This window comes from Rosa rugosa, chromosome 4 (assembly GCF_958449725.1).
Source record: "Rosa rugosa chromosome 4, drRosRugo1.1, whole genome shotgun sequence".
Classification (NCBI taxonomy): Eukaryota; Viridiplantae; Streptophyta; class Magnoliopsida; order Rosales; family Rosaceae; genus Rosa; species Rosa rugosa.
In genome coordinates, this window is record NC_084823.1 from 56851618 (window position 1) to 56973700 (window position 122083).

Here is a 122083-nt window from a genome sequence, read left to right on the forward strand (position 1 = left end):
AATACTTTTTACTATACTACCCTTAACAATCTTAACCATTAATGTTTATCTTAAATCTCTAATTATTAACAGTTACTTAGGCTCTAGTGAATAATTTTTAATTTAATACAAAATTATTTATTTATATTCAAATTAAAAATAAAAAAAATTAAAAACTATAAACTAAATAAAATTCATATCTCAATCTCCTGGAAACTATAGCTCATAAGTCATAACTATCTCAAAAAAAAAAAAAAAAAGTCTAAAATCATGATTTTCACTCAAAAATGTGGACCACACGATTTTTGGCTAAAGTTGTATGTTCTCATTTTCTCACCAAACTTTTCTCACATTCAAATAATAATTTTTAAACACTTCTCAAACTGATGGAACTCAAATATCAAGACTCAATTTTCTTTTTTATTGATTTTTAAAAATTAAAAATAATAAAATTCAAAAGAAAAAATTTTGTTAGCAGTTTCGGTGTTTTGTTAATTGGAAAAATATGCTCTACGAATGATAAGTTTATGAAACATGAGAATTTCAAGAAAAAATAGTATTAACAAGGTTATTTCGTTATGTCATTGTATTTCACGATTGTTATCATAACATCTCACAACGAGCCAACCATACAAAAGAATTTTTATGTTAATACAAATTCTCATTAATAAAGCATGATATATAGAATGTGGTCCAATTGACCGAATACTGAAATCCCGACATCCCGTAGAAAATTTTCTTTTTCCTAATTTTATGCAAGGAAGGAAAAAAAATAAAGGAAAATGCAATGCACGCGCGTTAATAGGAGCGTTCATCATACCAACACCCGCGGGAATTTCAATTAAATTTGGCGGTAAAACAATTTCATCAAAATGCAGCGTGGCAATCTCCCATTTGCTCCTCTTCCCGCCATTTTCTCCAACATTAAGCCCCCAATTTTTCCTCATTTCATTAATCCAGAGAACCCAAAAACCCTAGAAATTGAAAAACCCCAACAAGCAAAATGGGCATCAAAGATCTCCTCAGATTCATCAAACCCTACATTCAAATCATTCATATCAAGAAATACGCCGGCAAACGAGTAAGTTTTCAATCCCAAGTTTTGATTTTTAACCTTCTCAGGTTGATTTTGAATTGGGTCACTCACTTAGATTGGAAATGTGGGTTTTGTGAATTGATTTCAGGTGGGCATTGATGCCTATTCATGGCTTCACAAAGGAGGTATTAAAGTTTTGTTCTTTACTGCTTTGTTTTTTACTTCAGTTGGGTAATGGAATTTTCATTTCAATTTTTTTTTTTTTTTCAAATTTGTTTGGCAGCATATTCATGTAGCATGGAGCTGTGTATGAATTCGAATAGCGAAAGGAGATTGAAATACATTGACTATTTTATGCACCGGATACATATGCTTCAACACCATGAGATAACCCCAGTGGTGGTTTTTGATGGTGGCAATGTGCCATGTAAGGCTGCCACTGGGGATGAACGCCACAGGCAAGTTTGTTTATTATTTTTTTTTTCCGTACATTAGTGCTTTGATTTTTTTCGCCTACTTGTTCATTTTTGTGAAACAGTGTTTGTGTTCTTAATCCGAAATGTTATCACTGATTCAGGAGAAGGAAGAAATTTCATGATTTGGCAATGGAAAAAGTAGAAGAAGGGAATGTTAGAGCTGCCACCGAGCTCTTTCAGGTATATATTCAATGTTATTCAGCAGTTGTACTGCATAGTACAGCATATGTCATTATATGCTATTAGCTTTACTCTTCTTCTAGCCAAGTTCATATTGGAAATTGATTTGGGTTTGCGACATTTGGAGATAGTGGCTTAACTAGAAATTATGTATTACTTCTCATCCATTTTTGTATTCATTGCTTGGTTTTGAAGATTACAATAATTGGACTAGTTCTAAAGAATCCTGATTTATAAACTTGTCGACTTATAGTGATTGCAGTTTCATTTAAACATACCCAGTTGTTCATGTTTGTCAACTCATGACTCTATGGAGAGTCCAGAAAGCATGTTAGGAATATCGAATGCGGTTCAGAGTTTTATGGATTTTATAATTGGATACTATTTCCTGCCCATTGTCTATCTGATTATCTAATCTGTTTGTTTATCATTGTAGAGGGCGGTGAGTGTAACTCCATCTATGGCACATGAGCTGATAAAGGTAATTACTTTCTACTTTTCTAGGTTTATTTCTTACTTTTTGTAAAGTTTGAATTCAATTGTCATACCATTGCCTTTTCATTCGTATTTCTGGAATCGAACCGAACCTCATCCACTTGATGCATATTCTTGTCTGGTCATTCTGTTCGTATCATCAGAGCTCATTGCCTTTTTATTTATCTTTAACCACAAGTAATTTCTCCACTGTTGGCCTTCCAGATTCTGAGATCCGAGAACATTGAATTTGTTGTAGCTCCATATGAGGCTGATGCGCAGCTAGCATACCTGGCCAGTCTTGAAGCAGAAAAGGGTGGAATTGCAGCAGTCATCACTGAGGATAGTGATCTAGTGGCATATGGCTGCCAAGCTGTAAGAACTTCCACAAAAATTTGATACGGTGCTGATGGAGGTTCAATGCTCTCTTTTTTGACTTCATTTTCATCATATATTATTGAACTTTGCTGGTCTTTTGTTTGTCTTGATTTGCATTGGTTACAAACAGATAATCTTTAAGATGGACCAATTTGGCAATGGTGACGAGTTACTGCTGGACAATGTTTTTAATCAAGTGGACCGCACACCTTCCTTCCAAAATTTTGACCTTGAATTATTTACAGGTTAGTTCAATGTCATGCTAAGCCTTTCTCTATATGAATGTGTTTTCAGTGACAATGTCTATGAGCTATGTTGCTGTAACCCACAAACCATCAATCTGAAAAAGTTACAAGATGTTACGACATAACCTACTTTTGTATAATCAACTCCTATGTCTCAAATAGCTTCACACAGTATGTTTTCTTTATAAAAGGTTGTCCTTCTTTCCTCCCAAATTTGTCTTTAGAGTTTTTTTTTTCCTTTTTTTTTTTTTTTTTTTTTTTAAGTTATGTAAACATGCTTTTCATTTCAGGACAATACAATGTATCTCAGTAGCTCAAATATGCATTTTCAATGTATGAACCAGTTTATTATTTGGCATTATTGCAGGTATGTGTGTCTTGGCTGGCTGTGATTTCCTTCCATCTGTTCCTGGAATTGGGATTGGTAAAGCTTATGCCTTGGTTTCTAAGTATCAAAACTTAGATCGCGTAAGTATGCTTTCAGCTTCTTAATAATGTTGACAAAAATATTGAAGATGTAGTATGTATTGATACAGCAGACATACAAATAAAGGAGGAATACTTGAGACCTATATACATTCCTTTCGCAACCATTTATTGGCATGAACTTAAATCTGGAGTGCATAAATTTAATGTAGGTGCAGTTTTCTGTATTGTGCCTTTACTTAGGCATCATGTTCATGAATATGTATTGCATCTCAACAGGAGAGATTTTATTGAGGGCAGATAATATCAACTGTTTGTAACCTTATACATTGTAAGGGACTTTACTTGATCTCTATTTTCTAGACATTGTACTGTGGTGAGTTTCATGATATAATGCTGAAGAAGGACTAACGACAGGCTTAAAATTTTTGGGGGCAATGACATATAGCCATATGGCCATTTTTGTTTTCTTATAACTTTATTCTTTATTTATTTATTTTTGCTTTCTTGTTCTTTTAGAACTGTGATCATGTCTCATGTTTCATTTTTTGGTTGCAGGCTTTATCAGTTTTGAAATTGCAGAAGGGCAATCAAATGCCTGAAGATTACCCCAGATCTTTCAGAGAAGCAGCTGCAGTTTTCCAGCATGCTCAAATGTGAGTAATATTAGAATAGCTTACTTTAGTGATAAGGCTTCAAACTTTTGGTGTTTTTTTCATTACTGATTCCTGGCACCTTATTTGCATTCATACAGATACGACTCTGACAAGAAAATTGTCAAGCATATGAGACCCATACCACAAGAGCTTGTGGAGTCCCTTGATGGAGAACTTGATTTCCTTGGACCGTATCTTTTTTTTATTTATCTCTTGTTGTTTCCAGGTTAAATTTATTCTTACCTACAAGGTTTGCCTGTTTCATATCACATTTGTTTTCCTTGACCACAAATTGAACTAGAGAAATCCCTTCATCAATAGCCATTGCAATTGCTGAAGGAAAATTGGACCCTTTAAGTATGGAGGCCTTTGATCATTTCCCCAGTTCCAGTTCTAGACATCGGTCAGATCCCATTAAGAGCCAAATTACTCATCACTTTCAGAGATCTGAGACTGCTACTGTATCTGCACAAGTCAGTAGCTTTGTGGCCTTTTCCCATAAAACCAGAAAACAAGATATTACTACGCCTACAGGCAAGTTTCTTTTATGTCCTCCCATCACATAAACTCTGTTTGAAGGCTTCTTAGCATCATGACATTTTCTGTTTTTGACTCATACTCCGAACTCTATATATGCAGACTCAAACACTGAAACTTCATGCATGTCTTTACTTTTTACATTAGGAGTATTATTATGAACTTGTGTATATATGGACAACCAAAGATATCCGTGTGCAAGTTTTTGCATATGTGTATAGCATCTAAATTATACAACAAACGTAGTTAAACCTGTTCTTAACCAATGTATAAGGTTCTTATTGCATGTCTTACAACGGTGACATTCTGCTGTACAGAAAAGCAGAATCCAGTTTTAGATGAAAATAAGTATTTGAATGAAGCTGCAGCACTTGGAAAACTAATTGTTCCTTCGACAAAGAATGAAGTCACAGAAAGTACCACAGCTCCCAACAATATCCCCTTGAAGGTTCGTGCCAGCAATCCTTTCAAGAAAAGGAAACAGGAAACCAACTTGGATCAAATAGGTTGCAACACGAAGCAAGTTTCAATTGCAAGTGATGTAGTGATATTGGATACCTTGTGTGCCTCCACCAGTAACGTATCTTCAATAGTTATCGATGATAGCCCCAGAAAAAGAAAAAATGATATTCACTTGGATGACATAGAGAGTGAGAGCAGTCAGGAACAGGTTTCTGTGGTGACAAGCACACAGATAGAATCTTCAGACATACTGACTTCAGAATCTCAGGAAAGTGTAAATTCTAAGCTATCCAAGCAAAAGAGGATGGTGAAAAATGACAAGTTGAAGAGAAACAGCTGTTCAACAAATAAAAAAGGCAGTATCTTGAATTTCTATTCACCTGTATGATTTATAATTCTTTAATGAATTATATTTGTATTCTCTTAGATTCTTTTTGGAGACTACTAGCTACATTGATCGAGCTAATTCTTCGTTCATTCAAGTTTTCTGGAATAGTACCTTGGAAAGGCTGATCTATGAGAAAATCATGATAGTATTTCCAAGCTAATCATTACTTTTTATATATTTAATTTATCAACAATACAGTGACAAGTTTGAGAAGCTGCTCCCAACCAACCCAAATTAACCAAAGTAAACTAGTGTTGAACCAAGGAACTGTTCAATTCGATTTGACATTTCTTTATTTGAGTATTACATAGCCAGGGACTTGGAACAAAAGAAAAGGGTTGCATATCCATAGGCAAATTAGGCTTCCCAGAAAACAGCCGGGCATGTGTATGCTTTTTCCTTTGAGACTAGCTACTTGAGATCTCATCATGTATCGAACAACTGAGAAGTTTCATTTCTGACTACAACAAAGACGAAGATGGCACAGGTCCTAGGACACTTTTCCCTGTTTATTAACCACAGCTTTGTTCTATCTCTTGTCCTGTTTAAGTTAAACCACAAGCTTTGTCCTAGTTGAAAACGTTGAGTTTGACAGGTTCCAGACTCCCACATCGGAAAAAGAGTGAAAGCAAGTGACGAGTACCCATATAAAATACACAGAAAGCAGGAGAATTGCTTACTTACCTGGACGGGGTTAATGGGCGATCAAGAAGACCTATAGCCTAGGCTTGTGACCTCCATTGCACTACGGAGGGGTGCCTGCCTATGGTCTCCCCAATGAGGGAGAGCCAACGTCATAATTTGTGTTAGGAGGGGCCTGCGTTCGCGCGGCCCCTCGCAATTCTAGTGTAAACTTTTCTTCCCTCTTAGTGCGCATGTGTTGAACCATAGTGTATAAATTGAGAAGGCAATTGTAGTATAAACTTTTCTTCCCTCTTAGTGCATGTGCTGAACCATAACGTATAAATTGAGAACTTTTCTTCCCTCTAAGTGCATGTGCTGTACCATAATGTATAAATTGAGAACTTTTCTTCCCTCTTAGTGCATGTGCTGAGAAGGACGGTAGGGTAGAAAAGCAGAATGTCTTTCATAGCCAGCAAAGACAAACTAGTTTTATTATCAGTGCTCTTTAACAGCTCGACATGAAGTCTATCCTAATGCTTCTTTTTGGTAAGAAGTTTCTTGAACCAGTAGGCTGACATCTTTGGGTATCTCTTGAGGGTGGTGAAGTCAACATAGACTATGCCAAACCTTGAAGTGAAACCCGATCTCCATTCGAAGTTGTCGAGCAATGACCAAGCAAAGTAGCCTACCACATTGGCTCCCTCATCAACTGCCTTCTTCAGTTGCTCCAAATAGCTTCTGTAGAAGTTGATCCTATTGGTATCGTGCAATGCCTTTGGAAGCGTCTGGTTTCCGGGGTTATCCATGCCTGCAAATCAAACAACATGAATTGGGGAACTGCTGGAAAGGAAAAACAAAATGAAGAGAAGAGGATGAGGCTTTTGTAGAGTAAGTACCGTTTTCGGATAAAATCACAGGCGGGTTCCCATAATGCTCTTTTATGTAGGTTACACACTTGTACATACCCCATGGTACTTGGTAGAGCCAAGAAGAGTATGCCTGCAAAATGCTAAATTTATGATCATACATCAAAACGAAACGAGTGAATTAAAGACTTCGAAGTGAAAGCAATTTATGTCTGACTGGATTGTAGTTTACCCTAGGACCAATGGGCACTCCATTCTTCTCAACTGCAAAATTCATGACAGATACATATGAGTGATGACTGATGACCATATCATTCAAGTAAAATTCTCCATCTTAGATAAAGAGGAGACCATCTTACAAGCAAATCCTGCATTCCAGTCATTTTGGTATCCCAAGGCATTTGGTTTTGTTTTGTTTTGATGTGGATCATATATGTAATAAGCTGCATACTGGTTGATGCCTACAAAATCCATTGAGCCCTTCACCATCTTAACCTCCTCTTTAGTAAACTTAGGTAGCCTATTGCCAACAATATTTTGGATTGTTTTCGGATACTCCCCATATACAATCGGATGAATGAACCTATTAAAAAACCAATCCGACAGCATAAGGTGTTAACTCTGTAATAGAGCTCTAAATTGCATCAAAAGCTTGAATTATTACCATCCAACGTGAAAGTCTCTTGCCCTTTGAGCTGCATATCTGTCGGCCTTTGATCTGGTAAGAGGCTCATACCAGTGAAAATCCAAGACAATACCAATCCTTCCTTTTTGTGTTTTCTGAAAAATGCACATACCTCAGCATCACCTAATCAATACCAAATTTTCTCTCTCATGAATCAAACTGTGGTCAATACATTTTCCCTCACCTGATACTTTTCGCGGTATCTCTGAACAGCAGCTGCATGTGACAAAATCAAATGATGAGCAGCAATGTAAGGCTCAGTTCCTGAATTCCCAGCTGTGCAATTTCCATAAGCTTTAGAGCACCGTGCCGGAGGATTCAGTCCAATGTCATAGCCAGCAGCAGCTACCACTCTAGGCTCATTGAATGTCATCCAGTTCTTCACTCTGTCTCCAAATGTTTTGAAGCAAAATTCTGCGTAATCCGCAAAATCCTTCCTGTCAAGTTTGAAGCACATCTCAAATTCCAGTACTACTATTTATAAAACTTTGTCAAACTAATTCCAAGTGAAGTACTTACACTACTTTGTCACTTAACAACCCCAGGTACTTTTGCTCAAGTGCTAGGGGAAGATCATAGTGATACAAATTTGCATAAGGAGTAATGCCTGCAGAACAAGGCATATAGAACGATCAAAATCAAGCAATACTGGGAGCACATCGATAGCAATATCAGCATTTTCTATGTTCTGAATTGTACTGCAGCATTACTTTACCTCTTTTGAGTAGGTAGTTAATTAACCGGTTGTAGTATGCAACACCTTTCCAATTCACTTTCCCAGTACCATCTACATAAGTTTAAGAACAAGACACAAAAGAACTCAGCAAAATACAAAAATAAATGAAAAATGCAAGTGAATGATGAAGAAATATATTACCTGGGAAGATTCTGGACCATGATATTGAGAACCGATAGGCATCAAAATTTAGGTTTTTCATGATATCAATGTCTTCCTGTAACAACAAAACCAGACTTTCAATCTCATATTTCCAACCACCACAACCCAAAAGAAAAAAAGAAAAAAAAAACAAACAAACATGTACATATATACTTCTTTTCAAAAAGTTGCAGTCCAAATACATAAACTTCTATTTTCTAGAGTACGTGATGCTCCGACATTTAACATTTTCAACCGCTACATCTGTTTCTCCATTGAATCTAACGATCTAAAAACTCGAACAACCCGCATTTCCAGAACACAATAAAATTTTCATAGTAAAATAAAACTTACTTTGTAACGGTGATATTGGTCCACTGTAACATCTGCTGTATCATTATTTGCAATATTTCCTATGTCCAAAAGAGTTCAAGTATACATTATATCCCACACTGAATAAATAGTTAATTAGAATAGTGCTGCATTGGGATCGTAATAAACAGGCCGGTAAGGGCTATAATTGCAATAAAAATTTGTTTTACCTGGAATTTTAACGAAGGTATCCCAAATGCTAGGTCCACGACCTTCCTTGTTGGCCATGCCTTCCACCTGATAAGCAGACGTCGCCGTTCCGAACACAAACCCCTTCGGAAAACCAGCTCTCAGTCCACCCTCGGCCTCAGGGAACGGAGCTCCATTTTTCTCTGCTGCACCCGCAACGTACTGGATCACACCAACAAGACCGAGCAACAATACCAGCAATGGTGTAGTTCTCATCTTCAAGCTTAAGTTACAGAAAACAAGAAAAGAGATGGAGGGGAAAGTATGGCTACTCTGTTTATACTTTATAGATAAGAAGACGACAGTGTTTATATAAAGAATATAAATTAAATGCGTTTCTTAAAGGAAGCAGACAAAAGTGGAAAATGGAGTGACGCTGGCGCTGCGTCAAACTTCACACCTAGCTAGCTTGGGGCTATATGGGACCATCCACCTACAATCAATTATCATTCGTTCATGCATGAACTTGTTTTGTGATCTTCCAAGAAAATGGCATCCAATTCTACAGTGTCACTCTTGCAGTCCTTCTTTGACTGGTAACTAGGTTAATTTGCATGTACATATAGCTAGCTAGGAAGTAAGAACGCAAAACTTGATGAGAAGTTTAATCTTGGAACTAAGAGTAGAGCAACTGATTAATTGAAAGCAACTAATTACTTGCAGCATATAAGTATAAGTTAAAAATAGTGTTTGGTGGAAACACTTTCAGAAGAAGCACGTACCTCATCATCGATCTCTCTCTACAAAGTGCTTCTCCATATAGTAGCATTGTCTATTATTACAACTCAAACACCAGACGATAACAAAGTGCTTTTGAATATTTTGAATGCTCTTTTTCAACACTTTTGATATAAACATGTCCAATATGAGGTTTGAGTTAAAGGTAATCCGCAACAATTGTGTGCTGATCTGCCTAAAATCACCAGCTCCTTGATTTGTTTTGACTTTAAATATGCGTCTCTCATTTAAAGGTATATAATACTAACTTAAAAGGATTTAAAATCTCATTTAGTAAACTATCTTCAAAATTCCTTCATTAAACAAATCTCATTGAGGATTTCAAATCCGCAACAATTGTCCGTGTGCTATCCTTGATTTGTTTAGACTTTACATATGCGTCACTCGTTTGAAGGTATATAATACTAACTAAAAGGATTTCAAATCTCATTTGGTATGAATTGAGCAGGACAATAGGGCAGAAAAGCAGCATGATGTGCATGTTATTGTTATCATAGCAGCAAAAACAAACTAGTCTTATTATCAGTACTATCAAAAGCTTGACATGAAGTTCATCTAATGCTTCTTTTTGGTAAGAAGTTTCTTGAACCAGAAGGCAGACATCTTTGGGTATCTCTTGAGGGTGGTGAAGTCAACATAGACTATGCCAAACCTTGAAGTGTAACCCAATCTCCATTCAAAGTTGTCGAGCAATGACCAAGCAAAGTAGCCTACCACATTGGCTCCCTCATCAACTGCCTTCTTCAGTTGCTCCAGATAGCTTCTGTAGTAGTTGATCCTATTGGTATCGTGCAATGCCTTTGGAAGAGTCTGGTTTCCGGGGTTATCCATGCCTGCAAATCAAACAACATTAATTGATTAATTGCGACAGGAAAACCAAAATGAAGAGAAGAGGAGGCTTTGCAGAGTAGTACCGTTTTCAGACAAAATCACAGGTGGGTTCCCATAATGCTCTTTTATGTACGTTATAGACTTGTACAAACCCCATGGTACTTGGTAGAGCCAAGAAGAATATGCCTGCAAAATGCTCAATGTATGATCATTCATCAAAATCAAACGAGTGAGTTATATGAATTTGAAGTAAAAGCAATTAATGTATGATTGGATTTTAATTTACCCTAGGACCAATAGGCACTCCATTCTTCTCATCTGCAGAATTTATGAGAGATATATATAAATAAGTGATGACCATAACCAGATTAACTTCTCTATTTTAGATGAGGAGGAGAGCATCTTACAAGCAAATCCTGCATTCCAGTCATTCTGGTATCCCAAGGCATTTGGTTTTGTTTTATTTTGATGTGGATCATACATGTAGTAAGCAGTGTACTGGTTGATGCCTACAAAGTCCATTGAGCTCTTCACCATCTTAACCTCCTCTTTAGTAAACTTAGGTAGCCTATTGCCAACAATATTTTGGATTGTTTTCGGATACTCCCCATATACAATCGGATGAATGAACCTATTGAAAAACCAATCCGACAGCATAAGGTGTTAACTCTGTAATAGAGGTTTAAATTGCATCAAAAGCTTGAATTATTACCATCCAACGTGAAAGTCTCTTGCCCTTTGAGCTGCATATCTGTCAGCCTTTGATCTGGTAAGAGGCTCATACCAAACAAAATCCAAGAGTATACCAATCTTTCCTTTTTGTGTTTTCTGAAAAAAAGTAATGCACATACTTCAGCATAACAAAATCTAGACCAAATTTTCTTTCTCATGAATCAAACTGTGGTCAATACATTTTCGGATTTTCCCTCACCTGATACTTTTCGCGGTATCTCTGAACTGCAGCTGCATGTGACAAAATCAAATGATGAGCAGCAATGTAAGGCTCAGTTCCTGAATTCCCAGCTGTGCAATTTCCATAAGCTTTGGAGCACCGTCCCGGGGCAAAGAATCCATTGTCATAGCCAAGAGCAGCCACCACTCTAGGCTCATTGAATGTCATCCAGTTCTTCACTCTGTCTCCATATGTCTTGAAGCAAAAATCCGCAAAGTCCGCAAAATCTTTCCTGTCAAATTTGAAGTATTGCCAAAAAAAAATTTGACGTACATATCAAAATCTAGTCCAACAAGTTATAACATTTTGTCAAACTTCAGAATCCGAAGTACTTACACAACTCTGTCACTTAACAATCCCAGGTACTTCTTCTCAAGTGCAAGAGGAAGATCATAGTGATATAAATTTGCATAGGGAGTAATGCCTACACAACATAACCCAACAGGCCAACAATCAAACAATGCCATTATCATACTGTAAAGTACTTCTAGCTAGTACATATTCCTACATATATCAGCAAAATATTCATAAGTTTAACAGCATTTCACCTCTTTTAAGCAAGTAGTTAATTAACCGATCGTAGTATGCCACTCCTTTCCAATTCACTTTCCCAGTACCCTCTACATAGATTCAAGTATTTGGGTCATATAAATAAGAAAAAAATATAAATAAATAAAACAAAACATCTCAATAATCATAATTACCTGGAAAAATTCTGGACCATGATATTGAGAACCGATAGGCATCAAAATAAAGGTTCGCCAGGATATCAATATCTTCCTGTAACAACAAAACCAGATTTTAAGTTATATTCAAACTGAGAAAGATCAACCACATCAACTACTTTAATATTTTATAAATATAAAATTGTAACTTAGAAAGAAAGAAAAAATAATAATAATTACTTTGTAACGGTGATATTGGTCAACCGTAACATCTCCAGTAGCATTATTTGCAACAATCCCTATGTCCAAACAGAAAAGGTTAAAAAAAATATATATATTACACACAAAGCGAAGCTTTATTGGGATCATAATTAACCGGTCGGCAAGGGCAAAAATGAAAAAAAAAAATGTTTTTACCTGGGATTTTAACGAAGGTATCCCAAATGCTAGGTCCACGACCTTCCTTGTTGGCCATGCCTTCCACCTGATAAGCAGACGTCGCCGTTCCGAACACAAACCCCTTCGGAAAACTAGCTCTCAGTCCACCCTCGGCCTCAGGGAACGGAGCTCCATTGTGCTCTGCTGCACCCGCAACGTACTGGATCACAACAACAAGACTGAGCAAGAAGAGCACCAGCACTGGTGTAGTTCTCATCTTGAAGCTAGCTACAGCAAAGAAGAGATCGAGAAAGAAAGAGGAATATGACTACTGTGTTTAAGAGTGAGTGACAGAGTGTTTATATAGATAAGAAGAAGGCACTGACTAGGTACGTTGCTAAAGAATATAATTTAGATGCCTTTTAGTGCCAAAGGAAATGCACAAAAATGGAGTAGTCTGTGTGGCATCGAGTCCAAGCTCACAGTTGGTCCTTGCCTAGTTGCCTGCAGCCTACATGGGACCAGCAACTTTCAATCATGCATGAACTTGTTTCTTCTTATATATAAGAAAAAATGGCATTTATTTCTGCACAACACAGGACTGGTAACGGTTGATAAAATACAAACCTGACATGAATACATACAGGAATCTACCATTATTAGTCATTGTGCATAAATAAATGTCATTTTTACCAAGAGCTAGCTTTCCATGATCTAACACAATTTTTTATAATCTCAACTATTTTAACTGAAAAGCTAGCTCTTGGTAAAAGCTTTGGAATAAAGGTCTTTTGGATTCAAGGTATATATCACTAACCAAAAGTTTAATATTAGTCTCATCATCTAATCTACTAGCTAGCTTATTAGCGGCCTTAGCTAGCTTCAAAATTCTTTCATTAAACAAAGCAAAAGGATGTACAATGAAAAAGATAGAGATTGTCGGTGAGCTGAGACATGTTGGTAAATTATAATTTCAACATTGTAAAGGCCATGGTTCGATTCTCATTGGCATATGTAAGAGTGGGGTGGGCTAAGGGTTTTGAGAAGAAGAAAAAAAAAAGGAAAAAAAAAAGATAGAGATACCGTGCACCATGATCATTTGTCAAAATTTCCTCCCGGAATTCCTCATTAATAAGCACTGTGTTGTAGGAGAATAGAATTGTGTCTGTATTATTGATAATAGGAGCCCTTTAAATAGGGAGTTACAAGGTACCCAAAAAGGTAATAGAATCCGATTACAATTGAATACCTAGAACACATTCCTATTACAACTCTAACCCTAGTTTGTAGAGGCACACATTATGTCGATATCCTTCAACACTCCCCCTTGTGCCGCTCAAACTTGGTGATGACGCTTTAATTGTTGCCTCGTTAAAAACCTTGCCAGGTAACAAAAACCCAGTGGGACAAAAATAACCCTGGTCGAAGGACAAAAAGAGCACAACACGTCATTCACTCTTCGAGATCTAACATGTAGACATCATACCTCCCCCTGATGTCCATATCTCCCCCTGATTGCTACAATCATGGGAGTTCGGATAACCTCCTTAATCCGATGCTCTTCACATGTTTCTCGAATGTGGATTTTGGTAACGACTTAGTAAATAAGTCCGCTACATTATCCTCAGATCGGATTTGGTTCACTTCAATATTTAGAAGTGTCTGTTGTTGCTGATTGTAAAAGAACTTAGGCGATATATGCTTGGTGTTGTCGCCCTTGATGAAACCTAATTTCATTTATTCAATACAAGCTGCATTATCCTCATAAATGCATGTAGGTTCATCTGTGGTAGACTTCAAACCACAAGTTCCTCGAATATGTCTAACTATAGACCTTAGCCATATGCATTCTCGCACAGCTTCATGTAGAGCAATAATCTCTGCATGATTTGAGGAAGTAGCAACAAGGGTCTGTTTTGTAGACCTCCAAGATATCGCAGTGCTTCCCATGGTAAAGACATAACCCGTTTGGGAGCGACCTTTGTGAGGGTCAGAGAGATACCCTGCATCAGCAAAACCCATCAAGCCATCGTTGTCATTTTGATGGAGGCCGGGGAGGAGGAGCACGGAAGGTGGCATCTAGCCTTGTGGGGTCCGATCCCACACTTCCGTTATTTCTTTTCTCTCTGTAGGGATAGAACAAGCCCATATTAATCGTACCCCTCAAGTATCGAAAGATTGTCTTTACACCAATCCAATGGCGTTGCGTTGGCGCGGAGCTGTATCTAGCCAACAAGTTCATAACAATTGAGGTGTCTGGTCTTGTATTGTGCTAAGTACAATAATGCGCCTATTGTACATAAGTAAGCACTTCTATTATTAACACGTCTTCGTCATCATCCCTGGGACGAAACGGATCCCTTTTAGGGCCAAGACTACTGACAACCATGGGAGTGCATCTGTAATACCCCGAAAAATCTAAATTAAATTCCGTGGATTTTTAGAATTGATTTCACGATAGTGGGAGCGAGTACGAGGCTTGGAGAAGTTGTGGAATTAGTTCGAACGATTAATTTTCGAAAACGAACGTTATTTAGGGGCTCGCGAAAGTTGACTTTTTATATGTTCAAAATTTGGGAAAACTTTCTTCATAAAAGTTGTAGAGCTCGTCGATACGATCGCGGGCATATGCGGAACGCAAAAATCGGAGTTCGTATGAATTAGTTATGATTTTTTGAAAAAGTTTCCAATTTAGTATAAAGCTTCCATTTTCGGAAATTTCCGAAAATAGTTTCAGAATTTACAAAAATAGAAAAAAAGCTGCTGCAGCCCTCGTCCCCGCCGGAAATCGCCTCCGATTTTCGTTTGGCCATATCTTCCTCCTCCGGCCACCGATCCTCACCAAACTTCTTCCATTGGCTTCGTATGGTCCTTGCGCACCTGTCTGTGGCAGCCTTGCACGGCGGCGGCGGCCCGGTTTCGATTTAAGCTCGATTTTGGTCAACGCCGGTTTTCTCCTAGCTCCGGCCACCAAAACTTCCGATCCTTGGCTCCATGAACTCCCCTCAACCTGCTGATCATCATACTAGGAGGATTGCACCTAGAGTGACCGGTTTCACGTTCGTCAGAGCTCGGTAAGTTTTCAATCCGAAACGAAAATCTTTCGATCGGTATATCTCGAGCTGTAGTGCATCGTTTTGATTGATTCTTGAACCAGTGAGTTCTCCTTGATGTTCTTAACAACTCTCTAGAAGGGATCGAAGCCTGAAATTGAAGTTTTGACGTCGAAATCAAGCCTTGCCGGATTCTGCAAATTTCGCCGGATTCTGGAAATTTTCCGGCCACCTCGACTGTTTTAGGTAATTTCAACCACTTCCGGTCATTTTCAGCTTACATGATAGTTATGAAAGTTGTTAAGCATGATGAGAGGAAGAGGAGCAGCCCGGCCCCGACACCATTGGCGGTGGTCGGCGGCGGCTCTGCCCTAACTCCGGCGTCCCTTTTCCGGCCACCTCCGGGGGTCAAAAATATAGTTTCTGTGCATTTTTAGATTCTATATTTCAATACGATCATTTCGATATATTATACGCAATTTTTGGATATCGTATGATTAAGTTATGAATTTTTAAGTTTCGATCGATTTAGATCGTTAGATTTGTGATCTGTGAAGTTAGGACCGTCAGATGGACTTGTAGTTTTGATATAATGATCTTATGACTGTCCCAGTGACTTTGTGTGGTCATGGGCGAAGATCCGACCGTTGGATATTCGTATAAATGCAAAACAGTGATTAGCGAGGCGATTCGTGAGAATCCGTCCGTCGGATTTTCGTATAAATTTGTGGAGATGTTTGTAAGGACGATTCAGGAAGATCCAACCGTTGGATCTTCGTGATAATTTTGGAGGATGATCCTGAGGGCGATCCGTGAGGATCCGACCGTTGGATCATCATTAATTTAGAATCCGACCGTTGGATTGTTGTATTTGTATGGTTTTTGAATAAATTGCTAAGTTAAGATCGTGTTGGATTAGGTGATTGACGGATCGATTTGGCGGACAATTTGTGAAATTGTTGTTGAGCTGTTAAGAAGATGCAGCTGGATTAGAGGTGAGTAAAATCGCACATGGTTCCTTCATGAACCGAAATTTAGTGATTTATATTGAATTATAAAGGTGTGGAAAATTGTTTTAAGAAAATAAAGATTTGTTTTGAAATAATATGAACTTGATCGACTACGGTTCATAAGGCTACTACTCACAGGTAAGGAAAATGAATTTAAGTACAAAAATGAATTTCTTGTTTTTATTGCATGTGAACTATAGATGGTATTAGTAGTCACTCTTGTGTAGGTGATTACGTATATATATATATATATATTTACGTGAAATATATATTGAAAGTTATGACATTGTGTGATGTATTGAGTTGTTCGTGATAAAGAGTAGTTGAGTAAAGTGCGATAGTTGAAATGTGTAGACGAATTATATGTTAGTGTCAAGTGTTCTCATCGTGTGTCGATGATGGTGTCAAGTATTCTCATCGTGTGTCGATGATTGTGGCAAGTGTTCTCATCGTGTGTCGATGAAAGTGCCCAGTATTTTCATCGTGTGTCGATGATTGTGGCAAGTGTTCTCATCGTGTGTCGATGAAAGTGCCAAGTATTTTCATCGTGTGTCGATGATTGTGGCAAGTGTTTTCATCGTGCGTCGATGATAGTGGCAGGTGTCTTCATCGTGTGTCGATGATTATGACACGTATTATCGTAAGATTGAACCTTGGCCAAGGTGACAGGTTACGATTCAGTTAGAGCTCTAGTCTGTCTGCCATCATACTGTTTGAGGGATAACCTCAAGTTTTTATGTGTCTTTGAGTATGACATGCTGCGTGGAAGGGTTTTTATAACTATCATATACCCTTGAGTATATATTGGAAAGGGAAAGTTTAGTTGTTTGGATGGTCATGGTGAGATGTGAGTTGATTGATGTTTGAAGTGACGTTGTGCACTTCAATTTTTATACTAAGAATCACTTAAATTGAATTGTTCTTTAAAGTCGTGCAATTCCTTGTTTACTCATACGGGCTGTCAAAAGCTTACCGGGTTTGTGTTGTTGCAATCCCGGTACACTATTCAAATTGTGTAGCGGGTAATCCTACAGGTCAGGAGAATCAGGACGGTGATCGTGCGGGTTAGAGAATTTGTTTTAGTTTACAGCAATTGTAATTGTGAGGTGAGTTATGCTCATTTGAGCCTTACAATATAATTTGGTGAGAGTGTGCTGTAATAAACAAATTTGAGATTTGGTTTATGTAATATCGAGCGATGTGAGGTGTGGTTGTTTTGAGAAAAAATTCAGGTTGTATTTATGTGAGTTGTATTAATTCATGTTTCGGATTTGAATTTGTTATTCAAAATTCGGGGCGTGACAGCATCTTTGACTTTATCAAAATGCCTAACCATCTATTGACACGGTATACAAGTTCGAAATCTAGACAAAACCGTGTTCTCCCAAGGTCATTCCTCTCAAACTCGGATTTCAGGTGTTCAGCGGTTTCCCTTAACTCTCAAGGGTTTCAATTATGTTTATCAACATAAACCGCGACAATTGCAAATCCGGAACTTGTCATGGAAACGCGTGGGCATAGTTCATCATATCCCTTCTCAATCAAGTAGTCACTTTAGTGAGCGTTTCAACCTCGTTGCAAACGTGCTCCGTGGTCTAGAGCCACTTGACTTGGGTAAATGAAGTTCACAAGAGCCTTCATTATATTCCGTATCTAGATCCCCATAAAGATATGTAGTGACCACATTTGTAAGCTCCATGTTCAGTTATTTGGAAACTACCAAACTGACAAGGTAGTGGAGTGCAATGACATCCATTACGAGAGAATATGTCTTCTCGTAGTCGATTCCAGGGCGTTGTGAGAAACCTTGCGCCATAAGGTGAGATTACCATCTCTTTTTCTCGTCACGCTATCTAACGAAGACCTATTAATGTCAACAGGTTTTATGTTAGGAGGTGTTGGCATCTCAGGCCCGAAATCCTTCCTCTTCGTTAGTGAATCCAATTCAACCTGGATCGCATCTTTCCATTTAGGCCAATTTTCTCTACGTTGGCATTCTTCAACGGAGTAAGGTTCGATGTCATTGGTCTCAATAATTCCACGTCCTCATGTACACTAGTGTAGTTCGTAGAGATCTCTATATTCTCAGGAATTGGTTCTAACATTGAGGCGTCCCCCAACGATGTCTCTTGGACATAACCACAATCCAAAATATTCTCATGAGACGGATTTTGAGTATCAATGATCAATGGATCAAGTTGTGCCAAACTCGCTCTCTTCTTAGGGCGAGAATCCATCGAACCTATAGGTCTCCTACTCTCTCTAGCGGAACCCATGGCCTATGACGCCATTATGCCACCTTTGTGGCGTCACCATACCACCATCCATGGTAGTGGTGCAGTACCCTATCTTCTCTGGGTGGCACCATGTCCTCTTGTGGGGACATCAATCCTTGCAGGCATGTTTGCAGCAGGTATATGTGATCTCGTCACTTTTAGGGGATCAAGATGAGACATAGTGGGGACAGACCACGACAATTCCTGTCGTTCTTGTTGAACATTGACGTTCTAATCTCCCCCTAACGACGGGAAGACTGTCTCATCAAAGTGACAATTCGCAAATCCAGCGAAATAGAGATCGCCTGTCAAGGGTTCTACATAGCGGACTTTATAGTTGGAGACTCATGTCCAACAAATATATATATGCATTCGTTGCAATGACTCATGTTGATGCGTTGTGGCGGCGCAATTGGCACATGAACCGCACACTCAAATATGCATAAATACGAGATATTAGACTCGAACCCAGTCACTAGCTGTAACGCAAATAAAAGTTGCGTGGCTGCTATGAGTCGTAGACGAATTAGCATAGCTGCATGCAATATTGCATAACCCAAGCGGAAATATTGGTGCGCATTACCAATGCCCGGGCTACCATCGTAGTCGTTTAATGGTGCCTTTTCCGCGCGACCAATTGGGTGTGTACATGGGAATAAGATACTTGATATCAATACCCAATGATATGCAATAGTCATCGAAAACTGTCGATGTAAACTCTCTAGCATTATCAAGTCAAATTGACTGAATGGGATGATCTGGGTAGTGAGCCCGTAGCCATATGTTATGTGCTAGGAGTGTAGTATAAGCAGCATTACGAGTGGATAATGGCACAACACGTGACCAGAGTGTTTGCATATCAACCAACACCATAAAACATCTATACGGTCCGCAAGTTGGTTGATCAAATCCATAGAATTCCCTTAGATTCTTTGTAAGAATGGAATTATTTCCTCAATCTCCTTTGCATAGGATGGTCTCAATCCTAAATAACAGGCTTTATAGAACGAAACATGGGCTTTATAATCAACCAATGAGGCTTTTGGTTAAGCCATAATGTCACAATAGACTTGAGAAGTAGAGAGAGGAGTTTATGGCGTCAATGCCATGTATTTGCCGCAGGGGGTAGGCGGCGCCGGCCATGTATGGCCGGTCTTTGCACAATCATGGCGTCATGAGGCGCATGTGCAGCTCCTCGAACCAATTCTTGGTTCTTACTTTTCTTCGTTCTGAAAATGGATGTCCGTGTAAAGTCTTTAATACACGGATCATCATGTCAAAGCCTATATGTGTCAGAATCCCATACGTTGTCTCTCATGACATGGTAGGATTTAATAACTCGAATAGTGGTTGCATACAACCCACTAGAGCGACACATAAGTTTCTCTAATACTCGTTTATGTCCGTAGTCATTAGAGGTGATGCAAAGGAACTCTGTCCATTCTCATAATGTGTTTCCACATGAAAACCATTGACTCTTATATAATAAAGTTCGAATTAAGGTATGTCCAAGACATTAAGTAAAAGAATTGACACTTTATTAATAGCCAATGATTACATCAAAGTTTCCAAAATCTAATCCAAAATAAAATCAAAGTAAGACACATTGTAGTCACTCTATCCGTTTGGTAACTCCAATCAAATATGACCAGGAAAGTAGAGAGAGATGTTGGTGGAGCGAGGCTCTCTTAAGTACCAATAATCTCAATGACTTTCCTAGACATCACATTTTATTGGGTCCGCCACATAAGAAAGAGTTAATACAATTGTCATTTATTGACTAAGGCAAATTGCCATTACAAAAGTTCTTGGAAAAATAAAAGACTACTCTAAAAATCTGCGGCATTTTGTCTTCATCGCCAGATTTAAAGTCTTCTTGAACTCGATGTCTTGATCACTGTGAGGCAGCTACCTTCTTAGGTACATTGCAAACTCAGGCCCATTGATCAGACGTTCCATATCAGAAATAGATACCATGAAGAGGATTCTCCCTTGATTGAGGCGCATTGGCGCAATGTGCATGGTCCCTAGGACCTGAGGCGTTGGAAGATTATGACCATGGCCAACGTTGGCTCTATGGTTTCCAACCCTTAGTCCCTCAAAATCACTGCTCCTACGGTGGCGTGATTGTCGCCTTTGGCGACTACCTTCATGAGCATTTCGATCATATGGATCATGACGTCTATGGCGACTTTCTCTAGCCATGGGACGATGCTCTGGATAGCTATCTCGAAGCCTATCAATTTCTCTTCTCACAAGCTCGTTGTCTTGCCTTTCAGCAATTTCCATAGCTTCAATAAGCTTTTGAAAGCTTGTGATCCGTCTTGCATTTATATGAGTCCGAAATAAGTCACAGGACCTCATAGCATAGACAGGGAAGGTATTGAGGGTTTTCTCAATCAATTGTTCTTCTGTGATCGTCTTGCCACAGAAGTGCATCATTGCTCTGATGCGGAGGGCTTCCGAATAAAATTGTATGACTATATCAAAGTCAGAGAAGCGAAGATCACTCCATTCTGCTTCTAAATTCGGAAGGATGGAGTCACGAACATTGCCATAACGTTCACGAAGCGCTTGCCAAAGCTTTATGGCGCTATCCTCATTCATGAACTCAAACTGGAGGTCACTATCCATGTGACGTTTCATGAAGGCAAGTGCCCTGGAAATATCTTTCTCAATTTGAGGATCTGGAGCTGTTTCTATATGACAAAGCTCTTGGATTGTATGCAATAAGTCACGGGCAATAAGGTGGAGTTCAACATCCCGAGCCCACAATAGGTATCTTTTTCCTGCATAATCCAATGGAACAAAATCGAGTATGTTCGAGTTTGACATCCTGAAAAAGGGGTGAAACAAGAACAAATTAGTTTCGGAGCTAAACTTCCACGAAAACTAACAATAATAAGATTTCCGAGCTATGCTACCAAGAAATCTATTTCCAAGAATCGCTTTTGGATTAGACCAAATAATGATGTTTTAATATGGTCACAATTTGATGCTTACGGACGCTCTTAGTCCAAGCATTGTGAACGCTCTTAGTTCACACGAACACTCTTAGTTCGTTTAATTATGAACACTCTTAGTTCGTTAAGCGTGAATCCCCACAATTCCGCTTTGTTAAATATCAAAGTCATTTGGCAACATATATTCCAATATTTGCAGGAAATAAAAGGAATTTAAATACAAGAAAGCAACAACCTTAATTATAAAAACTTATGTGATTGTTCTTGGCTTGAGGACACGCGCGTGTTGATGCAGGCGTGTAGCTAAATTAGGATTGCTGGAATCTGGTCAGAAATTGGCAGTTGCTGGGCTGCCCTTCTCCCTTCCTTTTTGTTCTTCCTCCCTTTTTTTTTCTTTCCGGGCCCAGCCCTTCTCCTTCCTTTTTTTTTTTCTTCTTCCTCCTTTTTTTTTTTTCGGGCCCAACCCTTCTCCTTTTTTTTTTGTTTCTTCTCCCTTTTTTTCTTTTCGCGTCTTCTTTCTTCCTTCTGGTTCTTCTCCTCTGTTTTTCCTCCTCCCACCCGCAGAAATCGGAGGCGATGGGATGCTGCTGCAAATCGGAGGCGATGGGATGCTGGGCACGCGGGCTGCAGGTTAGTGGGTTGCTGGGGGCGCGGGCTGCAGGTCGGACTGCTTGGATCTGCAAGGCGCGGGGCTGGATTGAGTGTGCGCTGGCTGTCGGCGTGTTGCACGCTGGTTTGAGTGCTTGCGCGCGGGTTGGGTAGGACAAGCGCTAGCGTAGGCTAGCTGTGTGCGGGAGCTGCGGGGGCAGACTGCAGGAGCGAGCTGCGGTCTTGCGGGTTGGGCAGGGTTGCAGCGAGGAGGTAGGCTGGTGGGCTGGTGCGCAGGGGTTGCAGGGCAGGCACGGTAGGAGGTTGCGGTGTGCAGCTAGGTTGAAGGCTGCGACAGGTTTTTGTGGTGGTGAGTTTTAGGTTTTTTTTTCTTTTTTTTCTTTATTCTAGGTTAGAACTCATGCTGATAACGTGTTGTAGGAGAATAGAATTGTGTCTGTATTATTGATAATAGGAGCCCTTTAAATAGGGAGTTACAAGGTACCCAAAAAGGTAATAGAATCTGATTACAATTGAATACCTAGAACACATTCCTATTACAACTCTAACCCTAGTTTGTAGAGGCACACATTATGTCGATATCCTTCAACACACTGTTCCACCATATACATATATTGTATAGAAAATTACACACAAGTATGGGAAAGGATCCTCTCCTGAGCTACTGTATTACCTGAGCTACCTAAGCTTTCAAGCAGATTGAAACACGTGTCTATGGTTAGATCTAATGGTTTACAATTAATTGGATTTTCATTTTTCGTCTAAAGTTCAGTTTTCCTTTGCCAATCCTCTTTTTTGCTTTTCTATCTCTCTCTCTCCCCCCTGCGCGCTCTTCCTTTTCTATTAGTTTTGCAACCAAGTAAGAAAACCCAGATCAGTTTTAGTGTTGGTTATCTTTTGCGTTGGATGAGAAAGTCGTCGCCTTTCTTGGATTCTATCAACACCCGTTTCGTCTAGCATGGATCTGTAGTGAGGAGGTCAGGATTGAATTGTTAGCAGCAGATATGTGTATTTGATTTGATGAAGAAGAGTTTGTAAGAGACCTGGAGCTGACGAGAGGAAGAGTCAGGAAGACAATGAGAGAGAATCGAGGACAAAAACTGAATGGGTATTATTGTAAAATCCATGATCCAAAGAGATACAGACCATCAGATATGACATTAGCTACGTGTCTTCATCTGCTTGAAACCTTAGGTAGCTCGGGTAATATAGTAGCTCAGGAGAGGATCTTTTCCCATATTGTATAATCATTTCATCATTTAGCAACTAGCTCCAAGCCTCCAATTAGGGTTTGATAAACTTCTTTGTTGACCGGCCAATTCCACTGGGAAAGAATAACAATTATTACACAGCTGGTAATTGGGGGTGATGTTATTACACTTTTCCCAGTCTAGTACTCCTAGTAGTGAAGCTTCCAACTATGACAATCACTTATATTTAGGTAGTTAGCTACTTAATATCTTAAGGGGGGTGAAATTTGCACACCCCATATTACAAACCACACACCCTTCTATTATTTTAATAATATTTTATCTAACATCTCTTTTCACTTCCTAAAAGGCCCTTGAGTCAGATTCCCTTTTTTTTTTTTGGTCGTCTTCTTCTTCTTCATCTCTCTCTCTCTCTCTCTCCCCAAATCTCCTTCTCTCTCCTCCAAACCACGACAAAACCTTTCTTCTTATTTTTCTCTCTTTCTCCTCCAAACAACGATAGTGGGATGGTGGTGTAGGTGATCGGGGATTGGGGGACTCCTTTGCTTTGGTTTCAGTCCCTGGCGGTGGCTGCACGGGAGTTGGGAGAGGCGCTGATGGTGGAAGCCGGTCGTGTGACTGGTGCGCACTTGATCTGGATTCAAGGTTTGGGTTCCAGTCAGCTCCGATCTCGTCGCAGGCGGAGCGATGCCAGTGTGGATCGGTTTTATGTTGCACAGCAGGCGGCGACGTGCTGGTTGTGTTCTGTTGCTTGTGTGCATGAGATTAGGGGTTGTGGTGGTGGATTGCGGCAGTGGTGGATATGATCTGCCGGGGTTCATCTGCCAGAGGTCTGTCGGCGGCAGCGATTCAAAGGTGGGCGGGGTCCGAGAAAGGTGGCGCGATGGGTTTGGTGGTGTGAGTGGCTGAGCTCCCTGTGCAGGAATGGTCTTGGGCTGGGTTCAGTGCTTGGCCTGGGGGTTCACCCTAGGTTCTGTCGTGGTTTGGAGGAGAGAGAGGGAGACAGGGGGAGAGAGAGAGAGAGAGAAGAAGAAGACAAAAAAAAAAGGGTCTTTCTAAATGTACCCAGCAAATATTTAAGTATACCCAGCAAATTTATAAAATCTCTAACTATACCCAACAAGTATTCCTATAATACCTTTTTCTTTAATTAAACCGAGCAAGAGTACAAAACTCATATACCCAGCAAAATCCACACACTCAGCAAACTCCCTCTTTGAGGGAAAGATTAAGAAATGAGAAAGTAGTGTCCCTGTTCGGTTTTTCCCAATTCTCCAATCTCACAACTGTTATAGGCTACCAGTGAGTAATGTGTCATTTTTGGTTATGTTAGAGCTCAATTTGTGTACAAAGACTATGATGGACTTGGGAAACCCCCATCATTCTCTGTATCTCTTAGCACGACCATTATTAGTAATATAGATCTCAGAAAAACCGATCCTTGGATAGAAGAGTTTTTATGGCCAGTTGATAAGGACAGAGTCTCTTTTTGTTTGCATAATATACCATATAGAGGGGCTCCTGTAATTACTTCAATTGAAGTTAGGCCACTTCCCCAAGGAGCTTACACAAGTGGCATGGAAGATTTCTCACATAAGTCACTGAGGAAAAGTTATCGAATAGATTGTGGCAACACAAATGGATCCTTGAGGTATGTAGAGTTTAGAGTTACTTTAGACCTCTTTACTATTGATATACCTTTGAACCTATTGTAGGAGCTTTGGTCACTGGTTTATTTATATTCAGGTATCCGTTGGATCCATATGATCGTATATGGGATGCTCATCAAAGCTTTGCACCATTTCATGTGTCAACTGGTTTGAAGACTCAACTTATTACCTACAATTTTTTGGGATTAAAGGAGAATCTCCCAGCTGATATCCTTCAAACAGCAAGAGTTTTGGCACGGAGGGATGTCTTGACATGTAACTTATATCTTGACACCTTGGCAGATTACTACATTGTCCTCTACTTTGCTGGGATTCTACCTGTGTTTCCTTCATTCGACATCCTGCTTAATGGTGATGTTGCACAATCAAATTATACTGTAAGAAGCTCAGAAGTTAGTGCACTATACTTCACGCAGAGAGGAATAAATGAGAAAGTAGTGATGTAAACATCAAGGCATGGAGCCCATCATCTCTGATGCACCTTTCAACTTTTACTTGTTTCTGGGCATGTTTTCATTCTTTTGCTGGGTACATTGTTCGGTGAAATTAAGGGTATTTTGGGGATTAATTAGATTTTTTTTTTTAAATAATTTTTATAAATTATTTGCTGGGTGTATTAAGAAATTTGCTGGGTACATTTAAAAACACCCAAAAAAAAATGGGAAATCTGACTCAAGGGCATTTTAGGAAGTGAAAAGAGATGTTAGATAAAATATTATTAAAATAATATAAGGGTGTATGGTTTGTAATATGGTAATATGGGGTGTGCAAATTTCACCCCTATCTTAATTGGACCAGTATATACATACATATATATGGTCCCTCTCATGCAATTTTTTTTTTTTATTTCATTCACTCTCTATCATTTATACCCCTACTTTTTCATGAATGCATGGTTGTTTTCCATTCCTTTCATGATCATTGTCTCACAGTCCTATCATCAATCACAACTTCAAGTGGTGATGTAACTCGCAATGGTCTAACTAGATTGAGGTCTGAGGAGATACACAATTTGTATATATTCTTTAATCTGCAACACATGCGCGCATGATTGCTGAAAGTATGTAAATGATCTCGTTGGCCATATATGTCGGTCTTATCGAGTGATCGTTACTTGAATGTTAGGAAACACGTGAACTTTAATAGTAAGAAGAAGACTGCTACACGTTGGTACTTCCAAAATCGATATATCTTGAAGATCGACAAGAACAAATGTCATTACTGAGGAGGACCCAGAAGTCAATCAAATTAAAAATATGCATGATTCGGTGTTATATATGAGCCCCAGAAGAAGTACGTAATCGCAACAATATATTGTAAGCGTGCTATCCGTCTTCTTTTTTTTTTTCCTTTTTTTTTATATTTAAAGATAATCAAATGATTTCACTTCTACCCCCATGGTGACTCGAACTCAGGTCCTTGATCTTAGATAGTGGGTGCTCTAACCACTGAGCTAACACCACATATGCGTAACTCGTTTGAAGGTATATAATACTAACTAATAAAAGGATTTCAAATCTCATTTAGTATGAATTGAGCAGGACAATAGGGTAGAAAAGCAGCATGATGTGTTATTGTTATCATATATAGCAGCAAAAACAAACTAGTCTTATTATCAGTACTATCAAAAGCTTGACATGAAGTTCATCTAATGCTTCTTTTTGGTAAGAAGTTTCTTGAACCAGAAGGCAGACATCTTTGGGTATCTCTTGAGGGTGGTGAAGTCAACATAGACTATGCCAAACCTTGAAGTGTAACCCAATCTCCATTCAAAGTTGTCGAGCAATGACCAAGCAAAGTAGCCTACCACATTGGCTCCCTCATCAACTGCCTTCTTCAGTTGCTCCAGATAGCTTCTGTAGTAGTTGATCCTATTGGTATCGTGCAATGCCTTTGGAAGAGTCTGGTTTCCGGGGTTATCCATGCCTGCAAATCAAACAACATTAATTGATTAATTGCGACAGGAAAAACAAAATGAAGAGAAGAGGAGGCTTTGCAGAGTAGTACCGTTTTCAGATAAAATCACAGGGGGGTTCCCATGATGCTCTTTTATGTACGTTATGCACTTGTACAAACCCCATGGTACTTGGTAGAGCCAAAAAGAATATGCCTGCAAAATGCTCAAATTTATGATTATCATCAAAATAAACGAGTGAGTTAAATGATTTGAAGTAAAATCAATTAATGTATGATTGGATTTTAATTTACCCTAGGACCAATAGGCACTCCATTCTTGTCATCTGCAAAATTCATGACAGATACATATGAGTGATAACCATATCATCATTTAAAGAAAAATTCTCTTAGATAAAGAGGAGACTAGGAGATCATCTTACAAGCAAATTTTGCATTCCAGTCATTTTGGTATCCCAAGGCATTTGGTTTTGTTTTGTTTTGATGTGGATCATACACGTAAAAAGCTGTATACTGGTTGATGCCTACAAAATCCATAGAGCCCATCACCATCTTAACCTCCTCTTTAGTAAACTTAGGCAGCCTATTGCCAACAATATTTTGCATTGTTTTCGGATACTCCCCATATACAATTGGATGAATGAACCTATTGAAAAGCCAATCCGACAACATAAGTTGTTGACTCTGTAATAGAGGTTTAAATTGCATCAAAAAGCTTGAACTATTACCATCCAACATGAAAGTCTATTGCCCTTTGAGCTGCATATCTGTCAGCCTTTGATCTGGTAAGAGGTTCGTACCAAAGAAAATCCAAGAGAATACCAATCTTTCCCTTTTGTATTTTCTGAAAAACTAGTGCACATACTTCAGCATAACAATATGAAGACCAAATTTTCTCCCTCATGAATCAAACTGTTGTCAATACATTTTCCCTTACCTGATACTTTTTGCGGTATCTCTGAACAGCAGCTGCATGTGACAAAATCAAATGATGAGCAGCAATGTAAGGCTCAGTTCCTGAATTCCCAGCTGTGCAATTTCCATAAGCTTTGGAGCACCGTGCCGGAGCATTTATTCCATTGTCATAGCCAAGAGCAGCCACCACTCTAGGCTCATTGAATGTCAACCAGTTCTTGACTCTGTCTCCAAATGTCTTGAAGCAAAATTCCGCGTAATCCGCAAAATCCTTCCTGTCAAGTTTGAAGCACATCTCAAAATTCCACTACTACTAGTTATAAAAAAAAATTCAAACTAATCCCAAGAAAGTACTTACACCACTTTGTCACTTAACAATCCCAGATACTTTTGCTCAAGTGCTAGGGGAAGATCATAGTGATACAAATTTGCATAAGGAGTAATGCCTGCGGTACAAGGCATATAGAACAATCAAATCAAGCAATACTGGAAGTACATTGATAGCAATATCAGCATTTTCTATTTTCAATCTGAATTGTTCTACAGCATTGCTTTACCTCTTTTAAGCAAGTAGTTAATTAACCGATTGTAGTATGCAACTCCTTTCCAATTCACTTTCCCAGTACCATCTACATAAGTACAAGACACAAAAGAACTCAGAGCAAATACAAAAATAAATGAAAAATTCAAGTGAATGATGAAGAAATATATTATACCTGGGAAGATTCTGGACCATGATATTGAGAACCGATAGGCATCAAAATTTAGGTTTTGCATGATATCAATGTCTTCCTGTCACAACAAAACCAGACTTTCAATCTCATATTTTCAACCTGAGAAAAAAGAAACATGTGTGCATGTATAGTTCTTTTCAAAAATTTGCAGTCCAAATACATGAACTTCTATTTTCTAAAATTTGCATGTGATGTTCCAAAATTTTCAACCGTTACATCTATTTCACCATTGAATCTAAGGGTTGAAAAACTCAAACCACTGGCATTTCCAAAACACAAAAAAATTTTCATAAACAAAACTTACTTTGTAACGGTGATATTGATCCACTGTAACATCTGCTGTATCATTATTTGCAATAGTTCCTATGTCCAAAAAAATTAAGTACATATACATTATACCCCACAGTACTGAATGAAAAGTTAATTTAGAATATGCTGTATTGAGACCGTAATTAACAGGCCGGCAAGGGCAATAATTGCAATAAAAATTTGTTTTACCTGGGATTTTAACGAATGTATCCCAAATGCTAGGTCCACGACCTTCCTTGTTGGCCATGCGCGCCTTCGACTTGATAAGCAGAGGTCGCCGTTCCAAACACAAACCCCTTCGGAAAACTGGCCCTCAGCCCGCCCTCGGCCTCAGGGAAAGGAGCTCCATTGTGCTCAGCTGCACCCGCAACGTACTGGATCACACCAACAAGACTGAGCAACAAGACCAGCAATGGTGTAGTTCTCATCTTCAAGCTTAAGCTACAGAAAACAAGAAAAGAGAGAGAGGTGAAAGTATATGGCTACTCTGTTTATACTTTACAGATAAGAAGAGGACAGTGTACGTTTATATAAAGAATATATATAAGGTATGGCTGCTCTGCTTGCTTGGGGCGCGATGCATGTATGGGAGTATGGGACCATCGATCCCCCTTTAATTAATCATTCATTCACGCATGAACTTGTTTTCTTCTAAGAAAATGGCATCTAATTCTACAGTGTCACTCTTGCAGTCCTTAATTTGACTGGTAATTAGATTAATTTGCATTTACATATAGCTAGCTAGCTAGCTAGCTAGCTAGGAAGTAGGAACACAACTGAGGGTAATCCGCAACAATTGCGTGCCAGCTCCTTGATTTGTTTAGATAATGCGTCACGGGTTTGAAGGAATATAATACTAGCTAATTAAATGGATTTCCAAATCTCATTTAGTAAACTATCTTCAAAATTCCTTCATCATAAAAAGCAGAAGCAAACACATAAGATCATTTAGTCACAACTGTTCAGCAGAATTCCATCATTAATTAGAATTCCACCGTTTACGTACATGGTAGATGGTCATTTCATCATCTCAGTGTAGTTGACAGCTCTCACCACAGATCTCATCACTTAGCTGTCAACCGTCCGATTGACCACACAATCGCTGACCAGGGGAACATTTTCGGTAGTTGTATATCCATTAGCGTAGCTTCTTTGTTGACCAAGTAATCATTTGGTTTTCTTTTAGAATTGTTAGTCCCCTCCAAGTGAGGCCCATAAACATCAAACTTCTGGGCTCGGAGGCCCATAAATAATTTGTAATAACTTTCCTTTCTCTTTCTCAGAAACCAAACACTTCACAGCGATCGTCTGAAACGAATCGCGAAAGCTTTCAATGGACAAGGTGGAGCAGGAGGTGGAGAAGGTGAAGAAGGAGTGGGACGACACCTACAACAATGTCGTAGATCAAATCAAAGCCATCGAGAACTACGGCAAGTCGCCTTCTTCTTCTTCTTCTTCTACTGCCGGTGCGGAGCTAGAGCCGAAGAAGGACTCGCTGCCCAGATTGAAGGGCCTCGCGCAAGACGGCTTGTCGTTGCTCAATTCTCTGCAGTTCAAGCTCGATCTGTTCGCTCCTCAATTGCCGACCAACGATCAGGTCCAGTCCGCCAAGGCCTTGCTCGAGTCCTGGAAAAATCGATCCCAGAGGTAAGGGATTTCATGCTCTCTACCTCTGTTTTGGTTGCGGATTGAATGATCGAAACCCTAGGAATTTTTTAGGTATGGATTGTTGGAAATTTTGGCAATTGATCGAGATTTTGTGGTGTTTATGAGCAGTTTGAGGTTGAGTATGAGGAATGCGAATTTGCAAGCGAATGAGAATATTAGGAAAGCTGCTCAGGAAGAGGTAATGAGCTAGGTTTTGGAGTAATTTGAGCTTGTTTATCATCTTCGGCGTTGCGATAAGCTTAAGAAATTGATGCATTTTACTTCCTAGTGATAAGCTTAAGAACTTGCGTCTTGGTTATTGAGAAGAAATCTTTGTATGATTGATTTGGCAGAGGGAACTTCTATTGGGAGGTGGAGGAGAGTCCACAACTCGCAGGCGAAACTTGCAGTATGTATCCATTTTTCTTAGTAGAATAGCATTCATCAGTCGAAATTTTTTTAAGACATGAATATAGTTTTTCACTTGCTTTTATATGATTTTGCTACTAAACCTGTGATTTGTCATTGTTTTCAGGACAAAGGCTGGCATGACATCTGCCGCAGAAAGCATCACAGAGAGCCTTAGGCGGACTCGTCAACTAATGGTTCAGGTCAGTGTCTGTATTTATTTCTTTGTTTTAATGTTGTGACTTTCAGTTAGTGCACATTCATGCGATGGTTGAATGTATCTTTGGCATGTTTATAGGAGGTGGAAAGGAGCACAGGCACACTCCAGACTTTCGGTGAGTTTAATTCATTCTTACATATGTTAATTCAACGTTTACCTTGCTCTGAGTGCAGCACTCAATTTTCCTTAATAGAAAAATTAAGTTGAGCTTTATAAATACGTCAGTATTGTTGAATTAAGCTTTAGTACTTAATGATTAATTGAATAGATAGATATAGACTGTTCAGTGATTGGTTTATGCAAATCAGCAGAGTTATTTTGACTATGGAAATCACAGTTTGGAACTATTAGAATCATAGATAGCAGGAAAGGCTGGCTCAAACTTTGTCTATTGTAGTGGGACTTGTTTTCAAAATTGGAAATATGTTAATGGTCTACTCTGTGAGAAAGATGTATGTCTTGAGCTTTGTATGATTAACTCATAGCTCTTGCCATGCTCTTCCATGACTAAAAGGTCTTTTATGAGAACATCAATTGCAGAAAACATATTCCACCCTATCTAGTGTTTTAATGTTCTCAGAGCATTCTCATGCTACTGGATTCCATTTTAAATCTAAATCTCCAAATTGTCAGTGCAGAAAATTACATCCATTGGAATACCGGTGTGTATTATTTTATTAAGATCCGTTAATTCGATGGTCTGCTTGTGTAATATCTGGAATATGAATATTCATTTATTTGATTTGAAAAGGGAGTTAAGATCGCAGGACTGAAACTGTATGTTGGATTATGCAGAGGAATCTACTGGAGTACTGAAGAAGGCTGAGACTGAATACAAAGGACACCGGAGTTTGTTAATGCGTACCAGAAACCTACTATCCACAATGCAACGCCAAGATATCATTGACAGGTTAGGAAGAGAAAATTTTTGCTTTGTCCAATATTATCTTTATATACAGATTCTAATGTTGAGTTAATTCTGGACAGGGTGATAATTTCAGTGGGATTTTTCCTGTTTACATGTGCGGTTCTTTATGTTGTTTCGAAGCGCATTGGTATACTGACGTTGCAGAGGAAGGTCACAGCTGCTTTCAAGGCCGGTATGGTTGGGAAAGAACTCCAGCCTGGAGCTGTTGGCAACGGTGTAAATCATGCCCCGGTCTATGACAATGTAGTTCATAAAGTTCAGGAACCTTTAGAAAGATTAATGCACGATGAACTATAACACTCTTAGAAAGATTGTTGTGTCATTTGCTTTTTCATGGGTTGTCTTTCCAGTTCACATTGATAGCTATTCTCTACCACATAGGTTTCAGGAGCAGCTTTGTTTTCTTTTTGAGCAGTAGGAGCCAGCTTTGTCAAACATGTACACTTCTTGTTTCATATTGGAAATGAAGGATATCATACATATTTACCAACAGGATACCGCAAAAGTATCAATTCAATAAATTTTACAGTCAACGGATTCAGCAAAACTGAAGCAGTAACTTGATCATCTTCGATACATCTCGTCAAACTGCTGAGTTTGGGCTTTAGCCTACAATAAACCTCAACGCAACATTTACAAAACGCTTAGCAGCAAGACACAGATCTCGCACTTACTAAACACATTTAACATTAAAAAAATATTGTGACTTTCCTCACACCAAAAACCCAGGAAAGAAAAGTTTCATTGAAAGGGAGAAAACGGAAAAGGGATACATCTGAAATTCAGTTTGATCTTCTACTTCTGCATTGATCGTCATGTCAAGGATCTAGATTGCTGTCCTGCAGCTACCACTCAATGGCTTCTATGGTTCAAAACTCTGGAGGTTTACAAAGCCAAGATATCTCTTCAAACCTTTGCAAAATTCAATGACCAAACTAGACATACAAGAAACAAACATCACATTTGAAATCCACCAACTTTTTATAAATAGCAAGTAGAAACAACTCCAAACTGCAATCCTTCTCACCCTTACAGGGTAAACTCGCAAATAACCAGGAAATCCATCAACTTCTTCATTGTTGGTTTGATAACCTCCAGAAAGCCTACAAATTCTCTATTGTGGAGTCAACCTCCACACACGAACAAAGGCATCCTCGCCAGAGCTTACGACTGTGTGCTCATCGGTGAAAGCTATCCCATACACCCCGCCCAAATGAGCACCCTTGATGGTTACACGGCTGGATGCAGGCTTGTCAACTTCATATATAATGACACATGTGTCAAGTGATCCAGTAGCAACCATGCTGTTATCGGGAGACCAAGCAAGGCAGTTTATTCGAGCAGTATGGTACAACATATTCTTAAGCTTGACCTGCAACATAGCATGTGCCAAAAAATGCAACTAGTAAGTTCAAGTTGCAAATGTCATAAGATTCAAGGTGTTCAGGATTTTTATGACAATTTCACAACCAGGCCTCTAATGAGAAATATTCACATTAAGGTACATTTAACATTCCATTGAGTCTCATATAATTTGTCTTTGACTCTCACTACCTTAGACAGACATCACTTCCTCGCAAAACTTCCTTGCACCCTTTCCTTACTTACAGAGAAGTATATGTGCCCAACAAAAGGGAAAGTGACTGCAAGAATTGATAATTCCTATAGTATGCTTTAATGTGACTTCAACAACTCCTTCGCATATCAAATTCAATGTTCTGTGCAAACAATTTGCAATAGATGTGAATTACACTATGTAAATCTTTCATTTCGTAAGATGTACTATAATGTAAAACAGTGATGCATGCACAGAGAGAAATAGTTGGCTAATTGCACTCTAGACCACTTACACCTTTCTTCTATCCTATTTGTATGTGTTTCATTAGATTTGTCTACTAAAAAGTAAAAACCATGCATTTTGATTACCAAAGAACAGTAATTGATCGTGGATTGATGCAGACATCTACACCCACACACATTGACACTCATACATGCACATACAAATACCCATAACTAGGTTAAAGGATAGTCTTTTCTCCTGCTCATCATCCAAGGATACTAAAACCAAGATAATGGTTATAATATTAGACTGACAAATGATAAACAATAGCTGCGGGCACTGAGCAATACCTCTCGGGAGGCACGATCCCAGATGACAGCTTCTCGGTTCAAATCTCCTGATGCAATCATTGAAACATCTGGAGAGTAACGTATGACACTGATAGCACCCCGATGTTTCTCTAGTACAGCCTCTTCCGTAAGTGTATCACCTGCTATAGAATATATATGCAGTTTGCCATCCTGCCCACCAATGATAGCTTCACTACCATCTGGTGCAATAGCAGATGCTGTGACAGTAAACCCAAGGTTAATAGTTGACACTACTTTGCTGCCACGAAGCAAGACAGCTCCTGAATCAATTGAAACCAAAACAAGTTCAGGAGACTGAAGAGCATGGCTTATGTCCTTCGGCTGACTACCAACATCAACAGATTCTGCATCTCCACATTGATCACCCTGTAATGGAACTCTCCACACCTGGATAGTAATAAGAGAAAGAATGAGCAAGAACTAAGATAAGGTAAAATTCAAATGAGGCAAAGCACTATTGGTTAGAAAATATCCATGATATGTAGAAATAAATATTTCTATCACCCCAAATCTCAAGGTGATTATGATTTTATACCTGCTTTATCAATGGCTTTTTACAACTTTTTCGGTAATTGTAGGTGGGACATCAGATAATGTCATAGAAACCAATCTAGGAAATATTTGGTTCACATGGTAAATAGAGTGAAGAAGGTATTAGATGCAACAGAAGAGCACATTTATGTTTTTCCTCAAGAGAAATCAAAATGTAAAGGTAGATATCATCTAATTGAATGAGACAAAAAAACAAAGAAGTCTAGTTACCATATTGTCAAATCCAGATGAAACAATTTCTTCTTCAAGAGAAATCGAAATGTAAAGATAGATATCAGCAAATTGCATGAGACAAAAAGAACAAAGAATTCTAGTTACCGTATTGTCAAATCCAGATGAAACAATTTCTTCTTCAACAGCTGCAAAACATTTTATTTGAGAAGTCTCCTTCCTTTGTAATTTTCCACTATATCCAACGCCTTGAACCCACTTAACAATTAGACCATCATAGCTGGTAGACAATATAAGTTTTGGGTCATTCTTTAGGACAGCCAATGAAGTAATATTCTTCATGTGTCCAAATAGCGATATTGGGGTTTTATCAAGGTCACTTGCTGAGAATATACTGATCATGCCTCCAAGTGAAACAGTAACTATATGATCATTCTGCCATAGGCCGCCAACAAGCATGTCATCCACTCCACCTGATCCAGGACATGTCAATGTTTTATTCACCTTCCCATTACCATCCTCACATATATCCCATACTTTCGCCGACTTGTCAGCGGACACAGTCAGAATCTATCATTCAAATACGAACTAATCAGCATAATTCAACACGAAGCAAACATGAACACATTTCGTAACACAACCAGTAATGCAGATGAACAAAATATATTGGCAGAAGAAACCAATCCAAGTTACCTGTTTGCCATCAGGACTCCAGCTAAGAGCATAAATGCTGCCTTTGTGGCCATCTTCGGATGAAAGCTCTCCGATCTTCTCCGCAGTCTTCCCATCAAACATAAGACCCTTCTTATCTGAGCTTACAGTGATAAACTTACTCCCATCTGGAGAGTACCTTACACAGTTCACAAAATTCGAGTGATCCCTGACATCCAAAAACCACAAACAAAAAAAGATAACACTTCCGAATGAGGTAAGTAACACACAGATACACATAATGCGATCAAATCAAGGCCTCAAAATCATCACAATGATCAAAGAACAAAACCTGTGAGACTGCTTGAATTTGAAAGGAGGCCCTTCATAGAAATTGACCAGGAAATCCTCACCGCATGTGACAATGCGAAAGGGTCTGGTTGGCTTGAAACAACAGCTCAAAACCCGTTTCGAATGCCCATCGAAATCCCCCACAGTAGACCCAGAATCCCACCTATTCAAAATTCACAGCCAAATTTTCACAACCCACCCAAATCAAAATCAACTCTATATTATATTATTAAGATCGCAAAAACGACGTCGCTTACATGAAGGCGCGGACAAGCGACTTCCCTTTGCCTTCGCCGCAGGCGACGATCCTCATTCCGTCGGCGGACCACTGGAGGTCGTCGATCCGACCCGAGAGGACCTTGAACTCGTTCTTGAGGACGAAATCGTTGTGGGTCCCCCAGATCCTGACGGTGCCGGAGACGTCGGCGGACGCGATCCACTCGCCGTTGGGGGAGAATCTGGCGACGGTGGCCGGGTAGGCGTGCTCCGCGTAGACGGCGACGTCGAGAGGGTTGTCGAGGTTCATGATGATCACGGATCTGCCATTGGTGTAGAGGAGCCGGTTGGATTTGGGATCGCCGGAGATCAGGATCCCCCGGCCGCGCTCCGTCGACGGCACGCAGGCGTAGGCCTCGGCGAGTTGGGGCATTTTGGGGATTTTGGGGGAAATGAGATTTTGTGGGGATTTGAAACCTCGCAGCTTTTATAGACTGAAGAGGACAAGTGGTGGACCCCAGTGAGGTTTGGAAATGTTCAACAATGGACACGTGTCGGAGATGTATTGATGATTCAAAAGCAAGTCTGGATTTTGGGCTGGTCAAGCTCAGAAAGGACCTTCCAGGCCTGGCCCATCCATTTCTTTTCTTTTTTTATTTTTGTGGTCGCATTAGAAAAGTATTACAAAGAAGATGCTCTTTCTTTATAAGGTCTTTAACAAGACATTATGTACTGATTTGTCTAAAAAAAGACATTATGTAATGATATGCGATTAATTTAGGTGAAAAGTGATTAAACCAAACACGCATGTGATTGTGATCAAAAGTAATATTAGTAAACTGGTCGGCTAGCATACTGTCCTCTCAGAATGTATGTACGAACTCAATGAAGTGAAATTTTATTTCGCCGGGTACTAAACAATGATGATCAAAGCACGAAAGTTCAACTAACTAACGTAGCAGTGTAATATGAAAAGATAAACTGTCAAGTCATGTAATACAACTATACAAGTGGTAAAGAAGTGAATTGTAATAGTCAGGCGGATAAAACTACGTGTGGACAAATATTGAGTCTAAAAACAAAAGGAATAAAGTTAGAAATGAGCACAATACTTGTATAATACTTTTAGGTGTACGTTGTTTGGTTTGCGGAAAGGAAATTAGTTTCTTCGTCTTTGCCATGAGCCATGGGAAAATAAATTTCGTACTAGTTTCTCTAGCAATGTTTGCGAACGTCAAGAAAGTAATAAGAAAATGCATTTTACTTTTGTTTTCGATGTTTGGTTTGTGCAGGAATAGGAAAGTAAGTAACATCAATTTTACAATGACATCCTTACTATTAAAACATAAACAATTCAAGATTCAAAAGTTTTTTGAAGAAAAAGTTGGTAATAATAACATTTAAAACAAGCTTGCTCACCTAAGGGACAGTTTTAAGGGACTGTGAGGGACAAGTACATCTCAACCACATGTATTAAATATAAAAGCAGAAATGTAATAACCTGTTTTTTTTATTCAAAACAATTTGGTGGCAAACACCTTTGTTAAAAGGTAAGGTGTAACTTGATTCAAGGCCGGTTGTTCTAATCATCATACAAGTCTGCATAATTGAAAGAAGCAGACAATTCTCTCTCTCTCTCTCTCTCTCTCTCTCTCTCTCTCTCTCTCTCTCTCTCTCTCTCTCTCTCTCTCTCTCTCTCTCTCTCTCTCTCTCTCTCTCGCTCGACCGAAACCGAAAAACAGAGCAAAGGCTCTTCGGTCTCTCTCTACCTCCACCGGCCACCAAACGGCGTCGAACCACTTCCTTTTGCTTCGTCTCAGCCTTGCGCAGCTGCTAGAGGCAGCCTTGCACCGTGACACGGCCACCAGCGGCGGCGGGAAGCTCCGCCCGGTTTGAGCTCGTTTTGGAACCAAGCTTGATATCTCAAGCTACCGGTCACCAATCCTCACCAAAATCCATCCACAAGCTCGCCTCAACTTCCTGAAGCTCCCAGAAGCAGCCTCACACGGCGGCGTGGCCCGTAGCAGTGGCTGCAAGTCAAACCCAACCAAGAACGAAACCGGAGCTATCGATCCGGATATCTCGAGCTACAGACCATCATTTCTTGTGATTCTTGAGCTAGTGAACTCAGATTGAAGTTTTGAACAACTTTCATGAAGGGATCGAAGCGAGAAATTGAAGTTTTTACGTCGGAATTCAAGCTCGCCGGATTCTGGAAATTTTCCGGCCACCGACGCTTTCGATCAAGATATCTCGAGCTGTAGAGCTTCGTTTTGAGTGATTCTTGAACCAGTGAGTTCGTCTTTAAGTTCTGAACAAGTCTCCTGAAGGAATCGAAGCGAAAGGAGGACATTTTTACGTTGATCGGAGCTTCGCCGGTTTCTGCAAATTCTCGCCGGTTTCTGGAAAAATTCCGGCCACCTCGACTGTTTTAGGTAATTTCAACCACTTCCGGTCATTTTCAGCTTACATGGTAGTTATGAAAGTTGTTAAGCATGATGAGAGGAAGAAGAGCAGCCCGGCCCCGACACCATTGGTGGTGGTCGGCGGCGGCTCTGCCACTAACTCCGGCGGCCCTTTCCGGCCACCTCCGGGGATCAAAAATATGGTTTCTGTACATTTTCAGATTCTATATTTCAATACGATCATTTTGGTATATTACACGTAATTTTTGGATATCGTATGATTAAGTTATGAATTTTTAAGTTTCGATCGATTTCGATCGTTCGATTTGTGATCTGTGAAGATCAGACCGTCTGATGGAATTGTAGATTTGATATGTTGATCGTATGACTGTCCCGATGACTTTGTGTGGTCACGGACGAAGATCCGACCGTTGGATCTTCGTATAATTGAGAAATGGTGATTCGGGAGGCGATTTGTGAGAATCCATCCGTCGGATTTTTATATAAGTTAGAATCCGACCGTCAGATTTCCGTATATGTGTGCTTTTGAGTTGTTGGCTAAGTTAAGATCATTATTGGATTAGGTGATCGATGGATTTATTTGGCGGACGATTCGTGAGATTGTTAATTGAGCTGTTAAGAAGACGCAGCTGGATCAGAGGTGAGTAAACCTCACGTGGTTCATATTACGAACCGAATAAATTTAATTACTTTATTTTGTCGTAATTGTGTGAAAATATTTATGAAATAAATATTTGTTTTAAATCATATGGGCTTGATCAACTACGGTCCATAGGTAAGTAAAATGTATTTAAACTATAAAAATGAATTTCACGATTTTATTGTGTGGACTATAGTTGGTATTAGTGATTATCCCTGAGCGGATAATTACGTATATATATATTTATGTGGAATATATATATGGATGGTGTGGCATTGTGGTATGTGGATTATTGAATTGAATATTTACATATGTCGGAAACATATATGTATTGGTAGAATTGTTGTGATGCAAACAATATTTGTGAGTGAGTTCATATATCGTTTTTGGGTATGACTTTTCGGGAAACAATATGTCGTGGGAAATGGTATTTCTATTGTTTTGAAAAGTGTTTGAGGATTTGGGGAGTTGCAGGTTGTGATTTCTCCTTTTGGGTTGGGAAACATTTCAGGTCCGGTATGACCATTTTAAATGTTTTAATCTGACGACCGGTGGTCTGAGGATTTGAGAGTCACAGGTTGTGATTTCTCCGTTTGATTTGTTTTAACATTTTGGGTCCAGTGCGACTCGCTTAAATGTTTTGATCTAAGGGTCAGGTTGGCCTAAAGATCCGGGGTTTGCAGGTTGCATCCTCAGGCAATATATCGTAATTACGCCTTTGGCCCGGTTAGTGATTTCGATCAGTTAGAGCTCTAGTCTGTCTGCCAACGTGTCCAGGTTGGACCGGATTTTCATAATGATTTGTTAGGTTAACATTTCCTATGATTTTGTCACGATGTGACTTGTAAGAGTCCTTTTGGTAAAAGGTGTTGAGTTTTGGATGGATTTATTAGTGTGAGTTGATGATGTTTTTAATTAATTTCCTTGTTAATTCTTTTGTTTAAATTTCTATTCTTTTTCTCTTTTCTTCTTTTTCGGTTATATTGTTTATTATCTCTATTTATTTCCTTGATCATTTCTATGGTTCGATTTCCCGTTTATTTCTCGTTTTCATTTTATTGTTTGATTTTAATGTAATCTCCTGAACTAAATTATATGCAGGGATTACTATGACTTCTGATTTTATGCGTGTTGGTTATTTCCTGAATTAAATTTCTATGCATGATTAATGTTCTTATTAGTTTAATTGGGAAGTGCAGTGATGGATGAGACTTGTAGAAAGTTGAGAAATATTATTCCGTATTGTGGGGATAAAGACATCTTGTTAAGAGTAGAGATGAGTGATTCATTTGATTTCTTTGTGTGTGATTTCAAATGATTTGGAGTTAATGATTTTGGTGATCGATTATCGAGATTGTGGTTTTCTTTGTGGATGTTGAAATTGTTGGTTGTTACTTGAGTTAAAAGTACTGTGTTATAATAAATCAACCATTCTTTCTTTTACTCATACTGGCTGTCAAAAGCTTACCGGGTTTTGTGTTGTTGCAATCCCGGTACACTATTCAAACGGTGTAGCGGATAATCCTACAGGACTGGAGAATTCAGGAAGGTGATCGAACCGTGTAGAGTAGCTGCTTTGTAATACTCTGATTTTCAGTTGTGAGGTTTGTTATGCTCATTAGAGCTTTACAATTTACTTTGTACGAGTGAGTTGTAATAATTAACTCGAGGTCTTCGAGTTTTGAATTTGAGCGTGAGTGGCGAGGTTGTTTCTGAGAAAAAAAAATTCAGAACGTTTATTTGTTTAAGTTGTTTAATTCATGTTTCGGATTTGAATTTGTTATTCAAAATTCGGGGCGTGACAAGAAATTATAACAATTTAAAACTGTACATTTATTTCCAGCCGTCAGATTCACTTGTCCCTCACAGTCCCTTAAAAACTGTCCCTTAGGTGAGCAGGCCTTACATTCAAAATAGTCTTCAGAGTAGAGTAGTAGACAATTAATGTGCAATTAATGCAGAAAAAGTGGTTCCAAACACAATAAAGGATAAAGTTTCCCTTCCCAAACTTTCTACTCCTCAAACCAAACTAGGCCTTAAAGTTGGAGTTTGGTTTTTGGGTTTGTCAAAATGGATATGATTGGATGGAAAAAATCATTTTATCTTTAAGGACTTACTGATATTACAAAAAATTATTTTGTAACTTCTCATATCCTCATATTTTCTTTTTCCCCTACATTTGATTCGTTAGTTTCATTTTCTTATTTATGAATTAACTATGAATAACATGAGTCAAATGAAAAATTCTTCTATGCACCAACGGTGAAAGTGAACCAGCAATTCCAGCGGATCTAAGCCGTTGATATTTATAGTCAACATTTTTTTAATAACAAAATAATATACTTAATATTATTCAACAATACATTCCTGTTAGTGGAAATATATGTCAGTGTACTGAGGTCAAACCCAAAACTCATACGAAACTTGAGTAATACTGTAATAATCATCTATTTAAGCCGAGTATCCCAAATGCCAGACAAATTGAGAGAAGGATGAATTGCGTATTTAAGGGAGACCTAGCTAGCTAGAAAAGATTACATTAAAAATTAGTGGCGGTCCACCCACTCAATTGTGTTAGCTAGATGGTGGGAGGGAAGTAAAGGTAAGTGAGTGGCATGGCCGGTGCACATTCTCACCTCACCAAAGCATGCACACTATTGTGTCTTGTCATTCATTCACGCTCAGTCACAGACACTTAAACATGGACTGGTAAAAACAACCAGTCCAGTCCTCCATTCCATACATGTCAACTTGTCTATAAACTAACCCCCAAACCCCCACTACCAGACGCAGCTCAGCCTCCTCACCTCGTATATATAGATATCTATTGCTCTATTCTACCCAACCAATATATACACCCTCTGTTACTAATCGATCAGAGAATCTGAGATCGATCTCTCTCTCTCCCTGAGCTTTTGCAGTAACTTAGCTAGGGTTTACGATCGATGAGGAAGCCTTGCTGTGAGAAGACTGAGATGACTAAAGGAGCGTGGTCGATACAAGAAGACCAGAAACTCATTGACTACATCCAAAAACATGGCGAAGGTTGCTGGAATTCTCTTCCTAAGGCTGCAGGTACATATATGCATCACCTTGATTCTTTCTTGGATTACTTTTTGTATGGTTTGCAGCTATATTGATGAACCAACGTTGTTGGTTGATTATGATGATCGACTTAGGGTTGCGTCGTTGCGGTAAGAGTTGTCGACTGAGATGGATAAACTATCTACGACCAGATCTTAAACGAGGAAGCTTTGGAGAAGATGAAGAGGATCTCATCATCAGGCTTCATACACTCCTTGGGAATAGGTATGAATCTCAGATCGATCCTTTACCCTTTCCCAAGTTAATTCCCCGATAACGTAACGAGTACGTTTGCCCAAACAAGCTAGATTAGAGGGAGAGAGAGAGACCGTTTAATTTAATGGGAATTAGGAAAACAGTTACCGATGAAAGCTTTTTCATAATTTGTTAGCTCCTGTATCTAGCTGCTTGCCTATCTTCTATTTTTTTCTCCTGTTGTTCTCATTTCATCTCTTGTTTGCAAGATTGAAGATTAATGACCGAACTGTTCATCTTTTGCATCGCTTTTAAAAAGAATGATCCGTACAAGAGAATTCAATTTGGTCATTTAAACTTTTTGCTGATAAACCATAAATATGATTGACTATCAATACACTATATCATATATTAAGTCTGATGTCTGTAGATTTCCAACTATCAGTTGCAATAAACAACTCGATTTTCTAATAAAAAGCCTGGAAATTCTGTGGTTGCACAGATATTTTACAAATGATTGTTTAAGAGATCATAAAAAGACACTTATGATCATGAGTCCGAAAGCTTGGGTAAAATGTAAATCCAATTTTTCTTTTTTAGGTAAGGATATCCACTCTTGAACTTCCCTCCCTCCAATTACATCTCTAACATTTTCCAAGAACTAACTGATCTGAAGAATTTGTTACAGAAACTAATATTGATAACCACATACAGATCGAACGACTCTTAGCTAGCTAGACCCTTTCAGTGAGTATATACATATATATAATGAGTGAATTGGATGAATTTAATTTAGCTCCGTGCATGTACATATTATTGTTTTTAGGTGGTCGCTAATAGCTGGAAGACTGCCTGGAAGGACAGATAACGAGGTGAAGAATTACTGGAACTCTCATTTAAAGAAAAAGCTACTGAACATAGGCACCACTACTCTTCGTCCAAATAAGCCCCGCGAGATTAACCATGCACCTTATAATAAGCTTGTCAAGTACTTCAATGACATGGACGATGAGGTAGTTGATGAGGTCTCAGCCGATTCCGCGAGCACCGGAATCAGCAGCTGCTTGGTGCCTAAGTTGAATCTCGACCTTAGTCTCAGCCTCTTGAGTAGTACTAGCTAGTACTGCTCCTGATCCTCCAGCCTCTTGTCTGTATGTGTGTGTGTATATATATATTATTTACGTACCTTTCCTCTCCAGGGCTTCTTTTAGACTATGGTGCTTGGATTCGTGGATTGGCTTTAATTATGACTACATGTTGAATAGTATGAAAAGGTGCTTGTATTTCAGGTGAAGACTTCGAAGAAAATAAAGTGTTGGCAACAGCCAAACAGTACAAGCAAGCAGAGGCGACGAGAAGTTTATCTCCTTTTACTATGTATAGGGAAAATCTATATATTTAGTATCTTCTATCTCCTATAATGACCAATATATTTGATACACTATCAAATACCCTGAAGAGAGAAGTAGAGATTGTTCTCTCGGTAGAATAACTGCCAATAATCAATTTGGCAATGAAATATATATATGAAGGATTATTTATATTCCCTTTTTATTTACCAAATATATTGATTGGTCACCCTATAACACATGAACAGGTTTTGCACTAATTAGTTTCTATGATTATTATTATTATTATTTGTTCGTTAGAGGAGATTGAACCCCTAGCTTAACATAATCCTAACCTGATTGATCTCCACCATTCTTAACGCTTGGGCTTATCCAAAGGACAATTAGTTTTGATCTTTTGTTTTGCTTACTACAATTAATTTGCTTATCAATATTAACAACATTTAATATTTCAACATATGACGTGTTATAAATGAGAATACAAAATTTCTATGTTACCTAAAAATAAAATCTCGAGAAGTTTTAAATACACACCCCCAATTATTTAATACACACTCCATACTTAATACACCACCCATTTAATTTCTCATTCTAATAATTTACTAAATACACAACCCAAAGTACCTAAAATACCCTTGATCTCAAAAATCATGAAATATCCTACTTTTTGACTATATTAAGGTTACTATTTAATATGATTAGTATATTCTAGTAGATTAACATTTATTACTTGTGTTAGTTATTGAGAAATCCATAAAGATTTATTATTGTTCCCTCTAAATAGATGCATATAAATAGGGTTTGTGTTATTTGAGCTCTCATCCACCAAACACCATGTTAATCAAGTAAACCACTGCAAGTGGCCTAGTGGTTTTTGCCTAGTTGGGTGTGCTCTCCAACCTAGGTTCGAACCCCGAAGCTGTCAAAATGGCCAGGCACTGTACTGCAATGCATAGTTGGAGCATTTCACATGCGCCGAAGGGGTTTATCTTGGGCCTAGAAAGCCTTTGGGTTCCCTTTGACAAAGTCAAAAAAAAAAAAAGTATAAAATTATGAGTTGAACATTCAACCAAAACTATACCAGTAGTTTCTCCATAGTGGCGGAACTAAATAGTTGTCATTAGAAGGGCCAAACAAATTAACAATTACAAAGTTTTTTCACCTGTGATGTTTAATATTAGAAAATAAATTGATTAATCATAACTCTTAGAACAAAAAAGGAAATTAACTAAAAAATGGGAGTAAAGCGATATGTTTTAAAAATATTTAATGCCATTGATTTTGAAATTCTAAATATTATGGTCTCTAACCTCATCTAATTACAATTTATTTAAGGAAAAAATTAAATTAGATAGTTTCTAACTGACAAGAATAAAAATTGGGAGGCCATGTATAGAAATTTGTTGTGTTTATCTAACTATTTATACATAAATAGAATAATATAAGGAAAATATGTCTATTTTTTTTTTTTTTGACCACATCCATGACTATTTTTTCTAACTATGTCGATGTTATACCCTACATCCATGACTATTTTTTCTTCTTCTAATGCATAGATGTATGTTTTGGTCATTTAACCTACCTACAAAATCTAATTTGAAATATAAAATAATAGGGATGTGTATTAAGTGATTAGGGGTGTGTATATAAAGGTGACAAGAAATTAGTAATAGTATATGTGAATTAGTCAAACTTTATTTTGTTTAACATAATATCGAGCATGTTAATTTTTTTTTTTTTTTTACATTGAAGGATATCGAATGTTGACCTAGCTTAATCCTAAATTATTTTCGGCCTAACATACTCCTATAACTTAGTATATGCTATTTATTAGTTATCACAAATCACATCCTACTTACCTATATGCATGCATGCTCATATCTTAATTACCTGCATTACCTTATCCAAGTTACCCACTATTGCCTCGTCGATGTTATACCCTACATATAGATATATATCAGCTAGCAGCAGATCAGAATGCGAGCTCCGGTATATCTGGCTAGAGATAATTTGAATGTAACTAATTAGTTCATCCTATATATAGAAAGTAAAAATGGTACCCATATTTTCTTTACTTAAACTCATAAATGATTGAGTATCCTCATTGAAATAAACGACACGAAGACATGCTTGAACAAGAAAAGCGCCCGCACACTCCTAATTTTTCCTAAACAAAACTAACGAAGTGATCGAGAAGGAAAGACATGGCATGCTAGCGGCCAACTAGACCACGACCACTTATACATGAAAAATCTAGCTTAATTAATTTAACTAATTAAAACCCTGTCTAGTTTAGTGAAATTAGTACCCGAAATAATAAATTATCTACAAATTATTCTCCTATATATGTTGCCATTCATAAACTGGCAATGCGAAGCACAAAATTGAAGGATTGTTTCATCTGTTGAGAATATATACATCCCACATGGGAAAAATGGGACTTTGCCTATGAGTTTATAAGGGTTTGGGTCACTCCATCCATTGCCAATTGGTTTTGGATGTGAACCCCAGATTACTTTATCATGGTATCAAAGCCAGGTTACCCACGTGTGCATGCCTAACGGCCACACGGGCTCCACGTCACCCAAAGTTGTCCACGTGTATGGCTTGAAAATTTGCCACACGTGCGGGGGAGTGTTGAGAATATATACATCCCACATGGGAAAAATGGGACATTGCCTATGGGTTTATAAGGGTTTGGGTCACTCCATCCATTGCCAATTGGTTTTGGATATGAACCCCATATTACTTTATCATCATCGATATGTACATAAGGTCAGTAGTTTATATTTTACTAACGAGAAGATGAGATTGATATAAATTAAATTGACTTCAACCAAGTCATCCCAAAAAACTCTAAACTGTTTGAATTGGAGTTTAGCTAACTAGCTGAAACCTGAAACTAATGCTTCAAATTAATTAAGCTCAGATTAATACATCTAATTAGAACTTGAAGGTATAGACTTTAGTATATATGTAATCATTTGAAGAAATTAGACTTGGCACAACTACTGGGAGGGAGAGAGAGAGAGAGAGTTTCTAGCTAGAAATAATCTAGCCCTAAGTCACTAACTAGGCTCAAGGCTCATCATAAAGCATGCATCAATGTCACAACCGATTTTCAAACTATTAAACCTACTGTTCAAGATCAAGAGTATTGATGGGGATGAGGTATCGAACACAGGCCTCCAACAGTCACTCAACAGACACCAGAAATAAGGAGTAGCAAACTCGTAGAGAATGGCAAATCTATGCCGAAAATAAACTGATATTATTCATAAACTATAAGCCATCTAACAACGATTACATTACCCATATTTATAGGGTTTACAATACTTGGAGAATAAGTAGACTTAAGCTAAAATGGAAAGCTAATTAAATGTAAATCCTAAATTAAATGTAAAATGATACCCTAAAAATATCTAAATAATAAAATATAAAATAACAGAATAATGCATTTGATGTTGGCCCATATGCTCCTGCATCAGACTCCCCTGGTTGGAAAGAATTCGCCCTCAAATTCGAGCCATTGATTGAAGAAATCCTGACAAAGTCTTCCATTGCTTCAGATCTTTTGTTGAACCTTTAACTTGCAATTGAATCCTTCCTTTCCAAACAAATAGATATTTGGAATAAATGATTATCCTTGACCCCATAAATTTTCTCTCCGACATTAACTTCGCAATCCCAAAATTTTTCTCACCATCTTTTATCTGAGTGACAAGATTAACTAATTCTTTGGGAATATGCATAATGAATGCATTAACTCCAACAAAATCAACAAATTTATGCTCAATATCTTTCGACAATATTGACTTGATTGCGGCTTTAATGTCGTCTTCATCATCACAATTTCTAGGAACAAATTCATTTTTCCTTTGGTCCTCCACACCACCATCACAAACTTCATAATCTTCATAACAATCATACTTTGGTGGTATATCAAAACTCATGAAATTATTTTTTTCTTTTTCTAAAAATACTTCCTCACCAAATGAAAAATTAAAGATAGTGGACTTACAACCGGAATAGTTGAAAGTACTATGTCCCTCTTCATTTGACTCACACAACGGAGCACAATTATGAATTGGGCCAACATCAAATGCATTATTCTGTTATTTTATATTTTATTATTTAGATATTTTTAGGGTATCATTTTACATTTAATTTAGGATTTACATTTAATTAGCTTTCCATTTTAGCTTAAGTGTACTTATTCTCCAAGTATTGTAAACCCTATAAATATGGGTAATGTAATCGTTGTTAGATGGCTTATAGTTTATGAATAATATCAGTTTATTTTCGGCATGGATTTGCCATTCTCTACGAGTTTGCTACTCCTTATTTATGGTGTCTGTTGAGTGACTGTTGGAGGCCTGTGTTCGATACCTCATCCCCATCAATAACATCAAATGCATTATTCTGTTATTTTATATTTTATTATTTAGATATTTTTAGGGTATCATTTTACATTTAATTTAGGATTTACATTTAATTAGCTTTCCATTTTGGCTTAAGTCTACTTATTCTCCAAGTATTGTAAACCCTATAAATATGGGTAATGTAATCGTTGTTAGATGGCTTATAGTTTATGAATAATATCAGTTTATTTTCGGCATGGATTTGCCATTCTCTACGAGTTTGCTACTCCTTATTTCTGGTGTCTGTTGAGTGACTGTTGGAGGCCTGTGTTCGATACCTCATCCCCATAAATTGGTATCAGAGCCAACGCATATCTCCCCGTCGGAACCGTCACCATCTTGGTAGAAAGTTTCGATGCGATCAACACGTTGATGATAGGTGGTAACGTCTCTCTCCCTGTCGGAACTCTTACGACTCCGTCGTCGAGCTTCGATGCGATCAATACGTACCGCAAGTTTCTGAAGCATCCTTTTGATTTCAGCCATGTCGTTGTTGATGTCACGATCCTCCATTCGAAAGCCTCCCCTTCTTCGCCCGACCTGAGACATGGAATCCACCAAGCTCTTGCCAAAGCTCTGATACCAATTGATGGGGATGAGGTATCGAACACAGGCCTCCAACAGTCACTCAACAGACACCAGAAATAAGGAGTAGCAAACTCGTAGAGAATGGCAAATCCATGCCGAAAATAAACTGATATTATTCATAAACTATAAGCCATCTAACAACGATTACATTACCCATATTTATAGGGTTTACAATACTTGGAGAATAAGTAGACTTAAGCTAAAATGGAAAGCTAATTAAATGTAAATCCTAAATTAAATGTAAAATGATACCCTAAAAATATCTAAATAATAAAATATAAAATAACAGAATAATGCATTTGATGTTGGCCCATATGCTCCTGCATCAAGTATGATCAATTTTTTTTTTTAATACTGTACGTATGCCTATCATTATTAGTATATATTAACATATCTAGCTAACTAAGCTAGACTCCGACTGGTAAATATCAATATATGTAATGTCCAAGAGGGAGAGCGAAAGCAACCGTAGCTTCGCCCGCGGCTCCTCACGCTAAGTTCAGCGTCGACGCACGGTGTTTGACGGGCTGTGGTTGGTGGAGGTGCGTTGGTCGTGTCATTGAGGGCAGCACGGCCGGCCCTAGGTATAGGCCCAGCAAGCTTGTGCCTATGGCCCCCAACTTTCACGAGCCCTGAAATTAAATCAAGTTATATATATATATATATGTGTGTGTGTGTGTGTGTGTGTGTGTAAAAAAAAATTGGAGATATATTAGATTGATATATTGTCGTTCTTTACTTCTTCTTTGACGCGGCTACTCGGTCAGACTCGCCGTCTTGTTCTACCCGTTAAGGCACCATTAGCTTTTCAATCCTGATCGTTAGTTAGATAACACGTGGCTTGCATCTGTGCATTCTCACATAGCATAAGTACTGCATCTGCCATTCTGCAGCAGCAATTCTTTCTCTGAGTATCAGAACTCTATTTCTCAATACAAGTTTGTTTTCTCTCTGTTTTTCATATAAAACTAACAATCTCCACTTCTCCAGAATCCCAAATTCTCACATCTCAAACCTAACAGGTAATTCATCATCAAAGTCTCAATTTCATCATCGCCAACAATCATCATCATCTGCAATTATAATTTTGATTTTCTTGCTCTTCGTCTGTTCATTGTTTTTTAATGATTTTTCTGAATTTCTGGCAGATTTGGGAATTGGCAAGAAGGATTTTTGAGTCTAACACAGCAATTTCGCTGGGTAAGTCTGTAATTATTCTTTGCAAATTCAAATATTTTTCAATGAATCAATGATTAAGATTTTGTGTCTATTTTCTTTACTTTTTTTCCTTATTTGATTCGTTTGAACTAATAGAGTTATAGAGATCACACTACTAGAATTATAGCCCCAGACATCGGTCAAAAACCGATGAGAAACAAAAACCCAACCGATGTCTTTGTGGGTGATGAGAAAGATCCGGAAAATGCAAACATCGGTTTTTAGCCGATGTCTAGTATTCGGGTAGACATCGGTTCCTTATTATAAACCGATGTAAATAGGTTTAAATGATAACAAACTTGCATGTTTTACTATTGTTAAACCCACATTTTATTGTATTTAAAGCTTAAACAAATATAGATTATATAACACAAGTTTGCGTTTTAACATCGTTATTGATTTAAGAACCGATGAGTAATACTGTTACAGACATCGGTTCTCATAAACATTTCTTGTTCTTAATGATTTTGAAGCGTAATCTGCCACATATACCGATATATTTACTTATATTAACATCAGTGTGTAACGAAAAAACGATGTTAATAATCTATTGCACATCGTTTCTATTCAAAAATCGATGTCTGGATATTTTAGTAACATCGATTTTCATTTCGGAACTGATGTCTGGCACTCGGTAGTATATCGTTTTTTACAATGAACCGATGTCTGGATTTTTTAGTAACATCGGTTTTCATTTCGGAACTGATGTCTGGCACTCGGTAGTATATCGTTTTTGACAATGAACCGATGTCTGGATATTTTAGTAACATCGATTTTCATTTTGGAACTGATGTATCTGTATTACTGGACATCAGTTTTTATGGCTAAAACTGATTTCAACTTTATATCTAGACATCACATTCTATAAAGAGGATGATGTCCACAAAATAGAACTGTGATTATAAATTGCAAATTGGGGTATTATATCCGACATTCATCATCCTTAACAGTTTACAAAATGGGCAAAATAAAACCCCAATTCATGCACCTATATACTACAAGGCTAGCCTAGCAATTAGTATTCTTGTTTGTTCATAATTGCTACAAAAAAGTTAATTAAAAGCTAGCCTAACTCAAAATCAAGAAACTGGTCAGAACCTACAGCAGAGTCTGTAAGTAGTCGGCTACTTCAATGCGGACCTCGTCAAGTTGTTGTTGGGTATACCCTTTCCGATCCTTTACCGCCCACTACAAGAGGCAAAAAATTAAACTTGTGAAAATTCATGTTGCAAACTCACAATATAAGCATCAGAAACCCAAAAACGTGACAATGTTAAACAACACTCCCTTAAAATTCCCTAACGACAAGGTTGCCATAAACATTTCATGACAAAAAAAAAAAAAAATCAGAAATGGCAATGCCATCAACTTCTAGAATAAAACTTTTCGGCTCATTAGTGTCTTAAAAAATCGGTACATGAAGAGATTCATCCACTAGAAAGTCCCAGACAACTAATGATTAACGCAACCCACTAATGATTTTTCTGCAGAGTAGATAAACACTTGGAACCATTTCAACGGTCCGGTTTCTACAGCTCTATGTAAAATCTCTCCTTGTAAGTAGTTGCTTTCATTATGAGAAACAACCAAGAAGATATAGCATATAACAACACCAATAGAACTGGGATGCAAAATCTCAATTTCTTAAAAGCACACCAGAAAATGGATGCTCTATGTAGAATCTAGCATAATATAATCAATTCAAAACTAAAACTAGTATGCAGACATCGAATTCATCTGTTCAATTCCTGGCATTGGTCTTCTTAGCACACAAAAGGAAGCAAACTGAAACCTTTTCACAAACCCTAAACACTGGATTACCATACCATCTCAAAAACCCCAAATTCACAACAAGAAAAGAGAACCCAACAAAGCCCCACACATCAATTCTGAAACAGAGAGAAAGAAAGAGCACCTGAACACAAGTGTCCGTCATGTAAACGCCGTCCAAGTTCGGCGAGGAGGAAGAAGAAGAAGAGGAAGGGGCTTCTTCCAACGCCGTAAAGGAATAAAAATGAGAGCTGAGAAGCCTCTGGTTCTGCCTAATTTGACCGCCAAAGTGCGCCGTCAAACGGTGAAGAATCAACTTCCTCCGAGCCATGGTGAAGAAGATGCCTATTCCTCTCAAAACCAAAATCAGAATTAGAATATCAATCAGAGTACGCCATTAAAAAAGCTAAACAAAGGTTCGCGTCTCTGGTCTTCCTACGTCGACAGCTCTCTAATGTCTAATCGCCAAGTCGGTACTCCTCAAAAATGGGTTTTGGCTTTCTCGTGCCCAACACAACCCAAAGTCACGTGCTTTACATTCCTGACGTCTTCAACTATATATAAATTTATCACTCACATCTCATATCACGTAATACCAAACCTCAGAAATATCAGAAGTCTAGTCTTGGTGGATCTTCTACAGCCACAAAGCCCAGAAACCCAGATCACAATTCACGACTCTCATCGTTCAAGTTTGGATCTTTCCCACAAAAGTACCTTTTGCGCTGCATAGCCAACCATGAACAGCCCTCAATGCAGCTCCAAGAGAAACTGAATCTGTAGAGGGGTAGAAAGAAACAAAACTATTAAGTTATATTGATTTTAATACATCAAGCAAAACTTAAACCTTTTAAAGCAGGACACCAGTATCAAATAGAGCATCCATCTAGTTCACTGTTTCATACTTTTTTTTTTTTTTTTTTTTTTTTTTTTTTCTGGTGTGGTTTTAGTACTTATGTATCACAGAATTTGGCTTTGTTGAGTATTCAAGACTCAGACGTAAAAGAATTTGGTAATTAACTAGAAAAGAGGAGCTGACACCACAGGATGTACAGTGCTTACCAGATCTACGAACTGTGTACAACTCGCATCCAAATACACACGCTGCAATGTACAGGAAGGCACGATTCACTGATGAACTACCAGTTGCTATCAATCGTTTTGGAGGAGAAGGCACTCCATATCTTTCTGCATGACCTCGCAAAGACATGATCTGGCCTTCTACTACTGCTCGAGCCTGGAATCAGTAAATTAAACTCTCTTAGGAAGATTTCATGTAGAATGTCATCTACCCATGTGAACAATTGCTATCTTAAACAACAGACCTCATCAAATTTTGGATCAAACTGCTGCTCCACTTCCCGTACAGTCACACCCTCCAAAGTGTCACTGATGAAATTTTCAAGAATGTAGCGATGAAATCCAACTACAAGCATAAACTAGAGTTTAAGTCTGCTATTAAGAAGTTAAGACTTAAATGGATATCCCTGCATTCAATATATTAGATATTGCCACCATCTGAAACAAAAATGAAAAACAACAAAAGAAGACAAACAGGAAAACATTTGTGAAACACTGATGTATTGTCAAAGCTTTCTTAGTAGCAGACATTCCAATTGACTATATTTTGTTCATGCCCAACCAATAAAAAGCAGATAATAAATTGTGGCTGAAAAGGAAAAATAGAAATGCAGAACACCAGAATGAAAGCAATAGAGACTACAGGACTTAGCAGAACAGACTACTTCAAGGTCAGCAGTCACAATCATAGATGACAACAACAAATCCCATGTTGAAACCATTTCTGCCATGCTTATCAAGTCATGGAGTGGCAGTGTTTGAAAACTGAAATGTATCTATTTCCCAGACATAGCTTTTCTTCTTCTTTCTTTCTGTTCATATCCAACATCAAGGTTCATAACAAAACCAAATGTTCCTAACTGATTGTTATTGACCACTAAAAGATCAATGAATAGAGCAGAAGCCAACATTCAAATTAGTAATTACCCTTTCAGTTTACTTCCATCAAGGTGTGTGCATGTGATGAGATAACGTAAACATCAAAATAAACAACACCAAAATCCTCAACTTACCCCAAAAACTAAATATCCTCTCTGCTTGTCTCTATTCAAAATCCTATTATCCAAAACTCAAAGACGACAGCAGTACTCCTCCCAGGTAGATGCAGAACAGCATCAAACAACTACAATGAAAACCAAAGAACAACATCAAACCACTATAACAAAAGCAACAAACCAATGCATGAGAATTCAGAAGGACAAAAAGAACAGAATGGACAATCAAATACTCAGATTGATGCTCTTCTTTCCATTTAACTAGAAGAAGAGGAAAATTACAATAAACCATAGCTAATAAACTCATAACACACAATGATGATCATTATAAGCAAGAATAACTACCGATTTGTATAGTGATAACCCCAGAATAGCAGCCAATGTCAAGACAGTCCTTGCCTTCAAACCACTCCTTCTTGAAAACCTTCAATCTACGATCTTCCTCTGCAGATTGACAGCCAACATGTGCAAGAACTAAAATCAAACACAATCAACATGCACCAGCTCAAAATACCACACATTTAAGCCATTCAAAGACAAGCCCAACTCAAATACACAATAATTAAACAAAAAAGACTGAACTAATTTAGATCAAAACCGGACAGAAAATCAGTATTGGTGGTAACCAAGAGAAGAGAGAGAGAGAGAGAGAGGACCTACGAGACTAGACGTTGGAGAATGACAAGCTCAGGTCGGCTAATAAGCTCGAGGTCAGATCGGATCTCAAGCTCGAGGTCTGGAAAACTAGATCGGGGGGACTCGGGGTCAGAGCGAGGCAGGGGAACTCGGGGTCAGAGAGCGAGGTCGAGGACTCGGGGTCAGGTTGGAGGCGGCTCCAGTAGGCTTAGGTTGGAGAATGAGGTCGGGAGTCGACGCAGGTCAGCTTGGAGAAGGAGGTCGAGACTCGATGCAGGTCAGCTTGGAGAATGAGGTGAGAGTCGATCGTTATTAGCTACGGTTCGAAATTTTAGAGAAAGCGGAAAAAAATACTAAGTGTGGGGGGGGGGGGGGGGGGAATGAAATTTTAGTCCCCGCGTTCTCAAATTTTTTAAAGTTAGTCCCTCCGCGTTTTTAAAAAAATTTCCAACGAAACCTTTCTCATCGTTTCAGTTTGTGACTGATGTCTATAATAACAATAGAAATCGGTTTTTTCACAAACTGATGTTAGCACGATTTTTAACATCAGGTGCGATCCTGACCGATTTAATAGTGGCGATGTCTAATGACATTATTCTAGTAGTGTCATAACTAATTATGATATAAGTGCATCATGGATTCCTTGTTAATTGTAAATGGAATGATGGTAACTGGTACTAGTGCTGCTGTAGTGGTATCAGTGATGCAAGCTAGAATTTTTTTTTTTTTTGTTTGCACAGACGACAAAGCTAGCACTCTTATTTTACATATATCATGAATATATGATCAGCCTTCTTTGGTATATAGTCATCATATTTTAGTCATATATGCTAAATTTTGAAGCTTTTTGGGGGACCAAAATAAGTTGCTTAGTGTGCAGAAGAATATTTTTGTTGATTAGGCTAAATTTTTGTCTTTTGCAGGTTATAATATCATGGCTCCAATTAGAAAATATCCTTCTGGTGCTCAAAAAAGAAAAGAGAAGCAAAAGAGAGATGGATTAGTTAAGTTTCAGGCCGGATCTCTTATTAAGTAATTCGATCAACACAAATAATAAACAAGCACAGACTTCAGCTGATGCAAATATACGTGAGAATGAGAATGAGAATGAGAAGGATGTTGAAGAACATGATCAGTTAATGAATGAAAATGAGAGTGCAGAACTAAGTCAAGGTCTTAATGCCAATGAAAAGGATGATCTTAGCCAGCCTATAAATGATAGTGGTGGTATGGAAGAACCAAATCTTCCAGTGAATGAGGAAGAAAAAAAAATTGTGAATATATTTGAAGATGGGGAGCCCCAATTTGTTTTTTGCCTAGAGCCCCTAAAAATTCAGGGCCGCCCCTGGAGGGCAGGTGAAATCTGTGTTGGGTTCGTGGTTGTTGGATCCCGATCAATTGCAGATCGGGAGTCGGCTGTCTAGTTTGAAGCAGCAGATCTGATTCTTTTGGATCAGAGGTTGTCGTTTGGTTGCCTGGTCTGACGCCGATTCTGGGTTGCAGCGGCGAGCAGCGATTTTGATTGCAGGGGTGTGCAATCTTGTTTGGAGCGTGGAGGTGCTCGTCATGGTCTGGAGGCGGGTCCGACCGTGGGAGTGCCGAAGCAACTAGTGATCCGTCGTGGTGACGAGGAGGTGGAGGACGGTGGGCTAGGCTTATGGGCCTGGTTCAACTCAACCCTAGTCTCGTTTGTCTTCCCAATTTGAGTAGGAAGGGAAGGGTTTAGGTTGTGGGCTTTTGGGCCTACTGCTTAATCCTTTTCTTTTGCTATTTTTGTTCGGTTTTTTTCTTAGTGATCGCCTAGTTTTGTTTATTTAGAATAATGTCTATGCTAGTATAAGTGTCTCTATGAGCCTTTATAGAAGTATTTAACTTCAACGTACCACAATTGCGTGCTCGGCGTTTGATGTTAAATAAAATATAGTGCCTACGAAGCGAGGTGATTTTATTACCATAGACTACTCTGCGCTTTCATTGTCTAAATAGAGTAGTCAATTCTTTTGTACTATTCTTATCTACAAACCAAGGTCATACTGAACTCTATATTTCAAAAAAAAAAGGTTATATTCCGACTCTTTTATGCTACTTTTGACTTTACTGTTTTTGTGAAATATACAATACATCTGCAAATGCATTTGTCAGTTTTGTATCTCCACTTCCCTAAACAATAAACATCAAATCATCATTTTTACCAAAAAGAAACATCAATCAGCATCCCAGACATAGTGGAAGATTTTCATGACGTATTAATCAGACCATATCATGGTAAATAGAATTTAAGTTTCTATGTCATCGATGATGTACTGTGCTCCTTTTGAAAAAGCAAGAACTTTCCTTCGCCGGTGATGGGATCCTTGTTGCTGATGAAGGCTAAAATTATATTGGCAATTAAATATATCGTGAGGTACATTATCATCTACATGGTTGAAATGTTGCTGCACGTGCGACTGATGAGTTTATTGTCCAAGTATGTGGACATACTTTTCTTATCGTTAGAGGCTCGATCTTCCTGGCTCATGAAATATATTGAACAGGATCATTTTTCAATTAAATGTCATACTCACATTTATAAATGTGACAACAAATTTATTGTCATTGTGGTAACTTGAGTCCTATTTTGTGTAATCTTAGTTCTATTAATGGTAATTACACCACTACGACTTTGTTACAAATTTTGAACAAATTTATTGTCAATATTGTAATTTTAGTATAACTACATGTAAATTGTGTAAACGAATGTAGTAATTTTGTTCTCAATATTGTAATTTTGATTCATATAAATTGTAATTTTTGTTCAAATAGATGTAAAATCAGTGTATTGTAAACATCACAGTATCATAACTTGTCTCTAAGTATATAAGCTCTACCACTAAAGCAAGAAGTCTCTACCATATTGTCATTCAAATGATTAGGTTTGAATTTGTTAGGAGTTTTGATATTACCGGTATTTCCAATGCATCGGTAATCTGGTACACTACAGTTGATATTAGCATGAACACGGACCATATTCTTGACATATTGTTCGGGCCATCCATCTTCTTCGGTGTTAGAATTGTGTGAAAAAGCTAGAATTAAAGGACTTACGGCGTGAACGCGACGATTCCAGAGAAACATATACATCAGGAAAAAAAAGGGAAGGAGATGGAGGAGGAGGGGAAAATCGATCCCTTCAAATCTAACAGTCAAGCATCATGCAGTCAACTCTTTTCTGATCTCCACCAACTCTAGTCTGCTAAATATTCAAATGCACATCGTAAATATGTTTTGCAGTAAATTGTTTGTCGACTTTAGACCTGTACGTGCAGTAATAATAAAGTAATATATATGACTGTGAAAACCGATGAATATCAAAATGTTTTAGCTAGGGCTTACCTGGGCTATTTTAATCTTTTGTTTCCTATATATATATATATATATATATATATATATATATATATATATATATATTCTAGTTCTGATATTTCATGGGTATTCTAAACCTTAAATTTTGAATGTCACTGATTTTCAATCTTAGGTTTGGAGCAGTTTCCTCAAATTTATGTTGACCTTCTTGAAAAGAAGTCATTCGTACTGAAAAAAGGTGTTAGATACAGTCTAGTCTTGCCATGCAATAGTATAGACAGGAGGAGAAACTGAGAAAGGCATGTGGTCCTGTATCTCTATCTATCAAAAATTCCCCAAAACGACTCACCTGTAAATCTACCATTCAACTCGATCGATTCCAATGGTTCCTACCTTTGCCTGAATGACTTGTCAACTCATCAAAACGAAGGTACGTATTAGGTTTTTGTCAACTAGTTAACAGATGACTTGGACTTTAAACCAACATTTTGCGAGCGTTAGCTTATACTTTTTTTATTTTTCGAAAAGAAAAGTCAATATTATGGAGAAAAAAAGATTATAGCGGAATTGGAGCTCTTCCCGGATGAGTTTTGAAGCTTCCAAGTTCCAACAACCGGTAAACTCTACCATAAACGAGAAAATATCGAATCAAAGTGTGGACTACAAATTTACAATGTCTTCAATTAGATTGTCCAAGTAAGAGAATGATTATTGGCAAAACAAAATACATGCCTCTGATGCATGCTAAAATAAATACGAAATGGAGAGAGTAATTGGCTATAAAGAGAATTAGAAAACTTGCAGAATCATGCTTAGTGAAGAGATTAGGTTGTATAAGACACACTGTCAGTCAGTTTTTCGAGATTAATTGAAATACACTTTATGTTCATATGAATTTAGAGTTTAATATCTAAGAGTTTGAGATTTAACTTCCACAAATAAATATATAGCAAACACCTATGTACAGATGTATCGGGTACATTACACAATTCCAATAAAATTTTTATTAAGGAAAATTAAGAACAAAAGTTTTCAGAAAAGAAAAGGAACAAAAGAAGTATTTAGGTTATCATGGTACGTACCGGACACAGTGACGCACCAAACCCTTGGATAGGTGATGTGCAGTTATATTTCACAACTGTAAGTCAAGCGCAGCATGAAAACTCTGTTAGTTAATATTTTAAAAACTTATATTCTGTACCTATATACATACTGCTCTACACCTCATCACCTGGGCTTCTTGATCAGTTTCTCTCTCTGTTCTGCTCTGCTAAGTCTTTCTCTCTTTATTCATCTGTCTGAGACTTTTCTAGCGCGCTAGCTGTAAGTTTTTTTATCAATGAGGAAACCTTGCTGTGAGAAGAAGACGACCAATAAAGGAGCATGGTCGAAGCAAGAAGATGAGAAGCTCACTAAATACATTCAAAAACATGGCGAAGGAAGCTGGCGCTCTCTTCCGGTCGCTGCAGGTACTAATTTTTCATATACGAACATTTCTGGACTCTTAATTATTATGAACCAAAAAACATAATAAGTACACTTTAGTTTCTCTAATTCCGGCAGGTTTAAGAGTTATTGCTTGAAAATATGACGCTAATTAATCAGAAATCCCAGTTAATGTTTCTAATAGAATGGTCTGAATAATGGTGCAGGGTTGCTTCGTTGTGGAAAGAGTTGCAGACTGAGGTGGGTAAATTATCTAAGGCCAGACCTGAAACGTGGCAACTTTGGTGAAGATGAAGAGGACCTCATCATCAAGCTCCATGCACTTCTTGGGAACAGGTACTGCGACATTTTTTTTATATGCTATATATAGTAGCTTTTCTGAAAATTCCAGGGGCAAAATAAAAAAGGAATATTTTGATAAGATGAAAAATTAGGAATTCTATATTCTTTTTAACTAAGTCTCACAATTTTTCTCATTGGAGCTTATGCATTGGCAAGAATCTAAAAAAATTGAAGCACAAAATACGAAATAAATGAAAATATTCTCATATATATTGAGCCCCAGGCAATTCATGCCATATTGAATAAAAGGAAAATGATGGTTCAAAAATTAGCATAATAATTACTTCTGCTAAGAATTTGTATACTGTAATGTTCACCACTCAGATAACCCTAAATGTGGTCTTTGGTATATTCACAAATTAATTAATTGTAGACTATTTCCCCTTTCTATCTTTCTTCGTCTTCTTTCTAATTTCTAATACGTTAGTGTTTTTCATTTATTAACCACATGTATAATTGTAGTTAATTAATTACTTGTAAAAATGAAATAGGTGGTCACTAATTGCTGGAAGATTGCCCGGCCGGACCGACAATGAAGTGAAGAATTACTGGAATACTCATCTGAGGAGAAAGCTTATGCATTTGGGAATTGACCCCAACAACCATCGCATAGGACACAATATTTGCCTCGACAAGGTTAATCATCCATGTAAATCAGCGAATTCACAAGCAAATAACGATGATGAAGACGATTCGCAGGATCCATTGTTGGATTCCACAAGTTCCGGCCCCGAAAGCAACACAAGTTGTACTTTGCCTGACTTGAATCTTGATCTCACAATAGGCCTTCCATGGTCACTGTAATTCTTTAGTTACTACTGCAATTCAAAGATTAATTAATAGTCATAGCTAGTTAGCCAGTCAAATGTAAAAATTAATGCTGACCTTTGCATTAATATTAATAGGTTCAAATACATAGCTCTTTTACTGCCAAAAAAAAAAATACATAGCTCTTTTTGTTCGTTATAAAGAGGAGGAATACAGATGGAGAATATGGGCAGGTTTTTAAATTAGATAGGTAAACTGATGGAGGCCGGAGGTTATATCAATTGAAATCATCAAACCAGATAGAAGGTTATTTGACACTGTGACTCAACGTACGAGTCATGATTGTGGAGAAAGTTAATTCATTCTACATAATCAAAGGTGATATATAGATTAAAGTTGATAATTACTGTTACTAAAAGCAAAATGTCTTTTAACATAAATCCCCTAGGGAATTGATTTCCAAACTGTTCGAGGCTAGCTCTGAGTTTAATTGTGGACCTACCTATGGCAAAATCTGGCCTTGAATGGATAACACATTGGCCAAATAAAGAAGAGAAACTTCTGGATAACATTTGTAGCAAGCAGCAGAGAATTTTTATTTTGTTTTTTATGAAAAGGATTGGAGCAAGTAATGAACAGAAGATATTATATAGTTTATTCATGAAAACCAAAGCTTTGCTGCTATTTTCTATTGCAAGTGGAACTTCAGATAAGGCAGAAGTGCGATTAATGTGGCCAAGAATATCCCAGTTTCGGAGTTAGTCCATTCTTAGTTATATGCGAAACTTATACAAGGATATATAGAGACTTGGTAGCTAACTGATGGAACTCTATGTTCATGTGAATATTCCATCTGAAGAAATACCTATGGTTGGTTAAAAACACAGATTAGATACTAGCGGGTAAAATGGAACTGTTACAAAAAAAGAAAATAAAAAAAGAGAAAAGAAATGTCCAAGTCCCCCGTGATCTTTCTAAGTTTCTACAAATTAATATATTACAAAGTTCTGATAGTACAAGGCTGAGGTGTACTATTGGACTGATGGTTAATTAATGTACAAAATAAACGTAACATATGGATAAGGTTGAGATATGTATAAGTACGTACGTTGATCAACGGATGGTACATCCAGTTACCCAAACTTGCAAGTAAAATTAATTGTACAAATAATAAATATACAAATTTCCCTTTTTACACTTCGTCAGTAAGTTAATTACCACATGAATAGGGACTAACCCAGCAAGAAACCACCATTCCAATTCAGTCAACTTACTCTAATAATCAATTCTTTTATTAAACTAATTAATTCGTTTAGTTAATTACATGCCTTGCGGTTCTCCTAGCTAGTTAGTTGATCTGGTGGGGCGCGCTCATTTGGCTACACTCATGGTGGCTTGCCGGCGGTTTGTTGTCAATGGTGAGGAAGATGGAAGTGGTTCAACATAGCTTAGTACTTTGTTTTATTAGGTTTTTATGTTTTGGTATTTGGTTTGTTTTAATAAGTCCCTCCTCTTTTGAGCGAGGGTTTTGGTGGTCTTCCCTATTGGTTGTGCCATTGTTATAGTGTCATCTCCAGGGACTAGCTGTTTTAATTTTGATGTTTTCTTGTTGTCAAAGTAACGGGGAGATGTCCTTGCACGTATACTGGCGGCATTGGTATATGGTGTGGAAGGGGATTAGTCTCTTCTTGAGATTGGTTGTAAGGATCGATGTATCGATCGGGACTACTGGAAAAAGTTGATCGGTTGTAGCCCGGAAGAAAAGGTTATTCATGTGGTTAGAGTTTAGCCCCTATCTGCTCATGGTATCTGTAACCGCCGGTTTTATAGTAGGGGTATGAGTAGGTCCTCTTCTCTTGTTGGAGTAGTTGGGATTTTACAGTGTCATCTCCATCATTGTAATATTTCGGATTAATGGAATTTCTTATTTTCTCAAAAAAAAAAAAAAAAAAAAAAAAAACTAGTTAGTTGATCTAGTTAATTCTTATCTACGTTAATTGTGACCTCTCTCTCTCTCTCTCTCACACACACACACACACGAACAGCTTCAATGAGAAACCCTAGCTAGTTGTGCGGTTGCTAGCTTTGCTTTATAAAGAGCTATGGAAATACTTTATATATGTTAGAAAGTGTAAAATTTGATCGATGGAAATCCCAGGATCTTCGCAAATCATCATCATATGATTACTATACGTCTATACAGCATACTTTATATATGAAAAGTAAGTGTTAATTAAGTAAAGAATATATATCACCAAAAGGAGAATTTGCTTTAATTAAGATATTATGAAACAAGATGCTGAAACCCTTGTTTTCAGTTGTCAGTACGTACAGAGCTAGGTTAATCTGCAGAAATCAGCAATCGCTGGCATCGATCTGCAGGGTTGAGCCAGAACTTAATCTAATATATAAATTTTGATGCTAAAAGATTAATGTTGCGGACGATAGAGAGGTTATTAATCTGATAGATTAGATTGTGGACCTTAGAGATATGAGGTTATCGAGTAGTAAGTACTAGAAAGGTAAAAGCTGCAATAGCTGAAAGTACTGTCTTGGCCGGTGACTGATAGAACTGGCTTCTTATGTCTTGGTTGACAATGGATAACGAGACAAATAGATTGTCTACGCAAAAGCATGAATGATCAGTACTATGGTAGGAGTGGTGGAGCAACAAAGCCAACTACTAATTAGTAATAATTGATTGAAACAAATTTTTCAATTAGCTCTAGGGCTACAGCCAATAACTAGCTGGGAGATTATATCCAAATCCATCCAACTAATTATTTTTAATATATCATTCTTTATCAAATACTACTCATTTCGACAATGACTACTCCAACTGATCATTACCATCCCATTTTATCGATGAGTTTCCAGTATGATAGATCTGCAACTGCAAGACAAATTAAGCTTGGAATAATGCCCAGTTTTATATTAGTCAGTCTCGAACTCAATACTGAGATAAGTGCGGAAGTACATATATATATGATCCAATTACAAGTAGAATTATTTGGGGCACCAAGCATTCAAGGATTGAAATTGTGCTGATTAGTCTTTGATGGATCAGTTTATCATCAAATTGGTAGTTGCTGCATGCATGTGATTCATTCAATATCTTCTAAAATAAAACTCTAAGGATTCATAAACCTAACAAGACCTTGACCAAACAGACGAGGTATATATGCATGACTGTATATATGTGTGCAGTAGCGAGTTGTTCCATCTACCATTCAATATGAATTAACTAGCTATCTATATCTTACTCAAACTTGATTAGTTCATTAAATTAAACTACATGCATACTATATATAGCAAGCCTTCTTGTTCTCATTTTCATTTCCACTAAATTTTATATGTGATTTTCAGAAGCCTTCAATTATTTTCTTACCTCAGTTGGCCTATTGTACCTATTTAAAATTTTATTAATTATTTATGGCAATATGAAAATCTTTCCATTTAAAAAAAAAGTTAGGAACTTTACAAGTACTTTTTTTTTTCATGAAACTTTAAAAAAAAAAGGAGGAAAATTATATTGAAGGAAAGAAAAAGAATACAAGTTTGCAGTAAGCACTAGAACTTACCGCATATGAGAATCACAATGAGAAAATATTAGTGACAACGAAAATAAGGAAGACATAAGATATCTCTATTAAAAAGAGATGAAGTGAATGGAGGAGTTGAGTCCCATCATAAACTCAGTAGAAGATGAACTATAATGAGCAAGGACATCTGCTACTTGATTTCCTTTACGAATATATGAGATGAACGAAAATGCATTTGAGAGATTCGATGCAGGCAGTTTTTCCACTCCACCTATAGTTGCCAAGGTACCAAGTGTGGGGAATAGATACAATTAAGAGCAAGATTAGTTGAGTCTACCTCCAACCAAATATTAGCCAAGCCAACTCAATCAATTACTTTGATGACTGCCATAACCACATATGCTTCTAAACTTACAAGTACTTCATCAAAATTAAGCCATATACTATTTTGTTTTCATTTTCAGTTCCAATAACTTCATATGTGATCTTCAAATTAACCCTTCAATTTTTTTCTTAATTGTCTCACCGGCCTTTTGCCCTATTGTACCTATTTTAAATTTTATACAAATTATTTATACAACAAAACATGATATGAAATTTTTTTTCATTTTCAAAAAGCTATGTTCTTACGAACTTACAAGTAGTTGGTGTATCAAACTAAAACACCACTGTATGTCTAAATTTAGATCAATAATCGCTATTGACTTTTGACAAATAGATCAATAGAAAACAGCTATACTAGCAGTACGTATAGCTGGTGTATCATCTAAGTTACAAATTTACAATTATTTGATGTACCTACGCGTTTATGATGTGCGGATATGGTGTACGTACCACTAAAATATTATCACATGTTTTAAAAATTTCAAACATAAATCATAATCTAAACTTACCCGATCATTAAAGTTATTTAAAGTCTCAAAGAGCCGTATTAAGATCATTTATGTGATGATTTTTAAGTAAAATAATACACGTACATACCGTTTGTATTTCTCTCAATGATAGAGACATTAACTATACATAGTACGTATCAATTGAGTACTGACAAAAAATTGGCCAAAGCACCCATCGCATTTGAGCAGATCCCACTGGCAAAACTTGGACCTAGTACTCTTAAGATTTTGATAGAAAGCCACATCTTAAGTCATGAACATCAAGAAAAAGATTGATGCTAACCATTCAACTGAATAACAAGGCAAAAGCTACTATCAGAAGACACTGATAGCTGTAAATTCACTTTACATTCCCTTGATCGAAAACCTCCAAGTTAATTACCATTTCCATTGCAAGTTATATATTTCAATATGTTGATGATAGCTAGTAATTAACAGTCTGATAATATTATACTAGCCTCTTAACATAGGCTAATGCGTATGTCAATATGTTTTTTTTTTGGTAAATATTTATATAGATTATTTTGGCTGTTTAATCTTTTCTGTTTCAAATAAGTATACTCTTTCAACCTGCTATTGCAGTTTTAAACTTATCCACCTTCACGTTGGGAAAAACTGCTCCACCTCCACGTTGTTATTTTTTTTTTAATTTTCTGTTTTTATATTTATCAAGTTACTGTTATAACCTTTAAACATTAAATTACAGGTTTTTTGAATTTAATAAAGGGAGGGCAATTTTAGGTACTTTGAAAATTTAACCTTAAGGCCATGTTTAGTTCGCGAAAAGGAAAGTAATTCATTTGTCTTTTACATGGAAAGAGAAATGAAATTTCCGAAGAACTTTTCATTCCGCTGTTTGGTAACATAAGGAAAGTTATCTGGAAAGTTGTTAAAAGTTTGTAATTAATGCAACAAAATAATGTGTTGTGAGTAATAAATGCAAGAAAAGAGGAGGAAAAGTTATTCATTTGGAGTATGAAATGAACCATTTCCCCCCTATTTTCCTTAGTTCCAAGAGAGTATTTTTTTTTTCTTTCCTTTTGCATCCCAAACGCAAAAAAAAAAAAAAAAAAAAAACAACAACTTTCCTTTTTCAATGCTTACTTTTGGCGAACCAAACGAGGCCTCAGGGTTGTTTTCTTAATTAATACTGATTATCCAAGTTGTTGCTTGCTTCTTTGGCTAGCTAGAAATTAAAACTGAAAAATAAGCGAATGCTTCAAATACTTATATATATACTAGCCATGTGCAAATTTTTTTGTCATCAGAAAATAAAAAATAAAAGATAATGGAAGAAAACGGTTATTGCATAGAGAAGTTAGTAAGAGAAAAGTGGGTTGTGGAATTTTTTTAATATTTTTCTTAATAAAAATATCATTTGTAATTATCTTAATTGCCTTTGTGATTTAATTAGTTCTCAAAGTTTTTTAATATTTTAGGATCATTTCGATCAAATTTTTTTATATTTTGGCTAACAAATCATTTTCTCTTAATAATAGTATATGTAAGAGTTAAATTTAGTGCTTAATTTTCTATTTTCTAAAGTAATTAAGGCAACAAAATCGAGGTACCCGCCATAATTGTTTGCTTAACATTGGACTTGCATGCATGTGGGGTCACATGAATATATATATGAAGAGCTCTTAATCATCAAGAAGCTTCCTTTTTTTTAAGTTGAAAATGTCATCCATTATGCAATTAATCAAGCATTACAATAATGACTTGCCCAGAGAGCTGTCAGAAAGAGGCATCACATAGAGCATACTATACTAGCACGCCCCTCACACAAGCATACTACTTAATACACCCCTAGCACACCCACCTTTTTTGGTTAAGCGCAAAAACAAGAAACATAGCTACCCCAAGAACGAAAACCGAGAGGCAACTTGTTTCCTGTCGATCTTCCCACTCAAAAAAAAGAAAATTGACCTAACCTCCTTTGGTAAAAAAGAAGGCAGACCCAATACTAAAACAAAAAAAAAAACAAAATGACCAAGAAGGCCCAAGCCCACACAAGGAAGGCCCAAACTCCAACTTGAGGCCTAAAGGAAACCCTAGCCTGCACAGAAACTCCACCGACAGCAACAAAGTCCGCCGGAGCTGCTACCACCGTCCAGACCAGCCACCTTATCGCCGCCATCCTCCGCGACCCGGACAACATCAATAAACACCACCAAAACCAGATCCAATCCCCCTGGTTCGAACTTCGTTGGTAGAAACATGAAACAACCAGAAGGCTTGCTAACCTCACTCCCTCCACCACCATCGAGCCGCCCAGACAAATCCACATTGCTGCTAGACTCGAAACCATGCCGCACCATCTTCGCAGCCGCCATCAAAGGACCACCGACGAGAGTTCCCCCCGGCCATAAGGTAAAGGTGCCTCCGGTCACCACAAGATGACCAAATGCAGCAGAAAACAGAAACTCGATGAAGCCAAAGCCCACCGTGGTCACCGGAAGAGCGATCAGAGAGAAGAGAAAATCCCACCTTTCCAATCGTAGGTTTACCGCCGACGTACACTAGGGTTAGATAACCACGAGCAGACATTCTCTCGTGAAAGAGTCAGAGAGAAAGACATTTTTATCAAAAAGCTTCCTTGTTCGACTTTATATTGTAGAATTTTTTACTTATTGGAATAATAAATGGGGTCTTGACTTAATGCCTATATTTTACTCAAAAAAACTCTCACTCACACCACCAACAAATTAGAATTCACACTCACCCAATTAAAAGGTAAAAAATCACTTTTGGCCTTTTGGGCTCTGATAAATTAACAAATTGCACCCACTGCCATTCTCTCTCTATCTCTATCTCTCTGTCTCTCACTTTGTTTTGACTGAGAGCTCCATTTGTTTTTCGATCAAGATACAAGATCCAGTTTGAGCTCCATCTTGTCACGTCATCATCAGAGTCAGAATCAGAATCAAGTACTTCATCAGGAAACCCGGTGAAGTTATTGACAAGATCGCCACTGCCGTATGAGTTAGTAATGGAGAATCAATGGCGAGACTCATCGTGAGGTGGTACAAAGGAAATCTGAGATTAAAAATTTGGATTGTTCGGTTGTTTGGGTTGAAATGAATAAAATTTTAGATTTTGGATTTTGAAGCTTTGGTGTACATGAAGTGCGTTCTGATTTCTCCATTCCCCTTTTAATTTTTTTCTTTTTCAAAACTCTCTCTCTCTCTCTCTCTCAACTGGTGTGGCTGTGTGTGTTTGGGTTTGGGTGGTGATCCTCCACCGATCTCATCTCTCAAATGTCTTGCACTCTCTACGCTCTGATCGTCTCGCACCTCTTTCACAAATTTCAGTTAGGATCCACCTCTTAATTTCTAATGGCAATTTTAGATCGTCTCTGGAGCTGAAATTTTTATTTTTATTTGCAACTGGTTTCGAATTTCATGATTTTCATTTGAATTTATGATTTTTTAGGGGGTTAATAAACCTCCTAAAACTTTCAAAATTAAGAACATCTTCATTTTTCACTAATTATTGGCCCTCAATAAAACTTTTATTGGGGGTCAATAAACCTCCTAAAACTTTTATAAGATCTACGACGACCTTTCCGTGGACCTCTGACAACTTCTCCGGTGACCTCTGGCGAGGTCCCAACAAACTCTCCGTGACCTCAAACTTTTTTTTTTTGGACTATTTTACCCTCTCCTCCGGAGGAGAGGGTAAAATAGTCCAAAAAAAAAGTTTGGTTGTGTATTAGGGAGCAAACTCAATTATCTTATGGATAAAGGGGAAATCCATAAGTTTGGTGGGGAAATGGAGAATAATTTCCCTAAAATTAGGATATTTAGACATTTCCCCATATTTCAATTGTAATTAATTAGTCGATTATACTCATACTCATAAATTAAAGTAATGTTTTTTGTTGTACGTGTTCGATACAGAAAAATCAACTGAGGGGGGCATTGGGCTTTGCTCATTCAATGTGTGATATTATCCTAGAGAAGTTTTGATGGTAGAAGCACTTTGCATATATGGTGTTTCTCTGCCAATTTGATATGTTTTTTTTTTTTAGAATCCAATTTGATATGTTTTATTTCTAAAAAAGGGGGAGAAATTAATGGAAATAAATCTATATGAAGAAAATCTGTGTAGAAAATCAGTTATAACGACCTTGAGCATAACACAAAAAAGTATAACTTCCATTTGGATTCTTTGTATATAACGGAATTAAAAGCCGTTGACTTTGCAGAGGGGAAAGTTTCTTTTTGTAACCCTGCCCTACGCCCCAACCCTATGCAATGAAACTTTGTTTCAGAAGAGTCTAAACTTTAGTACAAGCAAAAAGCTTAGTTGAGAGAGAGAGAGAGGTCACATTCATATATTCAACATTCCCTCCCTCTTAGATATTTGGGATCTATAAATCATAACATTTTCTGTTATCTTCTTTGTGGCAGTGAAGATTGGATGCAACTATTAGTCTCCATTTGCTTGTCGTCTTTGAAAACTTTGATCTGATTTGCAGTTGATATAACAAACAGAAAGTTAGCTGCCCTAATTTATTGCTTTGTTGGGTGCATGGCTTGGCGTTGCCATATACATAAGTGTAGGACGACGTACTTATATGTTTTCTTTCTCAAGTTTGAAGAACATATATGAAAAATCAAATCGTGGTGAATGAAAAATATCAAATCAATACACTACTAGAAATTTCTCCATTAGTCTAACCAACTTAATTTGAATCAAACAGTTTAGTTACTATTATCTATACTATTATTAAGAGAAGAGAGTTTGCTCTCCAAAACTGAAAAATTTGACGAATATAACCCTCTAATATTAAAAAACTTTAGAAATTAAAATAATCAACAGGGACAATAATATCAATTTAAAAAAATAAAAAGAAATTAAATTCCTTAAAATAAAATAAATAATAATTATTGTTGTAGAAAACTGCTTTGGTTAAGAAATTATCCACTTCCTTACCACAAAAAAAAAAACACCCACACACAGAGTGTGGGCACATGCTAGTATAATAGTAACTAAACCGTTTGATTCAAATTAAGCTGGTTAGACTAATGTACTTGACAAAACTAGAACATAATCAAGCAATATATATCTTGGACTAATTAAGTTAATCGATGAATATATAATAAAATCTGACCAGTCTTATTAGTAGAGGGCGCCGCAGCAAAGACCAAATATATATTGACCATTCGAGCTACCTATACTACAACCATGCCAGCAAGCTAAACCCTAGAAACTAATTAGATATATATAGGAGTTGGGGCTACGGCAATATGAATTATATGATCTACTAGTAATTAAAAGGCCGGTGTCAGGAAAAATAAGTTAATAAATGTTTTGATTCTTTTATTATTTATTCAGGAAATCCAACTAAGGAGTAGTCTGGCTCCGAAGTATTTGTGAAGCTGAACACAACAAAGACTACTGCTTCCAGCTCGACCTTAATTGCTAGATGAGTAAATGGTATTATGGTAGCTTGCGTACTTAGTTTTAACTTTTAATTAGCTTAACTAGTGCCTGCTTAAACTAGTGCGATTCTGTTTAACTTTGGAGGAGAGAAAGTTCTCACTCTTCTTAATTCTATAATCGAATATTGTGTCGAATTCATCACTGGTCGAATAAAAATTATTCTTCGATCTCGATTCCCACAAGCTTGCATTTGATGATTCATGTATAGCAAACTACCAATTTCATTTAATTTATTATTAGTTTTCCCCCTATGTTATCTTAATTCTATAGTTGAATCAAGCGTTACAAAATCAAGGAAGAATCAAGATGGGGTTTAATTAATTAATTGATTACATTGGTTTATGTATAATGGAGGCAAGGGTAGGTAAGACATACAGAAGTTGCCGGCCCATCTACCCTCAGTATGTTACTACTATGTTAGATCGATCTAGAGAGCGAGGACATCCGCCGAATATATTTCTTGCATACATTCTTTTCTTTACATTTTGATTACTATACAAATATTGTTCGATCACAAATCGAATCACTGGTTCATTGTAAATAAGGATGATTTCTACAAAATATTAGTCAAATTCTAAGTAATTCCATATTGCATAAACAATTAATTGGACACTAGCGATAAACTTTTTTTCTTCCCGAATACTAGTGATAAACTAAATTCTAATAAATGAACGATCCAAATTATTGAATTACATATAATTGGTATGGATGGATGGAGGTCCGGTACCTATACATGTGTGCTACGTATTTAGAGAGGTGACAATTGGTAGTTAGAGGTCCAATAAGAGAAATTTTATAATACATGCGTGTATGTCATGCACGCATGATCTAACGGTGTGAGTTATGAGTAGTATTTTTACTGTTTACTGCAGAATCTTTCACATCATTAGATCATGCATGTATGGCATATACATTGAAGTATCGTGATCTGAATACATGCTTGTTAGGACTTAGGAGTACTGTCAATAAGCATACTTCCCAAAACGTAGCTAGGTTTATTTAAGTTACTGTTCAAAAATTTAAATGGAATCCCAACTACCCTAGCCTCAAGCTCTGTTCCCATCACTCTCCCTGTCTTATCTAGTCTGCAGTCTCCCTCGAATACACTGGCTCACAAACACATGGATGCATCTGAAGGTCAATGTTAGGTACCACATGCATATACTGCTTCACCGGTACAAAATGCATGCGGAGCTCGAAAGCAGAATATCGGTTTTCTTGAACTTCACTAGCTGCTACCTCTAGTTTCTATTACACTTCTATAAATCGAACTGTCTTCATCACCATTTCTATTCCATTTCTTCAGCTTCCATAACCACTCTGCAGTTTCTATCAAATTCTTCGCTATATATATGATCGGAACGGCGGGCTTTAGTTACGACCATATCAGATGATGATCAGATGAGAAATGTATATATCAGTGAGTGATTTCCATGCTAACCTTGTCAAATGAACAGTTTCTTGCCGTTAGTTATATCTCTGTCTCGTTGTCTGTTCGACCTTGAACCTTCAACGTATTAATTCTATCTATATCTCAAGTTTCTCATAGCCTTCGGATCATCTAGAATTCTTGATTCAATTAGCTGCATTTTTCTTAGTAGATCGATATTTAGTATAAAGATTTTAATGACAAATTAGTTCTGCATATATATATGGCTGGAATTAAGGGAAAAATAGTTTCGATGTTTGTTAGTCATGATCATGGCTAGAACTCTAAATTGAAATTAATCATAATAACGAATCGTAATTAGCAATAATTAGCAGGTAATAACCAAATAAAATAAGGGTCAAGGTCAATCAGACAACCAAGTTGAGGTATTCGTAAGAACTGCTTGCTTGACGAGGCTTTGTATGGACATCAACATTGTCATCATTTGTTGCACAAACCTCGCTAATCAACCATATATTCAACCTCTTGCTGGTATAGTGGTCTCTCTCTCTCTCTCTCTCTCTCTCTCTCTCTCTCTCTCTCTCTCTGCATTTGACATATTGTCTTGACATCCACACTACATGAATAATAACATCAAAAATTTCCAATTGAGATTGATATTCAGACGGACATGATGAGAAATCAAGAGAAGCAGCTGTGGTTCAAAGAGTAGTTGGTTACCCTTGGTAACGTGTAGTGATCAGAGAGATGATTAGATGAATATAGCTGGCATATGCAAATACAGTCAGAAGTTTTTGGGTTCACCCAAATAATTCGGTTTTGTGTATATATTTTATATTCTAAAAATAAATATATAGATAATAAATAAATAAGTTACTTCTCATAAAATTCATTAAATTTGATACATTTGTGTATCAATATAGGGTGTCGGCCCAATTTATTATGGAATCACATTGATATGACTACTTGCATTTTCGTATGAGAAAATTTTACAAACGGTACTCCAAATAAAAGTCATTCATCACTTTAGTATATCAATTTCAAAAACTATCATTTAGTACCCCAACATTAAAACTTGAACCACTTTTAGTACCTACTGTCTATGACGGCGTCAACTCCATTACCACGTAAACTATTTCATGGGCAATTTTGTCTTTTCATCTTCTCAGTTTTTCTTTTTCCTTTTTTCTTTGGCAATAATTTTTTTTTCTTTTTTCCTCTTTTTCCTCTCTCTCTCTCTCTCTCTCTCTCTCTCTCTCTCTCTCTCTCTCTCTCTCTCTCTCTCTCTCTCTCTCTCTCTCTCTCTCTCTCTCTCTCCATCCATGTCACCAAAAACCAAGAAAATAGAACAGCAATTTCAAATCAAAGAAACAAAAATTGATGGGGGCTACAATTTTGGATTGAATTGAATTGAATTGATTTCCTAATCTCGCAAAACTCTCTCTCCCCCCATCCATGCCACCAAAAACCCAGAAAGTAGAACAGCAATTTCAAACCAAAAATTGATAGGGGCTACAATTTTGGATTGAATTGAATAATTTGAATTTTTCGGGGTTAAAGTTGATGGAATTATGGAGAAGTTTCTTTCAATTACATAGGTGAGGGGAGGGTTGGTATGGTGTTCTTGAAGTTTCGGTGGTGGGAGAATTTTTTTTTTTGGGTCTGAGAGTTATGTTATATCTCCCTTAAGAAGAATCCTTCCTAGTGTCTTTCTGGCATGGTATTCTTCTTGATGCTCACCTCTTCAGCGTCATTTAGAACCAAATTCATGTACTTATCAAAATCAATGAGTCGGCCTTCAATCTTAACGTCTTTCTGTTCAAGGAGCCAAATATGAATTCAAGCTTTACTCTAGAGGAACCTGAAAATCAAGTTAAGGGCTGGGTCATGATCATCTGAACTTTGGTGCTCGCCATGGTTGCAAAGGTTCCAAGGGTTCTAGGTCGCACGGGGGTTTACGGCAAGACGTTGACGGACTGTAGTAGCAAAGCAATTCCTGAAAGAAGAGCGATGCAAAGTTAGTCTGTGGGAAGGTTTTTTTGGTCTGATAGTCTGTGGGAGTTAAGAAATTAGTTTTTTTTTTTATTGAAAAGAAATTAGTTTTTGAGTTGAAGAAAAAAAAATTGAGTTAAAATGTGGAGAGACGAAATTATCCTTTGGGAAATAAAGGTTTGACGCCATTATAGACGACGGGTACTAAAAGTGGTTTGAGTTTTAATGTTGGGGTACCAATATGATTGTTTTTGAAATTGATATACCAAAGTGATGAATGACTTTTATTTGGGGTACTCTGTGTAAAATTTTCTCTTTTTGTATACAACTAATTTGGTTACGAAAAATATTATTTTTAAATATATTTGTTCAATCATTTTGACTTATGTAATGTGCTATATGATTATATGTCCACATTAGTAGGTTTACTTGGAATATGATTATGTAGCTAACTTTGATGTCACGTTTACTCAGTAACAGTTAAATATCACATTAGTTATTTTTGATACGTGTTTGCTATGCATACAAATTAAATTGGCACCATATATGACAGACTTTATACATGTTCATTTTAGAAAAAATTAATAATTTTTTATACACATAAAACTAACCATGTATGATCTACAACGAACAACTTTATAATATACATTTAATCATTTATCATACATGAAAAGTTATTTACCACCTATAGATATTACTTTGGTCATCCTACAACATGTATCGTTGGTCATCCTACAACATGTATCGAGGTCTTTTAAAATTTTTGTACGACAAAAACCAAACCATCTAATTATCTCACAAATGTTACATTTTTACTTAAGAGTAAAATCAACAATAGAGTTTTTACATTATATTTTGAGCAAATTAACCATGTATCATCTACATTGATAAACTTTTGAACATGTGCTCAACATGCATGCATGGTGGGCCAAGAAACCCTAGGGTTTAGCAGAGTGCGGCAGCCGAATCTTCTCCGGTAGGGCTTCTTCTGCAAGTCAGGGCAACCTAAGGCATGGTCAGTCGGTCCGATTTTAGATCGAAGGCGGACCGGTGTCTTGACGCTGGTAGTTTTAGTGGTGTCGGGGAGAAGAGTCGATATGTGAGTGTGATGTGATCCACGTGAGACAGATCAAAGTTGTACGAGTCCGGAAGAGTTTTCTACCAGAATCCAGCCTGTATTGATTGCAGGGGATCGAGTTCTTTTCCTGATTCAAGCTGGGTTTTGTTGTCAGCTTAGATTCTTTCGCATAACAGAGAAGCGGGATAGGACTTGATGGTGATGCTGTGCTGGAGAGGCCGGCCGTCGTAAACTTGGCGGCGACAGCAATGGATTGGCAGAGGCAAACTAAGGCTTCTGCTCACTTTGTTCAGGATTCGGCCTGGGCTCAAATTTGGGTTGTTGGGCCCTGTGTTGTGGGCCAGTAGGGGGTGCCGTGCCACCCTCATTTATCACTTAGTGATGAGGGTGGGCCTGGCCTAAGAGGTGGAATTTCTTGGGCATTTGGGTTGATAGATGGTCCACGACCAATTGTTTTCGGATCAAGACTGCTACGCGAGTTGGTAATTATCTGGAATAAGATAGGCGTTTTTTTTTTTTTTTTTTTCAAGCGGCTTATGAATAGACTTGTAAATGGACCAGATTTGGAGCGGATCGACCTGAATCCAAATCCATTTACTAATAAAAAAACTCAACCCGAACCCGCTCCGTTAACCCGGCGAATCGTTGATAGCTCGATCCAAATCCGTATCCGCCCGATTAATGGATACCCGATCCACTAATCCGATCCGTTTATAATTTCAAATATTTTTAAATTTTAAATAGTAATATTAAATTTATATCATGATACCTTATAAAATATTAAAACAACATGAAGAGTATCACCGAAAGTAGAATTACATTATCAAAATATTCCCTACACTCGATAAATTAAGAGAGACGTCAGGAGATGTGTATGAGATTAATTGTGCTTCTACAATCTTCTTAGCTTTTTGGTAAACTAAACAAAGCCTTTATCAATAATGCTTATTGGGTGATGGACTGATGGACTATGTTTACAAAGACTGTCCCTTATGTTTTTGCAAAAAAATTGTATTAAGAAATTCTCAATATTTTATATTTTTCAAAAAATAATAATGTATTAATAAAAAATAATATTTTATTATTATGAAAACGGATCGGATCATTAATGGATCGGATCGACCTAAATCCGTATTTGATCCGTTAAATAAACGGGTTAGCGGATTCGGATCATTAACGGATTAACGGATCAAAATTTTCAATCCAAACTCGTCCAATAGCCACGGATCTAGAGCGGGTCCGGATCAAAATCCGGTCCATTTACAAGTCTACTTATGAATAAGGAGATGCTTCTATTTGTTTGCTAGGAAGTGGTTGCTTTCTTTTGGTACTGCAATTGCTCCTGGCCAAATGAGATGTTAGCTAGTTAATTATTTTGCGCCCTAGAAGAGACATAGTTTCTTTGTTTATAAGTTCGTTAATTATAGCGAGCTTATCATCGACTTGGAATAAGTCTGTTTTGCTTAGAAAAAGGTTTCTGAATTTTCTTGCCGGCTATTTTGTTGTAAGTACAGTTAATCAGTTATACTCTAGAGATTGGCAGTTTGCCAGCTATTGATCTTAATGCTATTAATTTCTATTAAAAAAAAAAAAAAATTGTTCAATCATTTTGACTTTTGTAACGTGCTATATGATTATATGTCTACATGTGTAGGTTTACTTGGAATATCATGTAGCTAACTTTGATGTCACCTTTACTTAGTAACAGTTAAATGTCACATCAATTATTTTTGATACGTGTTTGGTATGCATATAAATTAAATTGGCACTATATATGATAGACTTTATAGATGTCCGTTTTAGAAAAGATTACTAATTTTTCATGCACGTACATACGTATTGAGCAAAATTAACCACGTATGATCTACAACAAACAACTTTATGATATACGTTCACCGTACATGAATAGTTATATACCACCAGTAGATATTACTTTGTGTTGAGAATATATGTCATCCCACATGGAAAAAATGAGACATTGCCTATTGGTTTATAAGGGTTTGGGCGACTCCATCCATTGCCAATTGATTTTGGATGTGAACCCCATATTACTTTAGCACTTTGGTCATCCTACAACATGTATCGAGGTCTTTTAAATTTCTTCCAAGACAAAACTCAAACCATCTAATTATCTCACAAAATGGTACCCTTTTACTTAAGAGTAAAATCAACAATACAGTTTTTAAATTATATTTTGAGCAAATTAACCATGTATCGTCTACATTGATCAACTTTTGAACATGTGGTCAACATGCATGCATGGTGGTTGATTAATTACAATAATAGGCATTACTAGTGTCTATGTTTCACTCGAGAAAAAATCACCAAACAAGCTAGCATACCGACACCGTGAAAAGTCGACCACGTATGATGTATTTATGATCAACTTTTTAACATATGCACAACATGCATGGATAGTAGATTAATTAGTACTATAATTAGAACCCGATGGGCACCTTTTGGATGGGATCAGATTATTGCTGCGATGCTTCTCCTCTGTTGAATGTTCGTATACACCAAGAGATTGTAATAGGGTGGCACATGAGCTCTCCAAATATGCAGTGAAAAACATGCAGTCTTGTACCTGGACGGGAAACTTCCCAACCTGGTTACTTGAACTTGTAGAGGCTGACTTGGTCGCCTAGTTTTTTGCTTGTATTAGTTGCTAATTGTCATCCTGATGTATCATGTTTCTATCCAATAAATGGTTCTTTATTCTCAAAAAAATAATAGACGTTACGAGTTTCAACATTTCACTAGAGAAAAAATCTTTAAACTCGCATGTCGACCGTGAAAAATGGACCATGTATAATATATTTATGATCAACTTTTTGTCTTTTTGACATATACTCAACATGCATGGGGATTAGCTTAATTAATACGATAATAGAAATTACGAGTGTATATTTCGCTAGAGAAAAAACCACCAAACTCGCATACTAATATTGTGAAAAATTGCCCTTGTATCATATTTATAATAAACTTTTTGACATATGCTCAACTTGCAGGGAGTAAATTAACCAATACCATAACGGACAATTCGAGTGTCCAAATTTCAGTCGAGAAAAAACAACGCAAAATCACGTATTGACACTGAAAAGTCGACCACGTACGATATATTATCAATTTTTTGACATATGTTCACCATGCATGTAAAATTACTCATTAAAGCAGTAGACGTTACAACTAACCATCTTTATTGTCAAATTTAACTCAGATTATGCATTTGGTGGTATGTATTGTATTTTTCTAATCTTTTTTCACGTAAAACCAAAATCGCCCATTTTATCAACCGGTGTGCGATCTATAGCTATGTGGATTTATACTTGGGTAAGATTTTTATGTGCTTCTTGATTTGTTAATCATGAAAACTATATCCTAATTACTTGTTAAATTAGTTGGATTTTGGATCTGTAATGTGATATGTATCAGATATGGATAACTTATTATTTTTCAATGAGCAAGATCTCTGCAAAGGATCTGGTCTCTGAAGCTTTTCTTTTGCTACTGATAAGCGATGTTCTGAAGCGACTTGTAGAACAGTCTGATACATTTTCACAGCCAAGCATTTGCAACTTCCCTCCACCTTTTGTTTCATTCTTGTCTTCCTTCCTTTTGTGTGTGTTTGTGTGCGCGCGCGCGCGCGCTTGTTATTAGTAGTCTGTAACAAGTTATGCTTGGAATCCTGAAGCTGTGAAGCATTTATATCTCTCGACATTCAAAACTTGAAAGTTGAAACAGATTATATAGAAACCAAGGAAAGGTGACAGTACCTCTGAGTACTGATCAGGCAGGTTAAGTTTTTAACCCCCAACCCAGAGTCACTACACGATGATTACAGGCTTTAAGCACACTCTAATAAACACGCTAATTATTAATTAACAAGCTAGGCTAGCTCTCCACCTTTATTGCTACTATAGTTTAGCTAGCTTCGCACCACCGGAGCATCTGTAGTACGCCAACGTTCAACGCCTCCGGTTGGCCGGCTCCTTCTGTGAATTAAAATACACGGTGGACACGGGCAGGCCTAGGTCAAGCTGCGCTGCGAAATAGCGAGTGTTGAAATGGGCTCGAGTCGGGGGTTGATCCACGAGTCCCATAGGCATCTTCTGCTGAAACAGCACCAAAATATAACGGTGAATTCCCACCGGTGGCCTTGGTCCGACGTAGGGCAGTATCTCTTTTCCTGCAACAAAAACAAAAACAAATAGTCAGCTACTTTCATGTGAGTATATTATTCTTGTTAATTAAAATGAAGCTTAATATCAATCATAAACAGCTTGGCAATGAAGCCCTTCCAAAATCCAGTGTCGTGCACGTGGAAGTGAGAAGGGTACATGGACATGGAGACCTTGGCATCTGGCAAATACGTGTCAATAACAACCTAGCTCATCTATGGATAAGCCACGTGTTGCCACCATGTAATTAGTAGAAACAAACAAACCCTATATGTGAAGAAAATTAATTCATGCAGGTTAAAGGATTTTGTTCGTTGTGTAAACCCCAAACCCATCTTTTTTTCGGTAAAATAAACCTGAAAGTTTGCGGCTCAATGACATATGTTTATGAGGTATAAGAGGTATACCAGAGTATTTTTGGACAATATATATTACATACACGAGGACATGAGTGATGTGATGCAACACTGAAGATCTTTACAAGTCTGAAAACATCAGAGTTAGGCATGCATGTTTAATTCTCGCCTGAAACCTGAAAGATTCTTCTCTGAGACCCGAATACAATGTTTTTGCACAGACTTCAACATATACATACAAACATCCCTAAAAATCCATGCATGTAAAGTTGAATGAATTACCTCTAATAGGATTCGTTCCTCCAGGGATATCAGCCATAATCCTGAAATTACAAATAATGTCGACCTTGAGGTTTTGTGCACAAGAAAAAGAAAATTCAACACCAAAAATCCATGCAATTAACCATAACAAGAAGAAGAAAAAGAAGCGGACCAATGAACCCATTCTCGCATGCTAGGCTCACTTGGACTCGGAGCATCGGGATCAGTCATGACCTGCAAGCATGATCAACCATCTCATAAGGTACGGGATCATCCAGAAATCTAAAGATGTTAAAATATCGCTCATGCATGCAAAGGGTTAAACAAGGCAAACCAGGGTGTAAAGCTCGCCGGGGTGACCGGAGAAGGTCACTTTTGGAGGGCTAACGGCGATGGAGGGTTTGATGTCACAGCCATTGGTGACGTGCTTTGAACCAAAGTAAACAGACATGTTCACAGTCGGGACAAACATGTCGACCACATCGCCGATCACGCGGCCGACGACCAAAGGATCAACGGAGGCGGCCATGGTGTCGGAGAAAACGAAAACAGAGTGAAGAAAATGAAGAGCAAGAAGCAGCTGATCAAGCATGCAAAGTTTAAACAGGTTCTGAAATTGCGTGCAGAGAGCAGAGGAGGGGGTAGGGTTTTATATAGGAGTGTAAAAGTGAAATAGGCCCTGTCCTCTGGTGCATGCATAGGCCATCAGAAAGCTCAGAGTCTCAGATCTACACGCGGACCTCCATCTAAGAGGTAAAACCACCATCCCTTGGTTTCCTTCATCCAAATGGCGCGATCAGGACCGTCGATCACAGGCAAGAACCTTACACATGTATCAGCTAACAGTAAATAGTCCCAGGCCTTCATGCAACCACAAGATATGCTTGAAAACAAGTCGCGACAAACCAGCTGCATGGAGCCCACAGGAAAAATGAGGGGTTTGGTGAGGCGGGTACAGGTTGTAAATGTGAGCAGGAGTGCAGGAGATCAGAGCCTTGGTTTGTAACTCTCACTCTTTTTTCAAGGAAAAGAAAAGGTGGAAAAAAAATCTAACTGGCTGTGCTTTTGTCCTTGTTTTAATGGAAGCCTTGGCTTTTCTAAAGGTGGTTTAGTAGACTACAAAGACTTGCGTCAGCATGACCCACCAGTAAAGATTCTCTGTGAAAATGTTCTGATGTGCTTAGTTGTGTGTGTGAAGTGGACCAGGGTCCCCAGTCCCCAGTTTGTTCTGCCAATAGGGCCCAATAAGGTCCCATAAACACCAATAGGACCATGTCACATATTGGGCTGGACCGAATTCAGTGGAGCTGCAAGTTTCTATGCCGACACCTAATAAGTGATCTCAGTACTTGATATTTGTGGTCAATCTTTTACTAAAATAAATCATAAAAAATTGCACTTGATATTAACCAGCCGTCCGATCCTGTTGGTACAAGTATAAGTCGGTGCTATGAAATCTTTCCAATTAAATAAATCAAGAGTTGCTCTAAATACACCTTAGAAATAGCCAAGTAGCTATAGTTCTTTTTAAATGTAATGGACTTGTAGTTCTTTGGGCTAGGATTTAGGACCAATTGTACCTGCAAAATAGAAATAGGGAGGTGGTTTTTTAAGAAAAAAGAAAAGGCGAAAACCCGAGGTGGCGGCAAAGCTTCAATTTCCCCGATTTCAATATTCTTTTCTTCTTAGTTTCATTTTTTCAATCTTCGACTTTTGAATGTGAATGTTTGAAATTAAGACGGGAATGGCAAAAAACTATATTCTCAAGTATATACCCTCCAATCAACACACATGAGTGATAATGTGACATGACCTATGGATCTGTCAAATTCGGATTTTGCATTTTTGGAATCTAGCCCAAACACTCACATCCAAATCCCCTTCAAGTGATAAAAAATATGTTGCTCGCGGCGTCGCGGGCTTGCTAGATTTATGATCTCCCTGTAAATGAGTTATAGAATTGGGCCGCATGGCTCACGGAGTCCTTGGTGCCCCCGATTATCAATGAAATATTGAAATTGAATACAGTTTAGGGTATAGGGTGACACATCTCCAACTACACTGCCAATGTGGGAGACTGGGAGTCATTTTCACCCTAAAGCTTTGCAGGCTTTGCAATTAAGACCATAATGCTTCAAACATTCCAAAGGCAGGACATGTATGACACTCTGCTACTCTTGCAGAAACACACACAAACCATCCCTTTATGTTTAATGTATGAAGCTCCATCTGCACCACTCTGCCTCCGAAAAAACCAGAGAAGGTAAAGGCTTCGGGCCCTAGTTGGGAGATGAGAGGTTGACATTTCATATATCTCCCGTGAAGAACACAACTGTCACAAACTAATGCCTCCAAGAAACTTACATGCAGCAGCAATTATTTGTCCCTCCAAATCAAAGCACCAGTCCCCATGCCATTTGGGACATGTTACTAGAGGCCCACATTAGTTTTTGGACAATAATTCTCCATACTGTTCAGAAAGATCAACAGGATTTGTGGTTCTAGTTGGAACCGTTGTGTGTTTCGACTAGGACACATTAGGAGTTCGATCTTCGATCTCTAATGAGATGAAAAAACAAAACACACTCGAAGCATCCGATGCATGAGGCAATTGGGCATGTCATAAAACGCGAAGGGCAATTTTTGAAACTATAAAACGTACAACAATTACAGAGTACTAAACTACACAGATCTCAGAGACCATGGTTCATAAACTTGGTCTTAGCACAGGGTAAGCTGCACATACAACAAAGTAAGTGACACTGTGCAGAATGTGAATGAAACCGCAAGGATGCTGGACGAGGATTGATCTGAGATTTCCGACGAATCGACGGCTAGAGGCATTCCGTCACTGTTGAGAGTGCACGACTGAGGATCAGAGCCGTCATTGCTTACCATGATAGCCCGGAAGACGGATGTAACGGTGTGCATGTAGGCCGTCCGATTCTTGGCAAGGAGCCATGTGAGACCCATCAGCTGACAATCTTTGTTGTGCATTTTGGTGGTCCTGTCCTCCATTTTGCTTGAATTGGAAGTCTTCTTCTTGTTAAGCTGCACATAACCAATTCCGCACAAATTTAAAAAGAAACTAGATGAAAGAGGTATTGATTGGACAAACAATGGTTTGGTGCAAGAAGTTTAATTTACTAACTAGTGGGTAAACCATCAAATCAACCAATGCATAGCATACAATTAGGTTGCAAGGCACTCCAAAACCGAGTACCTAAAACAGTCTTGTTCCCAAACTGAATTTTGGAATTCTGATCGAAGTGTTTCGGTGCATTATCACTAATACGATCGTAACTAGTATGATCATATCTTATCTGCATTGCTACACATTTAACGAGCCCTAAAAACTTTCTGACCAATAAATTCAGAAATAAATAGAGTTGGCCGGAGTGCACATTTATTCTGACTAGTCACTTCTTGTTGCTAAATAAATAGTCCTTGCTAATGTAGTTATATGCAGCTTTAGCTTTTATTTCTCTGACTTGGTGACCTTCTCTATAGTGTTATGAGCATATATCACACTCGCTGTTATGGCGCGTCTAAGGTTTACAAATTCTTGTTAGCAGGGTAATCTAGGCAAAGTAATAGAGAAAGGAAAAGAAGCAGGAACACTTTCCTAAATTATCAAGCAAGACGACCCAGAAGAAACCCTGATCAGATTCTTGTTCATCTTCTTCAGCATTGCGCAAACCAAAACCAAAACCAAAATTGAAGGTATACCGAGTATAGTAATAAAAGAGATCAAAGAAATTAACTTACAAGGTAGAGACTGTTCAGGCATTTGGAGCAGCCACCAAGACCAGGGAACTTATTGACATTGGTACTGCTGCTCAAGCAATTCTTCTCCAACTTCTTGACACTCTCATCCCCAACAAGTTTCCCTTTTTGGTTCACTGAAAATGCCTCAGGGCAGGTCAAAGGGTGCAATCTGATCCCACAGTAGCAATAGACCATGTCACAGGTCTCATTTGGCTTCATCAGCTCTATTCCTTTTGCATTCAGTGCCTTTCCCAAGTCCTGAACACAAGTTTCTGAGTCATCAGGCAGCAGTGGCGGGTCATAAGCGGTGGTAGTAGTATTACCGTGACCTGCCACTGCAGGGCCTACTTGGCCGCTTCTGCCCAGTGCAGTGGCGGAGTAGGCCGAGTATAGCCACGCCGCCAGCACTGGGCAGCAGCGGCTGTGCTGTAAATGGCCAGTCGGGTCGCCTTTTTTGGAGGGGCAGGCTGCCTTTACGCCGTGGAAGAGCTCATCAGGGAGCTGGAGTGGGCAGCCGGCTATGTCGGATTGCTCTGGGAATGCAGGGATTGTAGCTGGGGGAGAAGATTTGGGAAGCAATGACTGCACTAAGGCCGGCTTCGGGTCGGATAGACCCAGTGAGGAGGGTAACAAAGTGAAGAGGAAGCAAAGGAAGGTGAAGAGTGGTGGTGGGTTTGAGGACATTGTGGGTTTGTTGAGTTTGGATTTTGGGTTTTCTGCAATGTGCGTGAGGGAGAAGGGGGTGAGTGAGAGTGTAGGAGGGTGATGAATGAAGCAAAAGTGATGGTGGGGGGTGTGGGTAGTGTTGGGAGCAAATGCAAGTGAGAAAAAAGGATGGTAGGGTTGGGGCTGGTTTGGCTGTTTGCTAGATCCAACTTTAACTATACTGCATTTATATGCATTCTGTAATAAAATGTGGATAAAGCTGATGGAGATTAGTAGTATATATCATCAACAAATCATTCATACTTTCGATAATTTAGTTTAGTAACAAAAGCGTTTTTCTTGTAAAGAATTCATAAGTTGTTGAAGGAATATCGATTTAGTGTGCCTTATCAAACTAGGAGTAGCAATAGGAGAGAAGGTTCTAGATTTCCCAATCCTACACGGATTGGTATTCCTTGTAACATTAGAACTAGTACTTTGTAATCCCTATATATAGGGCTCCTATTCTCAATAATAATACACACTTCTCTCTACAATTCTCTCTCAATACCAATATACTTAAACACGTTATCAGCACGAGCCCTAAACCACAAAAGCTAAAACCCAAAAACCTGAAAAGAAATTGTTCTCCTCAAAAATCTGCCGCAAGCTCCTAGCCCTCGCTAGCCTCGCTCGCTGCTGCTGCCCTGCGCGCCCCTGCGCCCACTGCTGCCCCGCACGCCTCCGCAGCCCCTGCTGCCCCGCGCGCACCTCCGCAGCCCCTAGCCCGAGCTAGCCAAGCCTTCGCTGCAGCCTGCTCCTTGCGCGCCCAGCTCTACGCGCCCCTGCGCTCCATGCTGCCCGCCTACGCGCCCGTGCGTCTGCAGCCCCGCGTCACTGCACTGCTGCTCCTGCAGCTCTGCCACACATCTGCTGTCCCTGCAGCACGTACGCGCCCCTGCGCACGCATCCCTACTGCCCCTGCAGCACCAACGCACACCGACTGCACCTTTCCCCTTTCCTGTGCACGTCCGTCTGTTTGCAGGCTCCGAAACATCTAGTTCGGAACCTCGGATCAAAATCTTTTCTTCATCAAACTTGTTCATCTCTGTCTCTTCCATCTGACCTCCGAATTTCAGCCTTATCGGAGTTATTTTGAGACCAGTACAACAATCAAAGTGAAAACTGTTCAGAAGAGAATTTGCTCCGAATTTCAACAAGCTTGACCTTATAAACATTCGCTGCACGCCTCTACTCGGATTGCTTCGCTCCATCATGCCTGCATCGACACGCGCGTGATCCAAATACATGTAAGTATTCAAAAGAGTAAGTTTTGAAGTTCCTATAATTCGGAATTTATATTTCTTCTTCTTTTCTCGGGGACTTGAAAACCTCCCTTCTTCTACATCCCACCTTTCTTATAACGTGGGTTCGATCATTGAAAAGCGGAATCGTGGGGATTCACGCAATTAATGAACTAAGAGCGTTCGTAAGACTTCGGACTAAGAGCGTCCGTAAGCATCGATTTACGACCATACAAACATCATTGTTTCGGTCTAATCCAATCATTCTTGGAAATCGATTTCTTGGTAGCATAGCTCGGAAATCTTATTAGTTTTCGTGGAAGCATTGACTCCGAAACTAACTTGTCCCTGTTTCATCTTTCAGGATGTCAAACATGAACAAACTCGATTTTGTTCCATTGGATTATGCAGGCAAAAGGTACTTAATTTGGGTCACTGATGTCAAGATCCACCTTATTGCCCGTGATTGATTGCATACAATCCAAGAGCTTTGTCCTATAGAAACAGCTCCAGACCCTCAAACTGAGAAAGATAATTCCAAGGCACTTGCCTTCATGAAACGTCACATGGATAGTGACCTACAGTTTGAGTTCATAAATGAGGATAGCGCCATAAAGCTTTGGCATGCGCTTCGCGAACGATATGGCAATGTTCGTGACTCCATACTTCCGAATACAGAAGCAGAATGGAAAGATCTTCGCTTCTCTGAATTTGACACTGTCATGCAATTTTATTCGGAAGCTCTCAGCATCAGAGCAATGATGCGTCTTTGTGGAAAAACAATCACAGAAGACCAGTTGATTGAGAAAACCCTCAATACCTTCCCCGTCTATGCTATGAGGTCCTCTGACTTACTCCGGACTCATGTAAATGCAAGACGGATCACAAGTTTTCAACAGCTTATTGAAGCTATGGCCACTGCTGAAAGACATGGCAATGAACTTGTGAAAAGAGAATTTGATAGGCTTCAAGATAGCTATCAAGAGCATCGTCCTATGGCTAGAGAAAGTCGCCATCGACGTCATGATCCATATGATCGAAATGCTCAAGAAGGTAATCGCTCAAGGCGACAATCACACGACCGTAGGAGGCGTGATTTTGAGGGAAATAGGGTTGGAAACCATGGAGCCAACGTTGGCCATGGGCACCACTTTCCAATGCCACCAGTCCTAGGGACTATGCATATTGCGCCAATGCGCCTCAATCAAGGGAGAATCCTCTTTATGGTGTCTATTTCTGATATGGAACGTCTGATCAATGGACCTGAATTTGCAATGTACCTACGAAGGTAGTCGCATCAGGGTGATCAAGACATCGAGTTCACAAAGACTTTAAATCTGGCAATGAAGACAAAATGCCGCAGATTTTTATAGTCTTTATTATTTCCAAGAATCATGTAATGGCAATTATGCCTTAAATCAATAAAATGACTTATTGTATTAACTCTTTCCCTCTAGGTGTACTCAAGAGTAATTGTGATGTCTAGACAAGGTTTGATCTGAGAGAACGGTTTTAAAAGTGAGCAACGCTCCACCAAAATCTCGCCTTACCTTACCTGGTCACAACCAAATGGAAATTACCGAACGGATTGAGTAACTACGATTTGTCTACGGTTTGATTTTTATGTTGGATTAGATTTTGGTCAAGAAACTTTGATGTAATCATTGGCTATTATTAATAAAGTATCGATTGATTTTATCTCATGTCATGGACATATTTTCGAACTTTATTACTTATAAGATGTAAGTGTCAATGGTTTTCATGTGGAAACACATTGTGAGAATGGACAAGAGTTCCTTTGCATCACCTCTAATGACTACAGACATAAACGAGTACTAGAGAAACTTATGTGTCGATCTAGTGGATTGTATGCAACCACTATTCGAGTTATTGAATCCAACCATGTCATGAAGAGATGATTTATGGGATTCCGACACATATAGGCTTTGGCACGACCGTTTGGGACACCCAGGTCATGACATGATGATCCGTATATTAAAGACTTCACACGGACATCCTTTTTCAGAACGAAAAGAAGTAAAACTCGGTTTTTGGACACCGAAGGAGCCCCTGCGCCTCACGGCGCCGTTCACCCCTAAATCCGGCCATCCTTGGCTGGCGCCGCCTTCCCCCTGCGGCCTCAGGGTGGCATTGACGCCACCAAGGCTCCTTTGTCTCCAACTTTTACTTCTAAAGTCACTTGTGATTTTGTGGCTCAACCAAAATCCTCATTGGTTGTTTCTAAAGCCCATCATTCGTTCTGCAAAGCCTGCTTTTTAGCAAAGTTAGGATCGAGACCATCCTATGCAAAGGACACCAAAGAAAATATACCATTCTTGCAAAGAATCCAAGGTGATATTTGTGGACCTATTCAACCATCATGCGGACCATTTCGATATTTTATGGTATTGGTTAATGCATCGACACGCTGGTCACATGTCATGCTATTATCCACAAGGAACGCTGCATTTGCTAAACTCCTAGCACAAATAATTAAGTTAAGGGCTCACCACCCTGATCATCCTATTAAGTCTATAAGATTAGACAATGCTGGAGAGTTTACATCAAAGACTTTTGATGATTATTGCATGTCCATTGGGATTGATGTTGAACATCCTGTTCCTCATGTTCACACCCAAAATGGTCTCGCAGAAGCCGCCATTAAACGACTACAAATGGTCGCTAGGGAATTGGTAACGTGCACCAATCTCCCTATTTCTGCTTGGGGCTATGCAATATTGCATGCAGTTGTGCTTATTCGTCTGAGGCCTACTGCCACTCAACCCTTTTCTGCGTCCCAGATGGTGACTGGGTATGAGCCTAATGTCTCACACTTACGCATATTTGGGTGTGCAGTTTATGTGCCAATTGCGCCACCACAGCGCACCAAAATGGGTCCTCAAAGACGATTAGGTATTTATGTTGGATATGATTCTCCAACGATTATCCGCTACATAGAACCCTTGACAGGCGATCTCTTTACCGCTAGATTTGCGGATTGTCACTTCGATGAGACAGTCTTCCCGTCGTTAGGGGGAGATAAGAACATCAATGTTCAACAGGAACGACAGGAATTGTCGTGGTCTGTCCCCACTCTGTCTCATCTTGATCCCCGAACCGCACAGTCCGAAATTGAAGTGCGGAGAATTCTCGATCTTCAGAACGTAGCAGAATCGATGCCTGATGTGTTTTCTGATATCGCTAAAGTGACGAGATCACACATACCTGCTGCAAACGTGCCTGCAAGGATTGAAGTCCCTAAAAGTAGAGGACATGACGCCAACTCAAGAATGCATGAGCATGGCGCCAACGTCCCATCTCTCAATGATGGTGACGTTATGGCTAGGCCCACGGCTCCTGCCAGGAAGCGCGGGAGGCCCATAGGTTCGATGGATTCTCGCCCAAAAAAGAAAGCGAGTTTGGCACAAAATAATCCATTAATCATCGATGTGAATAATCCATCTCATGAGAATATTCCAGATTATGGTTATGTCCAAGAGACATCATTGGGGGACGCTCCAATGTCAGAACCAACTCCAGAGAATAGAGAGATCTCCATAAATTACACTAGTGTACATGAGATGATGGATAGAAATTCTATGGCGATTGATGATGCATTTGCATATCATATTGCAAAAGGAATTATAGAATATGATGATATCGAACCTCGCTCTGTTGAAGAATGTCAACGAAGAGCAGATTGGCCTAAATGGAAAGATGCGATCCAGGTTGAATTGGATTCACTAACAAAGAGACAGGTATTTGGGCCTGTAACGCAGACACCCCAAGTGTAAAGCCTGTTGGCCATAAATGGGTCTTTGTTAGAAAGCGTAATGAGAAAAATGAGGTGGTAAGATATAAAGCCCGCCTTGTGGCGCAAGGTTTCTCACAACGCCCTGGAATCGACTACGAGGAGACATATTCTCCCGTAATGGACGTTATAACGTTCCGCTACCTTGTCAGTTTGGTAGTTTCCGAAAAACTTGACATGCAGCTTATAGATGTGGTTACAGCATATCTCTATGGGGATCTAGATTCAGAGATATATATGAAGGTTCCAGATGGACTTCAATTACCCAAATCAAGTGGCTCTAAACCACGGAGCGCGTTTTCAATAAGGTTAAAACGCTCACTATATGGATTAAAACAATCTGGACGGATGTGGTATAACCGTCTAAGTGACTACTTGATTGGGAAGGGATATATTAACAACGAAATATGCCCATGCGTGTTCATTAAGAGAACAAGTTCCGGATTTGCAATCGTAGCAGTTTATGTCGATGACATGAACCTAATTGGAACTCTAGATGAGTTGAAGGAAACTGCTAAATACTTGAAATCCGAATTTGAGATGATCAAGATCTTGGGAAAACACGGTTTTGTCTCGGTTTAGAACTCGAGCACCGTAGTGATGAGATTTTGATCCATTAGTTTGCATATACTCAGAAAGTCCTAAGGCTCTTTAATGAAGATAAAGCGAAGCCTGCGAGTACTCCCATGATCGGCCGTAGTCTTGAGCCCGGAAAAGATCCGTTTCGTCCAAGGGGTGAGGACGAAGAACCATTAGAGGCCGAAGTGCCCTATTTGAGTGCAATAGGCGCATTATTGTACTTAGCTCAATGCACAAGACCGGATATCTCATTCGCAGTGAACTTGTTAGCTCGACATAGCTCTGCGCCAACACGCCGCCATTGGATTGGTGTAAAGACCATCTTTCGATACCTAAGAGGTACGATTGATATGGGCCTATTCTATCCCTACAGAGAGAAAAGGAATGACGGAATGTTGGGATCGGACCCCAAAAGGCAAAACGCCCCCATCCATGGAATGACCGCCGGCCATGTTGCCGCCACCGGCGCCGCTCATGGTGGCCGGCGTCCTCTCTGACCCTCACAACGACAATGATGTCTTGATGTGTTTTGCTGATGTAGGGTACCTCTCTAACCCTCACAAAGGTCGCTCCCAAATTGGTTATGTCTTTACCATGGGAAGCACTGCGATATCTTGGAGGTCTACAAAACAGACCCTTGTTGCTACTTCCTCGAATTATGCAGAGATTATTGCTCTACATGAAGCCGTTCGTGAATGTATATGGCTAAGGTCTGTGATTCGACATATTCAAGGAAGTTGTGGTTTGAAGTCTACCACAGATGAACCTACATGCATTTATGAGGATAATGCAGCTTGTATTGAACAAATGAAGTTAGGTTTCATCAAAGGCGACAACACCAAGCATATATCGCCTAAGTTCTTTTATAATCAGCAACAACAATCACTTCTAAAGATTGAAGTGAATCAAATCCGATCAGAGGATAATGTAGCGGACTTATTCACTAAGTCGTTACCTAAATCCACATTCGAGAAACATGTGAAGAGCATCGGATTGAGAAAGTTATCCGAACTCCCACGATTGTAGCAATCAGGGGGAGATATCGACATCAGGGGGAGTTATGATGTCTGCATGTTCGATCTCGAAGAGTGAAGGACGTGTTGTGCTCTTTTTGTCCTTCGACCAGGATTATTTTTATCCCACAGGGTTTTTGTTACCTGGCAAGGTTTTTAACGAGGCAACGGATGAAGCGTCACCACCAAGTTTGAAGCGGCACAAGGGGGAGTGTTGAAGGAATATCGATTTAGTGTGCCTTATCAAACTAGGAGTAGCAATAGGAGAGAAGGTTCTAGATTTCCCAATCCTACACGGATTGGTATTCCTTGTAACATTAGAACTAGTACTTTGTAATCCCTATATATAGGGCTCCTATTCTCAATAATAATACACACTTCTCTCTACAATTCTCTCTCAATACCAATATACTTAAACATAAGTTAAAATTTCAACTCACAAATGATTTTAGGTGTTATGTTGAAAATATCGTAAAGATGTTTGTGAAATTGAATTAAATCACATACATATTTTCGATTTGAGTATATTTTTAACATAACATTTTCTCGTGCAAGTTAAAAGTGTTCATACATACATAACCAAGTCTATGAAGTTTGGTTGTATGCATCATCTGTGAAAATTCTAAACATTATGGTTTGGGAACCCACATTTTGTTTTCATCAAAATATTGATGAATTTGATAATAAAAGCATTATAGAAGTCTAGTAACCATATCGGTTGGGGGTTCAACAAATCAAACATGTTAAAATAAGTCATAGCCTTGTAGCATAGTGTAGCTCCATGCTTGTGAACAATGTAAAATATTCATCGGTTTGTCAAGTAATTATACATATGTGCGCGTCTGTTTCTTCTATTCCTTCCCCCATAACTAATCCAACTGGGTTCCCACAAACCATTTTGTTTAGTAATACATTGACAAATTTGAGAACATTGGAAAGATCCTTGACTGTTTTCCATGCATTAGAAGTGAGAAGAACCTAAAACCCTGGCATTAGTTTAGTGCAATGGAATTGACTTAAGAGTGTTCAAGGCATCTCTCACCCTATAAAGAATATACAGGATATGTTTTTTTTTTGTTTTTTTTAATATATATTATACAACAACGAAGAAGAATATAACAGATATGGTTGCTGGTGTTCCTTTGCAGAAAGTGTACAAAAGACTTCTCACACTAGCAACTTTTCAAGTGAAATGTCACTATCTTTCTTTGATGACCTTTCATTTTGGCTTATTTCCAGGTTGTTTCTCTATCTTCTTTGCAATAATGAAGATGGCATTTACCAGACTACAGGTCTCTGTCTGGTAATTTACAAATTATTATCCTCCATCCACCTCTGTTATGTTAGTGACGGTCACCAAAGATGGTACTCAAGTGCTCCTCTCTTTTAGTCTAAAAAGTATACCTTTCTCTTTTAGCTTTTTGTTCCATTGTAACTTGTTTAATGTCTTTCTTAATCAATTATACTATTACTATTAATGTGACTATAATTATGAACACATCACCCCTTTTTGTTGTTATTCCTATTCTAAAAGGCATTATAGTTTGGTTTTGCTCAACTGCATAATCAATGAGTAAGACATCATTCTTATATATGAACTGGTTGATCATCATCTAGATAGGTTGAAGAAGTTTAAGTCCAAGAATATATACCTTTGAGTTCAAACCGAGTAATTATACAAATATAAGCTTACATATTGGTGTAACAAAATTTTGTGAAGCACATTTGATAGGACTAGCTAGATGTCTTGATCAACATGAGGGAAGATCTTTAGGAGGAGGAAGCAAGGATTGAGATGGTCCATGACCATTTTGAACTATGAAGCCTGAGGCAAGACCCCAAGAAGTGTGTTCTTCAAGATGACAATGTATGAACCACACTCCTGGATTATCGGCCTTGAACCGAATCGCTGCCCATCCTCCACTTGGAACTGCCACAGTGTTTCTCTCAGGAGGATCAACAAGGTTGTACTTTGCTGGATCCGTGGAGACATTGAAGTTCCCAAACCCCTTTCCAACTATGAAGAAGTTGTGTCCATGAAAATGAATAGGGTGGTTCTCCACATTAAGGAAGCTTGTGCCTTGCAGCACAAATTCCAAGTTTGTTCCATAAGGGACTTGTATGATCTTTGTACCAAATTCTGTGTTCATGTTTTCAGCGACTGGATTCACCCCGGTATAGTCAAATGACCTTCGAGGCTTCTCTGGGAAATCGGTGGAGTATTGACTTTTTTTGAGCTTCTTGTAATGAGATTCCAATATTGACACGGCGGGACGAACAAAGGACTGGTTGTTCATTGAAGCATAGAACCTCTTGTTGGCATAGCCCTTGCAGGTTTTGTTAGCAGGACAATCTTGGAGGTTAAGGCTTATAACTGTCACTATCCGTTTGTGGATAGTTTTTGGTACATTACATGGATACCGAGGGGAGGAAAGGCTTCTCAGATTGTCATCAAATTTAGTGTAATATTTGGTATCATCCATCTGAGGAAAGTTGTACATGACAGGATCAAAAGTAGTAACCTTTTTCGGGTGCTTACTCATGTGATCAGTACTCATCGGGTTCTTGTACTGCAAGAAACCGGCTGTGGTGGAATTATTGAAAGGGAAAACAGATGTGAGGTAAGTCCAGGCAGCCATTAAGAACATGCCGGAGGAATCAGGCACTTGATTAGCAGTGAGCAGAACATTGGTGGTTTGGCCAGGAGCTATCATAATGGCTTTGGTTTTGAATGGTTTTGTGTACGCTGCATCAATCTCCACAACCGTCAGTGTGTGATTAGCAACAGCAAAGAATAGCTCATCATTCAGTGCTGCATTGATGATTCTTAGCATGTATGTTTTGCCATGTTCCACAGTGTTGATCAATGTATCTGCACATTATAACAACACTGACAATGTAAAATTGCTGTGTCAAATATGATAGTGATAATTTTCTGCCTCTTGGCTACAAATCAATCATTTATGGTAAAAATAGCCTCTTGTATGATCAAAGTTATAGGATATATACCTTTGTTCGAGCAATTATAGAATGGTCCTGGCAAACCGTTTATGGTATATGCATTTGAAATATCAGGGCCGCCTCCATACTTCATCATTTCACTTTCGATTGAATCTATATCTCCATTCCACCATTCACCTGCAGCCAAACGTAGAACATAGATGTCAAGATAAAACTCACAAATAAATAATATGAATATGAAATGGTCAGGAAATAGGCCAACAATATATATCATGCTAACCGCTAAAACTGTGCCCCAAAATCTTAAGTATGTTGTCGGAAAAGGGGTAACAATGTATATTAAACTAACAACTAGAACTGGTGCTGCCAACAACAACACTATTATCGAATTATTACCAAAGATGATGAGGAATTCATCTTGAATTGGAACTGAAAATGGATATGGCATGCGAGGGTGGATGATAAAAGCGCCATAAACAGAAGCTCGTTGCCACGAATGATGAGCATGCCACCAAAGGGTGCCTCTCTGGTTGATTACAGTGAACTTGTATGTGTAGGTCTTCCCTCCTCCAATCGGACATTGCGTAATGTAAGCTGGACCGTCTGCCCATCCTGTTCTTAGTTGCCTTATACCATGCCTGTCGTGAGTCGTGACCAAAAAATTTGAGTCAGAATATAGTTTGATCAGTCTTCAAAGCAATACAAATTAAGTCAGTTTCTGAATTAAGCTCACCAATGGAGGGTAGTGTTCTGCGCAATGCGATTCGTCACCTTAATTTCTACATTATCACCTTCATGAACTGCAATCGTTGGACCTGGATACTCTCCATTCACAGTTAGAAGTGGCTTCGTGTGGCACAAACGGGTCACATTTTTCCACTCAACCTGAAAAAGCAACAAATTAAAACAACCAAATTTCAAGCTTTCAGTTCCCTGATTTCTTTGGATGATCACACAACGCAAGAAACAAAAGTTCAACATACACTCTGGCTAGCTAGCTTACATTAAATTCAAAGCGCTGGGTTGTTTGCGAAACACAAGATGGTAGAAGCCCAGCTATGATCAACAGAGTTACCAATACTAACTGGTCCATTACTAGAACCTCAGTAGAAGCCTTAGGACTGTATATATTGCATGCCCCAATTGAGTTTTACAAAACTTTCATGCAAGCTCTCTTTATATACATGCTCAAATTCTAACCCTCAATTCCTTGATTAATACTGGAAAATATTATAAGCTATCTCAGCTATAATGTATATATGTAAAGACAGATTTTCTGACGTTAGATGGTTGGTGAGGACGGATAGCCGACACCCAACATGTCAAAATGAGTTTCAAAAGGGTGATATTTGTTTGATACCTTGGCTGCTACGTTGCTTCTAATTTTTTATCCCAAACTTAATAAAGATTAGGCCATTACAGCTTTTAGTGTGAATTATCGGATTTGTCATGTTATAGTATACATATGCAACCTATTGTCATTTCCTTCTTGATTTGATTCTTTAGACTAAAAATGAGGTTCCAAAGCTATTAGTGGGTTGGTAGATTGTGAGCTTTATTCAAGACAAACTTGAACTAAACCAGTATCTTTTGCTTACCAGGAGCAGCACAAATTCGCTAGTTCAATGATTGTGACTTGCTTATTATATACCAACGCAAGCATGTGAAGGAGAAGAAGGAAGAAGATTATTGGGCATCAATATAGTCTTGTATATAAATTCATTTCATGCTGACTTCTTCACCAACTAAGGGGCGTGGTGTGCTACACAACTCTCGCTAGCTCCACTTGAATGCTAATCAAGGGTAGAGAAAATGACCAAGTAATGTACAAACTGATATATATGGGTAATCTATTTGGTAGGGATAAAATCATCAGGGCAAGTGCTAGGGGAATCTATATATCTGTAGTGGGGTTTGTTGAGTGTTCTAAATTGGTGTAATAAGCTGCCATTTTGGAACAAAATGTAATGCTCCCTTATTGAGGCCAATTATGAGCTTGTCATATTGTAAACATACTAGCTGAAATAGCTGATTATTTAGGCTTAGACCAGCCCTACTCAGCCGAGCGAGGTACTAAACAAGGACGCCATTCGGTTCATTATGGGTAGTGGATTCATGAAGTTTCCTTCGCAAGATGAAGAAGGTTGTAACTTGTGAACCAACTTTGTTTGCTTACCAAATTGCTTATGCCTTCGCCTTTTTGAGAGGATTCATTGAACACATTGATTTACACCTCCCTTATGCCTTAATTATTGAAGGAATATCGATTTAGTGTGCCTTATCAAACTAGGAGTAGCAATAGGAGAGAATGTTCTAGATTTCCCAATCCTACACGGATTGGTATTCCTTGTAACATTAGAACTAGTACTTTGTAATCCCTATATATAGGGCTCCTATTCTCAATAATAATACACATCTCTCTACAATTCTCTCTCGAATCTATTTTACTTAAACATGTTATCAGCACGAGCCCTAAACCACAAAAGACAAAAAGCCAAAACCCGAAAAGAATTTCATATCGCCAAAAACTGCCGCAGCCCCTAGCCCGTGCTAGCATCGCTGCAGCCTGCCCCGCGTGCGCCCCTGCGCCTACTGCTGCCCCGCCTGCAACCTTGCACAGCAGCCCCTGCTGCCCTGCGAGCTGCTCCCGCAGCCACACGCCCCTGTATCGCTGCTTGCTGCCCCCTCCCTGCAGCCCTGCGTTCCAGCCTGCTGCCACCGAAGCATCCCTGCACCTAGCCCCTTGCTAGCCCGCCTGCTCCTGCAGCCCTTTCGGCCAGCATACCTGCCAGCCCACGCGCATACCTGCTAGCGCGCCCCTGCGACCAGCTCTGCTGCTGCCACTGCAGCTGCTGCCCCTGCAGTTTGCCTTCGCTGCTCCTACACCACTACTACCACCGCAGCCCCTGCTGCCCCGCATTCGCTGCACGCATCTACTTGGATTGCTTCGCTCCATCACGCCTGCATCGACACGCGCGTGATCCAAATACAAGTAAGTATTCAAGAGTAAGTTTTGAAGTTCATAAATTTAAATACTTATTCTTCTTTTCTCGGGGACTTAAAAACCTCCCTTCTTCTTCATCCCACCTTTCTTATAACGTGGGTTCGATTTTGAGAAAGCGGAATCGTGGGGATTCGCGCTATAAACGAACTAAGAGCGTTCGTAAGACTTCGGACTAAGAGCGTCCGCAAGCATCGATTAACGACCTTATAAACATCATTGTTTCGGTCTAATCCAATTTTCTTGGAAATCGATTTCTTGGTAGCATAGCTCGGAAATCTCAATAATTAGTTGTCGTGGAAGCATTGACTCCGAAACTAACGTGTTCTTGTTTCATCTTTCAGGATGACATACACGAACAAACTCGATTTTGTTCCATTGGATTATGCAGGCAAAAGATATTTATACTGGGCCATTGACATTGTGACCCATCTTACTGCCCAAGATTTATTGCATACAATCCAAGAGCTTTGTCCTATAGAAACAGCTCCAGACCCTCAAACTGAGAAAGATAATTCTAAAGCAATTGCCTTCATGAAACGTCACATGGATAGTGACCTCCAGTTTGAGTTCATAAATGAGGATAGCGCTATAAAGCTTTGGCAAGCGCTTCGCGAGCGATATGGCAATGTTCGTGACTCCATCCTTCCGAATACAGAAGCAGAATGGAAAGATCTTCGCTTCTCTGAATTTGACACGGTCATGCTATTTTATTCGGAAGCCCTCCGCATCAGAGTAATGATGCGTCTCTGTGGAAAGATGATCACAGAAGACCAGTTGATTGAGAAAACCCTCAATACCTTCCCCGCCTATGCTATGAGGTCCTCTGACTTATTCTGGACTCATGTAAATGCAAGACGGATCACAAGTTTCCAACAGCTTATTGAAGCTATGGCCACTGCTGAAAGACATGGCAATGAACTTGTGAAAAGAGAATTTGATAGGCTTCAAGATAGCTATCAAGAGCATCGTCCTATGGCTAGAGAAAGTCGCCATCGACGTCATGATCCATATGATCGAAATGCTCAAGAAGGTAATCGCTCAAGGCGACAATCACACGACCGTAGGAGGCGTGATTTTGAGGGAAATAGGGTTGGAAACCATGGAGCCAACGTTGGCCATGGGCACCACTTTCCAATGCCACCAGTCCTAGGGACTATGCATATTGCGCCAATGCGCCTCAATCAAGGGAGAATCCTCTTTATGGTGTCTATTTCTGATATGGAACGTCTGATCAATGGACCTGAATTTGCAATGTACCTACGGAGGTAGTCGCATCATGGTGATCAAGACTTCGAGTTCACAAAGACTTTAAATCTGGCGATGAAGACAAAATGCGCAGATTTTTATTTATAGTCTTTCATTTTTCCAAGAATTATGTAATGGCAATTATGCCTTAAATCAATAAAATGACTTATTGTATTAACTCTTTCCCTCTAGGCGTACTCAAGAGTACTTGTGATGTCTAGACAAGGTTTGATCTGAGAGAATGGTTTTAAAAGTGAGCAACGCTCCACCAAAATCTCGCCTTACCTTACCTGGTCACAACCAAATTGAAATTATCGAACGGATTGAGTGACTACGATTTGTCTACGGTTTGATTTTTATGTTGGATTAGATTTTGGTCAAGAAACTTTGATGTAATCATTGGCTATTATTAATAAAGTATCGATTGATTTTTCGAACTTTATTACTTACAAGATGTAAGTGCCAATGATTTTCATGTGGAAACACATTGTGAGAATGAACAAGAGTTCCTTTGCATCACCTCTAATGACTACGGACATAAACGAGTCTTAGAGAAACTTATGTGTCGCTCTAGTGGGTTGTATGCAACCACTATTCGAGTCATTGAATCCAACCATGTCATGAGAGATGATTTATGGGATTCCGACACATATAGGCTTTGGCACGACCGTTTGGGACACCCAGGTCGTGACATGATGATCCGTATATTAAAGACTTCACACGGACATCCCTTTTTCAGAACGAAAAGAAGTAAAACTCGATTTTTGGACACCGAAGGAGCCCCTGCGCCTCACGGCGCCGTTCACCCCCAAATCTGGCCATCCTTGGCCGGCGCCGCCTTCCCCCTGCGGCCTCAGGGTGGCATTGACGCCACCAAGGCTCCTTTGTCTCCAACTTTTACTTCTAAAGTCACTTGTGATTTTGTGGCTCAACCAAAATCCTCATTGGTTGTTTCTAAAGCCCATCATTCGTTCTGCAAAGCCTGCTCTTTAGCAAAGTTAGGATCGAGACCATCCTATGCAAAGGACACCAAAGAAAATATACCATTCTTGCAAAGAATCCAAGGTGATATTTGTGGACCTATTCAACCATCATGCGGACCATTTCGATATTTTATGGTATTGGTTAATGCATCGACACGCTGGTCACATGTCATGCTATTGTCCACAAGGAACGCTGCATTTGCTAAACTCCTAGCACAAATAATTAAGTTAAGGGCTCACCACCCTGATCATCCTATTAAGTCTATAAGATTAGACAATGCTGGAGAGTTTACATCAAAGACTTTTGATGATTATTGCATGTCCATTGGGATTGATGTTGAACATCCTGTTCCTCATGTTCACACCCAAAATGGTCTAGCAGAAGTCGCCATTAAACGACTACAAATGGTCGCTAGGGCATTGGTAATGCGCACCAATCTCCCTATTTCTGCTTGGGGCTATGCAATATTGCATGCAGCTGTGCTTATTCGTCTGAGACCCACTGCCACTCAACCCTTCTCTGCGTCCCAGATGGTTACTGGGTATGAGCCTGATGTCTCACACTTACGCATATTTGGGTGTGCAGTTTATGTGCCTATTGCGCCTCCACAGCGCACCAAAATGGGTCCTCAACGACGATTAGGCATTTATGTTGGATATGATTCTCCAACGATTATCCGCTACATAGAACCCTTGACAGGCGATCTCTTTACCGCTAGATTTGCGGATTGTCACTTCGATGAGACAGTCTTCCCGTCGTTAGGGGGAGATAAGAACATCAATGTTCAACAGGAACGACAGGAATTGTCGTGGTCTGTCCCCACTCTGTCTCATCTTGATCCCCGAATCGCACAGTCCGAAATTGAAGTGCGGAGAATTCTCGATCTTCAGAACGTAGCAGAATCGATGCCTGATGCGTTTTCTGATATCGCTAAAGTGACGAGATCACACATACCTGCTGCAAACGTGCCTGCAAGGATTGATGTCCCTAAAACTAGAGGACATGACGCCAACTCAAGAGGATATGAGCATGGCGCCAACGTCCCCTCTCACAGTGATGGTGACGTTTTGGCTAGGCCCATGGCTCCTGCCAGGAAGCGCGGGAGGCCCATAGGTTCGATGGATTCTCGCCCAAGAAAGAAAGCGAGTTTGGCACAAAATAATCCATTAATCATCGATGTGAATAATCCATCTCATGAGAATATTCCGGATTATGGTTATGTCCAAGAGACATCATTGGGGGACGCTCCAATGTCAGAACCAACTCCAGAGAATAGAGAGATCTCCATAAATTACACTAGTGTACATTAGATGATGGATAGAAATTCTATGGCGATTGATGATGCATTTGCATATCATATTGCAAAAGGAATTATAGAATATGATGATATCGAACCTCGCTCTGTTGAAGAATGTCAACGAAGAGCAGATTGGCCTAAATGGAAAGATGCGATCCAGGTTGAATTGGATTCACTAACAAAGAGACAGGTATTTGGGCCTGTAACGCAGACACCCCCAAGTGTAAAGCCTGTTGGCCATAAATGGGTCTTTGTTAGAAAGCGTAATGAGAAAAATGAGGTGGTAAGATATAAAGCCCGCCTTGTGGCGCAAAGTTTCTCACAACGCCCTGGAATCGACTACGAGGAGACATATTCTCCCGTAATGGATGTTATAACGTTCCGCTACCTTGTCAGTTTGGTAGTTTCCGAAAAACTTGACATGCAGCTTATGGATGTGGTTACAGCATATCTCTATGGGGATCTAGATTCAGAGATATATATGAAGGTTCTAGATGGACTTCAATTACCCAAATCAAGTGGCTCTAAACCACGGAGCGCGTTCTCAATAAGATTAAAACGCTCACTATATGGATTAAAACAATCCGGACGGATGTGGTATAACCGTCTAAGTGACTACTTGATTGGGAAGGGATATATTAACAATGAAATATGCCCATGCGTGTTCATTAAGAGAACAAGTTCCGGATTTGCAATCGTAGCAGTTTATGTCGATGACATGAACCTAATTGGAACTCTAGATGAGTTGAAGGAAACTGCTAAATACTTGAAATCCGAATTTGAGATGAAAGATCTTGGGAAAACACGGTTTTGTCTCGGTTTAGAACTCGAGCACCGTAGTGATGGGATTTTGATCCATCAGTCTGCATATACTCAGAAGGTCCTAAGGCGCTTTAATGAAGATAAAGCGAAGCCTGTGAGTACTCCCATGATCGGCCGTAGTCTTGAGCCCGGAAAAGATCCGTTTCGTCCAAGGGATGAGGACGAAGAACCATTAGAGGCCGAAGTGCCCTATTTGAGTGCAATAGGCGCATTATTGTACTTAGCTCAATGCACAAGACCGGATATCTCATTCGCAGTGAACTTGTTAGCTCGACATAGCTCTGCGCCAACACGCCGCCATTGGATTGGTGTAAAGACAATCTTTCGATACCTAAGAGGTACGATTGATATGGGCCTATTTTATCCCTACAGAGAGATGAGGAACGACGGAAGAATGGGATCGGACCCCATTAGGCATGGAGCCGCCGTCCATAACATGACCGTCGGCCATGTTGTCACCTCCAGCGCCGCCGCCGGCCATGGTGGCCGGCTTCACCCTATTCCCCTCCATCAAAACGACAACAATGTTTTGATGGGATTTGCTGATGCAGGGTACCTCTCTGACCCTCACAAAGGTCGCTCCCAAACTGGTTATGTCTTTACCATGGGAAGCACTGCGATATCTTGGAGGTCTACAAAACAGACCCTTGTTGCTACTTCCTCGAATCATGCAGAGATTATTGCTCTACATGAAGCCGTTCGTGAATGTATATGGCTAAGGTCTGTGATTCGACATATTCAAGGAAGTTGTGGTTTGAAGTCTACCACAGATGAACCTACATGCATTTATGAGGATAATGCAGCTTGTATTGAACAAATGAAGTTAGGTTTCATCAAAGGCGACAACACCAAGCATATATCGCCTAAGTTCTTTTATAATCAGCAACAACAATCACTTCTAAAGATTGAAGTGAATCAAATCCGATCAGAGGATAATGTAGCGGACTTATTCACTAAGTCGTTACCTAAATCCACCTTCGAGAAACATGTGAAGAGCATCGGATTGAGAAAGATATCCGAACTCCCACGATTGTAGCAATCAGGGGGAGATATCGACATCAGGGGGAGTTATGATGTTTACATGTTCGATCTCGAAGAGTGAAGGACGTGTTGTGCTCTTTTTTGTCCTTCGACCAGGGTTATTTTTATCCCACAGGGTTTTTGTTACCTGGCAAGGTTTTTAACGAGGCAACGGATGAAGCGTCACCACCAAGTTTGAAGCGGCACAAGGGGGAGTGTTGAAGGAATATCGATTTAGTGTGCCTTATCAAACTAGGAGTAGCAATAGGAGAGAATGTTCTAGATTTCCCAATCCTACACGGATTGGTATTCCTTGTAACATTAGAACTAGTACTTTGTAATCCCTATATATAGGGCTCCTATTCTCAATAATAATACACATCTCTCTACAATTCTCTCTCGAATCTATTTTACTTAAACACATCTCATCCATATTTAATTTTCTTTCAAGCACGTTAGCAAACACCTTGCTATTACACTAAACACACAAAGCCAGTACTTTGTCAAAAAAAAAAAAAAAACACAAAGCGAATAAGATTTTAATAGCTCTACACAAAGCGAATAAGGAAACCAGGTGGCTGATGCATTGGCCAATTTTGGCGCTTCAGGTACGGGCTTTACTTGGTTTGATTCATCTCCAAGCTTCATTAATCAATTTTGTTTAAGATATAAGTTGGGTCTCCTTAGTTTTCGTTTTAGATGATTTTTTTGTTTTGGAAGGCAGGATGTTGTCTGTCTGACGCGGGCGGAAGTAACCCTAGGTTTACAAGCAATAAACCTAAAACAAAGATTCTGGAGTCCACCAGAGATAAAAGAGAAAACTCTCAATTTTGATTGATAATGTGATAAAAGATCGTTCTGCAGTCGTTTAAGGTTGCTTATATATGGGAAAAGAAACCCTAGGGCGACTAACAATGAAACCCTAAAGCCCACAGATTAAAACAAAACAAATCCAAAATAAACTAGAAAACCTAAAATAAAAAGAATGTAAAACTAACCTAAAAATATTAAATCACGAATCGGATAAATCTGATAGGGCTCACTAAAGTGAGTCTTGAAGATCTCGTCGTTCCCATTCTGGAAAGGTATATATCATACGTTTCAAACGGACATTCTGGCCAAAAGTTAGTCAAATCTGATTCAAAATCAAAACCTGACTTTTCGCACGAGAAACCCGAAAAGTCCAAAACCAAATCTTCTTGAATATTCCAGCGGCTAGTAACCTGATTACGCGTGAGTTACCTATTTTCCAATCACTCTTCTTGATTCTACACCGCTTCTTTACTTTTATGATTTTTCGGCTAAACTGGGTCCATTCTCGTCCTACATCACTTAATTATCTGATTGGTGATTTAATATTTTTAGGTTAGTTTTACATTCTTTTTATTTTAGGTTTTCTAGTTTATTTTGGATTTGTTTTGTTTTAATCCGTGGGCTTTAGGGTTTCATTGTTAGTCGCCCTAGGGTTTCTTTTCCCATATATAAGCAACCTTAAACGGCTGCAGAACGATCTTTTATCATATTATCAATCAAAATTGAGAGTTTTATCTTTTATCTCTGGTGGACTCCAGAATCTTTGTTTTAGGTTTATTGCTTGTAAACCTAGGGTTACTAACAATGAAACCCTAAAGCCCACGGATTAAAACAAAACAAATCCAAAATAAACTAGAAAACCTAAAATAAAAAGAATGTAAAACTAACCTAAAAATATTAAATCACGAATCGGATAAATCTGATAGGGCTCACTAAAGTGAGTCTTGAAGATCTCGTCGTTCCCATTCTGGAAAGGTATCATGCGTTTCAAACGGACATTCTGGCCAAAAGTTAGTCAAATCTGATTCAAAATCAAAACCTGACTTTTCGCACGAGAAACCCGAAAAGTCCAAAACCAAATCTTCTTGAATATTCCAGCGGCTAGTAACCTGATTACGCGTGAGTTACCTATTTTCCAATCACTCTTCTTGATTCTACACCGCTTCTTTACTTTTATGATTTTTCAGCTAAACTGGGTCCATTCTCGTCCTATATCACTGTCATTCCTCATCCGTAGTACTTTACATCTGGAAGGTGTAGGATATGTCCTCTCCTCTTACTTGTATTTCCCTTTATTTTTAATAAATCTTTTTCCTCGCAATTGCGAGGTTTGATTCAAAAAAAAAAAAAAAAATTAAGGGAGGCTGATTAGTTTATAGTTGTCTTATGAACATAGTTTAAGCTAGGCCAAGAAACACCATATGTTTACAAAGCCTAAGATAACTAACAGTGATTCTACAATATGCTTCCATAGCTTTCCTAGTCAAAATTGGCAAACTGCAATTTAAAGAAACTTATCTGTAAGATGATGATCGTACTCTCCAGATAAAGTCAGTCTTCATTTTTATAGGAGCACATTCTATAAAGTTTTGGCTCAAAATGACAGACACCCAAAAGATATGAAAATCTATAAAGCAGTTGACAGACTCTGACTTTTAAGACTGAGTTATGCATTATCAATCCCCTGACATCATACTAAACCCTGAAACTTATGCACCAAATCTTGTAGTCAATTTAGCAAAGCTACTTTTCTAATGAATCGCTTATGTAATTGATGGCTACCCCAAAAACCAAAAGCTCCCTAAGATCTTTCAAGAACTTAATTATGTATATTATCAATCCCCTGACATCATTCTTCTCTTACTAAACACTGGAACTCATGCCCCAAATCCTGTAGTCAAATTAGCAAACCTACTTTTCTAATGAATTGCTTATGTAATTGTTGACTACCCAATACCCAAAAGCTCCGTCAGATCAATCAGTCTCACTTCCAAGTCCAAAGGGAATGTTAAAAAGTCTTACAAATAAAAGAGTCACTCCCATAGAATGTTAAAAGAGTTTTACTAATGATGGTTGTAGGTAAAGTATTAACTACTTATGCTGACACTCTGTTACTTGGTAGTTGGTACTTCATTTTTAACTATTTGAGGGAGGCCCCATTTTAGATTCCTGAAGAACCCATTTGCTTATTTGGTAGTTCAATAAAAGAAAACAAATTGAAGTTTGAAACTTTGAGGTTGAGGAGAATCAAAGTTTGAAACTTTGAAGCCCAAAAAGCAATGCGCGGGAGTTACCGTTTGACACAGTTACAGTACCGCAGCTTCTGCTCAAGCTCAGCCAAAGCCCAGAAACCCATCAACATCAGTTTTGGAAACCCCACTAACCCAAACCCAATCCCAATCCCAATCCCATGGAAGAAAACAAAGACCCAGAAGCAGAAGAGTTCCATGAATAGGTTATCAAATGCTTCCGACTCGGAAGTTGTTAAATTTAACATGGAAATCAGTACCCAAATGCGCAATGGCCAATGTGAAGAGGCTCTGCGTGTGTTTAATGCAATGGGTCGGAGGAGTTCGGTTTCTTACAATGCTATGATATCTGGGTACTTGGCAAATGGGAAGTTTGATGATGCAAAGGACGTGTTCGACAAAATGCCTGAGAGAGACTTGGTGTCTTGGAATGTGATGCTTAGTGGGTATGTGAGGAATAGGGATCTTGGTGGGGCTCGTGCTTTGTTTGAACGTATGCCGGAAAAGGATGTTGTTTCATGGAATGCTATTTTATCTGGCTATGCCCAGAATGGTTATGTTGATGAGGCGAGGAAGGTTTTTGAAATGATGCCGAGTAAGAATGAGATATCTTGGAATGGGTTGCTAGCGGCTTATGTGCAGAATGGGAGGATAGAAAGTGCTAGGAGATTGTTTGAGTCCAAGGCAGATTGGCAAGCAGTTTCTTGGAATTGTTTGATGGGGGGATTTGTGAAACAAAAGAGATTAGTTGATGCTAGGCAGCTCTTCGAGAGAATGCCTGCGAGGGATGAAGTTTCGTGGAATACTATGATCACAGGGTATGCACAGAATGGGGGAATGTCGGAAGCAAGGAGATTGTTTGAGGAGTCTCCTGTAAGGGATGTCTTTGCGTGGACAGCAATGCTTTCAGGTTGTGTGCAGAATGGGATGTTGGATGAAGCAAGAAGAATTTTTGATGAAATGCCGGAGAAGAATTCGGTTTCGTGGAATGCAATGATTGCAGGGTATGTGCAAGACAAGAGAATGGACATGGCGGTGAAATTGTTTGAGGCAATGCCTTTTAAGAATGTGAGTTCTTGGAATACCATTTTAACTGGCTATGCTCAGAGCGGCGATATTGATGGTGCTAGGAAAGTCTTTAATAGCATGCCTCGGCGTGATTCCATCTCTTGGGCGGCTATCATTGCTGGCCATGCTCAAAATGGTTTCGGTGAAGAGGCTTTGCGTCTATTTGTGGAGATGAAAAGAGATGGGGAACGGCTGACTAGGTCTACATTTTCGTGTGCCTTGAGCACATGTGCTGAAGTTGCTGCTTTAGAGTTGGGGAAGCAATTACATGGGCGTTTAGCAAAAGCAGGATTCGAAAGTGGGTGCTATGTGGGCAATGCACTCCTTGTAATGTACTGCAAGTGTGGATGCATAGAGGAATCATATGATGCGTTCCAAGAAATATCTGAAAAGGATGTTGTCTCGTGGAACACGATGATCTATGGTTATGCAAGGCATGGATTTGGCTTAAAGGCTCTCATGGTTTTCGATTCAATGAAGGCAGCTGGTATTAAACCTGATGAAGTAACAATGGTAATTGTTATATTATTTTAACCAAACACTGCCTAGTTCCCAGTGTTGTTTTGTTGATCAAAACTGGAAGAAGAGCTCTGGACTTTATTGATTTCTAACTTCAATCATTATGCTTGTATTTCATTTCAGGTGGGTGTATTGTCTGCTTGTAGTCATACTGGCTTTGTGGACAGGGGAAGAGAATACTTTCATTCAATGAATCGGGAATATGGCATCACAGCAAATGCAAAACACTATACCTGCCTGATTGATCTTTTAGGTAGAGCTGGGCGCCTGGAAGAAGCGCAGAATTTAATGAGAACGATGCCTTTTGAACCAGATGCTGCAACATGGGGAGCTCTACTTGGCGCAAGCCGCATTCATGGCAATACTGAATTAGGAGAAAAGGCTGCTAAGATAATTTTTGAGATGGAACCTGAAAATGCAGGAATGTATGTTCTTCTCTCAAATTTATATGCTTCTTCAGGCAGATGGGCTGATGTTGGTAGAATGAGATTGAAAATGAGAGATAAAGGTGTCAGGAAAGTTCCTGGATATAGCTGGATTGAAGTGCAAAACAAGATTCACACATTTTCAGTTGGGGACTCTATACACCCAGAGAAGGACAATATATATGCCTTCTTGGAAGAGTTGGATTTGAAAATGAAGCGGGAGGGATATGTTTCATCTACAAAGTTGGTTTTGCACGACGTTGAAGAGGAGGAGAAAGAGCACATGCTGAGGCATCACAGTGAGAAATTGGCTGTGGCATTTGGGATTCTTTCAATTCCAGCAGGGAGGCCAATCCGTGTAATGAAGAACTTGCGAGTATGTGAAGACTGCCACAATGCCATCAAATACATATCCAAGATTGTGGGAAGGACAATAATCTTAAGGGATTCTAACCGCTTCCACCACTTCAGTGAGGGTTCTTGTTCTTGCGGGGATTATTGGTGATAGAGGATATTCATTGTGTACAGAGAAGATTTGGGACTCCTACTGCAAGCACTCTCAGTGCTTTTAAATGGTCAGGTTAGCTCAGTGGTTAGAGCACCCACTACCTAAGATCCAGGTCATGGGTTCGAGTCACCATAGGGGTAGGAGTGAAATCCTTTGATCCTCTTTAAATTGAAGATAAAAAAAAATGGTCAGGTTATTTGTGCTTCCACTGCTGTATTTACGGTGAAAATTGGATCTGTTAACAGTTATTAGTGAGGGAGGAACTGTGCTCTTGGATCACTAACTTGTAGAAATCAGAGTGCCAAAGTCGGAGGAAAATGGGGAATTCTAGGATACAGTGCAGCGGTTTTTTGTTTCTTTTCGAACTTGTATCACTTTTCTGGCAACAAAATTGTTTCTGGAACTGAAGTATGCTTTTGTATGATCAGTTATCCATTTTATGTACTTTTGGAGATATTAGTTTCACTGTGTATACAGAACCAATCATACAATATAATAACTGATCAAGAGTTGTAAACATATGTTCTGCATCTTCTTCTGCAAACTAACACTGCTTTCTATTGTTGTATCGAACATCACTAAACAATGGAACCAAATACATTGTTGCTTTCTCCACATATAAATAGTTACAAGTCACAACACTGCCTTGTGGTGACACAATGAAAGAATATAAATCAACAAGTCCTACTGTGTTAGCTTCTAACAGTTAAGATTATATCTTTGATTTTGGACTGCTACATCCTTTTCAACTAAATGGGGGAAAGGAGGCAGGGGACAAAGTTACAGCTGATTGTTACTAATACAGATAGAAGAATATCACGCACGAAGAGCTTCGACCTTTTGGGCCAAACCATCAACTGACTCATCGTTGACCTCAGCAATTGGATCCTCCTGTAGAAAAATAAAGTAACACAAAAAACAGAAGATGTTGGATGAGTACCAAAAAGGGGATATGCCACACAGTCCCAGCAGCAGTTAATGTCTTTATCACAATTGGAAACATGGAAAGAAAGAAGATCAGTGTATTATGCTTAGTACAACTATGATACCGTTACTAACCTGCGAATCTTTTTTCACTACACCTATACACTTGGAAGCACTGATGCTGGCACTCTTCAACAGGCTGCGACTAGATACTGGAGTGTACTGTGTCTTGCTAGGTCCATTTGCATTTGGATTATCAGAGCCATCAGATGGAGGGCTGTGAAGAGTTGTGGCAACAGAAGCGGCAGTCCTTTCCGATTCATTGCTTTGGTCAGCATCCTCCTTGGGTGCAGGAACCCGCTCTCTGGGAACCAGAAGGAAATTTAAAAAAAAAAAAAAAAGGTTGACACAATCAGTGACTGATAAACATCATCACACTAACTCAGCTTTATTAGCTGCCCAAGAAACTAGACCAGCTTGTTAAAGAACTAAATCAATAAGACAAACAAGGATGGCTATTCTGGGGAGGTAGGGAGGGGGGAGTGGAGAATGAATGGTATAGTGTGTGTAAGGCAGAAGTTAGAATGCATATTATGTTCGCCTTCTGACCTATCTAAATTAAACCGATTCCAAGGTGTTTCTTCAACACATACCTGGGCAAGGAGGCATGCTGCCTTTGGAGTGGAGGAGTGCCCCTTTCACCTTTACCATAGTGTTCCTCAAGATGTGCAAACTGTCGCTTGAATCGATCAACACCACTAAATTGACATAAACAGATAAGACTAGGTTAATCACTCCAAGCACAAAAGCCTCTCCTTTCAAGTAACCCCTCCACACGCATTGAGTTGAACTGAGAATAACAGAATCATAAATGATATCAAAAAGTGCCTCCTTACCTAGGATACATAAAGCTGCTCGTTTGATCTCCCCCTCGAAGATACTCCTGCAGCATCTGGGGATGATACTCTAAAATCTGTTTACAAAACACAAGATTTATTAGAGTAAACAATAGTAAAGAGTATCAACCACAATGAAATAAAGCAATAGGTATTAATTTGTAAGGCCATACCTCCCTGTAAATCAACTCTCTGACATCATCTTTTGTCAATTTCCTTCGCTCAAACTCAAATTCAAGTTTTGAAATGGGTTGAGTGGACGGCTCACGATCAACATTTGCCAAACCATGAAAGTATGGATCAGCTAATGCCTGCAAGCATAAGCATTAGGACTATAGAGGTAGTCTGGTCCCAAAGAAAAGTTTAAAGGAAGCATTACAGTATTCAAATATTTATTCTACAGATAGCATCCCATGTATTCAAGCTGCTTAACTGTACCTCGTCAGCTGTCGGACGATCTTTGGGATCAAATGCAAGAAGTTGCTCCAACAGGCGAAGAGCCAACGGATCTGCATTAGGGAACTTATGTGTGAAGGGAACTGGTTGTTTTTTTCGCATGCTACTAAGATACCTTCTTGCTTTTTCATTCCGAATCTGCAGAGGATCATATATAAAGACTCGGTAAAAAAAAAAAAAAAATCATTTGAAGGTGAGAAAGAGAACTAGAACGGTGCCCGGGAGCAATATTTCATAAAAGCTAATAATTTAGCAGTTACATGATACGTTAAGGACATTTTACTATGAGAACTATAAGAGTGAAAGAAACTGAAGTTCAGTGGCAGCCTATTAAGAACTTTTTCCTTTTTTATTTGGCTTGCATGAGAAATGATTAGTTTGTCTATTGATGACAGAATAGCAGGTATTGAAATGTTAATACTAACCCTTGCAATGGATTCTGAAGAAGGCGTGCCAAGCAAATCAGTCATGAGATCCAATTGGTGCACCACGTTTTTCCCAGGAAACAGGGGTTTTCCAGTGAGTATTTCTGCAAATATGCATCCTATGCTCCAGATATCAATTGCAGGAGTATACTGCCAAAAGGTCATAGAAAATTAAACCTATAATTTAAATAAGTTATCCACTTATCCTCCTAGAAAGAAAGCAATGAAAACCCAAAAAAAAAAGAAGAAGAAGAATTGGCATTCAGGTACAGAGAATGAAAGCCCATAACAAAGGATCAACAACAATTTCTCTATGGATTTAGGTTCCATATAACTATTAACCTGACCATAATACTACACAATTCAGTCAAGGCATGTTTGGAATGATGGCAGCATCCTGAATGAAGCTAATATATACATGAATATTGATGTAATCAATATAACTCCTCTTTCACCAGACACAAGTGTACAAGCGGCATCTTCTGAACAGGTCTAGCATAGATCATAGCATTGGACTAAACTAGCAGTACAAGAGTATGTGTCTTGTCAAGATCACAGATTGATAAAGAAGCATCAATTTTTATGCATGTTCCCATTAGCCATCTTAGTAACATGTGAAACCTCAAAATAAATTCATTTATTTAGAGATATATTTATATCATTGTTCTAAAAAATGAAATGAAGCTTACTTTTGAGAAAAATGAGCCACAAAGTTCAGGGGCTCGGTACCATCGAGTTGCAACATAATCCTTCACAGATACAAAAAAGCTTAGTCTGCGGGCATTGTTGTTTATAGGCAAATGAAAAACTTCTGACAATAGACATTTTCAGATTTGTTTGGTGGCAACTTACAGTCCAAAAAATAGCAGATGGGGCATCATTGAAAGATACTCGAGCAAGCCCAAAGTCACATATCTTTAATTTGCAGTCAGCATTCGCAAGGATATTTTTTGGCTTTAAATCTCGATGAAATACATTTGCTGCAAGAAATGCAGAGCAAAATGAATTAAATCATTGAAACTGCAGACACTACTATAATTAGTCCAAAATACCAACCTGTATGAATATACTTTAAACCACGAAGAAGCTGGTACAGGAAAAACTGATAATGCTCAGGGGTAAGATCATCATTTGCCTTGATAACCTGGTGGAGGTCTGATTCCATCAACTCAAACACAACATAGATATCTCTGAACTCTCGTCGTGAAGGAGGAAGCATAATGTGCTTTATTTCAACAATATCAGGATGACGAAGCAAACGAAGAAGCTTGATTTCTCTCAGGATCCTTGTAGCATCTGAGACATGCTCAAACACATCATTAATCTTCTTGATTGCAACCTTTTCTCCAGTGTGGGTGTCAACCGCAGAACCCACAACACCATAACTTCCTTTCCCAATGACCTCCTGAACTTGGTACCGGCTTGCCTCTCCATATTCTGTGAAGAATTCTGACTCTAGATTGCTCTGTATAACAATCAACAACCATCATTTGTAAACAGAAACAAAGAAACTCTTTCATTCTTATAATTTATTACTTCGATCCAGAAATGGTTTCAAAAACACATACTACTATCAAAATTAGTAAAACTTGTGGTCATAACTTCATTTAACATCAAACTGAAACAGGGTTAAAACCAGAGTCAAAATCGGCTTAATTGGGGAAAATGTACATGCCTCCCCATCAAAGTTTGAAGCTTTACAGGAGCAAGCCCTCAAAATGAAACAAGGGTGGTAAAAAATTAGCTCAATTGGGCAAAATGTCCATGCCTAACACATAAAAGCTTGAAGCTTTTGAATCTTAAACGAAAAAAAGTTTGAATCTTTACCAACTAGTATTGGTCCATTTTCATAACAAAGCCAAAGAACACAACTAAACTCACCATCAATATTCAACCAAGCAAATCATAAGCTATTGAAAACAAAAAAAAAAGAACCAAAATCAGATCAAGACCCAGATCGTGAAATGCAGAGAAGAACGAGAAAGTCACCTTCTTTTCCATAATGGGTGGTGGTGGTGGTGGATTATGGGTAGCTCTGAAGTGGTGGGCCCGCTTGGGAACTTGGATGAGCTTCAAACCAGAAATGTCGAACTCGTCCTCAATCTGAAACTGAAGAAGATGGTCGTCCTCCTCTTTTTGGAGACCAGCGGACGATTGCGCGCTTAAATCGCTCGCATTATAATCATGGTTGTTATTATTCGGATTAGAATTCGGGTATGGATTAGTGTTAGTACTAGTAGCAGGATTAATAGGTTTGGAAGAGGAAGAGGTACGACGTTGAAACCAGCGACGAACACCGTCCACCAAGGTTGCTCCACTCCCCATATAACTCTGTTCTATGATTCACAGCCACACGATTGCAGCATTGCCCCCCGGGCTTGTCGCAACTTGGTCTACTTTCGAGGTGGGTTTGACATCTGCCGATGGTTTTATTAAGGTCTTGAGCTCTCTGTCTGGTTTCTCGGAGGTTTTTGGTACGGGTCGTCCGATGATGGGAGAGCTCCAAGGTTGGGGATGGGCCTTGTTGAGTTGCTGTGGTTATTGATCGAGGGCAATAATGCATGTCGCACGACATACCATAGTGTCACTATATTATAATGCGACTACATTTTTCAATTATTTAGACATGTTCGAGAGTGTGTTGTGAATTTCGAGTCGTCTTATCAAATCATCATATCGAGATTAATAAATTTTTTTATATTTTGAGATAAATAGAGTGATTTAGGTACTCTATTTCTATATTTTATCTAGGGTCCTTGACCAAAAGCCCCAAAATGAGCCAAAGTTATCCTACTTACCCCAGCAACAGATTTTTATTCCCCACTACCCAATTTAAATTAAAAAGACAATTTTACCCTCACTCAAATTAATAAATTACACCATATGCCATCTAGCTCTCTCTCCTCTCTCCCCTCCAATCTGACTCTCTCTCCTCTTCGATCTGACTCTCTCTCCTCTTCGATCTGATTCTCTCTCTCTCTCTCTCTCTCTCTCTCTCTCTCTCTCTCTCTCTCTCTCTCTCTCTCTCTCTCTCTCTCATCCGGCGATGGTCGTGCAGTCCAGAAGCCGGCGACGAGTTTGTGCAGCCCAGAAGACGGCGGCGAGTTCGTGCAGCCGGCGTCATCGATCGTACAGCCGGCGGCGAGTTGGTGCAGCGAGCTCGGAGCTCCTTTACGTCACCTCCGTGCAGCTAGGTCGGAGTTCCGGTTCGTGCAGCGAGCTCGGAGTTCGCGCCATCCATTGCCGGCGGCGAGTTCGTGCTGAAGACTGAAGTTACCGGTTGCTTGGCTTCGCCGATCACGAAATCAAAACCGCAGCTCATCTCCGGCGGGAATTGGCACTCGAGCTCGACCTCTGGTGCTCGACCCAGGCTCTCCGGCCTCGACACAGGCCGGTGGCAGAGGAGAACATGGATCTGGTATGCCGGTGGTGGAGGAGAACCACGATTTGGTGCCCAGAGCTTTTCTCTGGGTGCCCAAATCAACTTCTTTTTTTTTTTTTTGCTGTAAATTGGTTCAGAAGCCCAAAATGAAAAGAAAGAAAAAAAAAAAGGTTCTATTGGGGCAATAGAGGCCTCTTAAAGATCTATTGGGGGGGCAATAGACGTCTATTGCGTCTATTGGGGGGCAATGGACGTCTATTGGGGGGCAATAGACGTTTTGAATTGACGTAATCTCCTCTTTTTTTTCTTTAATCAAAGTTTTATTTGTGTAATTTTAGGAAAATTAGTTCCCATTTCGGTAATCGAAACGTCTATTGGGGGGCAATACATGACTGATAGTCGTCTATTGGGGGGCAATACATGGTTGATAGTCGTCTATTGGAGGGCAATAGACGTCTATTAGGGGGCAATAGACGTCTATTAGGGGGCAATATACTATCGGGGCAATAGGCGTCTATTGGGGGGCAATAGGGGGCAATAAAGGTCTATTGGGGGGCAATAGATATCTATTGGGGGCAAAAAAACCTTCCGGTGAGATTTTCAGCAAATTCCGGTGGGCGGAGGTCGGTGACCAGATTCCGGCAGCCGGTGACCGGATTCCGGCGAAAGTTGACCGGATTCCGGCGAAAGTTGGCCGGATTCCGGCAACCGGTGACCGGATTCCGGCGGCCGGTGACCGGGCTCCGGCGAAGTCCCCTATGGTTTCTCTCTCTTCCATTCTCTCTCTCTCTCTCTCTAAGTAACAAAGGTGAGGGTAAAATGGTATTAAAAAAAAAAAAAAAAACAAAAAAAAAATCTTAATGGGGTATTAGGGAAGACCTCCTTAGAGTGTTTTGGGTAAGAGGGAATTAAAAAAACTTAGTGGGGTAAGTGGGAAAAAAATCTCTAAAAATAGTGTAAATGGACAAAAACCCTTTTATCTACATGCTATAGTGTTATTGTATTATAATGTGACTATATTTTTTATTTAAAAGAGTGTGTTGCGAGTTTTGAGTCGTGTTATTAGATTGTATCAAGATAAATAAAATGATTTAGACACTTATATCTTTGAAATTTATTTATTAAGATAGGTCGAAAAGTAAGTCCGAAAATTGCACCTAAGGCAGAGCTTCTGATTCTTTAGAAGTGGAAAAGTTACAATTTTTCTAAGCAGCAATACCTAATTTGTCTTTAATAAATAGAATCGTGCATGGAGCTGAGTCTTCCAGTTAGGCTGAGTGTCAAACTCCTTTTCAAAAAAAAAAAAAAAAAAAAGCTTAATTTCTCTTTCAAAACTTATATAATCAAACATTGAGATAAATTTCATCTTGTTTATTTCCATGAAACCAAGTCCCTGATTCGACATAGATAAGGGCAAGATATAAGTCTCTAATATAGAATTATAATCACAATTCCTTTCCAGAATAATATTTGATCAAGTGGGACAACTGGGTTGCCAGCAATTTATATGCTGTGTATCAGAAGGGATGATTGACTTGAACACTTGATTTTCATCATAATCAACAGTTCAGAAAGTGTATGCTAAACAATCGAGTTTGGTGGCCAACCAAATCCTATTGATTTTCCAACTGTTTATCCTCTTCTTCCTTTCTCACTTCTGATGTTGATTTTGAGGCTATCCAGCATTTCCACTACCGTGATGCCTTGTTCTGATACATACTTGTCAACACATGCATTATTGGTAAAAGGCCAATTTCCAAGCTCTTTTTCTCAAAAAGCAATGTTTTAGCTCATCCTATCGGCCTCCGGTTACATATTTTTAAGCTACAATATTTGATTTGCATATTAAACATTTGAAAATAGAAAGTTCATTTCTTATGTTTGATATTTCGTAATTGGAGAACATCTTGAGCTAATATGAAGAAAAATTGAATCTCTTTAGCCTCTTATTCTAAACAATTGAGTTTTCATTTTGCAAATAGTACATCCTATTGTTCTAGAATATCCTATTCAATCGGTTCACAAAGTTTAACCACACCAAGTTAGCTAGCTATTTGAGTGCATGTGGTTGATGACTTTAATTATCAACCCATAGCACATGCATATATGCCTTTTCCTTGTATAAAGTATTCGGCCTTTCAGTTCCACAAAAGCTTCCCACAATCCAAAGAATGTTACAAGTCGAGGTACCAAATCACGTTTTCAGTCTAGCTAGGAAGCCGGTAAGAACCAGTAGAACTAGTAAGCACCTGGCAGAGAATATTACAAGTCGATCACCAAATCACGTTTTTGGTTTCGGAAGCCGGTCAGAACCAGTAGAACTAATAAGAACCTGGCCTCTGAGAATGAGCTTGCCTAGATGGTGAGAAAGACGGCTTTCATGAGCCCAAGGCAGGTCATGGAACTCTGACTTAATGTAGGCGGATATATGACCTTTGTTGATTAGGTTACCTTCTTCCTCATTATTCAATGATTCAATCGCTTTCAATATCATCTTCAATCAATCATGCAGCCCATTATTGATTTTGAAAACGAAAGAGGAAACTAGTCTGTTTTCACACAGTTACTTAGTGTGGATTGGCCAAAGAATTGTGTTACCTCAGAGCCCTCAGAGTAAGGTGGGTGATCTGGGGTTTGTTTCGACCTAGCAATTAGTTCTCTGAACCTTCTGATACTGCTACTGGTGGAGTTGCTGCTGCATCCCTCTTGTTCCATATATGTTTCCTCTGCTTTCTTTCTTGATATTGCAGTTGCGATTAAGTTTTTATGTGGAACAGTACTATTAGGGGCTGTTTCTATACGTATAGAGAGAATCATGCATTGAGAGCAGAATTAGGTTCACGAAAGATGTGCTAGGGCTTCAGTTGTTCTGAATTCGCACCCACACGAAACACATTGTATAATTATCTGCAAAGGTTTAATTTGCAGCATGTTTTGTAAATGAATGGCGTTCATTCAGAAACTGCACTAGAAGTACGTAACAGAAGCAAATTAGGGTAACAAAGTAGAAGAAGGTGGGTAGAGGACTAAGATAAATAGTCCTCGCTAGCATCCTTTGCCTCGCTTACATGGACGTTGATGGGCATAGGAATGTATACCGTTAACCTTACTGACCGTGCCCACAATTAGCCTCACTTGCCATCTCTCAGTAGCCTCACTTGTTATTGGAGTTATATATAGTTAAATACAAGATCGTATTTCAAGTTTCATCTAGGTCCTAACCAATCTTCAATTCGTCGCTTCTTTCTATCGGGCTTGTTCTACACCTTGCACAAAAGGCAAATGACGTAAAACAATTATTTGGCATATGAAAAAGTAAAGCAAGTAAATAGGATATGCTTTCAAGACAAATTAAAGCTTCTTAACATATTGTAGCCTCACCAGTTCAGTGGTTCTTGAGGAAGATTACGACTATACAGGGGAAATTCAAAGAGAAAAGTTGCTTTGAACCACGAGGGCAAGTTCTTGTACAGGACCGGGGGCAGCGGAATTAGAGGGCTGAAACAGAAAATGTCGGTCACGGTTACTACAATTCATGCTTAAGAGAAACATGTACCAAAGAGAAGCTAATATTAACCTGGTTGATCTTTTATAGAGCCTATATCCGTCCACATTTCCATACTTCTTATCTGCAGATTCCTGTTATTGTTCAAGCATACAGCATTAGTAAGTCTTTTTCAGTAACATTAGTTTTGCAATAAACTCAGAAGAAATAACAAACCTCTAGCAATGGTATGCCACTGAGGAAAAGAAGTAACAACGTGAGAAAGATCGGTCCAAGAATTACCAGCCACTCTGCACCATCCAATACAGGTGTGGAAGCCACAAATACTCCCCACCAAAGGAATATCTGAGCACAAAATTTATCAACGTTATCTTTGACAGCATGAAACCAAAGAAACTAATAAGTTACAATTTGTTGGATGAATAATTTTTCCACAATTCCAAATTCTGTGATTCTCGTATATTCTTAGTTTGTAAGTATGCGAGGCATACAATGCAAGCCACATGAAGAAAGATTCAGTTGACATAAACCAATCAGTTACAACCTATGGATACCTCAAAAATATGTTGTCATATTCAGGTTCTGAACTTTAATAAGGTTTGCATGTTTAATGATGGCATATAAACACAGAACTGCCATGGAAACACTAAGCAAGTGAAACTATAACCATCCACAAAAGAATCATCAGTTTCTATATACATGCATGTGGAAGAAGTTCATGTTGTCATATTCAGGGTACTAAAATGTATAATGCAAGAGCTGTATACAATTGAAGTAACATTAAACGGAAAGTGTAGCATCAGTTCCAAAATAGTGGCATTAACTGACATCAGAATACTAACCTCACCAAAATAATTTGGATGCCTAGTGTATTTCCATAGTCCAACATTGCACCACTTTCCCCTATTTTGAGGAGAATTTTTGAACACCAGCTTTTGCTGATCAGCTGTAGCTTCAACCAAAAAACCAATAGACCACATAATCCATCCAATAAAGTCTGCAGCTTGAAGAGATGGTGTTTTGTTGCTTGAATTAACCACTGTTACAGGTAAACTCACAGTCCATACCCAGACAGCCTGCACAACAAGTCGACTAGTTCAAGAATCAAATCCCTCATAGGAAATGCAAGACACAACTATGTTTATTAAACCCTGGAATAAAAGAGAGCTACAAAACCTGAAATATCCAGAATACTGCCAGTTTTCCAAGATTAGCTCGCATTTCATCAAAACGTCGATCCTCCCCCCATTGCAAAATTCTGATCACCAAACATTTTTAAAATGAAAAATTGCACGCACATGCTAATCCTTCAATGAGATGTATTCTTTTATATCAAATGCTTATTGATTCTACCTCATCAGGAGAAACAGTCCCAGACGAAGACCCCATATTACCACAAGCAAACTCAACACTATCTGAGATGAAAAACGAATAGAACTGCAAAGTCAATACTGTGATATCTCAGGTATACTAAAGCAACAGCTGAAGGTAGCAATCTCACCAGCTTCTACAGTGACTATGTAGCATAATTTATATCTCTACACACATGAAATTGCTCCTTCTTTTACCAAATAAAACATTAAACACTGGAAATACTTTGATGCAGAAAAAATAGTACCTGTCTGAAATGCCATGAGCCCTTGACAACCAGAGTGAGTATTGCAAGTATAACAAAATTGGTACTTCCTGCAAGAACAAACATGAAATTTGCATAAAAAAATGCATCCTTTCTTGACAAACAAACAATCCAATCATTTGCTAATTAGTACTGGTATGTCTCTATTTCGTTTTTCACTTTGAACCCGGTATGAAATTGATTTGACCAATTCTCACCCAAAAAAAAAAAAACTTGTTCTTTCTAAAGAATCTAAACTTTCTCAGCAAATAAACAACGAAACTTTCAAGAAATGAGTATTACCGGCAAAGTCAGTGACTTTATCGAACTTGAGAAGCGCAGTGATTACGAAGAACAACGACTGATATGCCACCTTCAACAAAACAACACCAAATTTCAGATATTTGGTGACAGAAAATGAAACCCATTACAGAAATAAACATAACTTACAGTGACAATGGCAGTGAGAGCCAAGAGATGGGAGTCCAAAACTGTTCCCATGAAAGCGTTCTGGGTTTTGCTGAGAATTCAAAGTGTTATGGGCTCTGGAAAATTGTCTTATGGAGTAGTATAGACTCTACTGTGTGGCTGCAATTTTAACACCGTTACTTACAACGACCAGATCCTCGTGCCTGTGGGCCCCTTGCGTAAGGATGAAGGGAGGAGCTAAGAGCAAGTTCACCCGTTGGGTCACCAGGTCACCCACTATTCACTGCTTTTTAGTGTTAATTTCACCCTCTGGGTCACGAGCATAGTGTATTTCGTGCCCTGGGTCACCCTGTACAGTGTTCTGGGTCACCATGGTAACCTGCACAGTGTATTTCGTGCCCTGGGTCACGGGCACAGTGTATTTCGTGACCCAGAGGGTGAAATTAACACTAAAAAGCAGTGAATAGTACGTGACCCGGTGACCCAACGGGTGAACTTGCTCTTAACAGAAGTAAACGGAGACAAGTACGACTGGAACCAGTTTTGAGGGGAAGTCTCCTGCTTTATTGAGATTCTTTGCCGCCTATTGGGTCAATAGAACACAAAAAAGGATGTTATCATTGGATCGTCCAATCATATTTCTTCTTGTATTTAAGTTCAAAATTTTCGTGTCCACAACTGAACAGAATTGTGATCGATGCAACGGACATATCACGTACCAAGACCGCCTTACTAAAAACTTTATCCGAATCATAATTTAGAGAAAAATATGATCTTACTATAATAATTTTTTTTTTTTTTGATATAATGTTGATATTATAAGTTCACAACCTTTCTTTTATTCTTTGAAAAATAAGAATCGCGCAATAGAGAATGTGTGACACGATACAAGTTATGAATGCGGATAAAGATTTCACATCGAAAGTACAAAAGTTCATAATACATAAGTGTTGATGCCCAATACTAATAGCATGAGACTTTTTGAAATGAAATAGCAACACACACTAAAACTAAGACGGTAACTTTCAGATGAAATTACCTCAACAACATTGCGATGTATATTTCGGATTTACATGTTTTACTTATTCAATGGTATACATTCATGTTGCATTTGCAGAAGAGAACAAGATACAAGTCTATAAAAATGTGAACATAATCAAGCGACTAGACATTTCTTTGAAGACAAAAATGGTCCATGTTTATGCTGGTGCAATTGAGACTCTTTCAATCTCAATAGTATACTCTAGCGTTGCAGAAGAAGGAACTTGCAGACCAGGGCCTAAATCTGCACCATTTTCTCCAAACCCCAAGTTTGGAGGAACTATTACTCTTCTTTTACCCCCAGCCTTCATTGATCTGAGCACATATTCTATCCCTTCACATAGTCCTTTGCTGTAAGGCCTAGACCCCATCACTAGAGCCAAAGGCCTCTTCTTGTCATTCTCAATTGTATTCACAAACACTTGCCCAGTGCCTGCTACCTCCCCCTTGAGCTCGATCACCACCAAGTCTCCTGGCCTCGGAGTTGCCCCGCCGCCAACTCTCAACTCGTAGTAGCTAACACACACAAAATGTAAGGTAAATTGGATGATGACTAAAGAATAACATTTTTTGTTTTGGTCAAAATTGAAGGAGATTATGCAGCTCAAATGTAGAAAAATATGATGTACCTTATGCCATTAGGTAACACTACCTCTTCTTCTTTCTCAACATTTCTGCAAAACACATTGTATGGTTACTAGAAGTGTTACGTATAGGACTGTATGTAAAGTACCAAGGAAAAAGTTACTTGCATTACAATTAACATCATAACTCATAAAGTGATGATAGGATAGGAAACTAAGAACGGAATAACAGACCTTGAGTTAGCTTCTTGTTCAGAGACTTCAAGGCGGGTCTTAACCTGTTCGGAGACTACACCAACTGCGAGAAAGGTAGCCCAGGCGAGGCCAGCTCCAAGCCCGAACCGCCTGGTTAAGCTCGAAGCTATCCAATCTGTAGAGTCAGCCTTTGTCTTGGAGGGCTTTTGTTGCTCCACTTTTACTGAGACAGGCTTTTGCTGCTCAGATGATGAAGTTGTACTTTGAAGTGGTGTTGGAGGGTTTGGTTGTGAAGGAATATTTGGCGGAGGAGGAGGAGGAGGTGTTTGTGATGACGCAAAATGGTTTGGTCTTGTTAAGGTGTGGGAGAGAAATGGTGAAGAACCAGAGAAGGCAGCCATTATAGGATATGATGATGGTGATAAAATCTTGATGAAGATACAATATTTCTTGAAACTTCAAATGGTATAGCTCTTTGGTCCCTACCTTATCCTTGTATGTGATGGAACTTCAAATGGTGGGTTGCCCTTTTTCGGTTTTTGTATGACCTGTTTGGCTGCATACAAAACTTTAAGAATTGATTGCCTTCAAAACAAGGTAAAACGTTTAACCATTAGCTAGCATGTGTTTTACTGGATTGCTTATGTCAAACTGTCAAGACTGCCTCTTTGGCCTTGTATTCAGTTCAGGCAACACTGTAGACACCGGAAACTCAAAACATTGATTACAACAATTGCCAATGAATTCTTTACAAACAAATGTACAACATTGCGAATGGCCGC

The 122083-nt window shown here is 38.8% G+C and overlaps 17 protein-coding genes, 2 long non-coding RNA genes, 1 other non-coding gene and 1 pseudogene across 24 annotated transcripts in view; 7 read left to right on the plus strand and 14 right to left on the minus strand.

Moving 5' to 3' along the window:
- The window catches only part of LOC133745092 (uncharacterized), a 6985-nt gene extending 6283 nt beyond the window's left edge, over positions 1 to 702 (minus strand). Inside the window, exon 1 of the mRNA XM_062173084.1 lies at positions 689 to 702. Coding sequence (XP_062029068.1) covers positions 689 to 702 — 14 coding nt within the window. The remainder of the gene's footprint in view (positions 1 to 688) is intronic.
- A 230-nt stretch (positions 703 to 932) lies between these two features.
- On the plus strand, positions 933 to 6076 carry LOC133742777 (exonuclease 1). The gene is made up of 12 exons (XM_062170458.1): positions 933 to 1060; positions 1164 to 1200; positions 1299 to 1473; positions 1593 to 1671; positions 2108 to 2152; positions 2371 to 2520; positions 2654 to 2768; positions 3136 to 3236; positions 3753 to 3850; positions 3949 to 4041; positions 4152 to 4384; positions 4705 to 6076. The coding sequence occupies exons 1-12, from the start codon at positions 983 to 985 to the stop codon at positions 5235 to 5237; spliced, it is 1737 nt and encodes a 578-aa protein (XP_062026442.1). The 5' UTR covers positions 933 to 982; the 3' UTR covers positions 5238 to 6076.
- On the plus strand, positions 5914 to 6075 carry LOC133707562 (U1 spliceosomal RNA). The gene has a single exon (XR_009845178.1). It is a non-coding gene; the product is annotated as a U1 spliceosomal RNA (small nuclear RNA).
- A 244-nt stretch (positions 6077 to 6320) lies between the features above and the next one.
- On the minus strand, positions 6321 to 9146 carry LOC133742780 (beta-glucosidase 44-like). Its single transcript, XM_062170460.1, has 11 exons — positions 8832 to 9146; positions 8644 to 8702; positions 8290 to 8365; positions 8128 to 8199; positions 7932 to 8019; positions 7597 to 7849; positions 7392 to 7507; positions 7087 to 7310; positions 6960 to 6991; positions 6758 to 6860; positions 6321 to 6669 (listed from the first exon to the last, which is right to left on the minus strand). The coding sequence occupies exons 1-11, from the start codon at positions 9064 to 9066 to the stop codon at positions 6392 to 6394; spliced, it is 1536 nt and encodes a 511-aa protein (XP_062026444.1). The 5' UTR covers positions 9067 to 9146; the 3' UTR covers positions 6321 to 6391.
- A 936-nt stretch (positions 9147 to 10082) lies between these two features.
- Positions 10083 to 12828, minus strand: LOC133742778 (beta-glucosidase 44-like). The gene is made up of 11 exons (XM_062170459.1): positions 12454 to 12828; positions 12277 to 12335; positions 12076 to 12151; positions 11920 to 11991; positions 11708 to 11795; positions 11351 to 11603; positions 11132 to 11247; positions 10827 to 11050; positions 10706 to 10737; positions 10503 to 10605; positions 10083 to 10421 (listed from the first exon to the last, which is right to left on the minus strand). The coding sequence occupies exons 1-11, from the start codon at positions 12689 to 12691 to the stop codon at positions 10144 to 10146; spliced, it is 1539 nt and encodes a 512-aa protein (XP_062026443.1). The 5' UTR covers positions 12692 to 12828; the 3' UTR covers positions 10083 to 10143.
- A 13965-nt stretch (positions 12829 to 26793) lies between these two features.
- LOC133742779 (beta-glucosidase 44-like) lies at positions 26794 to 29632 on the minus strand (annotated as a pseudogene).
- Positions 29633 to 30348: 716 nt separating this feature from the next.
- LOC133746553 (uncharacterized) lies at positions 30349 to 32764 on the plus strand. Its single transcript, XM_062174721.1, has 7 exons — positions 30349 to 30725; positions 30855 to 30924; positions 31079 to 31134; positions 31261 to 31336; positions 31432 to 31468; positions 32149 to 32263; positions 32341 to 32764. Exons 1-7 carry the CDS (start codon positions 30412 to 30414, stop codon positions 32576 to 32578), a joined length of 906 nt encoding a protein of 301 aa, XP_062030705.1. The 5' UTR covers positions 30349 to 30411; the 3' UTR covers positions 32579 to 32764.
- A 241-nt stretch (positions 32765 to 33005) lies between these two features.
- Positions 33006 to 36847, minus strand: LOC133746552 (actin-interacting protein 1-2). Its single transcript, XM_062174720.1, has 6 exons — positions 36415 to 36847; positions 36159 to 36320; positions 35849 to 36035; positions 35303 to 35725; positions 34412 to 34819; positions 33006 to 33653 (listed from the first exon to the last, which is right to left on the minus strand). Exons 1-6 carry the CDS (start codon positions 36804 to 36806, stop codon positions 33396 to 33398), a joined length of 1830 nt encoding a protein of 609 aa, XP_062030704.1. The 5' UTR covers positions 36807 to 36847; the 3' UTR covers positions 33006 to 33395.
- A 5251-nt stretch (positions 36848 to 42098) lies between these two features.
- On the plus strand, positions 42099 to 44283 carry LOC133746555 (transcription factor MYB3-like). The gene is made up of 3 exons (XM_062174722.1): positions 42099 to 42514; positions 42619 to 42748; positions 43545 to 44283. The coding sequence occupies exons 1-3, from the start codon at positions 42385 to 42387 to the stop codon at positions 43837 to 43839; spliced, it is 555 nt and encodes a 184-aa protein (XP_062030706.1). The 5' UTR covers positions 42099 to 42384; the 3' UTR covers positions 43840 to 44283.
- Positions 44284 to 51178: 6895 nt separating this feature from the next.
- LOC133707061 (xylulose kinase 2-like) lies at positions 51179 to 53466 on the minus strand. 2 transcript variants are annotated; one of them, XM_062132598.1, is made up of 3 exons: positions 53127 to 53466; positions 52782 to 52841; positions 51179 to 51482 (listed from the first exon to the last, which is right to left on the minus strand). In XM_062132598.1, the coding sequence occupies exons 1-3, from the start codon at positions 53272 to 53274 to the stop codon at positions 51439 to 51441; spliced, it is 252 nt and encodes an 83-aa protein (XP_061988582.1). In that variant the 5' UTR covers positions 53275 to 53466; the 3' UTR covers positions 51179 to 51438. The 2 variants fall into 2 exon arrangements, with proteins under 2 accessions (XP_061988582.1, XP_061988581.1); XM_062132597.1 differs by lacking the exons at positions 52782 to 52841; positions 53127 to 53466 and adding an exon at positions 52210 to 52516.
- Positions 53467 to 54157: 691 nt separating this feature from the next.
- Positions 54158 to 55052, minus strand: LOC133743448 (uncharacterized). Its single transcript, XR_009863102.1, has 3 exons — positions 54800 to 55052; positions 54485 to 54583; positions 54158 to 54267 (listed from the first exon to the last, which is right to left on the minus strand). It is a non-coding gene; the product is annotated as an uncharacterized LOC133743448 (long non-coding RNA).
- A 4276-nt stretch (positions 55053 to 59328) lies between these two features.
- Positions 59329 to 60823, plus strand: LOC133707447 (myb-related protein 308-like). The gene is made up of 3 exons (XM_062133018.1): positions 59329 to 59586; positions 59770 to 59899; positions 60397 to 60823. Exons 1-3 carry the CDS (start codon positions 59457 to 59459, stop codon positions 60707 to 60709), a joined length of 573 nt encoding a protein of 190 aa, XP_061989002.1. The 5' UTR covers positions 59329 to 59456; the 3' UTR covers positions 60710 to 60823.
- A 10885-nt stretch (positions 60824 to 71708) lies between these two features.
- LOC133706401 (uncharacterized) lies at positions 71709 to 73249 on the plus strand. Its single transcript, XR_009844511.1, has 2 exons — positions 71709 to 72480; positions 72614 to 73249. It is a non-coding gene; the product is annotated as an uncharacterized LOC133706401 (long non-coding RNA).
- A 5652-nt stretch (positions 73250 to 78901) lies between these two features.
- LOC133741939 (protein MOTHER of FT and TFL1) lies at positions 78902 to 80435 on the minus strand. Its single transcript, XM_062169648.1, has 4 exons — positions 80149 to 80435; positions 79987 to 80048; positions 79836 to 79876; positions 78902 to 79205 (listed from the first exon to the last, which is right to left on the minus strand). The coding sequence occupies exons 1-4, from the start codon at positions 80404 to 80406 to the stop codon at positions 78985 to 78987; spliced, it is 582 nt and encodes a 193-aa protein (XP_062025632.1). The 5' UTR covers positions 80407 to 80435; the 3' UTR covers positions 78902 to 78984.
- Positions 80436 to 82432: 1997 nt separating this feature from the next.
- On the minus strand, positions 82433 to 84411 carry LOC133743933 (uncharacterized GPI-anchored protein At4g28100). Its single transcript, XM_062172015.1, has 2 exons — positions 83583 to 84411; positions 82433 to 82865 (listed from the first exon to the last, which is right to left on the minus strand). The coding sequence occupies exons 1-2, from the start codon at positions 84264 to 84266 to the stop codon at positions 82536 to 82538; spliced, it is 1014 nt and encodes a 337-aa protein (XP_062027999.1). The 5' UTR covers positions 84267 to 84411; the 3' UTR covers positions 82433 to 82535.
- An 8139-nt stretch (positions 84412 to 92550) lies between these two features.
- On the minus strand, positions 92551 to 95070 carry LOC133746482 (laccase-1). Its single transcript, XM_062174661.1, has 5 exons — positions 94899 to 95070; positions 94629 to 94780; positions 94292 to 94533; positions 93944 to 94072; positions 92551 to 93806 (listed from the first exon to the last, which is right to left on the minus strand). The coding sequence occupies exons 1-5, from the start codon at positions 94986 to 94988 to the stop codon at positions 92686 to 92688; spliced, it is 1734 nt and encodes a 577-aa protein (XP_062030645.1). The 5' UTR covers positions 94989 to 95070; the 3' UTR covers positions 92551 to 92685.
- A 9951-nt stretch (positions 95071 to 105021) lies between these two features.
- On the plus strand, positions 105022 to 108275 carry LOC133743222 (pentatricopeptide repeat-containing protein At4g02750). Of its 2 annotated transcripts, XR_009863001.1 has the most exons (3): positions 105022 to 106910; positions 107040 to 107921; positions 108042 to 108275. XR_009863001.1 is itself a non-coding variant. In XM_062171089.1 (2 exons), the coding sequence occupies exons 1-2, from the start codon at positions 105360 to 105362 to the stop codon at positions 107844 to 107846; spliced, it is 2358 nt and encodes a 785-aa protein (XP_062027073.1). In that variant the 5' UTR covers positions 105022 to 105359; the 3' UTR covers positions 107847 to 108275. The 2 variants fall into 2 exon arrangements, 1 of the variants encoding a protein (XP_062027073.1); XM_062171089.1 differs by having other exon boundaries at positions 107040 to 108275.
- A 162-nt stretch (positions 108276 to 108437) lies between these two features.
- Positions 108438 to 113167, minus strand: LOC133743223 (mitogen-activated protein kinase 9-like). The gene is made up of 11 exons (XM_062171090.1): positions 112540 to 113167; positions 111607 to 112015; positions 111403 to 111530; positions 111240 to 111299; positions 110551 to 110700; positions 110108 to 110263; positions 109843 to 109980; positions 109670 to 109746; positions 109427 to 109531; positions 108909 to 109137; positions 108438 to 108740 (listed from the first exon to the last, which is right to left on the minus strand). The coding sequence occupies exons 1-11, from the start codon at positions 112873 to 112875 to the stop codon at positions 108666 to 108668; spliced, it is 1863 nt and encodes a 620-aa protein (XP_062027074.1). The 5' UTR covers positions 112876 to 113167; the 3' UTR covers positions 108438 to 108665.
- Positions 113168 to 116769: 3602 nt separating this feature from the next.
- Positions 116770 to 119656, minus strand: LOC133743676 (uncharacterized). Of its 3 annotated transcripts, none has more exons than XM_062171691.1 (10): positions 119503 to 119656; positions 119356 to 119425; positions 119056 to 119123; positions 118791 to 118852; positions 118614 to 118695; positions 118280 to 118513; positions 117720 to 117782; positions 117510 to 117571; positions 117314 to 117430; positions 116770 to 117198 (listed from the first exon to the last, which is right to left on the minus strand). In XM_062171691.1, exons 1-10 carry the CDS (start codon positions 119551 to 119553, stop codon positions 117150 to 117152), a joined length of 858 nt encoding a protein of 285 aa, XP_062027675.1. In that variant the 5' UTR covers positions 119554 to 119656; the 3' UTR covers positions 116770 to 117149. The 3 variants fall into 3 exon arrangements, with proteins under 3 accessions (XP_062027675.1, XP_062027674.1, XP_062027673.1); XM_062171690.1 differs by having other exon boundaries at positions 116770 to 117192; positions 117654 to 117782; positions 119503 to 119654; XM_062171689.1 differs by having other exon boundaries at positions 117654 to 117782; positions 119503 to 119654.
- Positions 119657 to 120492: 836 nt separating this feature from the next.
- Positions 120493 to 121801, minus strand: LOC133746384 (peptidyl-prolyl cis-trans isomerase FKBP17-2, chloroplastic). Its single transcript, XM_062174558.1, has 3 exons — positions 121341 to 121801; positions 121152 to 121196; positions 120493 to 121038 (listed from the first exon to the last, which is right to left on the minus strand). Exons 1-3 carry the CDS (start codon positions 121700 to 121702, stop codon positions 120681 to 120683), a joined length of 765 nt encoding a protein of 254 aa, XP_062030542.1. The 5' UTR covers positions 121703 to 121801; the 3' UTR covers positions 120493 to 120680.
- Positions 121802 to 122001: 200 nt separating this feature from the next.
- LOC133746383 (probable serine/threonine-protein kinase SIS8) overlaps positions 122002 to 122083 on the minus strand; it is an 8179-nt gene continuing 8097 nt past the window's right edge. Inside the window, exon 13 of the mRNA XM_062174557.1 lies at positions 122002 to 122083. This exon is cut by the window's right edge and continues 300 nt beyond it. The gene's annotated coding sequence lies outside the window, so the exon portion shown is untranslated.

What these genes read in the sequence shown, in the direction of transcription:
- LOC133742777 (XM_062170458.1), top strand. Translation starts at nt 983, where the DNA reads ATGGGCATCAAAGATCTCCTCAGATTCATCAAACCCTACATTCAAATC. An exon ending in TGACCTTGAATTATTTACAG is followed by an intron (nt 2,769 to 3,135) that starts GTTAGTTCAATG and finishes GCATTATTGCAG; the next exon opens with GTATGTGTGTCTTGGCTGGC. An exon ending in GTTTTCCAGCATGCTCAAAT is followed by an intron (nt 3,851 to 3,948) that starts GTGAGTAATATT and finishes GCATTCATACAG; the next exon opens with ATACGACTCTGACAAGAAAA.
- LOC133742780 (XM_062170460.1), bottom strand. Translation starts at nt 9,066, where the DNA reads ATGAGAACTACACCATTGCTGGTATTGTTGCTCGGTCTTGTTGGTGTG. An exon ending in ATGGTCCAGAATCTTCCCAG is followed by an intron (nt 8,200 to 8,289) that starts GTAATATATTTC and finishes AAACTTATGTAG; the next exon opens with ATGGTACTGGGAAAGTGAAT. An exon ending in CTGGAATGCAGGATTTGCTT is followed by an intron (nt 6,992 to 7,086) that starts GTAAGATGGTCT and finishes TGAATTTTGCAG; the next exon opens with TTGAGAAGAATGGAGTGCCC.
- LOC133742778 (XM_062170459.1), bottom strand. Translation starts at nt 12,691, where the DNA reads ATGAGAACTACACCAGTGCTGGTGCTCTTCTTGCTCAGTCTTGTTGTT. An exon ending in TACCTTCGTTAAAATCCCAG is followed by an intron (nt 12,336 to 12,453) that starts GTAAAAACATTT and finishes GTTTGGACATAG; the next exon opens with GGATTGTTGCAAATAATGCT. An exon ending in TTGTTAAGTGACAGAGTTGT is followed by an intron (nt 11,604 to 11,707) that starts GTAAGTACTTCG and finishes CAAATTTGACAG; the next exon opens with GAAAGATTTTGCGGACTTTG.
- LOC133746553 (XM_062174721.1), top strand. Translation starts at nt 30,412, where the DNA reads ATGGACAAGGTGGAGCAGGAGGTGGAGAAGGTGAAGAAGGAGTGGGAC. An exon ending in TGGAAAAATCGATCCCAGAG is followed by an intron (nt 30,726 to 30,854) that starts GTAAGGGATTTC and finishes GTTTATGAGCAG; the next exon opens with TTTGAGGTTGAGTATGAGGA. An exon ending in CGCCAAGATATCATTGACAG is followed by an intron (nt 32,264 to 32,340) that starts GTTAGGAAGAGA and finishes AATTCTGGACAG; the next exon opens with GGTGATAATTTCAGTGGGAT.
- LOC133746552 (XM_062174720.1), bottom strand. Translation starts at nt 36,806, where the DNA reads ATGCCCCAACTCGCCGAGGCCTACGCCTGCGTGCCGTCGACGGAGCGC. An exon ending in CATCTGGATTTGACAATACG is followed by an intron (nt 34,820 to 35,302) that starts GTAACTAGAATT and finishes ATTACTATCCAG; the next exon opens with GTGTGGAGAGTTCCATTACA. An exon ending in GGGATCGTGCCTCCCGAGAG is followed by an intron (nt 33,654 to 34,411) that starts GTATTGCTCAGT and finishes GCTATGTTGCAG; the next exon opens with GTCAAGCTTAAGAATATGTT.
- LOC133746555 (XM_062174722.1), top strand. Translation starts at nt 42,385, where the DNA reads ATGAGGAAGCCTTGCTGTGAGAAGACTGAGATGACTAAAGGAGCGTGG. An exon ending in TTCTCTTCCTAAGGCTGCAG is followed by an intron (nt 42,515 to 42,618) that starts GTACATATATGC and finishes TGATCGACTTAG; the next exon opens with GGTTGCGTCGTTGCGGTAAG. An exon ending in CATACACTCCTTGGGAATAG is followed by an intron (nt 42,749 to 43,544) that starts GTATGAATCTCA and finishes TATTGTTTTTAG; the next exon opens with GTGGTCGCTAATAGCTGGAA.
- LOC133707061 (XM_062132597.1), bottom strand. Translation starts at nt 52,395, where the DNA reads ATGGCTCGGAGGAAGTTGATTCTTCACCGTTTGACGGCGCACTTTGGC. An exon ending in TGACGGACACTTGTGTTCAG is followed by an intron (nt 51,483 to 52,209) that starts GTGCTCTTTCTT and finishes TGCCTCTTGTAG; the next exon opens with TGGGCGGTAAAGGATCGGAA.
- LOC133707447 (XM_062133018.1), top strand. Translation starts at nt 59,457, where the DNA reads ATGAGGAAACCTTGCTGTGAGAAGAAGACGACCAATAAAGGAGCATGG. An exon ending in CTCTCTTCCGGTCGCTGCAG is followed by an intron (nt 59,587 to 59,769) that starts GTACTAATTTTT and finishes ATAATGGTGCAG; the next exon opens with GGTTGCTTCGTTGTGGAAAG. An exon ending in CATGCACTTCTTGGGAACAG is followed by an intron (nt 59,900 to 60,396) that starts GTACTGCGACAT and finishes AAAATGAAATAG; the next exon opens with GTGGTCACTAATTGCTGGAA.
- LOC133741939 (XM_062169648.1), bottom strand. Translation starts at nt 80,406, where the DNA reads ATGCTTGATCAGCTGCTTCTTGCTCTTCATTTTCTTCACTCTGTTTTC. An exon ending in CCGGCGAGCTTTACACCCTG is followed by an intron (nt 80,049 to 80,148) that starts GTTTGCCTTGTT and finishes TCATGCTTGCAG; the next exon opens with GTCATGACTGATCCCGATGC. An exon ending in ATGCGAGAATGGGTTCATTG is followed by an intron (nt 79,877 to 79,986) that starts GTCCGCTTCTTT and finishes TTGTAATTTCAG; the next exon opens with GATTATGGCTGATATCCCTG.
- LOC133743933 (XM_062172015.1), bottom strand. Translation starts at nt 84,266, where the DNA reads ATGTCCTCAAACCCACCACCACTCTTCACCTTCCTTTGCTTCCTCTTC. An exon ending in GCCTGAACAGTCTCTACCTT is followed by an intron (nt 82,866 to 83,582) that starts GTAAGTTAATTT and finishes GGTTATGTGCAG; the next exon opens with CTTAACAAGAAGAAGACTTC.
- LOC133746482 (XM_062174661.1), bottom strand. Translation starts at nt 94,988, where the DNA reads ATGGACCAGTTAGTATTGGTAACTCTGTTGATCATAGCTGGGCTTCTA. An exon ending in CAGAACACTACCCTCCATTG is followed by an intron (nt 94,534 to 94,628) that starts GTGAGCTTAATT and finishes GACTCACGACAG; the next exon opens with GCATGGTATAAGGCAACTAA. An exon ending in TGAATTCCTCATCATCTTTG is followed by an intron (nt 94,073 to 94,291) that starts GTAATAATTCGA and finishes GTTTGGCTGCAG; the next exon opens with GTGAATGGTGGAATGGAGAT.
- LOC133743222 (XM_062171089.1), top strand. Translation starts at nt 105,360, where the DNA reads ATGCGCGGGAGTTACCGTTTGACACAGTTACAGTACCGCAGCTTCTGC. An exon ending in AACCTGATGAAGTAACAATG is followed by an intron (nt 106,911 to 107,039) that starts GTAATTGTTATA and finishes ATTTCATTTCAG; the next exon opens with GTGGGTGTATTGTCTGCTTG.
- LOC133743223 (XM_062171090.1), bottom strand. Translation starts at nt 112,875, where the DNA reads ATGGGGAGTGGAGCAACCTTGGTGGACGGTGTTCGTCGCTGGTTTCAA. An exon ending in TTTAAAGTATATTCATACAG is followed by an intron (nt 111,531 to 111,606) that starts GTTGGTATTTTG and finishes CATTTCTTGCAG; the next exon opens with CAAATGTATTTCATCGAGAT. An exon ending in GAGAGTTGATTTACAGGGAG is followed by an intron (nt 109,747 to 109,842) that starts GTATGGCCTTAC and finishes TTTTGTAAACAG; the next exon opens with ATTTTAGAGTATCATCCCCA.
- LOC133743676 (XM_062171689.1), bottom strand. Translation starts at nt 119,553, where the DNA reads ATGGGAACAGTTTTGGACTCCCATCTCTTGGCTCTCACTGCCATTGTC. An exon ending in GGACTGTTTCTCCTGATGAG is followed by an intron (nt 118,696 to 118,790) that starts GTAGAATCAATA and finishes TTTGGTGATCAG; the next exon opens with AATTTTGCAATGGGGGGAGG. An exon ending in ATCCAAATTATTTTGGTGAG is followed by an intron (nt 117,783 to 118,279) that starts GTTAGTATTCTG and finishes TTTTGTGCTCAG; the next exon opens with ATATTCCTTTGGTGGGGAGT.
- LOC133746384 (XM_062174558.1), bottom strand. Translation starts at nt 121,702, where the DNA reads ATGGCTGCCTTCTCTGGTTCTTCACCATTTCTCTCCCACACCTTAACA. An exon ending in GAACAAGAAGCTAACTCAAG is followed by an intron (nt 121,197 to 121,340) that starts GTCTGTTATTCC and finishes TGTGTTTTGCAG; the next exon opens with AAATGTTGAGAAAGAAGAAG. An exon ending in GTGTTACCTAATGGCATAAG is followed by an intron (nt 121,039 to 121,151) that starts GTACATCATATT and finishes TGTGTGTGTTAG; the next exon opens with CTACTACGAGTTGAGAGTTG.